At 43.5% G+C, this 104240-nt stretch overlaps 3 protein-coding genes across 10 annotated transcripts; 1 reads left to right on the forward strand and 2 right to left on the reverse strand.

The window, feature by feature from the left end:
- The first annotated feature begins 31560 nt into the window (after positions 1–31560).
- fn1b (fibronectin 1b) lies at positions 31561–65117 on the forward strand. 8 transcript variants are annotated; one of them, XM_031559111.2, is made up of 52 exons: positions 31561–31920; positions 32240–32365; positions 32682–32819; positions 32903–33034; positions 33538–33675; positions 34850–35002; positions 35440–35631; positions 35945–36127; positions 36624–36800; positions 38437–38592; positions 38858–38986; positions 39454–39591; positions 41406–41527; positions 43152–43320; positions 43807–43983; positions 44256–44384; positions 44828–44917; positions 45148–45342; positions 46298–46576; positions 46991–47254; positions 48283–48377; positions 48718–48886; positions 49144–49230; positions 49619–49810; positions 51392–51676; positions 52067–52246; positions 52404–52493; positions 52696–52962; positions 53403–53519; positions 53860–54042; positions 54517–54672; positions 54892–55005; positions 55273–55572; positions 55978–56265; positions 56512–56799; positions 57032–57319; positions 57566–57853; positions 58086–58373; positions 58607–58894; positions 59204–59400; positions 59638–59725; positions 59838–60017; positions 60587–60676; positions 60953–61141; positions 61241–61330; positions 61870–62306; positions 62464–62602; positions 62881–63042; positions 63302–63427; positions 63545–63651; positions 63768–63875; positions 64891–65117. In XM_031559111.2, exons 1-52 carry the CDS (start codon positions 31767–31769, stop codon positions 64966–64968), a joined length of 9195 nt encoding a protein of 3064 aa, XP_031414971.1. In that variant the 5' UTR covers positions 31561–31766; the 3' UTR covers positions 64969–65117. The 8 variants fall into 8 exon arrangements, with proteins under 8 accessions (XP_031414971.1, XP_031414963.1, XP_031414964.1 ...); XM_031559103.2 differs by lacking the exon at positions 51392–51676 and having other exon boundaries at positions 59829–60017; XM_031559104.2 differs by lacking the exon at positions 51392–51676.
- Positions 65118–67404: 2287 nt separating this feature from the next.
- Positions 67405–81848, reverse strand: atic (5-aminoimidazole-4-carboxamide ribonucleotide formyltransferase/IMP cyclohydrolase). Its single transcript, XM_012840724.3, has 15 exons — positions 81699–81848; positions 81044–81170; positions 80433–80576; positions 79812–79900; positions 79563–79714; positions 76651–76807; positions 76273–76398; positions 75830–75937; positions 73971–74056; positions 73787–73876; positions 73529–73654; positions 73323–73415; positions 72916–73098; positions 68059–68214; positions 67405–67816 (listed from the first exon to the last, which is right to left on the reverse strand). Exons 1-15 carry the CDS (start codon positions 81715–81717, stop codon positions 67697–67699), a joined length of 1776 nt encoding a protein of 591 aa, XP_012696178.2. The 5' UTR covers positions 81718–81848; the 3' UTR covers positions 67405–67696.
- Positions 81849–86905: 5057 nt separating this feature from the next.
- mnx2b (motor neuron and pancreas homeobox 2b) lies at positions 86906–92343 on the reverse strand. Its single transcript, XM_012840530.2, has 3 exons — positions 90757–92343; positions 88597–88757; positions 86906–88320 (listed from the first exon to the last, which is right to left on the reverse strand). The coding sequence occupies exons 1-3, from the start codon at positions 91199–91201 to the stop codon at positions 87934–87936; spliced, it is 993 nt and encodes a 330-aa protein (XP_012695984.1). The 5' UTR covers positions 91202–92343; the 3' UTR covers positions 86906–87933.
- Positions 92344–104240: the final 11897 nt, after the last annotated feature.

Here is a 104240-nt window from a genome sequence, read left to right on the forward strand (position 1 = left end):
GTTTCCAGAATAATGTGCACACAGACCTCTTGGGCATCATATCATGGTGTGAGTCCTGGCATCATGATGTCATGGTGTATAAATTACCATGAGATGTGTCTGGCAGGCTGGGACACAGAGTGAAGACCCACTTCAGCAACATCATGCTATAGGCCTCATATAATTATACTGTCAGCTTTCACGTGTGTTTTGAACTGTTATGGTTCATTGCCATGACAATACACTGATATTTATCAGATATAATTCATGTGTGTGCATGTTATCATCAGAAGCAGCTAGTCAAAGCCAATGCTGTTGATCCAACTTCACTGTTAAATTACATTACTTTATGGACCTAAGGATGGTAGAGCGAACTACAGATTGTATGTCATGATGCTATACAGTTCCTGACTCCTGCTGTCTATGTGGACATCGCCTAGTGTACAAAAACCCACCAGAAGCCACTAAAGGCTTACATGCAGTCCACTTAAGACAAACCTCGTTTGTATCTAGGTTGTGGTCCATCTGATTGTCCACTCTGATCAAGCTTATCAGAGCCTCGGGGCCCATGTGGGAACTTGTGTATGACACATCCAAGACTGTTTTACTTTACACAGACTCCTGCAGCCCTAACAGAGGCTTATTGACATAACAGAGGCTTAAGCAAGAGGTGGCCGTAGACTTGGTCCTTTTTTAACTAGTACTGGGTCAGCATGCTTATTGATAAGCCTACTTAAAAGAGTGAGTCAAAGGGGGCGTGTTTAATCTCCTAGAAATGTTTGGGGTTTTGATGGAGTTGTGGCTACATCGGCCACATCTTTGATCAAAGACCCAAATCCCTTTGCTGTACCTCAGCTGGTTCTAATTGCCCACGTGTAGTTGTGTGTGTGTGTGTGTGTGTGTGTGTGTGTGTGTGTGTGTGTGTGTGTGTGTGTGTGTGTGTGTGTGTGTGTGTGTGTGTGTGTGTGTGTGTGTGTGTGTGTGTGTGTGTGTGTGTGTGTGTGTGTGTGTGCGTGTATATATGCATGTGTGTCTGTTTATTTGTGTGTGTGTGCCATTCGGTCTGTGTATGGGTCTGCTGATCTATACTATTTATTTTCAGGTGTGTGTTGTGCTTGTGTGTCTGTATGTGTGTGTTAAGGGTTGCACAGAGAAGCCTTCATTGTTAGTATTGTCTACATTTCCCATACTGCAGTCGCGGGTGTAGCAGGTGTTGAAGGAAGTTGAGAGCAGAGAAAGAGGAATTGATGAGTGTTTTGGGGGACACTGGTGAAGTAAATGTGTCTCTCCGTGAAATCACTGCTCGCACCAGAGGAAGGATGGTGACAGCAGAAATCAATGGTTTGGAAGTTCTTTGATAAAACAGGCCGTCATTGTCATAAAATAAACGTGCAGCAATTATGCATTGTAGACGGATCTCTCCAGGATGGCTCAAACACTGAGTCTGTCATATTAATTAATGTTGTTAAAAAAATAGATACAAGCAAATATGACTGATTTAAAATTGTAATCAGTTGGGCTTACCAATGAGACCAATGAGACCAACCCTATCATAGTTGCCTGCACCCCAGTCCTTGAGTTTATCAAGAAATGATTGCTCAATTTTAAAAAATCGTGCACTCGTACAACACCTAGTGTGTGTGTGTGTGTGTGTGTTTGTGTTTGTGTGTGTATGAGAGAGAGTCTGCCTATGTACATTATGTACATTATGTGTGTCACAGAGAAGGGCAGCCATAAGGAACCCCTTCTATCCCTGCAGCCCCATTATAACCATGTCTTCCTCCTGAGAGGGCACCTACGTGCCTGGACAGAGCCAAGAGCTGTGCAGTGCAGAGATGTCTCCTGGTGATTACCTCAGGTATGTGTGCGTCTGCACTGTTTCAGGAGCACAGGGGAGAGTCAGACAGTGACTAACGCACACAATCCTATCGCCTCAGGCCCTGATAAGGGAGACTTCCCCCTCACACTCACCCAGAAAGTCCACTCTGCTATGCATATACCTGCGCTAGCTAGCCATGGCCTTTTGTTCACCATGCGCTGGGCTGTCTCTCAGTTTGATTGTCTTGTTTTTGTGCTATCCTGTCTGACCTGTCGATTTGTCTGCTGTCTGACCTGTCTCGTTTTATGTCTCCATGTCTGTGTATCTGTCTGAGTCTGTGTTTGTGTCTGACTACCTTTCCCACCCCACAATCACAGGCTAATCTTGGTAACGGTGATTAATGACATAAACTTTTATGTGCACTGTTTGTATAGATAGCCGATTTCTATTTACAATGGAAAGTAGCACATTTAAAAATTAACCAGTCTCCACACAACTCGTTGTCCTTTGTATTTCAGATAGGACCAGGCATGTCGAAAGAATTCCTTGGACAAATCTGTACAGAGTAAAGAGACTGTTTTTTTTTTGTTTTTTTTTACAGTACATTAAAATGTACACACCACTAACCACCATGACATCACATCAGCCTTCGATACTTATAATCCCTTAACTATCTGTCCCCAGAAGCCCTATCTGACATGGGGATCTGGCCAACATCTCTGCAGGTCTTTGGAGCCCAAGACCATGCCATTGACTGGGCTCACCCAACATTTAAGGCTATAATTCCCTGGACGTAAGTGATGTGGACAGGGGCTCTCCCAAATCAGATTGACTTCAAAGAGGCCCCTAATGTCACGGGTGCTCGCTCACTGTTCATTTCATTGTAATTATACAGTTAGCCCTGCTGATAGCTCCACATTTTCCTTAGGTTGTTAAAGAGAAGCTGAGTCAAAGTGAAATAGCTGCCTTTTGTCAGGTCAGATCTATTCAAAGCCACTCAGCACTGGTTTCCTCTGATAGCGCTATCATGCTACGCCAGACCAACTAGACCAAACATACGAAGCATTGTTTTTGCAGCTTTTTCCACTGCAAAAGCCTGCCTGGTCCACGGAGATCATATCACACTTCACTCAAGACAAACACGAAGGGCGTGGAATGCTGATGTTGTGAATGCGAAAGGAAATTCCCCCCTTCTCACAAACCTGGAGATTTGGGAACCGTGTGAGTTGAGAATGTCTCCGTATAGAACAATACCATGAAAGGAGTTTGACCACAGAGGCCTTGGGAAAGGGTTTTGGAAGATCTCTTTCAGAGAAAGAGGCTGTGAAAAAACTCTCATAAGGGAGTGAATAATGTGAGAAGATCTCTCTTGCAGGAACAGACTGTATGTACATGGGCAGACTTCTCTGTGGAAGATTTCTCTAGATAAGGAGTCACAGAGTGAACCCTTCTGTTGGAGGAGGCTGTGAAAAGATCTCCCTAAGAGGAGGAGGCTGTGAAAGATCTCCGTAAGAGGAGGAGTCTATAAAAGATCTCTCTTTAAAAACCGTACTGGTAGATGTGTCTCAGAAAAGGAGACTTTAAGAGATATAGGTTCATGCCGTTACCTCTTCTCTCAACACACTTTCGTATTAACAAATCCGTTGTATGTAGCTTATTTATTTAAGTGCACTTCATTCTCTCTCTCTCTCTCTCTCCCTCTCCCTCTCCCTCTCCCTCTCTCTCACTCTCTCTCTCTCACTCTCTCTCTCTCTCTCGCTCCCTCTCCCTCTCGCTCACTATCTCTCTCTCTCTCTCTCTCTCTCTCCCTCTCGCTCTCTCTCTCTCCAAACATGTTATGCTCTCCTCCTCAGTCCCCCAGTGGATGACAGTGATGTATGATCGCAACATATCATTTCCTTCGCTGCGATACAATTTCCCCCTCCACTGTCCCTGCCTGCCGAGCTCCAGATGGTCCCTGCCAGGGTCTCTGCTGTGGTGGACCTGAAGAGCTGTGTGCAGCATGTGTGGTGGAGAACGCAGCCTGTAATATGTGATGTCATTCCCTCAAGGTTTATTTGTGTGCCCTTTGGTGTGTGTGTGTATGAAGGGATAAGGTCTATACAGTGATCATGTTTGTGTATCTCTCTCTTTCTTTCTGTTTTAAGTGTGGGGGTGTGGATCTTAGTTTGTTTTTGTGTGTTTTTTTGGAATGCATTTAAGTATGTGTGTGTTTCTGGGTCTGCACATGAGTGTTTGTTTGGGTTTGGATTGTGCTCTTTGGAATGTATGAAAACATTATCTTTATCATTATCTTTAACATTATCTGAAGCAAGTTTGTGAGCCTGCAACTGTGTGTTTTCTATGTATGAACTCTATCTCTCTATCTCTCTCTCTCTCTCTCTCTGTGTGTGTGTGTGTGTGTGTGTGTGTGTGTGTGTGTGTGTGTGTGTGTGTGTGTTGTTCTCGCAGGACGCGGGGGTCTGTCCGTCCCAGTCACGTTGGTCGGTTGGTTGGGTGTGGTTGGTTGGCTGAATTAGGCAGTTCAGAGCCTTAGAGCAGCAGCACCAGCAGCTCAATGTGTCATCTTTTCCCAGAGTCCTCCAGGGAGGCAGGAGGACTGCCCAATCCCATGTGTCTTCAGTTTGCCTGGGTTTGCCAAACCTTTGGTGTGGCATCTTCGTTCTCACTCACGTGGCTCGTAACTGGAAAACAGATGAGAGAAGGAGAGAAAAGATGGAAAGAGAGAGAGAGAAAAGGAGAGAGACAGGGCTGGTTGGTAGGGCATAAACAACATCGGCCCTTTAATAAACCCTGTCTTTTGGGTGAGCTACTTCGGGAAGAATGACTCGTATACTCTTAAAAAAAAAGTCTCCTCAGTGTGTACGGGGTCTTAAATCATGAATTTAATTGGGAGCAGTTGTAGACACGGTCACCATGTTGTGGATACCTCTCCACAAACCCCAGGTTTCATCTGCGCGCAGGATTCACTTCAGTGACTCATGAGTCAGGGCATTTAGCTCCAGACCCTCACATGTGCACCAAGAGACTGTCCCACAGGGAAAGGGCATCAAAGTAATTATACAACTTTCATCAAAACAGGAAGACATCTCTCCATATTTTGGAATAAAGAACAAAAACAGGAAAGGAGAAAGACAAGGGAGTGCTGCATGACCCTTCAGGCTTTTCATAGGGATTTGTCCATTTAGTTTCGGAATGATTCAAGGAACGCCGCCCGATGTTGAGGAGTCATGGTCCAGACAGTCACCTGTTTGGGTTGCACTTGGCAGTCAACTGAATTCTCAGTGGAGGCATTTTAAGTTTCAAGTTCGGGGTGAGAAAGAAGGTGTCCAACAGTCAACTGCTTCTGGAAAATGCCTGTACACCACAGAACTCAAGGAATCACAAAATTGGATTGCTTACATTTTTAAACGTGAGGTTGAGCAGAATAACTCCTTTATCTCTGTAGTGGGTTTTGGTCAGTACTCCGTTCACTTAGCTCAAACAGCATGTAGAGTAGCCAAGCCCAACAGCCCTCTCACACCTCTCTCTGTATGTGGGTGTTTGCTTAACATCTGCACCATGTCAAACAAACCGTCACTCATCTACTCTCTCCCCTCATCCCCCTCCATTTTTATCAGTCTGGGCATGCAGGGAGCCTTGGCAGGGGTCAAGCCCAGCTGTCTTGGCTCTTCTCCGCATTCACACACCAGTCCACACCAGTCCCCACCAGTCCAGCAAAGTCTGGTGAAGGTTGCATTAGTTGAGAGGCATTTGATTGGTTTGTGTCTGATAGGTGTTAATTAATGACCCAAGTGCTGAATGATGTTTTTGATCTGTTTGTGAGAGAGTGTTAGCGCCTCAGCTAATGCTAATGCTGAATGTCAATACTTTGTTAGTGTAGCGCTAACACAAACATACTAGGACTTGCATAGTAATGATGACAGATAACCACCCACAGCTTTGGGAAGGTGTGAGAATAATGAGAGGATTTGCAAGAGAGGAGTGAAGCAAATGGTTTACAGTGATTTGTAGGGGAAATGGTAGGAGTTGCAAATATTTGGCAAAGCCCTGAGAAGTTGTCGACAGGTGGGGGTGGGGGGGGGGGGGGTGGTGCTGATTGAGTTCTTGACGGGGGGTTGGGGGGGTGCAGGTTGTTGCTCAATTATTTTCCAAAGGCTTTAATACATGATCAAAATTGTTTTGGGCTATTTGTCTTTATCATTATTTTGAGATACGGGGGTATTCATAAAACATCTGGGGCTAGCAATTGGACATATACATTGAAAAAAATTATTTGTTTTGATGAGTAGTTGTTTTAGTGATCTTATCGAAATGATAACGCCTTTGACACATCAGAAGCACGTTTCTTGTGTTGGGTGTTTCAGTGAACATATGTACATCACCTAAATCCACTTCATATTCCTATTGTGCCGCTGTTGTGCTGCCTAGATCCACTGGGGCAGAGACCAGCATTTTGGAAGGTCTGGAGGAGTGTGCAGCAACTGTTACTTCTGTTTACTGATTTATGATTATCCAGTGTTTGGAAACTGCATTTCTAGGAATATCATATTATCTCTGATTTCTTCCTCAAACAGCCACGTTGACAGCCAAAAAGTTGTCTAGATTGTTGAGAGAGTCTCTGGTATCAGTAAGATTTTTTCCTTCCTTCCTTCTTTTTCCTTGTCCATCTCTGTTTATCTTTCTCTCTGAAAGTACTGCTGCTTTGAACACCAGGTAGTTCTGCTGTGCTGTTGACACTTCACCCTGTGAGAAAACCCACTGTTGTGCTGGCAGGGTTGACAGATGAAGACCTTATCTGATCCATCCTCCTCCTCCTCCTCCTCCTTAAGCCTTCACACTGTTGTTCCTCTGGAAGGCTGGTCTTCACGCCTCAGTGCCACCAGCTTCCTTTCTCATGGCGACTGTAAACAGACAAAAAGACAGTAAAGTAAAGCTGGTAACTTGAGCACACCAACTCAACATAAAACAGAATAGTTGTGTGTGTTTTTTTTTCATCATTTATCTTTACTCTTCTGTGTGGGCCATAAATGTATCATAGGCGTCTCAAGATAGGACCTCTGCCTAACAATGTACCTTGTGACTGTGTTTGGAAAGTTGTCAACCAAGAATTAAAAATGTCTATCTGTCCACAAATTTGCACCAAATAATATAGAATTGATGATTTGGTGCCAAATAATAATATTATATTATTTACAATAAATGATATAAAGTAATATGAAAATAAATGTCATAGAATGGAGTTTATTTTAGTCTGGATTTTTTGAGGAATGTGCTTGTTAATTCTCAGTTGACGAAGTGAACTACCAATCCAAAATACCCCCTTGCTGCTTGTCTAATGTAGATGACTAATGCAAACTGCTTTGAGTGATACCATCATGTTGCTGAAAAGAAACATTACACTGCCTTCATGTCTCAGAAGTGTTACTGATCACCATAGTAACTGTTGTTGCGATAGTTTTTGCCATGCCATTGATGTGGTTTCCTTCAGGCAAATTCCTCTATTCAAAATTAGCTTACATTGTGTGTACTGATGAGAATGGTCCGATACCAAAGGAAACTGCTGCACTGGGCAGAATAAAGACAGTCTTCTCACATAAGGGGAACTCCATGAATTTTTAAAGGGGAGGAGAAGGAGGACAAGGAGGAGGGTGTTGGTGTGATTTAAATAGAGTTTAAATTCAGCCTCATATTTCACAAACAATTCACCAAACAAACTGGCACGGTGGGGCCAAATAAAGCTGTGGAGCCAAGTGTCCATTTCCAGCTGGTGATGGAGGTCCAGTCAGAAGAATGTCTGGACGACTTCCCTTCCCAAAGCAGGGCCTGTTTGTCCTGAGGCCGGGGCAGTGAACCCCACCATGGCCCTGGGCAATCTCATGGGCATGTAGACACGAGTAAAACACACAGACCAATGCAAAAACATACAGATGAATCACACACACACACACACACACATACACACACACACACACACACACACACACACACACACACACACACACACACACACACACACACATAGCTGCCAAAATGCACATGTGAAAATATCTGCTACATACCAAAGCCATACAGACACTGTAAAAATATCTGAAGATATTAAAACAATATTCTGACGCTCCAGGAATAGCATCCTGTTAATCGTTAATATACAACAAAAACAATTTCCCTGCCGTCATGACAATAAAGTCAGATGTCCGACGCGCACATGCAGAGGCGGATCTGAGCCAGAGGAACCACAAAAAGTCCTAATACTGCACCGGAGATGTAGAACAGCAGAACCGGAGGATAAAAACTGATGGAGCTAAATCACATCTCCTTATAAGGAGCTTTCTTTTTCTCAGAGGCAACCCGGCAAGGCACGGCATTGAGGGAAATGGCTCTGATAGGATCATAATTGCAGACAAAATCTCCAGCTGAAACTGATATGTCTACTGTTGAATGGAGCAGAGGGGCCTTAGAGATAGCAGAAGCTAACTTTGTTTTTTTGTTTTAATCGCTGCACAGCTCAGTGGTAGCTCCTCTGCCAAACACAATGTTTTAGTAGCAACTGGACTTCTCAGAATCAATGTGGAACAAAGACAAGCAGGTTTTAGAGAATTGTTGTGACAGTTGTGCTCTCTGCACAGATCTTTATATAATTCAGAAAGACTTTTGGGGACTTACATAAGGATTTCATAACACATTCCTACACACTGAATAACTATATAAAAAGCAATACATGTGCGTTTATGAAGTTATGTCTATATTTGTAACATGACATAATTAGCATTCTCTTGACACATCAGACGTCAAGGTTAACCAGTGACACAGAAGGGGAGGAGATGCCCATGAGGGACTTTTGTGTTCATATTTTCCCCATGTCAGCACAGTGTAATTTATTGCAGTGGACATCTTACGCAAAACTACATATAAATATCATGAATGTTGAACGCTTATGAATGTGTGATAAAATCCCTGTGTAGGTGTCCTTCGAATCAAGTGTTACCCATTGTTCTTAACCATGTTTCTGTATTTACAGAGGAAAAAGGCTTGGGGCTGGCTTCTCTGTTGGGACTGAAACCTTTCCTGTGTTTGGTTCTCCCAGATGACAGTAGATGGATGGACGGTTTGTTTGGACAGTGGGGTAAAGTGAACCCTTTCTTAAAAAAACCTGAAGCACATCAAGAATAACTGTATGACAATTCATCAACAGCCTCTCTTGGAAACAGCCATGACTGTCAGAGAGATGTAAATATACAGATTAGTGCACACACACACACACACACACACACACACATACACACACACACACACACACACACACACACACACACACACACACACACCCACACACACAATGCGGGCCAAAAATGGTGAGACACATCCTCTGCAACCTCTATACGTCTCATCATTACTCCCAGTTGACAACAGATTAAAATAATAATAAACTCTCTCTGTACAAGTTGTCTTTATCACCATGTCCTCGTTTCACCCTCCCTCTATCTCTCTCTGCTTCATTCAGCCAGGACAATCTGACATGAAGTAGTTGCTGTTGTTCTCAGAAGTAATTCTTCTCTATCACCCCCTTGCCCTCTCTCACGCCTCTCTCCTCTCCCTATGTCTCCCCCAGCCTCCATCATTATCACTGAGTAAGGGCTACACCCTTGTGCCTTGCATCTCCTCCGGGGGCTGAGCGTGAAGCCTGAGGCCCATGGGAGGAACGGCCAGAGCAGAGGTGCTGTCTGTGGGGGAGACGCCGCAGTCCTTCCCCCCGCCTGCCTGCCTGCGTTCTAGATGTCTTTCCAGCAGCAGCACCCATGACATCATCCTAAATGATTTACGGCTCTGTGTGAGGAGGTGTGTGCATGTGTGTGTATGTGTGTGTGTGTGTGTGTATGTGTGTGTGTGTGTGTGTGTGTGTGTGTGTGTGTGTGTGTGTGTGTGTGTGTGTGCGTGTGCGCACGAGAGAGAGAGAGAGAGAGAGAGAGAGAGAGAGAGAGGGAATGAGAGGAGAAGCCATTCTGGATAATTACATACATGGGAAACTCTCCCAGCTTCCCAGCCATATTGTTATTGTGTGTGTGTCTGTGCGTGTGCATGTGCGTGTGCGTGTGCGTGTGCGTGTGCATGTGCGAGTATGTGTATGTGTATGTGTGTGAGATCTGTTTATGTTTGTTTGTGTGTCTAGGTGTCTAGGTGATTACCTCATCATTTATCCCTGCATTATTCTCATATCAGATCTTTTTTCTGCCATTTCTCCCTGTCCCACGCCCTCTTAGTCTGCCCCACTGTCAGATGTGTGTGTATGTGTGTGTGTGTGTCTGTGTGTGTGTTAGTGTGCCTCACTGTCAGATGTGTGTCCACGTGATGTTTACCTGTTTCAGTGAGCAGTTTACAGACCTCATAAAGACACTCCACATGTTGTTTGTTTGATCACTGAAAATGTTAATCAGACTGTTGTCATTTTCTCCATTACCTTAGTGTTACAAATAAGCAAGAAGTGATCCACTAATGATGGGCATCACTAAACACCGTAAGTCTTCTTAGTGCTCAGATAATAATCCAAATGTTGCGATAAGTTATGATGTAATGGCACATGCATAATGTCTAATGAGTTTTATTTTATGTCTATTATGTCTATTTTTTAACTATGAGAGTCTGTGCACTGTCCCAAAACCTGTGTGATGTCCAGTAGTTTACGCCGAGCCAAAATCAGTTAAGACAGTAATTTGTTTAATCTTACAAAAAGAATCCTTATCTTTCCCCTTTCCACATCTGTTTATACTTTTCCCCTGAAGTGAGTTAATGCCACCCCCCCTTCAGGTTGGAGTGGGGACGGCTTGATGCTCATTCTGATTAGTCACAAGTTCCGTGTTAAAGCCAGAGTCCAGCTGTTTTTGCCATCTGCTGTGGAGAACATCATGCCCACTGTCTCCTACACAGAAGTGGTGGCGTCTGCCAAAACATCTCACCGGCAGAACAACACCACAGCACAATAATGTGTTTCATTTGCTTTTGTGTTTGTTTGTTGTCTTTGTGTGTGAAGACAGACCGATATTTACTTTGCTGAAGTTTTATTCCTATATCCAATGACCATTTCCTTCCCTGTTTATAAACACATGCCATCGTCAACAGGGATGGGAAGGTTACTTTGGAAACGTCATAGGTGACAGATTACTAGTTATCCTGTTAAAAATGCGATACGTAATGTAACTAACATGTAATAACGTTACAATAAGTAATGTAATACATAACTAGCTGCTCCCCGCCTCGATGGTCAATGTCATGAGAAGGACATACACAAAAAATGAACCGACAGTGAGGCAATCTATGGACACTACCCTCACTGGGTGTGTTGCTGACACTGCAGTTGTTTATGTGTCATCTGTTTGCATAGTCTGCTGCTGCTGAGCCCCACACACAGTAAAATAAAGAGAGATTAGAGGAGATGTTTGTAATATTCTGAAATTAAACTAAATATAAACTGTATATGTTTAAGAGTTTACAGAAAGTTTAATTCTGGACTCTGTTGAACTGTACAACTCTTCACTCAACCTCTCTTTTAATGATAGTTGTCTCATCATAACAATTATGGCTTCAGGGAGGAAACAGGTATTAAAGGAGTTTTAGGGAAACATAATGATGTGCTTGTGCTTTTAATTCATTTAGCAGTAAACTCAGTGTGACATTTCGTTTCAAACACCAATTTGATACCAGTGTTTCAGCTTCAACTGGTATTTGGCACATTATTCTGTTCCTTTCATTTTACCTCTCGTGTCTCTTCTTCCATATATTTGTTCCTTCATCAGATTTGATATCCCTTTGCAGAACTGTGTCCCCAGACCCTTTTCCTCCTCACTGTTAGTAGATGTAATTACAGTATTTAGAAGTAGTAGAATTACAGTAATTCATAGTACATTCTGCCTAAGTTTCAAAGTTGGTGAAATCTCTCATCACATCTGCTCAGCCATGTTTTGAGAGCTCGTATAGTGTTTCTCCTGGAGACGGACGCTTTAAGGTAAACGGTGCCGCATTAAGGTAAATGGGGTCCCATATAGCGGAGCCGATGATGTCAGTGCTGCTGGAATTCCACGCTGCGGGTTAGGGAAGCGTGTCTGGGGAGAGCCTCTGCGTTTGAGACAGGAAGTGGCTCTCGCTCTACGTAACCACATGAGAGAGACACCCCTCGTCCCCCTGGCCTGGGCTAGTCTGGCCTGCTGAGATGTCTTGACCGAAGTGGGTCCTGTCACGGTAAAGTGATACTTACATGGACGCACACACACAGACACACACACACACACACACAGACAAACACAGACACACACATACACACACAGACACACACATACACACACACACAGAGCACAGACATGCACACACGGTAACCCAGCACAGATGGAAAGTGTTGGTTCAACAGGAGGGGCTCCAGGGCAACTTACCGACTAGGCTTCAGACTGTGTGCACTGCATCCATGGATGAAGTTACATAAGGCCCACTTCCTTTATAGACAACAAAGTCTGGCGGGTCCTCCAGGGTACAAACATGGTGGCCGATATAGGTATGGCAGACAACAGGGGAATTACTTGAGTAAAGAAAAACAATTCACCCAGACACATGTATGACCTCTTTGTTTTCACACTGAACTCCAGTGCTGAGGGAGGCACTTTTGATGATGACGTTTGAATCAGTGACGTCTTCAACAGATTTATGGAATTGCGATTTGTACAAGCCAGTGTGATTAATGTCCTGTAAAACATGATGTTGACACTTTTCACTTCTCCTTTTGGACCCTCTGCAGTTCTCCTCGCCCTTGTTCTTCGTAAGAGCTCCTCCGCTGATCCAGCGCAATCAGCCGTGTTGCCCCAGCAACACGGGGCTGTAAACACAGACAGGTCGTACATTCTGTGTGACCGCAGAAACCCCAGACGCCCAGCTGTTGCCCCCTCTTTGCAGTTTGGTTCCTCTTCAGCACAGAGCCTGCTCTCTCCATCTGCTCCTGGGGGCTTCATAAGCATCCTCTTATGCAATAATGCAGATGTGAGGGTCACTCGAGGGTCAACTCCTCCAATTTGGACTGGACAACAAGAATGCTGACGCAGGTCCTTGCTGTGAGGGAATCATTTGATGACGTCCATCGCGTGAGGGTTGAAGGTTAGAGATGTTTGAGGGGACCCCTCACAAAGCTACCTGCCAGCCTGCCTCCCTGTCTTAAGACATGAGCTTGTAAATGACGTCATTAAAAACCAAAGCAGGGACTCTCCCCCCACGTCTCAACTCGCTCTGTCTCCTCTCACTTGATGCTCCACACTAAGTCAGCTCACCTACGGTCTTGCCTGTTGCCTTTGATCTCAATCAGCTGATGTGAAAACACTCACTTTTCCCCTTCTAGCATTGACACATTAAAATGCAATGGACCCACAACAAAGTGCACAGTCTGTGACTCATGGCCTGGGGCCTTTCTACGAGCTACTGTGTCTCCCCTTCCCCCAGTGCCTGTCCTGAGGTGACCATACAATGCAGCACAGAACACACGCTACAATAAGTGGCTTATTCTTTTCTTGACAGAAATCAAGAGGAATATCTGGTTAACACACACACACACACACACACACACACACACACACACACACACACACACACACACACACTCACACAGAGATATGTACAGACACGCACACACACAGATATGTACAGACACACACACACACACACACACACACACACACACACACACACACACACACACACACACACACACACACACACACACACATATGTACAGACACACACACACACACACAGACACACAGATATGTACAGACACACACACACACACACACACACACACACACACAGATATGTAGACACACACACACACACACACACACTCACTCACTCACACATACAGACATACCAGGTCATGGATAGCATTAGTGAAGTCTCAGCCAAGCTGCCACACAAACACATCATTTATTCAGAAATACACACACACACACACACACACACACACACAGATGCTTGACTGTTGTTGTTATAATGTACAGTGTACATAATTGTATAGTTCATACCCCTGGGTTAATTTTCCAAGTGTTACGTGCAAAAGACCAAGATAGTCCAAGTTCATGCATAGGGTTAGCTGAGTGGTTTCCCCCTGTTCTCCGTTAAAATGGAATTAACCTGCCAAAACAGGCTGAAGCATTGAGCCGCAGAACATTGCTGACATCAATTCCTAATGAGGAGAGATTGAGTGAGCGTGTGGGTGGGTGAGTGAGTGGGTGACTGTGCTTCATGAACAAGTCTCTACAGTTCTCCACCTGATAGGTTCTCCATGTGAGGAAGAGGAAGAGTGCCGTCGGTGCTGCTGCTGTTTCTGCGGCGGTGGCCGCTGCTGGGAAGAGGCTCTAATTGGAGATGACGCAAGCCCATCCACAGACGCTGAGTCACCCACAGTGCCCGGGCCATGGTGCCGTCGCCTCTCTGGCATGCTCCAGCTGATCGCACATCAACAATCCTCAACCCACTCTCTCCCTCCCCCTCTCCCTCTCTCCCTTCCTCTGTCTTCCTTTCTTCCCTCCCTCCCTCTCCCTCTCTCCCTTCCTCTTTCTTCCTCTCTCCCTCTCTCCTTTCCTCTTTCTTCCTCTCTCCCTCTCCCTTTCTTCCTTTCTCCCCCGCCTCGCTCTCAGTCTTCCTCTCTCCCATCGTCCCACGCTCATCTCTGGGGAGAGCGTTGGAGGTTTCATGGCTTCATGTCCACGTTCTGGTTTGATGATCACACATTTTTGGTTTTAAATGATGATCAGGAAAAACAAAGCCTTCTGAAAAAAGTCGTCATCCCTAACCTCACGCTTCCTCCTACACTTGTTTGGGTCCAGTTGAAGGGTTTGAAATGGATGTCAGAGACTTGAAGGAGAAATAAGGGCAGTGTATCTGGATCTAAAGTTCTGACCTTTGGAATTGTGAAACTTTATCAGCATCGTAATGTACCCCATGCCTAAGTTTTTTAAGTTGCTCGGTTAAAAGTAAATAAATTCATTGTGTAGCACTAAGCTCTTCCCCATAAACACAGTGCACAGTAAATACACAGACTTTTCACTGAAGCCTCTGTCCTTATGCTCTTTTGACCTTGAGCCAATGACCCTTTCCCCTTGCTCACCCTGTTCTAGGCACCAAAATGCACGAGAACATGTTCTCAGTGTGCTAGTTCCGACAACACCCCAATTGGTCATGGCTGAGTGGAAAACTGAGTGGGCAGGCGCCACCCCAGCCTGTGACTGTGAGTCCTGCTTGGAGTTCCTGTGTCAAAGGTCTGTGTGAAGATCTGGACAGTCACAAGCAGGAAATACCTTGTGCAAGCCCATGAGAATATATTTTTGGGAAGTAACTGCTGGTAGAGTATCTGTTCCCCAATTAGCGTCTACCCTCCAATGTGCATCGCCTGTTCCCACTGCGGTGGTGATGGCAGTGTGAAAAGGTGTGGCAAGAAATCCCCCTTTATATTGACATGGAGCTCATGTTTGCACTGTTGCGGTTTTAATTGCGGTCCAAATTTCGTTGTATGCAAATACAATGACAATAAAGGCTTTTCTGAACAATATCCTGACACACGTCTATCACTGTGGCGTGACAACACAATGACATTCAGGTTCAGATTCACTGACACAAGCTGCTCTTAATTCTCTTACTAAGTACTCTCGTCTCAAGGCACATTCTAGATGCCTGTGGCAGGGGAAGACCTGGGTCAAGATGAAAACATGAGACCTGGAGTTGGAGATGCGGACACTCCAGTGCACTCAAGCTACTAATTAAGACTTGTGGAAAAATAACACAATCCCTGAAAGCGGCCTGAGAAATACTGAGAGTGGGTCTCATTTCCTCTCATGGGCTGCCAAAGGGCAATTTTATTATGGCTATGCAAGGAGAGAGAGAGTGGGAGAGAGAGAGATAGAGAGAGAGAGAGTGGGAGAGAGAGAGAGGGAGAGAGAGAGTGGGAGAGAGAGAGAAAGAGAGACAGAGAGATATAGAGAGAGAGAGAGAGAGAGAGATGAAAAATGGCTGAGATGAAAAATGTGAAAAGCACAATTGCAAGAGAGACAGAGATGATTGGTGAGAAGTAGGAAACTTCTATTGCCAGCAGACTCCCAGGAGCTCCAGGATGTTTCTGGCATTTGTTTGCTGCTATGATTCCTGGGAAATGTAGCTTTTTAAATGGAGGTATTAGGCCATCGACTGGTCTTTAGTACTGCATATGCCTTGTATTACCTTGCATTAAAGTGAGGTGAGTTAAGGCAGACGAGGACTGGATCTGATCCAGATTGTTATCCTGGGGAGTCATACCAATCACCCACTTATGTCCTGTTCAAATGTATACCTTTGTTATTTTGTAGGTCACACTATGGAAAACGTACCCCCTCTATGGAAAAACTCAGTTTGTTGTCCATGCACACACAATTCACATTTCTTCAACAATAGGATGTTTTTCTTGGCAGCCACTAGTTTATCCGGAAGCTATTTCCCTTCGCTTCCACATCCAACTGCACATGAAAAATGGTTAAACCAACGGGCGAGCACATTTGGTTTTACTACATTAGCCTGGTGTAGACACAGGGATTGAACATAAAAACTACTGGGAAATGCGTGTTACTCAACAGGACTTATTTTTTTAATGCTCAATCAGTTTGCTCAATTACGTCAGCAATGGACACAGACAGATTTGTTGAGACCAGACACCACTCTGACCAACAGTGTTCTTTTCCAACTAGACAGCCTAACCCCAAGCCCCAAAGAATGTTATACCAAACAACTCCTGGTACAAGAAACAGTACTGGAGGTCGTCCAACCATCCAAAACATCTTCAACATCTTAGTGCAGCACAGACAACCTCTTTGTGACGATTGTCAACTCCCAAAAAAAAAAAAAAAAATGGACAATTTGTGCAGCGATATAAGACTAATTCAATACTGTGGCAGGCTACACGTAGGGAAGTGGGTGAAATCAAAAAGCCATGGTACAAGGTATAAAAAGGCAAATAAAAGTAAAGGTTGCTTTGAACATGATTCAAATGAGCAAGACTGATGCTCAGGACACTGATTCCATTGTTTCTGGAAGTTTCTCCTCGTCACGCATCTATTCATGCGTCTAACTTGCAGACTTTGCGTACTCTGTCCCCTGCAGTTTTCATACACACAACAGAATCAGTCACTCCTTCTCCTCCCATAATTTAACCCAAAGCTCCCTCTTTTCCCACAACCATCCCACAAATGCATAAGTCAGAAGAGCACAACTTGTCATTCTGCGCTCCTGTGGGGGGCAGAAGGCAGTTTTATAAACACCATGCCATGCTTTTAGACGCATGTTGTGACTAAATTACGCGTAACCGGCGCTAACATGTAAGCATACTTGCTCCTGACTGGTTTAATGAAGCGTTACCCTAATGATAACAATTCTTGGGTTGGGTTCGACTTTAAATGTAGTTTCCAAGTCAAACCAGTGGCGTATTGATTGAACACACAACTTGACTTCATAGTTCTGTACTCCTTTGCTCCTCAGCACCCTTGAAGTTGGTGTAACAGTGGTGTGACAGTGGTGTAACAGTACTCTATGTCTGTAGCCTACTATGTTTATTTTGTTCCTTAGTTTACCTTCCTTTGCAAAAAAACTTTTAGGGACCATATTATCATCTCAAACAGGTTTCATTCTTATCAACGACAAATGAAGAGAGAGTCATGCATGCCTGGTGTTTGGCCTTTCAGCTCTGTGCTCTGAACAGGTCTCCTGGGAGGACTCCTGACATAAGGTCAGAGTTTGTCTTCCATTTCCCAGAATCTCTGTTGACTCAATACCTCAGCACGGTGACACTTAGACTTCCAGAACTTAGGGTACATTCAGTCAGCTTGAAAGAGTAGAATGATACAAAAAAAAACTCCAGGAAACAAACATCAAAACTGCTTATAGATTAGTGAAGAGAGTAGTTTTTCATCAACTTGAAGGAATAGTGTCACTCTAGCGAATGTGACATGTTGAACTGGAGAGAAATACTGGAGAGACAATAAGGCTGTCCTCTGGTAGTGGGATCTCAGAAAGTGTCCCGAGGGGTATTTCTCAAAGGATCAATGACAGTGGGGCACAGATGTGTCCTCTCTGCCCCTCTCTTCTAGCCCCCTCTCTCTGTGTGTGCCCTCACCCACAAAGTCAACTCTGCCCAGGCATGTAGCACTGTGCTGGGCTGGCCTTGCCCTGGTCTGGGGCTGGGGTTAGCTTGGCATGGCATGGCTGTGCGTTGACGTCTGGACGTAGCCAAACAGACAGCCGACAACAAGCGTCTGCACAGCGAGGGCACAGGACGTGGCTGGCCCAGAACACCAAACACAAGCAGGAGCTGAGAGAGACGAGTACCGGGGCTGCAGAGAAAGCAGCTTTCTGCTCTAACATGGGGCCCTTTGTGAAACACGGGGAAAAGACACTTTGAGTGCAACGGTTTTATAGAAGAAAATTTGAGGTTCCTAGGAAAAAAGGCTTAAAAGATTATGACTGCATTTAAAAGCAAATTCCAAAAGTCAGACAGTATATTGCTTTCTTAAAATTCCACACTTTTCGGTCCAAAAGGAGTGGGCATTGAAGGTGGGTAAATTGATTAAGACCCTCTGGCTTTCATTTATGAGATGAACATCATATGTTCACCGTAACACTGTGTCAGAAATAGTTGGATTTAGTTGGGAAAACCGAGTCTTGGAAGTGAAGCGCTTTTATGCACCCCTTTTTTTAATGGAGCTTTGTGGAGCTTTTATGGAGTTATGAGAACTGCTGTTAAAACTCCATCCAGTGTGAATGCCGACATGACTGGCCGGGGTTGAGAGGAAATCATGTGCATCATTGCAGACGAGAAAGATGCCTTAGACTAAGGGTCTGTGAGCTCAGCTTGAAAATAGACCAGCAGTCAAACATGCACTATGGCCCCTTCAGGTGTGGTGGTGAGCAACTCAGTCTCCGGCCCTTTCTAGAACCTCCCAGACACCTCAGCAAACACTGCGTAGCTACCTTGAACGTGTGTGCACACCCCTTTCCTGAAGTCCTTTTGGCCATGAGTGTGAGTGGGTGTGCGAGTGTGTGCTTGTCATGGTGGGTTGACGGCTTCCAGACACTGTTTAGACTCTTTGAAATGCATTAAGTAAAGGTTTGTGAATGAAACAGTCACATTAGATTTGGTTTGGCTTGCTTTTTGAAGATCAGGCCAAGAGTATGTGACTCTTCCACTCTTTCTCTCTCTCTCTCTCTTTGCCCTTACTCATTCCTTTTCTCCCTCTCTCTCTTTCCCTCACATTCCTCCACTCTCTCTCTCTCTCTCTCTCTCTCTCTCTCTCTCACACACACACACACACACACACACACACACACACACAGAGTGACATGATTTATGATCTCAACACAAACCCTACCTCACTTCCAGGATGTGCACACATGGTTTCCACCACAGACGAAGTACAAAACTCCGAGGACCAGCGCCCGTAACCCGACCCTTCCCCACCCCCACCCCTTTCCCCCTGTACCCCACCTCACTGCTCACCTTGCCCCGGCTGCTCAAGAGGGAAGAGTGGGGGCTGAGGCTTCCCAGACTGCAGGGGCTCTCCTTGTCCCGGTTCTGTTCTTGGCTGTGTTCCTGGCCCGCTGGGCCCCTGTCCACAGTCTAGACAGGAATGGCTGACTAATGCGCCCGGTCCAGACGGACGGCCGTTGCTCGGAACCGATGGAAGTCCGTAAAATTCCCCAACCAACCCCAATTCTGTTCTTTGTTTTAATGTTGAATGCTTTATGTGCTCTTTGTGTTTTGTAACTTTGATTGTGTGCGGACAAGAGCATGAACATGTGTGTCTGTGCGTCTTGCTTTAAGTGTGTGTACAGAGTCAATGTCTATGTTAGCACTATACATATCGGGGCGATATTTTACATATTTGTTCTTCCCTCTGTCGACCTGAAAGATTTCCCTCCACAGTAGTCTTGTTTTGTTCCTAAAACTCTATCTTGGCCAAGAGTGAGATATGGGAGAGAACAGCCGATGACTGCAGGAAGAAAACACGCATTGGCTTTAGACTCTTGAGCTAGCATACAACCAACAGAGCACAGGCATTACCATGGCATTGTCTTATATGGATAAGATTGCATTAGGTCATTATGTCATCCTTTGGTTATATGACAGAGGTGGGCAATGTTGACAGTGAAATTATGACTCACGGAGTGCTGCTTTAGCAAGCCAAGAGAAGTCATGAATTAAGATGCCTGTGTGATTCTGAAAAAGAACAGCGAGGGGAGAAACGCAGTCTCGTCTCCTTTTCTGGAATCTTTTTTTTATGAGAGAGCGTTTTTCACCACTCACTAAACTGAGTCCTGTTTTACTGGGCTGCTTGGCAATGATTACAGAATCTCCTCCTTGTGCGCTTTCTTTACTTTTGGCTCTCTTTGTATCTGCCTCCCTCTCGTACATGAACATATGTTTTGTATAAGAGATGTTTTATACAATCTCTATTTCTTCTTCTTACTCTTTTTTTTGTTAGTCACTGACCCTTTCTTTCTCACTTTCTATTTTTCTTTCTTTCTGTCTTTCTTTCTTTCTCACTTTCTTTCTTTCTTTCCGTCTGTCTTTCTTTCTTACTTTCTTTCATGTGTTCCATTATACAGCACTGTTCTCCTCCCCACAACACTGATACAAACACTGGATGTTGACCAGCAATCAGACAGAGTCTTGCTATTGATGAAATTAAACTGTCTGGGGTTTTCTCACATCAATAAAAGTATTATTAGGTGGGAAAGATCACATCATTCACATGGTTAAATTCCTGGTCTCATTTGGAGCATGCATGTAGTTGTTTGTTTATAAAGTAATACTGAAATCACCTTTCAGCCAGATGCTTCATAAATTAATGTTTACAGACTATTGCAACCTAAATTAAAGTTGTTGACTGACTGGAAAATTAGTAAATGACCTGTCTGTTCTCGTGTATGTGTATGTGTGTGCGCAAGCACACATGCGTGTGTGTTTGTGTGCGAGTGTGAGTGTGTGTCAACACGTGTGCATCCAGGTGTGTATGTGTAGTTTTGGCTGACCTGACATCACTGAGCACCTGTGTGACTCCTCATCAGATGAGAGGTGGTCGCCGTGACAACGGGTCAGGTGACGGTGGGTGCCGTGACAGTGGGTCTTTGTGGCTGGCTCATCAGGCGGGGCTGGATGTCCGGACTGAGATTTAGGGATGAGGCTGCCGGCTGTGGTCAGCAGGGGAAACAGTGATGATGACGTGGTGCCGCTGGGGGGTGGGGTGAGAGTGTGTGGCACAGACGCACGTCCCCAAACTCGGCTACGTGAGTGAGACAACTGTTACCAGCACACACACACACACACCCACACACACACACTCAAGACATATTTTTTTATATGGACACTGTTTTATATGCACACCTGCTGGCTAGCATTGGGCACACGCACTCCAGAACAAGTTTACATGGAGGTGTGTATGTAAACTCATCTGTGTGCACTAGATGCACAGCTTTCACCCGTCCAAATACAAGTAGGCCTACATAGTTCTAAAGTATCTAAAGTTACATAGTAAACAATCTAAAGTTTGTTAACTGGTATCTCATAGACTCATGCCAGACAATGTCTTACACACAATGCCTCAATGTCTTACATGCAATGAAAATGCATGTTCACACACACACACACACACACACACACACACACACACACACACACACACACACACACACACACACACACACACACACACACAAACACACACACATACACACACACACACACACACACACACACACACACACACACACACAAGCACACACACACATTAATCAACTCCATGTTGTGCCATCAGAGACAATGACAGCTGCCCCGTCATGAATGAGTGCCTCAGCAAGTAGGAAGTCATCCAGGAGACTGGCACGTCCATGACAAATACAGCACCTCCATGTTGACTCATCCTCAGCACTCCGGCATAGAGGATTAAGTCTGATCATTTCCTACAGGCCGATCAGAGATTGAATCAGAAGGGCCCTGGCTGCAGTTTCACATGGATTTCAGATTCTGAGCATGTGTGTGAAACACAGTTACTCTGAGTGTATGTGGCACAAGTGGATGTATAAATAATATACTGTATCTGAGATGGTGAGACAGCGATGAGAGTTTTGATGACAAGGAAACCTTGAAGCGTGCTGTCCATGCTGTAATTTTCCTTCTTCCTGTTCTTATACCGCCACACATGGGTGACAGAGAAATATATCCCTGTCAGAGTTGATTTCCTGTTCATATACGAGATCTATTATAGAATAGGACTGTGTGCGTGCTTGTGTGTGTGCATGTGTTTGAGTGCGCATCTATCTCAGGTAAAAGGGCAGAATGGAAAACACACCTCCTCCTCTCTGACTCTGACAACACACACACACACACACACACACACGAACGCACGAACGCAAGCACGCACACATGCAGACACACACACATACACAGAAACACACACATTCACTCACTCTACCCACATGGTCTTCCACTTGACTAGTCTTTGATCAAGACTGCAACCTTGCAGGGAAACGCAAACAGTTGGTGTCACACCTCCCTGCACAAGGAGATCCTTTGGGGCCAGTCACTTCACCACGGCGGCCCGAGTTCACACCCCGTGTCGGTCAACAGCAGCTTAGGTCACTGTGGTCAGCGCTCGCTCATGGCTAATGTAAAGTCTAGGTAAGGCCAGGGAGCAAACACCAGAGAAAGCCTAGCAGGACGAGAGACGAGAGACGAGAGACGTTAACAATGACAGCAGGGGCATGAGAGGACAGAATGGAGAAAAGAGAGAATTAAAAACAGAGAGAGAGAGAGAGAGAGAGCAAACAGTGGGGAAAGGAGAGCTAAAAAGAGAAAGGGAAAATATAGTAGGAAAGAGAGAGACGGAGAAAGAAAGAAAAACAGAGAGAGAGAGAGAGAAAGAGAGAGAGAGAAGGGAAAGAAAAGTAAGTAGGAGAGACAGAGAAAGTAAGACAAACAGAGAGAGAGAGAGAGAGAGAGAGAGAGAGAGAGATAGAGAGAGGGGGGGGGAAGTAAGGCCCAATGCAGACGGAGTCTAGTTTGCCTGAACCCGGAGAACCCCGTCTCCGGATAGCCCTATCGTGCAGACGAACACACTGTATCCGCACACTGTATCCGCACTCCCTCGAATCGGGGGTCCAAAGTGAGTAAACTCGAAATCCGGTTGCGGTTGGTCTTCGTCTGCACGCTATCCGCATACCTAATCGGATTGCCCCACGTGATCGCACCATTAGACCAGCCAGAACAACGGACACAACCGGCATTATTTAATAACTGAATGGGTTGCCATGGCGCAGTGAGTTTGGCAGCCAGTTATAACAGCTCTCCAGTTTAAAAAAAAAATTCTTCCTATTACCTTGCTCCTTTTCCACGTGAATTTCCCTAACGGGATTAATACAAATGTATCTATCTATCTGTTGTTAGGAAAGGGATGACATTAACAAGCCACACTTTAATCTATCACTGTTTAATCTATTTGCATCAGACCATTTTTCAAAAACCAGTTTTTAAAAGTGTTAGCAATAGCCTATATGAGCAAATCTGACGTGAAAAGATTTTTTATTATAGACGGAAGTTTCAAAACAGATGAATGTTACGTTAGCTTTAGTCCTGTCAGACAACGATAGCGATAGCTACTAGCTAGCGTTAACGTTACTTCAGAGGTAGCCTACAGTACGTGAAGGACAAAGCCCTCAACAATAGCCTACATTTGTTGTTAGTAATAAAACCATGAAATTGGAAGCAATTGTAAACCATGAAACATCCAGGATCCACAGCACTTGCATTGTGGTCTCTCATGCTCAAGCTCAGCATCTCCATAAAGCACAGGCATTTAAACAACTCAGACATGTCATGTTGCACATTGCTTTGTTGCACTGTTCTAAACTCTTTATTATCAATAACAAATATAATTATTTTTCGCTTAACCTACAGTCTGCTCTTACCACTGATTTTATAAACCACCATAATGTGTTACTGTGCAGATTAAATGTAGGCTATGCGGCTAAGCTAAACGTTGCTAGTTGGAGCTCAACTACTGTCATATGTTACTTTGATAGCATGCTCCTGTCTTCTTCTCCGTTTTCTTCAGTTGTCTGTAGCACCAAAGCGCCACCAACAGGCGTGGGGGATGTACTACAGCTCAGTCAATCTGATTCGCTGGGTTAATGTGCACGCGATTTAAAAAGTTGATATGTGTGAAAAATGAACCCGGGTTCAGGCAAACTAGGCTTCGTCTGCATGGGGTCTTAGTAGGAGAGACAGAAGAAGGCACACGGGTTGAAAGGCCGAGACAGAAGAGAAAAGGAATATGAGAGGGGCAGAGAAAAGAGGGGAGGAGGGGGAAAGCAATGAAAGAGAGGAAGCAAGGTGTTAAGGCACGGTGTTAATTGCCTTCTTTTGATTTTCTGGGCCTTTCATGAAAGCACTGTGAAAACAAAACAGATCAGCCGAGGCCATCATCCCATTCTCACCACAGCTTTTGGATGTTTATTCCATTCCACAGCTTGTACTTTTCCAGAGACTGGTGAGTACCGTCACACCATGAAGCAAATAGGAAGCCATTCTGATGATTATTAAGATTTAAAACAGATAAAACATTCTTTTCATAGTTGATGAGCAAATATGGTTTTTCATGGAAAGACACCAAAATGGCGATGCTGGAATATGGTAGTTTTTGTTCCATAACTTCCATGGATATTTAGTTTTAAACCAAGCAGAAGCATGATTACAAAAAAGTAGCTGAGTTTTAAAAATATACATCAATATGCAGGGTTATACATAATATGCAATATGCATGCATACCAAACTATTGTGAAAGCTCTTCAAAGAGTGTCTCAAGACAGACATTATGATTATTAATCAAAAAAGAAAGAGAAAAACATGATGAAAAGAGAGAAAACAGGAATCCAACTGAAACTTTTCTTCCCTCTTTTTTACTTTCTGATGTCTCATCCTGTCCCTCGTGAGCACGCAAAGATCTCTGTGCCCGGGTCCTTCTCTGACTCAACGCTTTCAGGGAAGTGGTCTTGCAGCCAGCTGTCGTACTCCCTGAAGCTGTGTATGTGTGTGTGTGTGTGTGTGTGTGTGTGTAAGTGTTTTCCCTGCTGTCATTGTTGTTACCATGCCAATGTAGTCCGATTGCTTTGTGAGGAGACTTGCATGTCTGAAGGCTGAAATGAGTTGGGACAAGTAGCCGCCGGCGCTTGGATGCTGATGACTGTGGCCCTTAGACTTCCTGTTGCCACTTAGTTTTGATTCAGCGTTTTGTTGGGCTTGGCAAAAACATCACGATAACTCTCGAGGAGAAAAAAACATCTAGATCATTCTGCTGTAGGTTTTCCTCTCTTGTATGATTGGTGTGGTGCTAAAAACAACTCCTACAGGGAATGTGATGTAATGTAATGTAATTAAGATCATTTGAGTTAAGCTTTTACCGCTTGCATAGCCACAGTGCCTCTGAGAATAAAGTAAGAGAAAAACAAGAAAATGAAACTGTGAGATGAGTGATTATAGTTTCGCTGCCATTGGATCTCATTTATCGTTTTCTCCTCGGGCTTCGAAGAATGAAATGTCTTTGGCCCAGTTCTGTTGGAGAAAGGGACTCTATTCATACGACGCAATTCGTGTGTCAGTTAAGATTTGCCAAGTTTTACAGCTGCGAGACAATAGGCGTTCAGTGTCACAATCCATGACCGGTCATCCTGCTGCTTGTCTTCCAAAGGTTTACTGTAAATGTCAAGTCATGCGTTCGGGAAGCCTCGGTTTGCAGCACCTATCAGGAAAGTTTTGCACAATAAATCACACACTTCAATCCACATGTGATAAAAGACAAAGTGGCCTCCGTTCCTATTATGTTGAATAAGCAAATAAATGCATCTGATGTTTTTTCCTAATTCAGAGAAACAGTGAGAGCTTGAGTCTACTGCAGCGTCCTTGGTACCTGTCAGGGGCGTCTGAGGTTATGAGGGATATAAAGTGTGTTATGTAAGCTTACATCAGATCCCATTTTGCATGCACTGAAAAGGGTGTGTGGCATTCTGTTCTGTCAGGAGTTGATGATTAGGATGAGTTATGATGGAAAGCGATGCATCTCACTCAATTAATGTGAGGTTGTGTGTGTATATAGGTTATAAAAATAAATTACATGCAAAAAACTGCCCACAATGTTTGGCCAACTGTTTTTAGATGTACTTGAGTTATTTAAAGATGTGAAAGGCTTTGATGGTGGACACCCTCCTGGATGGATACACAGTAAGATGGATGAGTAGAGAAAAGAGACTTAAAAAATCACTTAAAAAATCTTACAATGAATTTTCATCTAGCGTCCCCATATACCTTAATAATCAGCCCAAACTAGAGACAGTGTCATCGTCTCCCCCCTGGTTTCACAAGCACAGGACGTTCTGTAACCCAACTAGGAACAAACCAGAACATGCTGAGATGCATGGGGTTAAGTGGCAACACCCTGTAAAACCTGCTGCTCTTCAGCACAACAGCAGATCCTTCTCTCCTGCTGCTGAATATCGTGGGTGTGGACATATGAGAACATCTCCTCCTCCTCCTCCTCCTCCTCCTCCTCCTCCTCACCTCCTCCAGGCTGTCAACGGGGTGCCAGCTGGCACAGTGAGGCACGGAGGGGAAGGGAAGAGAGGGGAAGGGAACACAGAGGAGTATATGGACCTGAGGAGCTGGACACAGTTCTCTAGCCTCCCCAGAGGTCAAGACCTCCACCAGAACCACCACCCACAGCACCAAACAGGAGAACTACGCCAAACCCTCTCGCTTAGACTTCAGACACGTGCCTTAAAACATGACCTGAGAGAGAGGTTGGGGGGGGAGGGAGAGGGGGGAGAAGGAGGCAAAGAGAGAGAAAGATAAAAAGAGAGAGGGGGTAGAGAGAAAGCAACAAAGAAGGAAGAAAAGATGAAAAAGGGAGATAGTGGGAGGGGAAGAGACCCACTCAGAAGAGCTGTTGTATCATGACAGGCGATTTGTTATCTCTTGTTGACGTTGGCTTTTTATCCCTAACTACACAGGCTGTCACCAGGAAGCTATCAATTTCCAGGAATGAAAATAAAATGCAGAGAATGGTCCAATTAAGTGACCACTTGCAGACAGGGCCTGTGGCTTGGCCAGATTACATTGTTATTATAGCATTGCCTGCTATATGACAGATTCAGCAACCGACTGAAAAATACAGGGTCTCTGTTTTATCTGAGATGGTTCCCTGCCGAAAGGTTACTTCAACAATAACATATTTCAGTTTGGAGATATACCGACTTTAAAGTAAAGAAAAAAAGGCCTTTTTTTACATGGCTATATGTCCATAGCTACTGTATACTCTTTATATAATGTCCTTATCTAGATGTTATTTTGATTTATAAGATCTGATCTTACTGCATCCTACCTGATTGGATTACATTAATTGCATTAACAATATGCAGAGACAGCTGAGCAAATGTTTACAGAAATAAACTGAATTAGTCCATCCAAAACAACCCTCAGCATGTGACCCACCACACCCATGGACAACAACCCTTAGCATCTCTGCTCTGCATATGTTTGAAACACTGCCCCTTGTGGCTATTAGATGACAGGCAACTAGAGAGAGAGAGAGAGAGAGAGAGAGAGAGATAGAGAGAAAGAGAGAGAGAGAGAGATGATGTATGAAACAGATGACTGAGGTGAGGTCAACTGTCTGTAACAAAAGTATAAGATGCCATAGTTTATCCCACAGTTACAGGAACTTCTGCAAATGATCCTTAAGCGTGCTGAAAACACACATGGGGAAAGATTAGCAAGGAATCTACAACATTAGGCCCTCACTCATCTGTCTTCATCGTGTCACCATTACCCTCTGATCCGGGTATCAGCACCTGTGTGTTTCACAACTGCCTTGGCAGTATTGGCCCATAGAGATCGCTTTTCACCGGTCCCTGTTTGACTGTAAAAGGCTGAGGTCCCTGCTTGACCGTAAGGGGCTGAGGTCATGTCTGAGGTCTGGCTCTTGTCACTTGCCGCAGCTGGGCTGCTTAAAGATAGACCGAGCACATGTGCTACACCTCCCCAGTCTACAGATTAACCGAGAGCTTATCAGCAAGTTGAACTTGGGTCACAGACCCCATGCTTACATTTTGTGCTGGGTCACTGTTAGCTCTCCCGTAGATGCGATTTCTAAATAACATACATGGTTCTGGGAAGATTTTTGTCCTATTTTCATCCTATTTGTAGTGTCCTTTTGTCAGACATACTGTATCTCAACATGCTGACAGACATGAGACATGACTTAGATATGACCCTGCAAGAGCATGTTACATTTAATGTTAAGCAGTAGTCTTGATAGGATAGGATAGGATGGGATAGGATAGGATAGCTACTCTAGGAGATGTCTGGATATTTGTTTCTTTCCACTTCTGGGTAATTTATTTTACTGCTGGAAATTTCTGATATTGATGGAGAGCTACTCCTGGAGAGAGCACTGATACTTTGATTTATCTCTCATATATCAAGCTTGAGGAATTGGGGGATTCTTCACCCTCCAGAATCGGTTCTGGGACCGGTACCAGGTTGAGTTACGGGTTCTGCCCCATTCCCGCTAACTGCCAACCACTGTGCCCCTCTAAAGACCCGTGAGTCAATATGGTTCTGGTGTGTCACGAACCTCAACGTTTTATCTTTTTTATGTCTTTTTTGCTTCCCAAAGGACCTATATCTAAATAACATACATGGTCACACATCTGTCACACATATGTCAACATGCTGACAGACATGAAACAGGACTTAGATATGGCCCTGCAAGAGCATGTTACATTTAATGTTAAGCAGTAGTCTTAATGACAGCATGATAGGATAGCTACTTTTTATATTCTTGATGGGAACTACTCTTGGAGAGAGCAATGATACTTTGATTTATTCATTTATTTAGGATGTGATTCTTCACCCTCCAGATTCGGTTCTTGGCCCAGTAGCAGGTTGACTTACAGGAACTGTTTTGCCCCATTCCCGCTAAGTGACAACCACCATGCCCGTGTAAAGAATCGTGACTCAATATGGTTCTAGTATGAATCTTTTTTCATGTCATCTCTTTCTGTAAAGTGCCCAGCCACCACAATTACGGCTAAACTGTCATTCTGTGTTGCCTCCTCACAGCTGAGAAATTCATCAGCAACCATGGATATTTGGAAAGAAAATATCGGTCACCGGAGCCTCCATGGACAAATATGAGTCATGAAAGACCCGTGTTTTTTGTCCCTGTGACTTACACTAATTTAATTGTCGGGCAGGGCGGTATGGTGGCGAGTGGAAAGCTTGTAAAGTGTTTTGGTTTACAGAGCCCTGTGCTTCTTAGACATAAACATAATGCAGAGGCTATATAGAGTCCGCATGGGTACACACAGACATAAACACACACAAACAAACACACACAGAAACACTCGCTCACACACACAGACACAGACCTTCCTCCTCAGGCACCACCATCCTGTCACACAGAAACACTCTCCATCCCATCAATTCCATGCTTCACCCCTCCCATTGCTCTCTCTCTCTCTCTCCCTCTCTCTTTCTCTCTCTTTCGCTCTCTCTCTCTCTCGCTCTCTCTCCCTCTCTGTACCACCCCCCCTTTCACACCCATACTAAAAACTCACTCACTTATTCCCTCCCTCCCTCCCTCCCTCCCTCCCTCCCTCCCTCACACCAGCCAGGACTCAGGAGAGGGGTAGTGTGTGTTGTTGTCTGAAGGACAAAGTCCTGCCTGAGTCAGCTGCAAAAACACACACACACACACGACAGATGATGACTCAATGACAGTTCACCGGTGGACAGGAGCAATCACCATGGTGGGCACGGACTCCCGTCCGGATGGAGGAGGAGGAGGAGGAGGAGGAGGAGGAGGAGGAGGAGGAAAAGGAGGTGGACGAGCGGGCAGAGTAGTGTAACTGAAGACTCCCTGGGGGTAGTTTCTCTCCCAATGTACTTTCCTAATGATGCCGCTTTCATAACATCCCAGATGTATGCACCAGAAAATAAACAGACATTGATGCTATTAGACCTGCGAGCCTCCTAGAGAACTTCTCCGCTGGACAGATGTTATGTAACAACACAAATCAGTTCTGTGACACGCCAGATTGGAGACATATAAATTAAATACGATTAAGTGGAGCACTACTCCCTTGGGCCAGTCCCAGAAAGCGCCAGGAGTGAACTTTTCCCCTCGGCGCATGATGGAACACAGACACCTCCTGACAAGACAGGGCTGCTGGTACATGGTTCAGTTTTTAAGTGTCTGTGGGGAGAAAACAACACTACTGTTTGCTTACATATAGTTTCACAAGGTTGTTTTGGAAAATGTCTTCAAATGGGGGGGGATTATAGTATAAATCATATACTAAGTGCCCTTATTATCTAATAAGTATAAGCAATGTGCGGTTAATACTTATTTGATTCATGAATACAATGTACTTGTTGTGTCACTACTTGCCATTATTTGAGGTTAGACTAATGTTTGGAGTTAGTGTTAATAACATGTAATAATATTTGATTATATGACAAGCACGTATGAATAACATACTTAAGTACACCGTAATAAGTATACTTTATATAACGTGGGACTGAGAAACCCTTAAGAAGAAAACACTGGCAGAGCCATTTCACTGAAAAAAGTACCTTATGAAAAATATAACATAGCAGTGATTGCTTGATGGGATGTAATTTTGAGACATTAAAACTGGACCTCTTAAAAGCCAGAGAATTTTTTTATTTTAAGTAATTCATCCTCTCCCTTCCCATTGTAAACACTCTCATTTGGATGGCCCAAAGTGTAACCTTGTGTATGTCATTTGTTTGGATACGTTTATAAAGCTCAGCATTTTCAGCTAGAATATTTGACATCCTGTGTAAAAATGAGCCTCCAAACATGAGATAATGTACATTGTTGGATTTGAGCCTTTGGTGAGGAATGAGTCTCTGTAAATAATTTCTGACTGGAAAAAGTTTTGCAACCTTCTCCAGACGCAAGTCACTGTCTGCCCATGGTATAGACATGGTTGTCTCCACGGTAACCAGTAACATCAAGCCCTCGTAAATGTACATGCCCAAAGCACATTTGCAGAAGCCAAAAAGCCCACGATAACGAATGCTGATGTGAAGATGTCAGCTAAAATAAGAATGGAAAGTTGCACAACCAGCAGCAAGGAAAATCATATGTCATATTGTTTTTCTGTTTTGAGTGTGCCCTGAATTTGCATTCATGTGTGTCAAACATTTCACTTTGTTGTTCCTTCTTTGACCATAAGTAAAATTATCTGCAGTCTTTTCCACTCAAGTATTAAGACTGTACAATATATTGTTTACCACTGGATAATTGTATTTACATTCTGTATGTCCTTTGCAGTTCCATGTTTATAATAGTAGGCCCTATCTGTTAATAGTATCTGACTGTTAATAACACCTCTACTGATGTCTTCTGTCATGCAAAAACGAAAAAATGCCATTTCTTTACAGTTGAAGTCAAAAGTTCAAGGTATCACTATACCTCCAATTGACTTACAGTTAAAATCAATAACATTCCTATAGATATCCAGTAAGAGGTTTTCCTTGGCCTCCTGCGAGGAAGAGTCAGGTTAGTGAGACTGACGCACACCAAAGCGTGGGTTGTGGGAGGGGCTCTCCCCATCCGCGCGTCCGGAGAGCCCAAATAAAATCGCCCTCCAGCTGTTCACTCTTCCTAACACAGCTGCTGCCCAGTGGAGGCTGAGCAAAACAGAGAAGGCAGCACGGGAATACATCGGGGACGAAGAACATTTGTCAAGCCTCCACTACACTGCCTTCTTCTTCGCTCCAACAAGTTTAACAGAAATAGTGGAATAGAGTGTATTCAAGCAACTAAAGTCACCGATAAGGAAAATGGCTAGGGGTCCTGTGACGGGGCTGCTGGTCGCGCTGTGCATAGGCACAGCGGTCCATTGTCTGCCCAAGACTTCGGAAAGAGCCAAACGAACGGTCCAGCAACAAGTTATTCCCGAAATGGATGACCCTGAGGCCGTTCCCTACCCCTCAAGTAAGTTCGCCTCAGTAGTTATGGGAATAAAATGTGAGACTCCGTTAAGGCAGAACCTTGGTCATTCAAGGTTACTTAGATTATAGAGTGTTAGAGAGTTACAGTGTAAAAATATACCACATGTTACGCAGTTGTAGATCTTTTTATTCTAGACTATTTTTTATTTTCTCTAGTCATTCTTCTTATTTAGCCCTGTTAGGTGTTAGGTGTTAGGTGATCGAAGGAGCATCGGCTCTAAAGCTATACGCTGTACTAGTCAGCTCATCCAAATAGAGAACAGCGAAGAAGTTCATTGTGTGCAATCACCTTTTTCCTATAGCCGGATGCACGGATAGCGGTCGTATGTTTAGAATAAACAACCAGTGGGAGCGGACATATCTGGGCAGCACACTGCTCTGCACTTGTGAGGGTGACGCAGGAATTAAATGCGTAACGAAGCCCGCAGGTGAGGCAACCGGTGTGTCCTGCTTTAGTTGTAGCTCGTCCGTGTACACCCAACTTCATCATCTAATTATCTGTGACCATCATCTCACCTTCTAACAAAATATACACTGGCGAAACATGATTGGGGCACTAATTCCTAATTTCAGTCATGGATATTAATTAAGGGATCTTCACAATGGAGCACGAACTAACTGGGAATTTGTGCTTTAGTGCGCTCCATGGCTGTGCGTGCGCGCTGTAGCTGCGTGTGCGATCGGCGCGTCTGGTGAATATGTGTATGGAGTTTGAGTTTGATTGTCTTCTTGTGCTCCCTGCAGCTGAAGAGACTTGCTACGACAAAATTAACCTGCGGACGTACAGAGTCGGAGAGACATACGACCGTCCCAAGGATGGCATGATCTGGGACTGCACATGCATTGGCTCCGGAAAAGGCAAAATCAGCTGCACCATCGCCAGTGAGTTCTGCGATCGTTTTGGTGACTTGTTGCATACAATGTGGTTAAAGAATATGTTGTTAACCAGTGTTGGCGTTTCTCAGACCGCTGCCACGAGGGAGGGAACTCCTACAAGATTGGGGATACTTGGAGAAGGCCCCACGACACTGGAAACTACATGTTAGAGTGTGTTTGCTTGGGCAATGGAAAGGGAGAGTGGACCTGCAAACCCGTGGGTGAGTTATCATGCTTTCAAACGATTCTGCTTTGTGAGTGAATAACTGCATTCAAATGGTGAGCCAGACTCATCAGAAGGACCAAAGTTCACCAGGTTTTCACCGAGGTTAGGCAATGCATCATCGTACGACAAATATTACAGGACAGTGATTCACAGCAAACCAGGTTGTCAAACAAATGTGTCTGTGCCAGTTGTTTTCCTTGTCCCTGGCTGAACATTCATTTCATCTTCGTTTTGGGGGGTGGGGGGTGGGGCATTGAGTTTGTTGTTCCTGAAAAAGAAAGAAGCAACATTTACTCAGTGTTTTACGTAATAGTAACGTAAGTTACATTGGCCATTTCAACAAACCTGGACCGCCTGTGGTCCCCCAAATCAAGTGAGGTGGAGAAATGCTACCAACAGATTTTCAATGTTTGGTTATCCATTCTATCTTCAGGAACATCAGGAACCTTTAACAGAGTAAATGGTGGTTACTGGAACTCTAACCTGTTTGTTCCACAGCGGAGCGTTGCTATGACAATGCTGCAGGATCCTCATATGTGGTCGGGGAGACTTGGGAGAAACCTTACCAGGGCTGGATGATTGTGGACTGCACTTGCCTTGGAGAGGGCAATGGTCGCATCACCTGCACTTCCAGAAGTAAGACTCTGTTCCAGTGATTTTCCATTTGAGTGGCTGATCCAGGGTTGCAATAGTTTCACTTGTCGTGTTATCATGTCCAAGTGTTCCAGTAGGGACAACTGATCTTAGAACTGTCTGACAGTAAAAATACGAATGACCCCCCCCCTCCCCAAAACCACAGGCTCTTGAATGTGAGGTGGTGCTGTGCTGTGCTTATACAGCAAGGCGATCCTGTTTCCCATCAAGCAGTCAAGCGCTATTACAGCCTAACCCCAGTGGGCAAATGTAGCTCTCCACCTGGGCCAGGAGAACAAACACCCTTTCATAACGCAGAGCAAAACTCCTGGTTCAAAATGGCCTTTTAAGGTTTCGAGTAGGTATTCTTGGCTTGCCAGTACACAGACATAAAATTGACAGAGTGGGATGATATCTGCCTATTTATAGAACATCTGCAAGGGGTCGTGATATGCCTTCAAAGCTTCTGTCTTTGAAGCTTTTCGAAAAACAACTGTTAGTTAACGTTAAGTTGGTCGTGTGTTTGACATGAATAGCAGTCAAATGCATTGTATTGCCAGAAGACCTTTGCCAGGTTCCTTGCATTATCCTGCAGGCATGCAGGCGTTACACCCTTGTGACATCACCACAGCTGTATGAGGTTGGAGTGCGAGGTGGAAAATGACAGCATGGCCGCTGAAAGATTATCATTATCGAGGGAAACAGGAGGAGGGGGGTAGCTAGACGCCATAAGTGCACGGCAAACTTCCTCCAGCTGTTCCTGTTTGCAGCTGTAAGCATCATGTTGTGAGAGTTAAACATGGAGAGATTTGAGGCAGAACATTTAAGAAAGAAAAGGTTTGACAGGGGCAAGCATCTATGTTTGTTAAAACCTCGAACATTATTAAAAATGTGGGTAACACTTTATGTGGATAGTCCACCAACAGAGACTTTACAGATGAAGTTGAAATTCAAGTCTTTCTAATTATCACCTTAACCAAACCCAATCCCTAACCCTAACCATGTTTAAACAGATAGTTTGTTTATAATCTGAGCATCTATAGATGGTCTATAGGGGACCATCCAAATAAGGTGTGAACAAAATGTGTTTTAAAAAGTTGTTAATATGAAAGAATGCAATCGAATGTAACTGTTGTGTCCTGATTAAGAACGACAACGTGTTTTATCGTTTTCTCAGACCGTTGCAATGACCAGGACACAAAAACCTCCTATCGCATTGGAGACACCTGGACCAAGACTGATGCTCGTGACCAAACCCTGCAGTGTCTGTGCACTGGAAATGGCCGAGGAGAGTGGAAGTGTGAGAGACATACTTCCAGTCACGCTACAGGTACAGGTTTTTTACGCTTTGGGTGCACCATCCAATCAGACAAACCCTCCATTATGACTGTTGGAACTGTTTAATGGAGAACACATTACCGTAGCAGTAGCATTGCCATAGCATAACCGTAACATTGTATTCAAATACAAGTACTTTAATATGGAGTTGGTCCCACTTTTGCAGCTATAACAGCTTACACTCTTCTTGGAAGGCAATGAATGGGCACCAATTTCACACTTTACACTGCAGCCTATCATGTTTAATGTCATATGGATGCCTCATCAAATGCAAGAAATCTGAATAGCATTCTATATTTAAACAATGATAATATTTTAGTAAGCAATTCAGCTTGAAGGAAATAGACTTGGCCATACTTTTCTGAGTTTGTGTTATGGTTAACAGTTAACTCAACACTTCCTGCCTCCGCTCCTCTTGTCATTCATCAGGGACAGGTGTGAGCACCCAGGTGAGGCCGGCGCTGCACCAGCCCAACGCCCTGCCCGAGCCTCCCGCCGAGGGCACGTGCACCTCCGTCTCGGGGGTCACCTACCACGTGGGCATGCGCTGGATCAGGACCCAGGGGAGCAAGCAGATGTTGTGCACCTGCCTGGGCAATGGAGTCAGCTGTGAGGAGTGGGGTACGTGCTGGGAGACAAAGACACCGAAAGCCCCGGCAATGTCCTTGAAAATGTTCTTTTGTCAAGCTGGAGTTCTTCCAGTTCTTCCTCCTCAAGTTACATAATTATGTGGTGTCATTTTATTGCATATATTAACACCAATATAAACATCAATATCAGTAGCATCAGTGTGATATAAACATCAGTTTCAGTGACAAAAATGAAGAGACCTTACATTTATATTCACCAAGGGAACTAGAAGCAGTGTGTTTTTTTTCACCTAGAATGTCATTTTGAAAGTGTCTCTCTCTTGTGTGCCTTGTTGTCCCTAAAGAGGGCCAGTCTCTTGTGTATGGTGGGAACTCGGACGGCAAGCCATGCGCCTTCCCCTTCGTGTACAGCGGTAAAACCTACTACTCTTGCACCTCTGAGGGGCGCTCTGATGGGCAGCTGTGGTGCGGCACCTCCTCCAACTACGACGCTGACCAGCAGTACTCCTTCTGTACTGAAAAGACTGGTGAGGTTTTTTTTTATTTCTTATGACTAATTGAGATGTGGTTAACTTGTTCTTGTCAAATAGTTCAGAAATGTATGAATGATATAAAAAGGGAAAAAAAAGAGACAATGAGAGGAGAATCGAACATTCATGTAATGCTTTTACTTATGCCGATGTAATGTAATATTCCGATTGTCTAATAAATAATGAATTTAAAAAAAAGAAAAGACTGGTGAGGACTTTCAGAAACGCCTGCTTACAGTAATGACTCTGACTTCAAACAAAAGAATATGGAAATTGAAAAAAATGATCTCATGACTTGAAGCACGTTTAAATCTTCACCAACTGGATGTCACTGGCTTCTATCTAAGCTGCCATAACATTTGTCTTTATTTCACTAATGCTTATGTCTTTGTCTTGGTGTCTTGATCAAACATGTTTAATTCACCTGCTGTTTAAAGCTTAGATAGAAAGGTCTACCATGCTGATGTGTCTATCATGCTATGTCATCCTCCAGCTCTGGTGACGACCCGCGGCGGTAACTCCAACGGTGCTCTTTGCCAGTTCCCCTTCATCTACAACGGCCGCAACTACTCCGACTGTACATCCGATGGTCGCCGCGACAACATGAAGTGGTGCGGCACCACTTACAATTACGACGAAGAGCAGCAATTTGGGTTCTGCCCTATGGCTGGTGAGTCATGCCTTCCATTGTGGCTAAATACAAATGAAGTTTCACCTTCCTGCAATAAACCCTGAAGGTGATGCCTAAAGGTTGTTGGTTCAGTTGCCATTAAGTGTACTGCTGAAATGTATGCATTTACAGCTATAAACACAATGGTCTGCTAAATGTAAAGTATAGACAGGAGAAGAATGTCTTTTGAGAATAGGCTTTGAGATTTATTTTAACGGTGCCATCCATTCACTTACAGTCACTGATCAGTCAGTGTGAAGGGCCAGAAATAGAAAGTATGACCTCTCACACTGACTGATCAGTGACATTAAATAGGTGAAGGCCTATCCACAGGGGTAAATAAAAGGCCTATCCACAGGGGTAAATAAAAGGCCTATCCAAAAGCAAGTAGGGCTGGGGTAGAGATCTTAAATGGTGTGCAGTAGACCCTTTCAGAAGCAGTGGAGTGGGTAGCGGGCTGGGCTAGAGTTCTTAAATGGTATGCAGTAGAGTCCCTTCAGAAGCAGTGCAGTGGGTAGCAGGCCTGCGTGGCCGTGCTTTTACAGACTGTAATTGGATTTTAAGTGACTGGGTGGCTCTGGCCGTAAAGACAGCCGAATTTCATGGCCAGGGAAGTGAGCTCAGGCCCTGCCGTCCTTCACGGCCATTAAAGCGCATGGGCCAGTTTAAGAGGCTGTAATGATTCACCATAACGAGTATTTGATTTGTGGCTCCGTGGACGAGAGTCCTGAGGGATGACAACTCCTTAGGACACTGCACACATGCCTCATGACACAGACACACACACACACACACACACACACACACACACACACACACACACACACACACACACACACACACACACACACACACACACACACACACACACACACATATATTGGCTTTTGGCCAAAGTCAAAGACCGAATGGGAGCGTGTCTGGCTCTGTTCCAAGTAGAAATGGCTCATACACATTTCTTGCATGTCCAAAACAGGTGTGGATATTCACAGTAATAGTCACAGGAGTAATAATCTTAAGTTTTTATATTTACACTCACACTTTCACAGTCTGATGCAAATTCAAACTATACCTCCACCAAATATATCGCCAGAATGTGACGTTGCCATTAACTCAACAGAAAGAGCAGACCCCTTAACAGCCATAACAGTGACATACTAAGAATATCAGAGGTCTCAAATGTAGTATCGCTTAATGTGGCTGTTAGCAACGGACAAAATTTTACCCACGATAATTTGACTTCAGACTGTATTTTCCCTGCATGTTAAGGGTTGCTAGCCAGGACCTTCTTCAACCTATGCCAGCTTCTCATAATTTCCACTGACATTACCCCTGTTTGTCCTAACTCCTACAATTTGGCCACTTTTATGGCCTGCAGCAAGGACACCAACGATACACACACACACACACACGCACACACACACACATGTTTGATGAGGAGTAGCATGCTCTACATTTATGAATTTCCCCTTTGATCGATTTGAATCCTCACTAGTGACACCTAATGTCTTTGTGACAGTGAGAGTGCAGGAAGCATCTTATGAAAAGCAAAATATCTGTGACTCTGTGTGGACAGTATGTTTTTCTTTGACATTGTTGAATGTTATAAGCTGAATTGTCTGGTGTCTCTCCACAGCCCATGAGGAGGTGTGCACCACCAACGACGGCATCATGTACCGGTTGGGCGACGAGTGGGACAAGCGCCACGACGTCCTGGGTCACATGATGCGCTGTACGTGTATGGGCAACGGCCGCGGTGAATGGAGCTGCACTGCCGTCTCTCAGCTCAAAGGTAGTTTAACCCCAACTTTAACCGACCTTTAACACCAACATTATCTTATTTAGTCAAAGTATGTTTACATGTTGGGCACTTGCTCTCTTACTATTGGGAAATAGTGATATTACAACGATTGTTCTTACTGTCAGTTTTCAGTTTTCGGCCAATTCAACTTCTGTGATTGAAATTGTGGAGCTCAAGGCATCTAACTTAAATGACCCATTACTTCGAGTCCTAAGATGGCCAGTGATGTAATTTACTGTTTCTCTTCCCCATCCAGACCAGTGCGTTGTTGATGGCCTGACCTATGATGTGAACCAGCTGTTCAGCAAGCGACACAATGAGGGTTACATGATGAACTGCACCTGCTTTGGCCAGGGGAGAGGCCGCTGGAAGTGCGATGCCATTGGTGAGTCGATTTGTTGTTACGTCCCCACCCCGCATCTTAAATATGTGTTGTCTAGCGGCTTGGCTACTTGCCTTCCTTCAACATTTCTCGGCTTTGCTGAGTCTGAATGCACAGCCTTCTTGAAGGTTGTTGTTCTTGGCCCCCGTCGGCTGATTTGAGAACACGGTTTCCTCCAATTTACTGGCTCAGTGGAGTAGAATGGGAGGAAGTCAGCCCTTCGTGTTCTTTTCAGTCTGCTCGTATTTGAGTTGGGAAGAGCATGGGAAATATGCAGTGGCCCTTGCCAAAAAAAGACACTTTATACTCTTGGTTACCCCCCTATATTTATAATGCAAGAAGTGTAAAGATACACACACATACATACGTAACATTTATATGTATGATACTGTTAAACACACACATACACGTAAACTGCATGATACCATGAAATAAAGTATTTTTTATCCTGTTCCTCTAATGAAATACAGACCAGTGTCAGGAGCCTGAGACCAAAGCATTCTACCAGATTGGAGAGTCCTGGGATAAAGTCATCCACGGAGCCCGCTACAGGTGCTACTGCCAAGGCAACGGCATCGGAGAGCACGCGTGTGAACCTCTGCAGGCCGGTAAGAACAAAGTTCTCTCAGGATTTGCATGTCTGACAGGCCCACTCTTCTCCTTGAAAAGTCAATGTGTAGAATGACTAGAGTATGACCATATACATGAATCCCTTATTGAAGAGGGTACACTTGTTGCAGCTAGGCTGAGAGATGGCAATAAAGGGACACAAAATAAGTGAGGAGTTTATTTTCCGCTGGACATTCTCCCCCCACACTAGCCCCCCTCCCTACATGCTGTTCAGTGCTTCAATATACATGGGGGGAGTGTTACCATCAACCCCGGGAGATGGGGTGTGTGTGTGTCAGGGGGCCACACTTTGATGTTTACCAGATGGAATAGGGTGTGTGTCGACACCTCGTCACTCCTCCCCTCCAGACTTCTCCTCTTCTCCTTTGTTCTGCGTTGTCCTCCCGCTGTGGTGTTGAGCACTGTTGCTCTTTTCCAGGGCTGAAGTGCAGTCGAGGGGCCATTGATCACCTGCACACACACACACACACACACACACACACACACACACACACACACACACACACACCACACACACACCACACACACACACACACACACACACACACACACACACACACACGCTTCCTAAATGTTAAGGCACCTCATGGTTACCTCAATTAGTGTTTGATCTGAGGAAATGGTGTTGCTCACACATCTCTGGCTTGTACTGATCCAGTTAGCACCCAGAGTAGAAAACAAACCAATGTTGAGATGCATATGGAAACATCACTCAGATTAGATTGTTAGATTGTTCAACATTAGATGTTTGAAGGGTGAATTGTGGACCATTTTGGTGGAATTTAACTGGTATGAGGATGAATTTAGGCCATACCTCAGAAGAGATAAATTGCATTTTAACATAGATTTACATATTTCTACAGTCTTGCTTGCAATCATCAAGGTCTATCTATTCTTCAAGCTATTTTAAATATGCATTGCATTCTCTCTGTGTGATATAGGCTAACTACATACATACCTATATATTATAACTAACAACCGCAGATTTGGAAGATGTGAGATCTCTTTCAGGCCAAAAGCTTGTTTCAGAGTAGCCTTGTGGCTGGTGCAAATTGCCAGCAGCTGCTCTCTAGGGGTAGTCTGGGAGGCAGAGAGAGAGAGAGAGAGAGCAACAAAAGGAGATTTAAGGACAGCAAAACATGAAGTCTTGGTGTGATTTTTAACACGAGGATCAGACAGGGATGGTCTCCTCTCAGAGGCTGCGAATCAAAAAAGCTCCACCGCCGCTGCTGTTGCTGCTGACCCAAGCTCATTCCCCCGCTGGGCTCGTCTTGCAGGGTCAAGATGTTCTTCCAAGAAGAATTTTTCCCCTTCCTGTTATTTATTTATTTGACTTCTTTGAGGGGTAATTTTATCCTAGTCACCTTGGTGCATAAGTGCACTTTCCATCAGCCCAGATTATAGTGCAGAGTCCTAGGATTTTTCACTTTCAAGTGTCTCTAAGTACTATACTTCATAATAACTAAACTGATATGTACTGATACAATTTTTATATTATATATATTATTATATTATAATAGCACTTGGGGCTAGGGGTAGGTTTAGCATTAAGGCCAGTAATGTGTAATATTATGTACTTGTATGCACTCAGTATATATTATTATTTAAGTATATAGTATCATTTAAATATATAATATTATCTATCACACTGTAACAAGGTCAGCTGAGCCCTGAGCCCTTCTCTAGCACCATACACGATCCTCTTGCAAAGTCCTTCAGAGAGACACATGTTCTAAATGTAAACGTGCCTGTGGGTTATTAAGGCTAATCTCCTGCTCTTGGTCTCCATCAGGTGTCCAAGGTCCAGTGAGGGTGATCATCACAGAGGGGAGCACCCAGCCCGACTCCCACCCCATCCAGTGGAACCCACCCGCCTCAGCCCACATCATCCACTACGTCCTCAAGTGGAGAGTGGTAAGTGTCCCTACCATAGACATATATAGGCATCTAGACATCTATATACTATTACTATGTCTATGGTCCCTCCCTCCAGAACTCTTGGATCCGAAGGGCTCCGTAATGACACAAGGCAGCCAGTGTGACCCAGCGTTACATCCTGTAGTCAGACATATATCATTACTCTTTAATGTTTCTGATACATTTAGTATTTAAAAAAACACTAACTCTGCATAAGTAGATTATTCAAAGATTGATATTTCAAATGACAAAAAAATGTGGGTGCTAGGTGTGCCAATAGTTTTCCATTTCTGGTATCTACACCATACTATTATATTTTAAATCCTTCTTCATGGCTTTTTTTATGAAGTAGGCAAAAGACATGATCTTTTACATAGAGACTCTCCAAACATTTACTGGAAAGTTTGCGCAAGGTAGTGGAACAGGACAGAGTGGGGTCCCAGAGCACACACAAACAAGCACACACACACACACACACACACACACACACACACACACACACACACACACACACACACACACACACACACACACAAACAAGCTGAAGTCCTTGAACTTTTGGGTGGCATACACAGCAAACATACTTTATGGCCATGACAGAACAACCATTTGGGGTCAGCCATCCCCAAACAGTTCAACCACTCTTTCCTGCACTAATTGAATGTTTCGTGTTTACTCGTTAAAACTGGAAATGTGTCAATAAAGATGTGAATGGCTCTTTGAGCTCCCTCTCTGAAGGGCTGTTTAGCTGTCAAGATGTAGGAAATGTAATTGCGCTCAGGCACATGGACTCTGAAGTGGTGTTGTATTTACCCAGGCAGGTCAATCCCCCCCCCCCAACGGTCCTGTTTGTTTTCATAGTCCAAGGGGAATGGCCATAGGTCTCCTGCACTCTCTTTTTTTTTGGTCTCACACACTTCTCTTTCATCCTCTCTTTTCTCACCTTGAAACATATGCTCTCTATTTCTGTCTCCCACTCCTCTCTTTCCCTCTGTGTGACACTCCCTCCATGTTTCCCTCCCCCTTCTCTCTCTCTCGATCTCTCTTTTTCTCCTCCTCTCGATGCTTATTAAAAGTATGTTTTTTCAACTGTTGTATGCCAGCTTGAAAGTTTCCACCTCTGTGATGCCAAGACGACAATTACAGCTCATTTTGCTACTGGGCAAACATTTGTGTGACATCACCCTTCTTGAGATGTAAAGATAATTATTGCAGTTGTGCTCATGTGTTGTTTAGCAGAATGTTTCACAACCCTCCCCAGACCTGTTTCCAATGAGCAATTGCAATTTTGTGTCTAGGGAGCCATAAACTATTCCACAGATAGCATAGAGTCCACTATAAGTGTGCTTTGTGCTAGCCATTCGATTTATATTGTGTATTTTTGTTATTATTTTGGGCTTTTATTGAAAGGAGAATAGACAGGAATTGAGCGTGAGAGAAACGGGAAGTTGGGGGCGCGGGGGGGGGATGACAGCCTGGATTCGAACCCGGGTCGAACACCTTGGGCCTTGTGTGGTGCGGGATGCTGATGCTACTCCCCCTGCATGGTGTTATTTTTATTTTTCATCAGTAATTATCCACATAGTTGCTGATTCCCGAGCCACTTTGTTGTTGTTGACAGAAAAACACTCACAGACCCTGGAGGGAGGCTAAGATCCCTGGACACTTGAACTCTTACACCATCTCTGGCCTGAAGCCTGGCCTCACCTACGAGGGCCAGCTCATCAGCATCCTGAGGCAGGGGAGCCGGGAGGTCACCCGCTTTGACTTCACCACCACCTACGGGACCTGTGAGTGCTCCCTCCTGTCCATCACTCCTCTCCTAACCACTTCACTCCTCTTCTCCCATCTTAGTCCTACCCTTTCTCTCCTCTCCTCACCTTTCCTCTCCTCCTTTTCCTAATTATTCTCCTCTGATCCTGTACTCTCCTCTCCACTCCAGCCTTGCATAAACCCCAAACTTCATTCCCTCCTCACATCATCTCTCTCCTCTGGTCTCCTACCCTGCCCTCTCTTCGCCTCTCCCTGCATCTCATCTCCTTCCCTCATTCTCTTCTCATCTTTCCTCTGATCTTCATCTCCACTCTTCTCACCTCTCTTCCTCTCCTCACCAATATCTCACCTCCTTTGTCCCATTGTCTCAATAGCACTCATGTCTTTCTTCTCCTTCTTCTCCTCTCTCCTTCCTGCTCCTTGCCATTCTACCCTTTTTCTTTTCTTCTCCCTTCTCTGGTTTGTTTCCTCATCTCTTCCCTCCCCTCTCCCACCTCCTCCAGTGAACACGGCTGAGGGAGAGACCAGACAGACCTCTCCAGATGTGGTGGATATCTCTGAGTCTGTGACGGAGATCACCTCCAACAGCTTCGTCATCTCCTGGGTGTCTGCCTCCGACACCATCTCTGGCTTCAGGGTGGAGTACGAGCTCACAGAGAACGGAGTACCCATGACTCTCGGTAGGTGATGTTTCTTAATTAAGGTGTTTTCAGTTAAAATCATCTAATGAGGTAACTATTAATCACCTGTGTCTGTTTATCAATGTCGTTTTGGACCTGACAATTACCATTATACCTGAGTTTAATCAGTTGGTAAACGCCACATGTACCACCCGTGACCTTATTTCTGAATTGATTAATTAACTCTGTGGGATAGTTTGAGACGCATTAGCATAGAGGTGACAACTGAATGAAGAGAACCTCCAATATAACTCATACTGTACCATGTGCAGAGCTTCCCAACACCCAGAAGTCCGTAACCATCTCCGAACTGCTGCCTGGTCGTCGCTATAACGTGCGCGTGCACGAGGTCTCACCTGCGGGCGAGGACACCCTCATCCTCACCACGACACAGACCACCGGTAAGTCCATGCCCAGCCACATGACATACACATCTAACAAATACAACACCACAAGAGATCACTGTTACAGTCATTGGGCAATAAGAATTGTGTTACCAGATTGCATCATCGTGTAACAAAGGAAAAGGCTGGAAATCCAACGAGGCGTTTCAGGCAGCTGAGAGACGTGGTTTCTCTGCAGGAGAGATTTACTCCCTCTGGCGTGTATTTTGGGCTTTTGTAACTTTGCAGGGCGTTGCACAAAATGCACAAAAGGGACTAATGGAAAGGGGAAAAGATAATAGGTCCTCTTTAAGTGTATGATGAACTATGAAAGAGTTTTGTTGGAGAGCTTGTGTTGGCTATGTCATCCTTTAAGAATGTTAGAGCTGTTGTAGCAGGAGATGGTAGACAGCCCAGATTATGAGCCCTCCTTACTGAGTGATGTTCTCACACCCGCACAGCTCCTGATGCTCCAGCAGAGCACAACATCAATGAAATTGGAGAGAGCGCCATCATCATCAGCTGGACCAAGCCCCAAGCTCCTATCACTGGTACGTACACTTTCAGTCCCTGCTGTGTACACTTGCAGGTTCTCTTGTTCTCTGTTGCACATAAGACATGATCTGTAAATTATATTCATAGGTGAGAATAGTGTGTTTCGAGTAGGGTAGCCATTTTAATTTGACATGAAGGCTATTAGAAAAGATGCAAGGGAATGCAAGTCAAGTTTCAAAATAACTCTGTGTGTGTGTGTGTGTGTGTGTGTGTGTGTGTGTTAAAGGTTACCGTGTGGTGTACACACCATCCATTGAAGGCAGCAGCACTGAGCTCAACCTTCCTGACACTGCTACCCAGGTAACCCTGGGCGACCTTCTACCCGGTATACTGTACAATATCAGCATCTTTTCTGTCGAGGACGACATGGAGAGCGAGCCTGTGTTCGTGCAGGTGACCACCGCTGGAGAGTCCACATCTGGTAAGCCAGCCGTCATTTTCACAGACTTTACACTTACTATAACTGCTACCAACTAACTAAACAGACAGACAGACAGTAAATGACTTACTTACAGTACGTACTTATTATTCCATAGAGGATGAGGTTGATAGTTTAGCTTACCTACTAACTTACTTGCATACTTAGTTATATTCTTACTTACATACTTACTTACTTGTACGCTTTAGTTATTAGAGATACATGGCTGGTGCTGTAACAAGGACTAAAAAGGATTTGGACCTTCCATTTAATCTTACAGTCAGTTTTAATTCAGGACTGCTTGCAAAGATAGACTATCTAATTACACAATAAAAAAATAAACACGGTCTGGAAAGGCCATTAAGGATTAGGGCTGTATTTAAAATCTATTCCTTGTGACAAATGAATGAATTGAGCACAGTTCTAAAGGCTACTTGACTTGGAGGAACCTTTTGGCTGGGAGGTGCCTAGATTTCCCCTCTTTCCTCTGGAAAGGTTTATGTAAGAGCTCAGTGAGGCTATGAAAGTGCAGCTTGCAGTAGGAGATTTAGTGCAGGTCCAGGGCCAGTACAGCCTTATAGGGACAGGTTGGAGAGACGAGTGGGCTCTCTTTTACTTTCTGCTAAATCCTGCCAGCTGGCATCTCGCTTCATCTCTGTTTATATGAACTTCACTCTCTCTCTCTGTTTCTCTCTCTGTCTCGCTCGCTCTAATTCTTCTTCGCCATTTGTCTTTCTTGTCCTCTTTGCTCTCTGTTGATATTTCTCTTTCTCTGTGTCATTTTCTCTCTCACTGCCTCTCTCAATCACTAGTATTTTTCTATTCTTTTTACTTTTTCGCTTCTGTTTTATTCTCATCTTATTCTTTCTTTCTATTGTCCTTACAACTCCTCAGTGGTACTCTGCACTGACAGCATTTAATAATTCTTCCATCCCTCATGACCACTTCCTGTTCACAGAGGAAGTGCAGGCTCCCACGGACCTCCAGTTCTACGAGGTGTCTGACGTGAAAATCACCATCACCTGGACGGGTCCCCCGAGTGAGGTGTCCGGCTACCGTGTGGCCTTCACCCCTGTCATCCCCGGCGGCCCTACCCAGAGGCCTTTGCAGTTGCCCGTTACCCATAATGCCTATGCTGAGATCACTCATCTCCAGCCTGGCACCCTCTACCGCTTCTTCATCTACACCAACAATGGAGGAGTGGAGAGCCAGCCACTGGTTGGAGAGCAGTCAACAAGTGAGTTCAATACACACACACACACACACACACACACACACACACACACACACACACACACACGTTACTTGAGTTGTAGTGGGTTTATATTGTCACTCCTTTCCTCACATACTTACATACAAAGCTTAGACAAATGTACGCATACACATACACACACACACACACACAAAACATACAGGCACATTGTTATGTGTCCTCTCTCTTTTTCTCAGGCAAAGACACACACACATTACACACAAATCTAAGATAAGCAAATCTTAATCTAAGCTAAAACACATGCCTACACACACACACACACACACACACGCACACACACACACACACACACACACACACACACACACACACACATTATAGCACATTCAACTTCGGTGCCCTTACTAACACACCACACCCTTTGTCTGTTCCCTCCAGAGCCTGACGCCCCCGGCCACCTGCGCTTTGATGACATCACCGAGGACAGCGCCCTGCTGATCTGGTCGGCCCCACGGGCCTCCGTGACAGGCTACCGCCTCTTCGTGACCGTGGAGGGCTCCAACCCCAAGCAGCAGCGCATCCCCGGGGACGTGACCCAGTACAGGCTCCCCAACCTGCAGCCCGACACCGACTACACCATCAGGCTGCACTCGGAGCAGGGCAACACCCTCAGCGAGGGCGTGGATGGCATCTTCACCACCTGTGAGTAGCACCATCTCTCACTGTCAGACAGACAGTTTTCAAGTCTCAGGACAGACAGACCTTTCGGGACAATCTTAAGTCTTCAGTCTTCTGTCATGTATCCCACACCCTTGTGAATCACTCCTACTCGCAATTTCACAAATCATCTAAAATGCCCCTTCTCTCTCTCTCTCTCTCTCTCTCTCTCTCTCTCTCTCTCTCTCTCTCTCCTTTCGTATGTCTCTTGTTCTCTCCACTTATTGATTCATTAACTGTGTGGGATAGTTTGAGACGCATTAGCATAGAGGTGACAACTGAATGAAGAGAACATCCAATATAACTCATACTGTTCCATGTGCAGACCTTCCCAACACCCTTATCACTTATTCCATCTTTTCGTCAACCCTCAGTTTAACATTACTCTCCATCGGAATGTCATAGGGTCATAAATGCATTACAGATCGGTGCTAACTACCCAGTCAGAGTTAGAATATATTGGCATTACTGTAATGTTACAATGCTATGTGAGTATTTTCAGTCTTCAGTCAACCTTTTTCGGTTGTAATATTTGTGTCTCTGCCATGTCCCCCAGTTTGGGTGCTAAGGAGCATTTGTGTGATTGGCCCGCCCGCCTCAGAGAATGTGTTATGGGGCTGCAATGTGAGGAGAGTGAAGACGTTCTTGGGTTCACACCCTTCTCTTTTTAGACTTCAGATTTGACCACAGGCCGTGCGACTCCTCTCCACACCCCTCTCTCCATCTCTCTTTCCACCTCCCTCTCTCTCCTCATTGGATGGAGAGATGAAGCCACTGCACTGTACATAGATGTCATCTGTTTACCTGTTTTACTTTCATTTGTATTTCATATCACTCCTGACATAACTCTGCCTGCTCTCTCTCATCCTGCATCAGTAATCCTGCAGGACTGATCTGAGACCTGTCGAACCAGTGAATCAGGCAATGTTAGGACTGTCTCTGTGAGTTTGACACGGTGCTGATTAGTTGAAATTCATATTTTGTTAATGGCCTCATTCTCTCTGTTCCCACAGCTCAAGCCATGGGCCAATCACCACGCTTCACCACTGATGTCACCGACACCTCCATCATCATCTCTTGGACTCCTGTACCCCGCTTTAGTTACAGGGTAAGAACTAATAAATCACAGTCCACTGCAAATCCATATGCTCCTCATTACCATTGTAATATCTTGTTTTTCTAACAGGTTTTCATTTGTGCAGTCAGCTTGCTCTACAGTATTTAAAGCATGGAACCATTCAAACAGACAGTCTCCCATCCTAGTCTTGTATGTTTCAGAATGTCATTGTAGGACATGTATTTGAGTTTAAGTTGAAAGAAACCTCAAAGCCGACCTGTCCTTACCACTGAAATACCACACTTCAGATGTGGAGGCTTGTCCCCTGCCACAACCAGCCATCTTTTTTATAAAAAGACTCACCATGACCTTTGACCTCTCACCATCTTAGATGTCAGTGAAGCCGAGCCAGGGCGGAGAGGCTCCCAGAGATGTGACCTCTGACCTCGGCAGCATCATCATCTCTGGCCTGACCCCAGGGACCGAGTACATCACCAGCGTCCAGCCTATTGTCAACGGACGCAAGCAAGGACCCCCCATCACCAGTAGAGTCACCACCCGTAAGTGGGCCCACTGAGCTCAGGCGAACGGGCCACTTTCTAGAGCTGGATCTTTTCCTATCAACCTATCAAAGGACAGTGAAGAGTCAGATAAGACCTAAGAACTAAGAACTTAGCCATTTTGAAAAGAATGCTCTAGTTAGCAAATACCTTGATACTGTTGAAGAAAGATCACTATTTGTGGTGCATGTTAGCAAGTAAACTTAAGTTATTTTTCATACCCTTGACCTCTTTTTTCTATCTTTATCTCTCTCCAGCTCTGTCTCCACCAACTGACCTCAACCTGGTTTCAAACCCAGACAATGGTGACCTCACTGTGAAGTGGGTCGCCTCCAGTACACCTGGTAAATATTTACTCTCCAGCCCCCATGGCCTCAGGGCCACTCTGTGTTTGAGCTCCACTGGACTATGGCCCTCTGTGTGTGTGTGTGTGTGTGTGTGTGTGTGTGTGTGTGTGTGTGTGTGTGTGTGTGTGTGTGTGTCTCACACATGGATGACTTTTCTTGTGTCATGGTAAAAAGACGTATTCATTCTTGCCGGCCAAAACCAGAGCAAACACAGCCATTTTCAAGTGTTTGCTAAGCACCTAAATTATAAATCTAAATATAGGGTGTGTTTTATGATTTTGGCTCTCACCTCGACAACACTTTCACACTTTTCCTTCATCTTTTTTCCCCCTTCCCTTCTGTGTATCCTTTCCTTTGTCGTATTTTCGTGTTTTCCCGCCCACAGACATCACCGGTTATAGAGTGACATGCAACCCGACCAATGGGCAGCGTGGGAACACTCTGGAGGAGAACGTGAGGCCCGACCAGACCGACTGCACCCTCGAGAACCTGAGCCCAGGGGTGGAGTACAATGTCAGCGTCTTCACCGTCAAAGACCAGATGGAGAGCGAGCCCGTCTCTACCACTGTAACCCAAGGTAGGGCCTGACTGACTGGGGATCAGTATTTAAGAGAGTGCCTTTAATATGGTCACCCAATGTACGTCTGATACGGGATCAACCTTTGAGGATGCCTGTATCTACCATGGTCATCTAAGGTAGGCCTGATAGGGCAACAGCCTTTCAGATGCCTGTGCCCGCCACTGTTATCTACCGTAGGATTCAGCCTTCGATTCAGCCCGTTTTAGAAGGACGTGATCCTCAGGTGAACTTCTCAAATGTATTCACTGAATGTGTATCAGTGTCTGTATGTTTGTAAATGTGTGTTCGCATTTCAATATGAGAGTGTGTCTATGCGTGTGGGTGTGCGACTGGCACATGGAGTCGTCATGGAACTGTATCAAATATTTTGGCTCGGCCGCAGCCTCCTCCCTGGCCCTAATTTCACCATTCCCCCGCCGGGTCCACCATTGCTCCAACCTCGCCTCTGGGAAACATGCCATAAAAACCGAGTCATAAAGCCCAGGCTGTCTATAAAGACACGCACACACACACACACACACACACACCCGCACACACACACACACGCATACACACACACACACACACGCACAAACGCACACACGCACACACGCACACACACACACAGTAACTGCCTGTGTGCCTGGAACATGTCGAGAACCCATTAGCCAGGAAACCTTTCTTCATAGCACCCCACCTAAAAAAGGGTTCCTGGTTTCTCTAAGCCCTAGCCTACGATAATTCCATCCCATCGTAAGAGCACTAACCCCAAAGCCCTCACTCGACCCTCTTCCTGAAAGAGTACGGGACGGAGACCAAACTTAGTTAACCATCTCAGGGTCTCCCTCTGTGTAATTCTGCCTGCTCCCTTTTCATGTGGGATCTATGCGTCACTTGGTTTGTCATAATTGGCACAACTGCACCCCAGGGAATTAAACTAACCCACCTATCGGTTGATGACTGAATCCGGTCCTGCTTACCAATGGAATTGATTTGTGTTGTCATTGGGCCTTGGCCTCATCAACAGCATGCTGTTGTTGTACTTAAAAAAAAAATGAAATGATTGCCGGAAAAATTAATCGGACCAGTAATTCACTTTTACTTAGTCCAGGGCTTAAAAGCACACCGATAACAATTGTCACATTTGGCATATAAATCATAGCCTGTTTTTTATCGGTGTTCTTTAAGCTGTGGGCATTGTTTTTTGATATCACTACATTATGAGCATGGCTTCTGAAAATCACTGTATGGTTATATGTTCTAATTTCTTTTAATGCAATGCAAGTTGTGTCTCACTGTACAGTACTCAAATGCAACCCCAAAGCTTTGGCTGTTGTAATGTCTTGAGTATATATGTTTTCACAGTTTGTGATATAATTTCACTTGCATAGAATTTCTTTAATGTGTCTGCATGTGTTATGTTAATCCATAAATAATTGTCCATAATATAACCCAACATCTAATTTGCTTGACGAAGGGTACTGTGGTTGTCAATGCTTGTCTTAATTTGACATTATCATGGCTGGTCTGAGTGTCTTGTTTTCATCTTCCCCTTCCCTTACGCTTCCAATTTGCTGCAATGCTAACCCCTCGGTCTAGACGTCCCCCGGCTAAGCGGCGTTTCCTTCGTCAATGTCACCGACACCACTATTGGCCTGAGGTGGATTCCTCTAAACCTGCCCACCGTAACGGGCTATCACGTTATGGTGACGGCTGCTGGCGAGAGCGTGCCCCTTCTTGAGGACATGCTCGAGACGACCGCCGACTATTACACGGTGCGCGGGCTGGAACCAGGCATCGACTATGACATCAGCATTACCGCGGTTACGGAGGGAGGAGAGGGCGAACCGGCAACCGTCACACAGCAGACAAGGCCCAGAGCTGGTGAATGAGTCCTCCCAGTTTAAAATAGTAAAATACAGAAATACTGAAATAAACAGCCAATGTAATTTACCTGTTTACCTGATAAACCTGCTGTTGTATTGTATTACAGGTTCATTTAATTTTTGTATTCTAGATTTGCAAACTGGTTTCCAGACACCAGTTAGGCTCAGAAACTATATCATGCAGTTTTATTAACGCTTATAAGTGGTTATCTAAAACCGTTTTGCCCCCAGATTGTGTCAACCATGGTGTCTTCATCCCCTGTCACATCAGAAGAAGTATAATGACAATGCTTTCACATTATCTCAATGCTTTGGTACGGGGACACCTGCAAAGCAGCTCGAGCTAAGACAATTTTAACATTCTTAAAACGACTTTCTTCCTATGTAGTTGTCCCTTCACCCACAAACCTGCATTTTGATGAGGTTGGATCAGATACCATGCGAGTATCCTGGACCATGTCTCGAACCACGGAGATCTCTCGCTTTCTCATCCGCTACCAGCCCATGGAAGACAGTAACGTCCAGGAGATCAATGTGGGGAAGACTACTGACTCTACTGTCCTGCAGAGTAAGATCGAGATCAAAACTCAACCGCAATGTCATTTCAGACAAAATATGTTTTAACTGTGCGTTATAATTGAATTGTTGTTATAACGCACATGTACGAAAAAAGCCACTGTGCTTTTTTCAATGAATAATTTGTTTGCATTTGTACTATCATTCAGACCTGCAGCCAAACACTGAATACCAGGTCAGCGTGGTGTCTGTGTATGAAGACCATGAGAGTCAACCTATCACTGGGACTCAGAGAACAAGTGAGTGTCAACCTGATATGTCTGTGGATTTTCTCCCCAATGTATGTCATTGTAGGAGAAAAGGTGACTGGACAAGCTTATTTTTTGTGTCAGTGCATCAATTAAATGAATTCTCTATCCTCTCCTCCTCCTCCTCTTCTTCCCACACTCTCTCCTCTCCTCCTCTTCCTCTACTCTTCTTCATTTCACTGTCCTCCACCAGCTTTCGACTCCCCCACTGACCTCACCTTCTCCGAGATTTCCTCCAACTCCTTCACCGTCCGCTGGGTGGCACCTCTTGCCCGCATCAACGGCTACCGCCTGCGCTACCAGCCAGTCAGTGGAGGCCGTCCCAAGGATGAGCGCCTGCCCCCCACCCGGAACCAGTTCACCCTTACCAACCTGCTGCCCGAGACCGAGTACGACATCTACATCTTCGCCATCAGTGGCCGTGACGAGAGCCAACCCCTGGAAGGACGCCAGACCACCGGTACACACATCCCTCTCTCTCTCTCATCTATTTCTCCATCTCTCCCTTCTCTCCTGATCTGTGATCTGTCCACAGCAAGAGAGGTATTAAAAAACAAAAAGTGTTAAAAACCTCAGTGAATGTCTCATACCTGTGCGAATATCAATATATCATTGACAAAGTACAGAAATCAATGTGTGACCAGAAATGCAAAGGATAAAGTTTGTGTTGAAAGTGCTATGTATTCACTTCTCTATAAAATCTCTTTGAAGTGAATAAAACCCTCATATTTGTTGTATATAGATTTGGGGGACTGCCATTAGTGCATGCAGATTGAACGTGCTCATCATGTTAATATATTATATATATTACATCGGATTAGATTTGATTAGATTAGATTAGTTTAGACTTGATTGTTTCCTTTTAGAAAATTATTTGACTCCTTTTGTATTCTTCCGCAGTCACCGAGGCCCCAACTGGTCTGGAGGTGACCGACTCCACTCCCTCCACCCTCACCATCAGCTGGAACCATCCCCCAGTGACTGTGCGTTACTACAGAATCACGCACGGAGAATCAGGTATCGTCACTCACCCCTCCACATCTGACCAGTGCAGCCATAACGTTCAAAGCATAAATCCAATCTTTTAATAATGATAAGAGTACGCTTGCTTATGACTCTCATTTATGAGTACAAAGGTTAAGAAATAGAAGAAGGGGTCACTTGAGCGCTAGTTAAGGGGTACTCATTTAGTGATGTGATTCTTTGCTTATTTATTTATTTGACTTGTAAATGTTTATCTAACATTTACTGTATCGGGTTTGTCCACTGGCATCTCTGCTCTCCTTATTAAGAGAGACTTTGCTGAGATGTTAACATGTAAAACACACAGACATTCAAATTTGTAATGTTCTTTCAGGTGAACAACCCACAAAGGAATTCACAGTCCCCGGGACTCGGTCCACGGCCACCATTGAGAACCTCCAGCCCGACACGGAGTACACCATCACTGTCTACGCCGTCACGGGCAGAGGGGACAGCCCTGCCTCCAGCACCCCCATCTATGTCACCCATAGGACCAACACTATTGGGGGGCGCCCCTGTGAGTCTCCTCATATTTACCATTAGCTTTACATCCATAAATGTATGGTATGTATGCATGTATGTATGTATGTATGTATGTATGTATGTATGTATGTATGTATGTATGTATGTATGTATGCATGCATGTATGCATGTATATATGTATTATTATTATTATTGATGGTTTTATTTTAATATAATACTTTAATATAATAACTATAGTTATACACTGTTTCTTGCATTATGCTTTTCCCCGGTGGCTTTTACTCCATTCCTAGCTATTACTCTACTCTACTCCTAACCATTCGAGCACACAAACATTAGTTTAGACCTAGTGGCATCGTATCATTTCACCGTAGGTATAGGAGTTGCACTCATTCTACCTCAAATCGGGCCAGACTACAGTGAAATCACAAGGCTCAAGAGTGTCTCTGTGTTAACTTACGTGGCAGTTTTGACGTCTCTCTCTAAACCGTTTTTTTTGCTTTCTCAGACATTCCATCTCCCTCTTCCATGGACGTGACGGAAGTGCAGGACAATGCCATCACTGTGCGCTGGAGCCCCGCCAAAGGCCCCATCACTGGCTACAGGGTCACCGGTGCTCCCAAGGACGGGGACGGACCCACCTTCTCTGAGGTTGTCGGGCCTGGTAAGTGCAACAGCTTCATTGGGTCATCATTTTAAGAACTAGAGAACAATGGTGTATGAACTATGGACTATGGAAACAGAAAGAAGCTTTCACTTTTTTAGCTTTAGCCTCACACGAGCTCCTGTAGTCCAGCGCATTCATTCTTGTATCACTATTCTCTTTTGAGTTGTTTATTGTTGTGAGGGCACTGCTTATATGCTTGTGTTGTCTCCTTTGCAGAGAAGACTGAGATGACTCTTACAGGCCTGTCACCCACTGTAGAGTATGTTGTTAGTGTGTTCGCCATCGGCAAGGCCGGAGAGAGCCCCCCAGTGGTGGAAAACGCCATTACAGGTGAGGTGTATGTGCAGTCTTTGGTGTGTAAATGCAAGAAAAAGATTCATAAATGCACGCAAAACTGTTCTTGCCTCCTCTGAGAGATTCTGAAAGTATTCTTTAAAAAAAGAAAAAGAACTCCATGTCCTTTTGTTGAGAGCGTGTGTCTTTACATGTACCCACAATATTCCACTCAAATTCCTAAATAAAGTATCCATCTATCTATCTATCTATCTATCTATCTATCTATCTATCTATCTATCAATCTCAATATTCCCTCTACAGGAGGCAGTGGTGGCCACCCCACCGACCACCCTACCGACCTCTCCTTCACTGACGTGGAGACGTCCTCTCTCCGTGTCACCTGGGATGCTCCCCTAGACCGTGTGACCTACTACAGGGTTTTGTACACCAGTCCAGAGGAGGGCGAGCGTGAGCTGTACCCAGCACCTCGTGGCACCGACACCAGCGCTGTGATCCCTGGCCTTCGCCCCAACACTGAGTACACCATCCAGGTCATCCCCGTGCAGGGACGTTCACCCTTGACCACACTGCTAGGCAAGCAGGCCACCAAAGGCCCAACAGGTTGGTATCAGGCAATAACTCATCGCTCTTCCACATTAACATTGTTTTACTTCTGGGCTGCATCTGTCTGAGGTTGTATTAAGCGGATTGGAGCAGGTCCAATGGGACATTTGAGAAATGTATAGTGAAGATAGGAGAAATTGTTGAGATCATATTTTTGGAGAGCTGATGAGTTTGCTCTCTCACAACATGGAAGGAATGCAGAAAAAGAGGTTCAGATGAGATTTAGATTTAAGTAGAAATAAACCCAAAAGTAGACAAGCTTTAGGATGAGAGTGTTACACATGTCGTTCTACTTCAATCTATCTTTTGAAAATGAACTTCTTTTTAAGTTTTTGGACAAAAGTATAATGTAGTTCTCCTAACTTCAAGTAGAACTCACCTGTCGGATATTTTCTTCCACAGCCGGCAGAGTTGACCGCCCTACCGACCTCTCCTTCACTGACGTGGATACGACCTCTCTCCGTGTCACCTGGGACGCTCCCACAAACCGTGTGACCAACTACAGGGTTTTGTACACCAGTCCAGTGGAGGGTGAACGTGAGCTGTACCCAGCACCTCGTGGCTCCGACACCAGCGTTGTGATACCTCGCCTCCGCCCCAACACTGAGTACACCATCCAGGTCATTCCTATGCAGGGACGTACACCCCTACCAACACTGGTGGGAAAGCAAGCCACAAGAGGCCCCACAGGTTAGTATCAGGCAATGACCTTTGCCCCATCCAGATTATGTGTACAACTGATGTTATGGTATTCATTTTATTTTTTTTCGTGATGATTAGCAGTTACACTGAAAATATTAGATTGAAAATATTAGATTGCAGTGTCATGAAATGTTGTTTGTCTTGATCGTGATGACAAGGGTTGTCATAACAATTGTATCCCTCAGTTACTGAATTCTTGTGTTGAACTCACCTGTCGGATATTTTCTTCCACAGCCGGCAGTGGTGAGCACCCTACCGACCTCTCCTTCACTGACGTGGAAACGAGCTCTATTAGTTTCACCTGGGACGCTCCCACAGACCGTGTGACCAACTACAGGGTTTTGTACACCAGTCCAGTGGAGGGCGAACGTGAGCTGTACCCAGCACCTCGTGGCTCCGACACCAGCGCTGTGATCCCTGGCCTTCGCCCCAACACTGAGTACACCATCCAGGTCATCCCCGTACAGGGACGTACACCCCTACCAACACTGGTTGGAAAGCAAGCCACAAAAGGTCCCCTAGGTTAGTATCAGGCAATGAACTGTGCCCCACCTAGATTATGTGTACAACTGATGTTATGGTTTTTATTTTATTTTGTTTCATGATGATGAGCAGTTAGATTGAAAATATTAGATTGCAGTGTCATGAAATGTTGTTTGTCTTGATTGTGATGACAAGGGTTGTCATAACAATTGTATCCCTCAGTTACTGAATTCTTGTGCTGAACTCGCCTGTCGGATATTTTCTTCCACAGCCGGCAGAGTTGACCGCCCTACCGACCTCTCCTTCACTGACGTGGATACGAGCTCTATTAGTTTCACCTGGGATGCTCCCACAAACCGTGTGACCAACTACAGGGTTTTGTACACCAGTCCAGAGGAGGGTGAACGTGAGCTGTACCCAGCACCTCGTGGCACCGACACCAGCGCTGTGATCCCTGGCCTTCGCCCCAACACTGAGTACACCATCCAGGTCATTCCTATGCAGGGACGTACACCCCTACCAACACTGGTGGGAAAGCAAGCCACAAGAGGCCCCACAGGTTAGTATCAGGCAATGACCTTTGCCCCATCCAGATTATGTGTACAACTGATGTTATGGTATTTATTTTATTTTGTTTCGTGATGATTAGCAGTTACATTGAAAATATTAGATTGAAAATATTAGATTGCAGTGTCATGAAATGTTGTTTGTCTTGATCGTGATGACAAGGGTTGTCATAAAAATTGTATCCCTCAGTTACTGAATTCTTGTGTTGAACTCACCTGTCGGATATTTTCTTCCACAGCCGGCAGTGGTGAGCACCCTACCGACCTCTCCTTCACTGACGTGGAAACGAGCTCTATTAGTTTCACCTGGGACGCTCCCACAGACCGTGTGACCAACTACAGGGTTTTGTACACCAGTCCAGTGGAGGGCGAACGTGAGCTGTACCCAGCACCTCGTGGCTCCGACACCAGCGCTGTGATCCCTGGCCTTCGCCCCAACACTGAGTACACCATCCAGGTCATCCCCGTGCAGGGACGTACACCCCTACCAACACTGGTGGGAAAGCAAGCCACAAAAGGTCCCTTAGGTTAGTATCAGGCAATGAACTGTGCCCCATCTAGGTTATGTGTACAACTGATGTTATGGTTTTTATGTTATTTTGTTTCATGATGATGAGCAGTTAGATTGAAAATATTAGATTGCAGTGTCATGAAATGTTGTTTGTCTTGATCGTGATGACAAGGGTTTTCATAACAATTGTATCCCTCAGTTACTGAATTCTAGTGCTGAACTCGCCTGTCGGATATTTTCTTCCACAGCCGGCAGAGTCGACCGCCCTACCGACCTCTCCTTCACTGACGTGGATACGAGCTCTATTAGTTTCACCTGGGGCGCTCCCACAGACCGTGTGACCAACTACAGGGTTTTGTACACCAGTCCAGTGGAGGGTGAACGTGAGCTGTACCCAGCACCTCGTGGCTCCGACACCAGCGCTGTGATCCCTGGCCTTCGCCCCAACACTGAGTACACCATCCAGGTCATTCCTATACAGGGACGTACACCCCTACCAACACTGGTGGGAAAGCAAGCAACAAGAGGCCCCACAGGTTAGGATCAGGCAATGACCTTTGCCCCATCCAGATTATGTGTACAACTGATGTTATGGTATTTATTTTATTTTGTTTTCATGATGATGAGCAGTTAGATTGAAAATATTAGATTGCAGTGTCATGAAATGTTGTTTGTCTTGATCGTGATGACAAGGGTTGTCATAACAATTGTATCCCTCAGTTACTGAATTCTTGTGCTGAACTCACCTGTCTGATATTTTCTTCTACAGCCGGCAGTGGTGAGCACCCTACCGACCTCTCCTTCACTGACGTGGAAACGAACTCTATTAGTTTCACCTGGGACGCTCCCACAGACCGTGTGACCAACTACAGGGTTTTGTACACCAGTCCAGAGGAGGGAGAACATGAGCTGTACCCAGCACCTCGTGGCTCCGAAACCAGCGCTGTGATCCCTGGCCTTCGCCCCAACACTGAGTACACCATCCAGGTCATTCCTATACAGGGACGTACACCCCTACCAACACTGGTGGGAAAGCAAGCCACAAGAGGCCCCACAGGTTTGTACAAAATGTGCTGTATACCTAGTCAGTAATTTGTACCTCATCATTTTTTATTTCGAAATCAGATTAGGTATTCTGTGAAAAACATGGGAATGACACGTGAATATCAATCAATCAATCAATCAATCAATCAATCAATCAATTGGTTTATTTGATCAAGGGGACAGTGTACATTCATGAACGTTAAAATGTAAATGCACCCAATTATAGCCAAAAGGCTAGTTTCCATTGGCAGTCCCCCTGTATATCTGTATCTACAATATCTGTATATATGAAGGTTTCTCCCTCCACTGTTCCTCCCCATAGCCTCTGGGCCGGTCCCTGCTCCCACAGTCATGCAGTTCTCTGAGGTGGGCCCCACCTTCTTCACCATCACCTGGATCTCTCCCAGCATTAGGCTGACCGGCTACCGCGTGGTGGTCAGTCCCAAGAACAACCTGGCCCCCTCCAAGGAGCTGAACGTGGCCCCTGACTCGAGTCGCGTCACCGTGCCAGGACTCATGGTAAGCTACACCTTCCCGAACGTCCTCCTTTATGCACACCTGATAAATAATAATCTCTTCCTTAATGAAACATATTTCCAATTTTCTACAGAAACCGGCCTCTCTACTCTCTAATGGCATGCATGATTTATCAAACAACAATGTAGCTGTCAGTTGTAACCTATGGAGGTTGATGTTTTTATTGGCTGAATGTTTTTCTTGTAGATCGTTTTTTTAACATCATGTGGTCTTTCACAGGTTGCCACCCCCTACATTGTATACGTATACGCCCTGAAGGATTCTTCCACCAGTCCACCCCTGACTGGAGAGGTCACCACCACAGACAGTAAGAGGATTTCCCTTAAGGACAAAACAATACAAATGTCAGTCACTGACTAACTTCGTTCATCGCCTCCCTTCTGTATCGAAACACTCCTGTCCTCTCATTGGCTCCTCAGACCTTAGCCCGCCCCGCCGGGTGAAGATGTCTGAGGTGAGGGACGCCTCCATCACGCTCACCTGGAGGGCTAAGATTGAGCCGATCACCGGCTTCCTCATCGAAGCCATCCCTGACGACCGCAGATACCCCACCATCAGCAAGAGTATCCCCGAGGAGGCAAGAACGTTCACCTTAACAGGTAAGGCTCAGGCGCCTACTCATCTTTAGGTGTATCATGCTAATAAGGCTCAGAAGATTCTCAACACACTACATCGGCACATCCACTTCCTGATGCAATCACAACGCATTCACCCTCACCCTCTGTCCCAGAGGAAGCCAGAACCTCCACTCTAACCGGTGAGGCTCAGGTCAGGTGCTCATATCTCATACTGATATGTTGTTGTTCGCCTTCTCACTCCATAGTGGAGTGGCCATCGATAGCGAGTTTCCACCGGATTTGGTATCCACTTGTTCTAGATGTTTCAGTAATCCAGTAAATACACTGAGTGAGGGATTGGCCTTCAGTTTACAGCACCTGGTCCAAGTACTAACCAGGCCCAGTACTGCTTAGCTTGCGAGATCGTACGTAAGCGGATACTGATATGGCCCTTCTCAAATCACTCCAGCCACAGGGCTTAAAATGTGGCACACCGATTAGCTGATGCAGTCACATTTTCACTGTGATGATGAATGATACATGATACATCTGCTGTTAACATTTCTGTTCATCAAATAAATAAATTATGACCATTTTTGTTTGTTCCACAGGGCTCCAGCCTGGCACCGTCTACACCATCAACATGTACACCCTGAATGGAAACTCCCGTAGTCCCCCATTCACCCTCACTGTGTCCACACGTAAGACAAAGTCTACTCCATCGCCAGGACAAAGGCTTACTTAAAGCTAATATGTCATGCATGAAACTTAAGACACACAGGACTAGACATACATTAACTTTACTGGCACAAGTTCCAGGTGATAAAAGTGCATCTGTTTTAAATACATTGAGACATGCCTGATGGCCCATGAGGTCCTTTTACGTTTTACATCTTTAGCAAATGTAGAAACTGATGCACACAAGCATTCTTCAAATTAACTAATGTGTGGAACTGTACGTGTGCTTATCTGTGCAGCTGCTCCAGCGGTTAATGCTCCCACCGACCTCCAGTTCACCTCCACCACCCCCACCTCCATCTCGTTCTCTTGGCGCCCCCCAACCACACGCATCACAGGATATTACGTCACCTATGAAGAGGCTGGGAGCAGGCCCCGTGAGGTCACCCCCAGACCACATGCTGGCCAGAACTATGCCACCATTAATGGTAGGCTATGCACACTTCTCCACTATTTACAGCATTAGCATTAACATTAGCATTGTCCGACAAAGCTATTGTGCTAATTGACCATGGGGCTAATTACAGGGTTGAGACCAGGCACTGAGTACATCATCAGGATTATCGCACTCCAGAATGGACAGAGAAGCTCACCACTGGTGGGCAAGACCACAACTCGTAAGTACATTTCCAATTAGCTCTCAAATCCACAGGGACACAAACACACAGTTCACAGGCACACACACACACACAAAACACAGAAAAGTGGGTGTAGGCTACCTCTCAAACGGTCTTTTTGTTACTGAATGGTAAAAGTAGACAAAAAGAGGTTTGGAATTGCAACATACTGCTGAAGAGCTGCCAAAGCTCATTGCTAGCTGGGCAACTGAATCGGCTTCTTAGCAGGCTGATACAAATAGGTGTTATTTTTAGATGCTTCCAGTTCTGTCCACTTCAAAACAACAATTAAACAATTTTCATGAGCCCAGAGTAGTTGCTTTTTAATACAAACAAGGCTCATACTTTTGAATAGTTATGTGATTCAAAAGAAAAATGGAGGCCATGCAGCTTTTAAGCTGGCTGTCGCTCCACAGATCCAGAGCTAAGCTTGGATCTGTTTCAGCACTCTTTGCTGGCTGCAAAGCAATCTTGCAGCTCCCATCACCATCTCCCCCCTGGCTATGCTGCTTCACTGCTAACCCCTTTCTTCCGCTCAGAATTTGGCTCGCTTCCGCTGCCACTGCCACCCTCACGCCCTGACAACAAAGACGGACTGGACGTGCCCAACGTCGACGACAACAGTGTCCAGGTTGTGGGCACCAATGGCCAGGACACGCTAGGGGGTCAGGGCACGAATGTCGAGTACACCGAGTACAACCAGCCAAACCTGCCCTACCGGCCCCAGGTGCCCCAGAGGCCCCACCAGCCGCTGGTCTACATCCCTAAGGCGGGGCCCGATGGGGTCAGGGTGCCGGTTGTGCAGGTGAGTGAAGGTCCTGGCCACGGGCTTCCTTATGGTTTTCCAGAGAACGACACAGGGCGACCCCAGGAGGCGCAGACGCAGACCGTCATCACCTGGCAGCCGTTGCCGCAGAGCTCTGCCTACGAGGTGCACTGCGAGCCACTCACCCACCGCAACGAGAAAACCTTCCAGGTGAGGGTGCTGTCTGACATACACACACACACACACACACACACACACACGCACGATTGCAGACTTGGGTATTAAGAAGGACAAAGAGGACACAAGTTCAGTTAATATCATGAAATTAATGAATTCAGTGTGTAATTTATCCATTCTTGCCTCCCAGATGAGTCTTCCGGGCACCTCTACAAGTGCTACCCTGATCGGCCTGACCTCTGGGGCTTCCTACAACGTCATTGTTGAGGCCTTGAAGGATGCTCTTAGGCACAAGGTGTTTGAGGAGGTCGTCACAGCAGGCAACACTGGTAAGAAAACTATACATAGTCACTGTTTTGGCCCCTTTTCTTGATGTATCACCAACATTTTTCTGTATAAATTGTCTCACATAGTACATCATGCTAAAGAACAGTTAGGTATATCTGTGGGACAAGCTCAGGCGTGGTTTGATACGTTTATTGATCAAGTAAAGTCAGATCATAATAACCCATGTCCCACAGGAGATTCTGACGTCACTCTCTTGTTAGCTGAGCTGAAAGGGTGAACCATATTCTCTCCTTTTTCCTCTTCCTTTTCCACACCCCAGTATCTGAAGGGCTCCCGGCCAATGGGGATTCCTGCTACGACACCTTCACGGCCACCTCTCACAACGTGGGCGAGGAGTGGGAACGCATGTCTGAGACTGGCTTCAAGCTCTGGTGCAGATGCCTGGGTCTTGGCAGCGGGCACTTCAGATGCGACTCTTCCAGTGAGTGTCCAGCTCTCTCATTCTCAAAGGGAATCAAGTCATTACGTAGGGCTCACAGATCATGTTTAGAGGATATGGAGAAAGCTAGGGGCAACAACCTTTTGGAAGTGTCAATCTCCATTGAATATTATAGGCAGGCAATTGTCCATCCAATCTTTTTAGCTGTGTTGCAGGTATTTTCTATTTGGATAGAGTATTGAAACATCAGCCATTGTCTTGTGTTAATACTGCTTTTTTTGTCCTTCTTTGTTCAAAACAGAATGGTGCCATGACAACGGCGCGAACTACCGGATTGGTGAGAGGTGGGACCGACAGGCTGAGAATGGTCACATGATGAGCTGCACCTGTCTAGGCAATGGCAAGGGAGAATTCAAGTGTGAACCACGTAAGTTCAGCTTTGTAGTGCAGCTTTGAGTTCTCTATAAACTTTTAAGTAGAGTTAAAAAAACAATGTTATTTGGCTTTATATCAACCTGAAACCCACTGGCCTTTGATCTTACAGATGAGTCTACCTGCTACGACGATGGAAAGATGTATCACATAGGCAACCAGTGGCAGAAAGAATATCTTGGAGCCATCTGCACTTGCACATGCCATGGTGGACAACAGGTAGGATATGTTTTCGTTCAAAATAAAACAAATCAAACTAAGTTACCTTGCCTTTTTGGCCACCATGATGTGTGTATGGATATGATTAACTGAAAAATTGTTTGTGATTGTCACAGGGATGGCGTTGTGAGAACTGCATACGGCCTGGAGGAGATGCCACCCTAGTCCACCCGGTTCGTGTGAACTCCCACAGCAGCTATGGAGATACAACTCTCAGCAGAGTGGTGAGTCTACCTCACCTCCTAGCCAATTCAGCTCACCATTCCAACACCTCTGTCACTTAAATCTCTTCTTTCCAATCTAAACAGTAAACTGTAATTCTACAGTTATTCAACGTGTTGAAAACATTTTTCCTCTTGTAATGTCACTTAGATGAAAGCGCTGCTACCTACAGGTTCAAGGTGGGTCATTGGTAGAGTGTTCCAGGCAATGGCAACCCGATACATTTTTTGCGCTGTAATGGGAACTCAGTGCTTTTCAGGCTTATAGCTCGCAATGCCATCTGAAATGAGTATTTGAAAAGAGTATTTAAACAACTCTTATATGAATGGGTCTACTTGATAAATCCTTCCTATAAATATTGAGTGGTTTTATGCCAGTCAGGCTTTTACGTTTTTGTAAATTCAACCGGTCATGCATTTGCTAACTGTTGCACAGTTAACAAACGTTTAACATAAGCAGTCATGTTACTATGTGGCATGACTGTGTCATGACGGAGCTTTAAGGCTGACATTATTTATGAATCGTGACTCATGTAATGTCAAAAATCCAGAGACCTTAAGTGTGTGAATATAATACACTAATTACATAACTTGTCACATTGCTTCATGCTAACAGCAAGTTTGCAGTGTGTTCGTGTTGTGGCCTCTAATTCTAATGTGTGGTCTAACTCTAATTACTTAAGAAGAAAAAAAGAGACAGTTAGTTTATGATACTAGCATTGAAAATAGGTGCCAAATCAGATTGTGATCTGGTATTGATCGGCTGCTATCTGAAATATCAGGATGACAGGCCAGATTTAATCTCCATGTTTGAAATATTTAGTGCATGCTATAACCGTCCCTGTTCATGTCCTTGTAGTTAACATTAACATTGAATGGTCTATGTGTCGTACTCGACTTCTCTCGTCACACTGTTAGCAACAGATTTAGGACAGCCTGAAACGTTTTAGCTCCTACGAAACCTTTGATTTGTTCATTTCTGTTTACAAACACTGTTCTTCGTTTTTTGTACTCCCAGAACATTCAGTGCCCCATTGAGTGCCTCCGTCCTGACCTCCTCGCAGATGCGATCGCTCCAAATAACCCCAACGAGTGATCGCCGCTGCCTGAAGCGATGTGTCGCAACCCCCTTGCACCCAAAGACCCGCCGTTTGCAGCGGTCCACCCGGCGGACATCTTCCACCGAATCCAGACGTGACGAATGAGATTGTATTAACACACATTAGTGCCTTAACACCCCCCCCCCCCCCCCCAAATGATTTTCCCCCTCCAACACCACATTGCTTTCTCAGCTTTATCACAGACAGTTAACGTCACGCTACTACTACCCTGTCCTTTCCACACCTTTACTGCCCTCTTCTGTCTTCCGCTTTCAATGCAGAGATTTGGTGTGCAGTTAGGATTTTTTATTTTTTTTGTCTTCAGTGTGTTAAGTGTTTGGATATCTGTTCTGGTTCTTTCAGAAACGTTTTGAGACACTTTATAATAGAAAAAGAATACATTCCTGTTCATGTTGAAGCCCTGCTGACCATATCTGGTATGGGCATCTTGTCACGTCAAAAGGGATTTTCAAATGTCCAAGCCAAATCGCATCTCTACTGATTTGATTTTTTTCAGTAATATCTGCCCAGGATTAGTGCCATACTCTATTAGCAATCTATTTTTATACTTTAAAAAAAGAAAAATGAAAGTTACTCATCAGAAATAGAGCACTGTTTGAGGGAATGTTGGAGTACCAGTCATGGTAGATTGAGGTTCGTCCCAGATCCCAGTTTGTGGATCCCAGTTTGTGTTTGTTTGATTTTTTCCCCTATCTGTGGCCCTCCATTGTAAAAATGGGAGCAGCACTGTGTTTTCTAATGACTATGACACTTACTGATAACAATTGATTTGTTGTTTTTTTGTAACTTTGTTTGTATTGCTTTAATTTATCCCTTTTCCTGTTCTTTTTAAGTGTTTGGATAAAATACCAGGACTGGGATGTAAAGTTAGATTTTTGTACTGTCTGTGCCAAAAGTCTTCACTACTGTCTAATTTCCCTTTTTTGGATAAAAATTTACAAAGAACCTCAAACATCATCTCTCTGTGTTTTGTTGTCTTACAAGCAGGGATTAAAGTATTCCGGCACCGTGCCGGATTTCCGGCGTGCGGTGTTTGGCTGCGAAAAAAATTCTTATTAAAAAAAAAAAAACACGTCTCGATATCATCACCATCACTTTCGAGTTTATGAGTTTGTCTGCCAATGAAATGAAAGGAGCACAACTCTCCCGCTCTCAAAATAACATTATTAGTCAATCAGAAGTAGATTGGGGCGGGTCTTGGGGAAATGTGCTTCAAACACCGACTTTTCTCTATCGCTCTGCCTAGCGTAGATGCCCGAGTAGAGAGACACCACACCAAAGGAGAGTAGGATGGAAAGTAAGTTCATGAAAATAAATGGCGCTGGGCATGGATAGAAGAGATGGGAAGGGAAGGACAGTAAGCCTTTTGGTAGCTGGTGTAAGAAGTTAAGAGAAGCAGGTGCTTGCTTCTGCACTTTGTGCTCGGGAAAGCTAATATAGCCTGTGCAACTAGCTAGCTCTCCAACACACAACGCCTTTACCGGGAGCAACATCCACAGCTGATGTACCGGCATCAATAACTGACCGTGTGTGTGATGTGTGTTTGACTAAACTGTCAATATCCAATCAGCATGCCGCTATTTTAACACACACGACATAACACCAGAGTTTAAAAGACGTATTTCGGAAAAGCTAAAAAAAAAAAAACGGCATGTTTTCCTTAAATGTCGACGAAGCCACCAACAAGTACATGGACAAAGTCCTGCTTTGTATTTATTTCCCAACATTAAAGTTACCAGTTCTTGTAACATTTTAATGTTTTGTTTTTTATTTATTTTATTGATATATTTTCTATTAATTTCCTAGTATTAAATTTACGATTATTTCTTTTGAACAAAGTAATTATGGAAATGTTGCAATATAAAACTACATTATTATCTACAGTTCACTGTTGCACTTTAACAGTTTAAAAAGTAAATCGCTGTCCTTTTTCATATATCCTCAATTAAATGGTTGCAAATCAAATCTTCTTCCACTGACATACAATTACAAGGTGACATGTTATAAGGGTAAGTCATCTTGTAACCTTTCAAGGACAAAGCTTAGCAGCAAAACTTGATATCAAAAGAAATCGTAAATGCCACGTGTTAGTACCATATTGTAGTGAGGTGGAGGACTATTACTGACCTTTCTTGGGATTGCAGTTTCAAAAGTCTCACCATAATCTGCAATCATTCATTTCTAAATGTTTGTTTGTTTGGTTTTTTTACCCTGCGAATGTGTCCATGCCACGGGAAGACACACCACCCCCCCACACACACAAAAAAAATATTTTTTTTTTTTGCTTTAAACCCTGTACAAGTGAAGATTATGTTGTAACCGAGTAATTCCGATTCAAAGTTGACAAACCCCTACATTTAAAAAGCTGCAAACCATCAAGAGCTTCAAGCAAACAGATGTCCACCAAAAAGTAGTCAGAAATCAACAATTTATTGATCCTTGAGGGGGCTTGACCTATGAGGTTGTACTTGGCAGTGATGCTAGACATTTTTTAAGAATAACAAACTCAGTTGGAATGCATAGAAGTGTGTGTTTTCTATCTACACTGGGAATTGTAAGAATGATGTAGTGTCAATGGGGAACAACTATTTAATGCTTCAGACATCTTTCAGCTTTTAGTCAGAGGTGAGCTCAGTAACTTGTGAAGACCTAAGTTTAGAGATGTTAGAGGGGGGGTTCTGAAATCGTCTGGTGTGTATTGAGTTAGTGGTGGAAGAGGCGGAGGTTGGTGTGCACCAGTGTGATGCCAAGCTCGTTGCATGCATTGATGACCACCTCGTCAGCTGTGGAGCCAGAGGGAGCAGCGATGTATTCGACACCACTCTGAAGGAAGGAGGGGCAAAGGAGAGAGAAGATTTTAGACATTTAGACAAAGTCAAAGAATCATGAAATGACAGGAAAAGCCTATTCTATAAAACTAATAAGTATACAAGAGCTTGCAAACCATTTGAAATCATTAGCTAAAGACAGATGATCGTAACAGAAAGGCAGGTAGAGTGATAATGTGATAAAAGGAAAAGATACAGAGGACCTGTATTAAAGGCAAACTATGCTGTGGTCTGTACCCGTTTGGCCCGGTCCACATTGTCCCTGAAGGGGAAGAAGGCATCAGAGCTCAGGGCTACCGCCTGCAGGGAGCTGTTCCAGTTCTTGCGTTCCATCTCCGACAGCAGCTCTGGAACCTCCTCAAACATGGCCTTCCACGCGTCTAGGTCCGGGCCCTAACACACAAACACATACACTATTATTCAATACCAACAGATGTGTTTTAGTGGTCTCAAGAAGTAACTACTGGGAGTGACTAGTAAATATTTTGGTGCAGTAGTAGTAGCAGTAGCAATAGAAGTGGTGAGCGGGGCAAGTAAACACACATGTGACTTCTCCAAAACTAGGGGCACAATCCCAAAACTGAAATAGTTAGATTGTGACACAAATCCTTGAGTAAACATTGGTGATCAGCAAACAAGATCACCGGTTTTCCCACTTTTCCCCTTCCAAAGTAAAACTATAGCATTCCACATTTCATGTGATATTTGACAATGGATATTTACATTTTTAACTTTTCTATGATTAGGAGGTGTACATAGTGTGTGACTTGCAGTGTTAATTTTGGCAGCTATTTTAGATTTAGTCTTAGTCTTTAGACGAAAATGCATATTAGTTTTAGTCACTTTTAGTCATTTTTATCCTGCTTAGTTTTAGTCTAGTTTTCGTCGACGAAAACTCAGAACATTTTAGTCTAGTTTTAGTCAACGAAGTCTCATTACATTTTAGTCTAGTTTTAGTCACATTAAACTAAAAGTTAAGTCCATCTTATAGTCACATTAAACTCCTTTCCATCCCTTCTCAGGCCCGGGGACCCCTTGTGTTGTGTCTACAACTGCATAATAGTCAAGCTTGCAGTACTTAAACTGTGGATGCAATTAGTCTCTAAGATACAGATCTCCTAGTATATGCCTACAGCTGAATTCCAATGAATTCAATGTAAATAATAATTTTAAGGCAATACTTAATTAACAGTATTATCATTAAAATATAAGAGAATATCAAGTCTAGATTTTGAAGATTCAAATGATCTGATAACACAATACAACTACTATGCCTACCTGGCCTTAGTTAAATCAACCACATATCCTCCATATGAATTGCTGTGCAATCTGATAACCAACATACAGTATTTAGCTAGACGGATAGTTTGAGAGTTGAAAGTAGTGCCAATGATAATAACAATTGCATAAATAGACAAGGATATGTAAACCAATCACATATTCATTTATTTTTTCTTGATTAATGTCATGCGTGGCCTGTCCTATAGTCCATTCTGCAATGTGTTTACTACACTTGACAGAAAATAAAACACAATGCACCGCAATAACCGGAGAGAAACCTTGTGGCTTCAAAATAGGTGGGAAGAACACAACAACAGGCACCTGAAAGCGCACAAGACAACCCTGCCATTTATGCCAAGGTAAGCATAGCTAAGTTATACTAGCTATCGATAACTAGCTAGTATAACTTAGCTATGCTACCTCATAGTTAGCCAACGTTAGCTAGCTAAAAGTTTTGGAACTCAGTTGCCCAGCCAAACGGGAGGTTTCAATCGAAAATGACTAGCTAGTTATCCAAGCTGACACAACCTATACACTCGACTGCCCCTTTGAAGTTAACTTAACGTTGGCTAATATATTCGAATAACTAGTTAACATTAGCTAATTATCATTGACAGTTACTAGCTAATTTACCTTGGCATAAATGGCAGGGTTGTCTTGTGCGCTTTCAGGTGCCTCTTGTTGTGTTCTTCCCACCTATTTTGAAGCCACAAGGTTTCTCTCCGGTTATTGCGGTGCATTGTGCTTTATTTTCTGTCAAGTTATAATTAAAGACTGTCCAGATATCTATTCTTATTTGTCTTCCAGTACCGAGTGCTTGAACTTCAGCCATCATAACGTTCAGCCATAGGGCGTCACTTGCATGTCTGGCCATCTCAGAGAGTTGAGGAGGGATAGATACAGGACCGGGCAACATTCAACCAATGATGTGCATACAAGTTTAGAAAAAAAAAAAAAATTGTGACTTAGTCAACCACCAACATTTCGTCTCGTCTCGTCAACGAAAGTTAAAATAGATTTAGTCATAGTTTTTATTTATAAAGATCCGTTTTCGTCACGTCTTAGTCACGGGAAAAAGGTCGTTAACGAATATTTTTCGTCATAGTTTTCGTCAACGAAATTAACACTGGTGACTTGATGCTTTTACCACCCATTGGTGACGCTAGAGTGTCTGATACACCAACATTAAACTTGGTGAAAAGAATCAAGTGACTGTCCCCAATCTGTGGGCCAAATTTCACATGTTTTCACCATCGATGCTCGGACTACCATAGACTCCAATGGCAGAGGAAAGCAGCGCAAAAAAAGGTAGAAACACAATGAGGGCCTACGTAGCTTCGCTGCTTGGCCCCCAGATATCCTAACCTAGTCCTACAGTGTTGCCCACATTAATACAAATGTTTCAAAATTAACAATTTTATTGGTGATTTTGCCATATAGCTCAACACAAATGATAACAGAAAATATATTAAGTACACCATACATTTTCAGGGTTCCCACTCATTTATCAAGGACAACATTTCAAACCTTTGTGAACAAAAAGTTCTGTCCATTACTAGGGATGCACCGATACCGATACCAGTATCGGGCCGATACTTCGTTAAAATACTCGTACTCGTTTTTGAATTGCCGATACCAAGCACCGATACCACTCAACAGAATTTCACAGCATCAAACTGGTCGGGCTATGCGGACACAAAATGTGATTTGTTGTCCTACCTGTCCTACCACTCTCTGCCGGACTAGTAAGTAGCTTATTTGCCGTCTTGTGTTGCACTTGCTTGATGTTTGACTGTGTTAGGAAAGTTTGTATTTCAGTATACAGGTTTCGCTAAATCTAACCGCTAGCATCTCGTTAGCGATTAGCAATTCCGTTGTGCTGCTTAACGGCGATTTGGGCTCATTTTAAGATAAATGACGACGACAGGAGTAAGGCACAGTGTAAGATCTGCACTGCTACGGTGTCGAGGGGCGGAAAGGAAAGTACTTTGTTTAACACAAGCAATTTGATTAAACATCTGAAGATGCACCATAGTGCTAAGTACAGAGTTCACTAGTGGGGCAAGACCGAAGCAACCAATCTTAACTGACGCGCACGCACACACAGCGAGAGAGAGGTAGAGAGAAAGACTTATAGTGCCACTAGGTTAAGTGATTGTTTGTGTACTTGAGCAGGAGACTATTTTTATCCTTTTGTAACTGAAATGTGCTCTTGTGCTAATCCAGTAATAGTTCTGTTCACTTTTTGTTAAGCAGACTGTGTTGTTAACTATGCAGCACATTGAATTGCCTTTATCTGGTTATATTTGCATTTTGTCTAATGTGATGATATTGTCTGTTTGAAGGCTTTTTTTTGGTAAAACCAGAAAGCTCTGTTTATTTTTGGCTTGGGATAGCCTTCTGTTAATTTTGTACTATAGACTTGACATAATCTGCAGAGGATAAAATAAAATCTGCCTCCAAATTAATTGCACTTTCACGGAGACCAAATCTAAGTATCGGTATCGGTACTCGGTATCGGCAAGTACACAAATAAAAATACTCGTATCGGTATTTAAATACAAATTAAATAAAAGATAAATAAATAATACAAATAATAATTCCATTCCTTTTCTAATAGCCTAGATAGGCTATGTCAAATTCAAGTGGAAACATTAGCAGGCTGCAGAATTTGTTCAACGAAATATTATCCATAGAGTACAATAATAAGTAACATAATTAATTTCATTAGATCTATACATGACCGTTTCCCCTAGGATTTTTTTCAGCAACGGCATGCTGTTGTGTGCATGAGTCACATGATGCCACGACGCTAGACCCTAAATCGGGGGTACTCAATAGGCGGATTGCAGTCTGGATCCGGACCCAGACGCAATCAAATTTGGACCGAAGCCAAAATCAACATTCTAATTTAATCATAATCCAAGCGAGTTTTCAATGGTGATTTGGCGCTATATATTTTTGTTCCTACTCGATTTGGTTTCTATCTTCCGGGTCCAATCAGGAGCTGTAATAACATCACAATGACAACTCACTCACTCAATGTTGGCCGCAGGCTCTGTGGGTCACGCAGGTTGTGTGTGTCAATGGCAACAACGTGGGCAGATCATTATCGGCTACGTTATTAGTACTAGTATAATCATCAACGCATATTATCTTTACATATATATATAATATGAATATATTAACCGATATTTAGTTTTCTTTACTTATTAGAATTAGTAAATAGACTAATACGTACAAAAAACTGCTCGGAAATAAATAATATCCACATGATCAAATCCAACACCAGTCATATATAAACTTTACAACAGGATCGCATTTCAATACAAAATTATTAATCTATATTTTCATGCAGTCAAAACTGTCAAACTGGCTTGCTTAGCAATCATAGATGTGAAAATAAACAAAAGTTTAGCCGGTTTTGATCGATGTAAAAAAAAAAAAAAAAAACACAGCTGGCAACCGTGAATAGCCTATAGTGGAGGACCATGTGTTATACATTTGGGCCTGATATGATGCTATAGATTTTTGCAGCAAGAAGGATCATTATTTATGACAAGGGGGGCATGAATCCTCGTCTTCAGGCCTTATAGCAGCATATTAAAAAATTGAAACAAAAGAGAGAACTTCTTGTTTTTAGGTTTACTTGTTACATTTCTATTTTACAACTCTTTTTATCATCATTAAAAGTAAACTAGAATGAATTTGATGAATAAATAAAACAAACAAACAAAAATACTACACTGTAGCCCAAACTGTAATCATAGTTACTGAGAGCTACTACGTCCCACTAAGGGTAATGATGCTCACCTCTCCGATGGTCCCGCTGACGTACTGGTCGATGGCGTTGGCCATCTCTGCACGCTTGACACCGCTGCGGAACTTCATGTTGATCACGCGAGGGTGGTGCCTCAGCCACCAGTTGTCAGCCTTGTCCCCAGCCAGACGTGTGCAGTGGATACGAGACTGCTGACCAGCGCCGATGCCAATCACCTGATACAAGAACACAAGCGCACACACACACACACACACACAAACAAACAAAATGAACTGCTTCAAGAGGGAACATTTGGGAAATATTTCTGACCAGGTCCTATCTCAAAGCAAATGCCAGCTAAGATGCATGTGAGACACCACAGTTGATGCATATGACATACAGAACATATAAAGCACAGACATGTTTGCACAATGAAGTTGATCCATATAAAAAGCCTCACCTGTCCATCCTTGGCATAGCACACAGAGTTGGACTGGGTGTACTTCACAGCAATGCTCGCCACAATGAGATCACGCACAGCCCTCTCTGACAACTACACAAGGTAAAGGGATAAAGTGAGCACTCAGAAGAAAGGGATTTCAAGAGACATATGGGATCTTGAATGCATGCTTGAATTTGTTATGCTGTCTGTTTACAATCCCATACCTTGCCCTTGGAAACAACATTGCTGAAGAGCTCCTTGTCCACGTTAGCCCCATTTCTCTTCTGCTTCAGATGAAGGCCAAATAGAACCCTGACCTCAGTTTCATCAGGCTCATAGGATGGGTCCATCTAAAAAGAAAGGAAGCGAAAGACCACAAAATCAGTTCATTAATTCAGTTTCACTTTAGTTCCAAACTGCTGAGTGACAGACAGGTCCCTGCCTCTTTGTTTTGCCTGCCCTTGCCCAACAGAACATTTTACCTGGAGCACACAGTAGTTGCCATTCTTCTTCTTGGAGAGAATCCGAAGAGCCTCCTCTTCGTAGCCTGGAGCAACGATTCCATCCGACACCTGAGGCAAAGACAGACAAACAAGCAAATGGTTCAACATGTTATAGTCATAGGATCATTTCACTGTCCAACACACAGATACTACACACACACACCTCTCTAGAGATGATTCTGGCGGTAGGGACATCGCAGATGTCCGAGAGGGCGATGAAATCTCCAAAAGATGACATCCTGTCAGAGCCTGAGGAGTGCAGGACAGAAAGACACTCAGATATATTTTCAAATACTTAGCCATATTTATTTCGCCTGACTCGCTCAGACACACACACACACACAACTGTGTGTCAATTCAGAGCCAGCATCTGGTTACACTGTTAATCTTACAAATGCTACAGCTACTGACAATGATAATGTAATGACAGCTAATGTAATGACACGACTGTGGTAGGACAAATCACCAACGAAAATGAAAGTGCCTACAGAGACGAAGTTGACAGACTGACAGGATGGTGCAAACAAAACAACCTGACCCTGAATGTCAAAAAGACAAAATAAATCATAGTTGACTTTAGACGGCAAAAGGCGAACCCTCAACCCCTCATCATCAATGGTGAGGAAGTGTAGAGGACCTCCTGCTTTAAGTTCCTGGGGGTTATGCTCTCAGAGGACCTGAAATGGGTAGGGCCAATGATTTTCCGCGATAACGGAAAACGGACGGAATTCGCGGAATGAACACTTTGAAACGGAATTGCACCTTTGAAACGGAAACATCATTTTGTTCATACAAATCGCCCAAATTCCCCTGTATTTTGGGCTGCAAGGCTATATTTCTTTCAAATAAACACAACAACGATTGCAACGATGAACAAACATTAATTAAAGAACAAAACCACTGAGAAAATGTCACGTCTGCGCTGAACTCTGCTCCGGCCACGCCCCCCTTTTCAACGGTTGACCCACAAATTTCAGCTAAAGTCACATTCACGCGCTCGTCTTCCCAATCGCATTTAAAACAAAAAATGTTTAGTCTTCTGTTCTGTTGATGGCTGGCAAACAACAATCTAAGAAGGGCACATATTATTCACTCATTTTAAGCCATCAATCTACCTCAGGGTGAACAAAATGAGCTGAAACGGAAAAAAAAAACGGAATTCACCAAATGTGAAACGGAAAATGCATTTTTTTGAAACGGAAAATCATTGGCCCTAAATGGGTGATGAACACAACCGCCACAGTCAAGAAAGCACAGCAGCAGCTCTACTTCTTGAGAATACTGAAGAGAAACAACCTGTCTCCCGAGCTGCTTAAGTCTTTTTACCACTGTTGCATTGAAAGTGTCCTCACATACTGCATCACTGCATGGTACGTCAACTGTACAGACAAGGACAGGAAATCCCTCAGTCAGGTCATAAGGTCTGCGGAGAGAATAATTGGACTTCCACTGCCTCCCCTGGACGACATCTTTAGGACACGCTGCCTCCGCCGAGCATGTGGCATTTTGAGGCATGATGAGACTCACCCCGCAAACCATCTCTTCACCCTGCTACCCTCTGGCAGGCGCTACCGGGCCACTACAGCCCGCATCTCCAGACTGCAGAACAGTTTCATCCCCAGGGCCATCACAGAACTAAATAATCACACAACCCTCATACCCTCCACCCAGCACAACTGCACTTTTTTTTAGTGGTTGCACAAACAAATTTCGTTGTGTATCTAATGCACAATGACAAATAAAGTCTATTCTATTCTATTATTCTAACACAGTCCACACATGAAGAAAAGGAGAAACCCATGGTGTTGTTCTAAGAAAGTTCCAGCTTGATCCATCATAACCAAGTTAATGGTTTTAACTGAACAAATAAAAGAATAATGGCTTGCTTCAGCTCAGTGCACTTAGATGATGGAACAAAACAGATGCGATTTAAGTCTTTGAGACAGTTTAAGAAGTGACAACAGGGAAGTAACCTCTTTTTGAGGCAGTTTAAGAAGAGACAACAGTGAAGTAACCTCTGACCTCTGGCGCGGGCGTAAGCGGTGGCTAGTGGCGTGAGGTCCTGCAGCATGTCGTTCACCATACACACCTTCGCCTCCTCCTCTGTCAGAGCCACACCCACGGCAGCACCTACACCAAGAGGTAGATGACAGTCACAAAGGGTGTGTGTGTGTGTGTGTGTGTGTGAGAGAGAGAGAGAATGTATGCATGCTTCTCTATCTATGGTAGTTAGTGTGCAGGACATTTTAGGTTTTGAAGAGTACGTCCTCCCAGTCCATATTGTACAAACCTTGACTGTGTACACAGGAGTCTGGGGCCTCATCAGTGTATGGTTAAGCATACATGCTTGTGCACCTGTTCTTCTGACATATGCGTCTCTGTATGAGTGCGTGTCAGTATGAGTGTGTATCACCAGCTGGGTTAGGGTGTTTCGTTTGTCATACGGGTGAGTATTTTGTCATTACCTGCTGGGCTGACGTGCTTGAAGGAGGCAGCCGCTGGCATGCCCAGAGCATTCTTCAGCTCTTTCACCAGCTGCCAGGCATTGAGGGCATCACACAGATTAATGAAGCCTGGTGAGCCATTCACCACTAGAGAGATAATATGAGAGAGAGAGAGAGAGAATATGAGAGAGAGAGACAGAGAGAAGACCTGAATACTCAAATGAGGGCAGTGTTGGTTCAGTCAAAAGACTGCAGCAACAATAGTAATTTGTTGATCAGGCTTCCCACTCCCACTTTAAACTTTGGGCATGACGGGCAGCCAAGGGTGCTGGTGTACCCGTCAGGGGCAGACCGGGGTGCTGGCGTACCCGTCAGGGGCAAACAGGGGTGCTGGCGTACCCGTCATAGGCAGAGAGGGGCGCAGCGTGTACAGCTGGGCGGGGGCCTGGTGCGGATTCATGCCGTAGCGCAGGGGCAGCTGGGACACACCCCGGCTGTACTCCCGCCGGAAGTAGTCGGCGATGGCGTCATCGTACTGTGCCGTGTGTGTGAAGGCCTGTGTGAAAAGGAGTTATGAGAAAAGAGGCGGGAAAGTGGAGACCTTTTGGTACAACAGCAGGTTAAAATTGTATTACTTTAAAAAAAGTCCTCTTTATGATTAGATAAAAAATGAAATTACTAATATACTGTCAAACTCCCAGACCTCGTTTATTAGGAGAAGGAGCAGCAAAATATGCGTAGTAATGCCGGCTGAGATGGGCAAACAAGTCCACCTGTGAGTGAGATTTATTTGCAGGTCACAGTAATGCTTGACATGTCCTTCTCTTTCCCAGTGTTGCAGTGTGGTCTGATATATTTATCTGTTGCATTTGGGTGCAAAACCACTGCAGAGCTTGAGTGGTCTGTGATGGGGAGGGCTGGCTTATAATATGAAACCTCAGTGGTCAGGATGGCATGCTAGTCCAGCGCACAAAGGGTTTTATTGTGGGGCTGTTTCGGCACGTAAATACAAAGTAGCCATTTAACCTTGTGTCCCTCGCCCACTCATGAACTCAAATGACCTGGAGGCCAAGGGAGGGCAGGGAGAAGGCAAACTCAATGAACCACAGCTTGACCCGCGCACGCAGACACACGCACACATACACACACTAATAGGCGAAGCTGGACTTCGATTCCCACAGCACAACAAATCCAACTTCATCAACACACAAAGTTACCCAATAGCACACTGATAACCAAGAAAGACTATAGTCTCTGTAGCTGGCCCCTCTTAGCAGATAAACCCCACTATTTCAACACCACAGACACCGCTGTTAGCATTATCACCAAGAAGATTAGCTGTGTTTTCTGACCCAAATGAATCTATATGCAACCAACCTGATCAATTCTGAGCTCACTACATATGATGAACAGCAGGGATTTCTTGACACAAAAGAGGGTAGATGGTCATTGTCTAAGACCCTATGCAGACGGACTCTAGTTTGCCTGAACCCGGGTTCATTTTTCACACATATCAACTTTTTAAATCGCGTGCACATGAACCCAGGGAATCCGATTGACACAGCTGTAGTACATCCCCCACGCCTGTTGGTGGCGCTTTGGTGCTACAGACAACTGAAGAAAACGGAGAAGAAGACAGGAGCATGCTATCAAAGTAACATGACAGTAGTTGAGCTCCAACTAGCAACGTTTAGCTTAGCCGCATAGCCTACATTTAATCTGCACAGTAACACATTATGGTGGTTTATAAAATCAGTGGTAGGAGCAGACTGTAAAGCGAAAAATAATTATATTTGTTATTGATAATAAAGAGTTTAGAACAGTGCAACAAAGCAATGTGCAACATGACATGTCTGAGTTGTTTAAATGCCTGTGCTTTATGGAGATGCTGAGCTTGAGCACGAGAGACCACAATGCAAGTGCTGTGGATCCTGGATGTTTCATGGTTTACAATTGCTTCCAATTTCATGGTTTTATTACTAACAACAAATGTAGGCTATTGTTGAGGGCTTTGTCCTTCACGTACTGTAGGCTACCTCTGAAGTAACGTTAACGCTAGCTAGTAGCTATCGCTATCGTTGTCTGACGGTGGAAACCCATGACACCGTTACGAGCGACGCGATATTCTAATCCCATGCATGTCAACGGGAGCCAATCCATTGTGACGTAGACCACCTTTTTGGGCGACGCGACCGATAAAAGTTGAAAAATGTTGAATCCTATGCAAATGAGGAGCGATTTTTCCCGCAGCGGCCAATCAGAATGTTTGGTGTCGTCTCTGACAGTTTGAAAATGCTATTTCCACACGCTACAACACGCCCACTCAAAGTGATGGAAGCGTATCGCGTCGCTGTCATGGGTTTGCACCGTGACAGGACTAAAGCTAACGTAACATTCCTCTGTTTTGAAACTTCCGTCTATAATAAAAAATCTTTTCACGTCAGATTTGCTCATATAGGCTATTGCTAACACTTTTAAAAACTGGTTTTTGAAAAATGGTCTGATGCAAATAGATTAAACAGTGATAGATTAAAGTGTGGCTTGTTAATGTCATCCCTTTCATAATAACAGATACATTTGTATTAATCCCGTTAGGGAAATTCACGTGGAAAAGGTGCAAGGTAATGTGAAGAATTTTTTTTTTTAAACTGGAGAGCTGTTATAACTGGCTGCCAAACTCACTGCGCCATGGCAACCCATTCAGTTATTAAATAATGCCTGTTGTGTCCGTTGTTCTGGCTGGTCTAATGATGCGATCACGTGGGGCAATCCGATTAGGTATGCGGATAGCGTGCAGACGAACACCAACAGCAATCGGATTTCGAGGTTACTCACTTTGGACCCCCGATTCGAGGGAGTGCGGATACAGTGTGCGGATACAGTGCGTTCGTCTGCATGATAGGGCTATTCAGAGACGGGGTTCACCGGGTTCGGACAAACTAGAGTCCGTCTGCATGGGGTCTAAGGTAGCCTGATCATTGCCTCGGAACTGATTAAAGAGCTATTTGACAACTCAATAGTATAGAACCTGAGGAGTATTATTGCACAATCAGGTGGGTGTTTCACTAACTGACATGTCTCAACATGGGGCCCATCCCTGGTGGAAATACCTTTGAAGCCCAAATAGCATGGGTGGTTATGACTAGGCATTAAAGGAGTTGTGTGCAGCGTTAGCATCTTCGTATCTTGCAATGCACAGGTGAGAGTCTGTAGCAGCTCAAGTGTTTATGAATAAGAAGAAAAAAAAAAAAGAAAAAAAAAAAAAAACAGATAACAGTTCTTAAAGGACAGGCCAAAGTTGTCATGGTTACCTTCAAAGCCAGAGTTTTGCGAGTCTCCAAGGCTGTATCTTTAGTATCTGAGCCCTCCATCTCCGTAGCAACCAGGTCATAATCGGCTGGGTCACAGACAATAGTGACTCTGGCATGGTTCTTGGCCGCTGCTCGGAGAAGAGTGACTCCACCTTTGGTGAGAACAATGGCGAGGAAGACAATTACAGCCACCACTTCATCTTATTTCAATGTTTCAAGCGCACATCATGAGCTAAGAGAGACACTTACCAATATCAATTTGCTCTACAGCAGCCTCGACAGTAACATCAGGTGCTGAGACAGTCTTCACAAAGGGGTATAGATTACACACCACCACTCTGACCGAACATAAAGAAAACAGGTCAACACATGTCATTCAGGTATCCTGTTTTCTTTTTAAGCATTTTATTATGTGAGGCATCACAAATTTCATTTGGACTAGAGTGAAGCCATAGATGAGTGTGACAATCAACAACTTCTCTCCACAATAGTTCTATACTCCTGAACTATAGCACTAATGGACACTTTGTGTGTCACATTTTCCTCAGGTGGGATGAATTATAGAACAACTGCAGCATCCACAAGTAGACACTTAAATTTGACAAGCCCCATGACTTCAGCCAATCAAAAGCCACAGTGTGGGGGTCATGAGATCCCAGCAGCAGTATCTGAATTACACAGTGATTGGATTAGACTCGCCTGGTTCGCCTTTGAAATTGAGTCACATGAACAACCACTCATTCAAGAGGCCAAGATATACAATTTGATACAGGACCCTGACACATTTAACTACAGCAACAGGAACGAAGACAGAATAGGGAGATTTTATGAAGGGGAAAATGTTGACAATGTTACCGTTGTGGCCCTCACCTCACAAGGCTGAAGCCTAGTTTGTCCATGTCAGCTTTATCTGAGGGGGTGTGTCTGGCTAGAATACCCCCGTGAACTGCAGGGTGAAGAGTCTTAACCCTTCCACCCAACATCTCGGGGAAGCCCGTCAATTCTGATACATCCCTTTAGAGAAAAATAAGTCAGATGAAGACATTACATTACAAAATACATTTTACAGTTGAGATTTGTTGATTTATGGAGCACATATAGAATGAGTGTCGCTTCAAAGTCAAAGTGTTTATTATTGCATACACCAAATTTCTTCAGCGCAGCGAAATTCTTACGACTTGGCAGCCAACATCTACGCAGTAGACGGCATACAACAGGTAACAAAAATAACATATACCAAAATAACATATAACACTATAACATATAACAAGTAACAGCAGTTTGAAATACAAGAAGGGCAGTTTCCAGGGTGGGGAATATTAAATTAAATAAGATAAAAATATGTGCTTATATATACATGTAGCAAGTGTATTTGTATGAGTGTGAAGTACAAGGTGATGGCGACTGATTCAGCTTTTGTTGATACAGGATCTAAACATTTTATTTTCACGAGAAACCTCGCAGGCGGCAGACGAGCTTACCTGACATGAAGTCCAGCATCACGCAAAGCTTTGGCCGTGCCACCTGATGCCACCAAGGCCAGGCCCACCGAAACCAGACGTTTGGCGAAGTCCAACAAGCCATTTTTATCGGACACACTGAGCAACGCTTTGAGAACAAATGAGGTCGGAGAAGCCTGAAGTTAGCAACGGATGAATGACTGCATGTTTCATAATTGCTGCGGAAGGTTTTGGGACAACAGTCAGTGGCCCGAAAATAACTTTACTAGCTAATACTAACTAATGTTTACAAAGGTGACACAGACATGTTCGGCCCAAATCAGTGCAGAGGGCAGCTATTGTTTACACTTTAGACTTAACCGCCATCTTCAGAGCATATACATAGCATAGCAATACAAAAACTAAGAATAAAACAATCCACTTAGACGAGACAATTAATATGCAGGTAAGAAAGTTAGCTAACAACTTGTTGACGTCATATCACAGCATGTAACGTTCGCAAGTTGTGCTACGCGGTTGACTGTCTATGTAACCATGCATTACTTTTGATACAAGAGCTAAATATATATATAACAGTACGGTTCCACATCAGATCCTAATTTAAAAGTGCACTGCACCTAACAGCAATATTCCGGCAACACTTAAAGTGATTGCCAAACATAAAAGATGTAAGTACCTAGTTCAGAGGAGGCCATGGCGTATGTTGGAGCTGGATGAAGATTCCTTGGAAGTCAGACGGTAATGTGGGAACACGTGGATGCGATGCGAAAGATTTATCAGACGAACTTCATCTAGCATGCTGCATGCCGGGAACTTTGTGATTCCAAAATGCCCGCCTCTGTCTGTGCTTCTGAACCCGACCGTGTCGTTGTAAAAAAAAAAGGTTCGTCAAGATTTCGTTTATCATTTGGCTCTTGTCTTGTTAACGTGACAGCATATGAATATGCATGACAATGTATTTGCACTGACTTAATGTCACAAGAATTCTCAACAAGTGCACTAAATTGCCGGATTGGGAAGCAGGATGCTTCTTCACTTCAACTTGACACCAGATGGCGCCGGTACCTTTAGGTTGCCATTGTGTGGTGAGAAAATGGCATTGTGAGTTTATCTTTTTGTCTCTAAAATATTCTTATATTTATGTGGGAAACAAAGTAGATTTATGTTTACTTTTCAGAAGGGTTATTTGTTAAGGGGTTGGTTGCTGTGTTAAAATGTTTAAGCATAAATACAAGGGATAGCCTGATAAAGTGATAAAGGACTGGGGCCTGACATCCCTCACATAAAGGTCTTATTGGCATGTAGCATCCTGGAGGTGCAAACTATTTTTCCCTGCTGAAAATTGTAGCACGTGCCAAAATTTGCTAGCGTCCTCATACCTGCTGTTTTTTGCCAGGTAACGCTGGCTCGAACATCAACCATCTTCACAAGTGATGTGATTAAATAATAGTCCATGATGGTTAAAGTAATCACATGATATACCTATATGAACATGTCTGTGCAAGCAGAACAACCACCAGCATGGGTAAGGCCAACAACAGATTAGCATTGATTGCAGCCAAAAAATACCTTAGACTAGCAATGCTGATTTCTGCTATTTTTGGCAGGGTTGTATTAGCATCTTAAACATTCACATTACCTTAATACACATTGACTGAAGATACTGAATCATTGCTACACATGATTTTATTTAGCTGACCCACATTGACTCACAGACCCGGGGGCGTTGAGGAGCTGATAATAGACAGTCTTGTATGAGACATTTGAAGATGTGACAGAGCTGTCAATCACTCAATTACGACAGCTACTGGCAAAGGCCTCCTAACAAAGTCTGTAGAATAGTTAACTTTTTCTTCCGAGTACTCAGCACCCATGCTCATGGCAAACATCAACCCTCTGTTAATGAAATGACCACCATCGCACTGTGTGTGGAATTTAGGAACGGGAACATAATTTATTACTGCAGGAAAAACAAACAGAATTACCGGTATGCTGACACTTAGCCAGCCATAATTACTCCTCTACCTCCGAGTGGTTGCAGTGAGATTATGGGGTCCGTCAAGGCGTTTCTGAATGATAGATCTCGTGCTCGTAAGCCGGCTGCATGCCTGTTCAAACACAGACATATTTTAAGTGGAAGGCCCACCCGGCTCAATAAACTTTATAGCCAAAACTTGGCCTTTTTTCCTGCATTTGAACAGCGGTTAAAGTCGGACAGATGTGAATTTATGGAACCTGTCCCTCATTCTCTTACCTGGCCATTAGCTTAAGTGACACGACAAGGCCTGGGGAAATCCAAACCAATAAGGGTGATTACTTTAAAAGATCACACAATCTGTTCATATTCCCGTAATGAGTCCGACATTTTGCTGATTGATTAAACTACAGGGTGTAAATATTTTACAGGGTCGTGTCGCTCAAGTTATTGTTCCTGATTTATACACCGGCGAAATGAAATAAACATGTTTATTAAGACGTGCCTAACTTTCAAACCAGCTTTGTGTTATTTTCTCATGGAAGACTTCCTCTTTCAATGGGTGACACCACTTCTGCGGTAGTTCATTCTGGAGCCAAATACCAGCTGTCATTGTAATGAACAACTGAACACAATGTTTTAAATACTAAGGTTATATGACGTATGTCCGCTACATTAAGCTACTGGCATGAAAAGTGAGCGGGCAGTCAGCAGTTCTGTCAAATCAGGTAAGTAGGCATTTCATAAAATTCTCCCCAAAAGTTTTAATCAAACTGATGTGGTGTTAAACCTACATTGAAGTTTATAGGGGTAAATCTGATGCTTTTTCTTCATTATCATGTTTTGGTCTGCTTGAGTCTTTTATAAGCCAGGCCTCCTGTAAGTAAAATGCTCTTCATGAGCTGATTTGCTTGGAAGGAATAAGACCTTTTCTTGTACACAGGTCTGCAAATGTGAGGCTATGTTGATGTGTTAGTGTAAATGGCGCTGAAGTATTAATTTAGCTCATTAAAGGTGTTAATTGGAAAGATTTAGATCTTTCTTAAGAGACAAATGTATCTTCTTCCACACCCCTTGTCCTCTGCTTCACCTTCCACTGAACGAAATAACAGCACTGGTTGGTACTTGCAATATTGGCCTACTTATGCAAACACCATTGGCCATGACACGACGTAGCGGATAGCTGAACTCATGCATGCAAACCTCGTTCAGTAATGTTCATCCCAGACTGATGACTGTCAGCCGGAGTGACTAGACAATTTGTCATTCAAACATATTTGTATCATTCTTATTGTACATTAGCTAAATTAGGAACACCAGCACGGAGTGTGAATAAATAAATATCCAACAGCCTGTTATTGCATAAGCCATCTGACTGAACAGATGCTAAATGGACGTGCCTCTCCATATAGCAAGTCCAATTCACCACAGAATCCCCGAAGGACCACTCAGCTATACAAATGTAATCAATGCCACCTGACCTGTGTTAAATATTATCACAGGCATTATTATCTATGTATATATATTAGATAGGCCTACCCTCTCTCCAACCTTAGTTTAAAGGCATGTGCCACATTTGAAGAAATAAAGAGTAGGTGAGGTCGTCACCCTGGTGAACTGAATTTAGTTAAGCTTTCTGCATAGTTATTGTTCTCAGTGTCATATCATAACCTCCTCCTACACTTAAATGTATGTTCTTATATGGTCGTGACATCTATTTACATTAATCCACAGGGAACTAGTGGAACTGATTACAAACCCAGCAACGTTAAGAAGAAGCCATTAAGAACAAGTGCAACAACACTCAAAGCAACCTGACACGTGCCATAGACAGCACAAGTACAAAGTAATAGAAAGTACCACACTCAGAGCATATAAATGTAGAGGCAATAGTTCTCAAGAGGTGCAAATGGAAGAATAGGAGGATAAAGTTTTCTATTTTAAATTCGCATGAAATATCTTTTTTTATATATACAAGTGTATATACATATATAACAAAGCATGATGAATGCACCCAGTTATCTGTATGGGATGATTTCCTTAGAGTTAAAAGAAAGTTGTCCGGCTCATGCAGTGTGCCTCACCAGTGGAGCCAGTGAGCTACTCAAAGGCCCAGTAATTGGAATGCAACTGGCTGGGAGTCTCTGTACAGGCGTTTCTCCCTGTCCACATCATCCCTCCAGTGAGAAGGGCGCCCGCTTGGCTTTCACAAGGCCCCAGCCGCCTTCCCTCAGCCAGTTAAAAATGCATTTAATCACTATATAAACACGTTGTTGTGCCGAGCTGTGCCACGGTCCCCAGACCACCGCGTGCTTAATCACTGCCCTTACACGCACTGCTAATAAAAACACCCTGTTTTGGTCAGACACTCATCATTTCTGTGTCTTTTATTATTTTATTTATATATCTATTTTTTCCCTCCTCCCTCCCTGCAACACAAATGAAATGGGTTCGGTGACATCACCATCAGTGCTTGATTGCTTTACTTCCTCTTCATTAGCTTAATTATTTGACTATCAGTAAACCCGCCTTAGTAATTCATATTTGAAAGCCGCGGGACATAAATAAGAATCCTCCGCCTGTTTTTTAATACAACGCCTTGTGTCGGCTGCCTCCTCTCTTCGCATGTTAATCAGCGTTGGTTTGTCAGCCGGGAGGAGAAAACAAGGTGAGGGGAGGAGAACATCAGTGTGGACGAGGAAGGAGGGGGAAAAAGACGAGAAAAAAACTGCACTTGAGAAATCTTCCATTAAGGGATATTGCATGTTAAGTTTGGGCCAGGCCAGCCTTTTTACAGGATTTATAAACACCTTTTTTTTACGCCCTCATTGTCCTCATTTCTCACCTGATCTAAAGGTCTCTACTTTAAAGATCAGCTTTTGCCAAGAACAATTTTTGCTAAGAACCTTGAGGAGAAATGCTGTGAAAACTTTTAGTTTTTTGACTCTGTTGGAAGCAGGAAGCTTGAAGCAAAATGGTCAACACAAATAGTTGCCAGCCAAAACTGCATGCAATTAGACCAAATTTTACGACAAAGATGTGCCTTAGACAACCCTTTGACACTGAAATGTCAAAATGTGTACCTCTCTTCCTGTATTAAAATAAAACCTTAGTTTTTAGTTCTCATTGAAGGTGTAGTCCTCAATCCTGGTGAAAATGTTTTTGATATTTGAACTCAGCCATCAAATACACCCCTCCCTGCACCGCTCCTGAAGCAACATTGTTCATTGTATTGCTTGTCCGAGCCACTTAGTTTGTTTCTCATTCACAGAGCCAGTACCTGAGCTTTTATGAGCGCACACACAGAGCTAGAGGACGTGAGGAGAATATCGGTTTATAATCAAGGACCCTATCGTTTATGAAAACTGACACCGAAAGATTGATGTTGATTCTTTTGTGTCTTTCCACAGGATTCTCAATGAATGGTTCAAATCTGACTGTAGCTCCTGCTTTTTAAAGAATGCTAAATTCATAAAACTTACACTCTGCTTGCTATAAAAAAAAAAAACGTAATATATCTGATAGAGAAATACCTCTTGGACTCTCCAGTCCATGCTGTCAGCAACTTCATATTCACCAATTAAACTTGCAGAAAGATAAACATCCCTGTCAATTTTTTTGTGTGTGCACTGTACAACAAAAAAAACATTGATTCCTGGGGTGAGAAGTTGAGAAACTGATGCATTAACTACAAAGGTCTATGTTCATCCTAATTCCCTGTAACCATGTAAACATCCCTTCATTTCTATTAATATCTATTGAGTGGAAACTAACACCCCTCACAACTCCATAAGTACGTTTAGCTCATATTACATATTTCATTAACAAACCCCTAATGATAAAGTTTCATGTTTGTTAACTTCTCATTGCTCAGGCTGTCTGTTACTGTCAGTCCAAAACGACATTAGTTGTGTTTAGAGGAGGACAGTCCTCTATCTTTTTTTTTAATTTATTTTTTTCTGTACATTGACACAGAGCAGTTGCAGTTAAATATACCTGTTTTTGTCCCTTTTAAATCATTTTTCAATGCAAATAAATTACAGTTACAGTGACCACAATGACAGAAAAAACACATACCTTCATTGCACATTTTTGTGTCACAGGAATCTTGCACACAACCCCTCAATTCCAGTTCAAACACAGTTAAGTTACATCAGTGTGTTTAAGGGCAGAACTGTAGTTCTAGTCATGATATCTCAAATGCAACAGAGAGACATGTTTGTCAACAAATTCAAGTCAAAAGACATTCACAGTCTTCACTGATCACTTTTTTACATACACATAAAATGTCTTTGTTTGGCATGCTAAAAAATACATACATTGGGGATCTGTGCAGAAATGTGTGGCATTTGTAAAACGTATTTATGAACATATATAAAAACAAATAAGCTGAAGATGTCCCTAAGCTAAGGTCCATTTACAATTTGCATGCAAGATTGTGTGTGTGTGTGTTTGGTGTGTATGTGCGTGAGAGAGAGGCAGAACGATATATATAGAGGCAGAGAGAATGTGATTGTGTCTAAGAGAGAGAGAGAGAAATTGATTTTGGTGTGTAAATTGAAGTGAGTGTATATGATTCGGGTTATGTCTGGGGGCATTTTATTGTTCACCGTTTCAAAATTGTGTAAGAATGTGAATTTGTCCTGGTGCTGACACCGATTTGAAAACAAATAGGCCTACACTGTGCACCACAAGTCATCATGACACTCTTGTCACTATTTTAAGCTTTTTACTGTTTGTGTGTGTCTGTGTATGTGTAGGCAGTCTCATATTTGGTCTGGTGAGAGGTGGTCATGAACTATGACCAATTGTTTATTCCTAAGCAGCGATCAGAAAGCCTCCTGGCTCCATCCATCAAACATCAAGCAGGCCACTTCAGTCAACTGGTGAACCTCTCCCATTGGCTCAAATAACACTGACAGTCTTCCGTGTCCAATCACAACCCAGCTCCGATCTTTCGGTCTGGCACTTCCACCCCGTCCATGTCATCATCAGAGAACGGGCTGTGCGAGTGGTAGCTGACCTCTACGCCATTTTGCAGGAAGTCCGCAGGTTGTGCCATGGTTGCCATGTCAACCGTGTAGCCATGGTGATGGCGTTCTTCGTCCTCATCTTCATCGTCTTCATCTTCTTCCTCCCCTTCTTCCTCACCCAAGTCGTTGTGGTCCACAATTCTCCCCCTCCTGCCCTCCCCGCCTCCCTTCTCATTGGCCGTCTTGGTCCCGCCTCCGCGCTGGCGCTCTACCTCCAATTGGGCCGCTTGCTCTTTGGCCTTGCGGCTGCGCTTCCATTTCATCCGCCGGTTCTGGAACCAGATCTTTACCTGGCCAAACAAACACACACACACAAACGTACATATAAACGCATTAGTGTAATTCTATTTTATTTTATTATATTGATATATATATATATATTATATATATAAACACATACATACATAAATACATACAAATTTGTATTAATTTAGTCATACATGTTATTTAGCCCACATGAAGCAGGAGACTTAGTCACTGCAACCAGAAGTCACTGTTATGCACAGTGTAATAAGCGCTCTCTCTCTCTCTCTCCCTCCCTTACACAGACATGGGTACATGCTCACCTGTGTCTCTGTGAGCATGAGAGAGGTGGCCACCTCGAAGCGTTTGGGCCTGGACAGGTACTTGTTGAGTTTGAACTGGTTCTCCAGCTCCAGGAGCTGCTGACTCGTGAAGGCTGTCCGCGGCCGACGGCATTTACCCATCAGGCCCGACTGTGGGGACGCTGTGGGCAGGAGAGGGATACGTTAAAATCAGTGAGTAAGCAAGTACATAAATACTCAAAATCATCAGATAATTTCTGTAGCTTTGGATTTCAAACAGACCTTCCATCAAAACAGCAAAGGCAGAATAAGGATGCATCATTGTGCTATGACTAGTAACAGAGAGGGAGTTCTAAATCATGGTCTCTCTCGCTCTCTCTCTCTCTCTCTTTCATTTAATGACTGTAGTACAACAAAGCTTTTGGAAAACGGGGCCTATCTTTCATGATATGTAAAAGTGTTCTGTTTTTATATTCAGTGGCTCTGGACATTTATCTAACACCGTAATTTACAAAACGCTTATGATGCGCTTTGATGAGCGGGAAAAGGAGCTGTTAATGCACTTGGGAATAAAAGTTTAAGACCATTCATAAGGGGACATGCTATTCATGTCTAAATTTTTATTATATTTTTGTGTCATTTATAAAATGCCAAGGACTTTGAGGCACCTATTTAATAGAGGATGAGCCTCTCTCTCACACACACACAATCTCTCTCACACACACATATGCCCGAATTTGCCCGCTATCATTAACGGTAATAGCTTTACTTGGCTTTATTGTTGACGTGAGGACACAAGAAGCGGAGCTGTAAGGCCGTAAAACGCCAGAGCACGCCATTAACTTAATGAAAATTCGATGAACGCTTTTGGGATTTTATTGATGAACTACAGAATGTTTAAGGTGTTTGTTTTATGTAGTTTCACCCCACACAAAGACGACTTTTACTCATTTGACGTTTATTGAGAAATAAATACGCCTAGACTAAAATATATATGGTTATCTCTAAATCTTGTATTAGAGAAGAACAACTATGTTACTATCGGTTAAAACTACATGCGCAATACTATTTGTGCCGTGTGGAAATCAAGGGTTCATGTTTCGAGGGCAAAAGGTAGCCTATTGACCAAAATGGAATAAGGAAAGACGTCATAGATATTACCTTTAAGTATGTCTTACCTCATGGTAGGCCTGTAGGCCTAAATAAGTAAAAACGCCTACAAGAAAGCAGTCACAAATCATGCACTTTGGTCGTTAGTTGGGATTGAAAAATGTATTGTTTTAGGAACCAAATGAACAGAATTTGCATTTTTACATAAAATATATTATTTATTTAATTTGTAAGAGGTTATAGTTAGACTCCAACTATGGAGAAGCATATGCTGGGTTGCACTGCTCATAAATTAAATAGAAGATAAACACTTAAATAATTCCCGCTCGACTCTACTTCCTCTCTGTCGCAGTGTAAACATTATTTCAGTTTAATACATGATGAAAATGCAATTATAAATGTTAGGAATATTTGCTTAAATATTAACCATCTGGTTTTCAGCTCCCCTTGTGTGTGTGTGTGTGTCTGTGTGCTCCCACCTCACCTTTGGATCAGGAACAATAAGTGTCTTTACAGCAATTTGCAGCGGTAAGCTTCAATGCTTTGGAAGTGGTTGTAAAGTGATCAAATACACCTTTACTCTGAGATAAAATGTCCCAGCCCTTTAGATATATTAATTGCTCTTCCTGAACGCCAAAATAGCTTTGACTAATTACTTAACAAGTATTGCGCATTCAACAAACCGTGTGGATAGATTGTTCTTGAATTTTTTTGCAATTAAAGTAAAATGTGTTTTCCCTCGTCAACCAGGTCAGGTTATCTCACTGCGTTTTATCAGTACAGTATCAGATCTGTCATTATGTTTGCGTAAAGTGCTGCTTCAAACTTCAAAGAGGAAGGCCACGCCGTGGCTCGTGTGTGTGTGTGTGTGTGTGTTCACCTGCATATGAATACAGTCTTAATGATAATGACACTTCGTTTTTACTTGAAAGTAATAAAACAAACAGCCAAGCCAGGAAGGCGCGGCACGGTGTCCAGAACAGAGAATAGGGCCTACGTGGCTAGTGTGTGTGTGTACATCTTCAACACAATCGTTTTTCAGTGGAATTAGATGCATTAAAACAAACTTACTGGCAAACTCAGGAAGGCGCGGCACCATGATCCCCGCCCGTATCCAGTGCTCCAGTGGGAAAGAACCCGCCATCGTTGCTGCTTTTAGGTGCTCTGGGTATGGCGGGGCTAGTTGCGTGAAGCCAGAGTATGCAAAGGCAGGATGCTGTCCTCCCAGAGCTGATATGGGGTACATGGGAGTGGGGTACATGCCAGGTATTGCCCCGTGGGTCAGTGAAGTGAGTCCTGTATGCGAGAGATTCAGTAAACCCGGCTTGGGAATGATCCCGGTTTGAAGCTGAATTAAACCGGGTGTTCCCCTGGGAGATGGTGTGTCTGCGCGCCGGCAGGACACGGGGCTCCCTGCTGGGCTGTCGTTACTCAGTCCTGGAGAGAGATCCCGATTGGACCGGTGAGTTTCGTCTGCCAGCAAGGCATCAATCCGAAAGTTCTTGGATCTTTCCATCTGCGCGCTTGGCTGGAGATATAGTCTGGCAAATCTTGCGCGAATGAGACTTTGCAGTTCTTAACTTCCGTTGCAGTTGCAAGATGCAGCTGTTTAGAGTAGCCGAGCAAAATAACGTTTTTCACTGATCATTCTTCAGCGGCATTAAAGAATCTCGTCTTGTATGATTTGAGTTATGAACTGCAGATATGCATGGTTTCTGAAAAAGACCGGTTGGTTCTAACCTCATTATATCCTGATTTGAGAAGTTATGTTCAATATATTTTGAGTTTTGATGCCATGTTTACAATTAATATAAGAGCAACTACATGAACACGGTAAACTATCCAAATGGCATTAAGTACTACGCATGTTAACCGGTTGCATTTGAATATAAACGACCAAGGAAAAATAACAATGTCCAAAACTTGACTCAACGCCTTGCTTCTTAGTCGACAGCTATGTTGCTCTTATCTGCGGGTGGTTCTGCAGTTGTGGGATAATCTTCGGTTTCACCTGACACGCAGTGTAACTTGTCTCACTTACGCAGTTGTCCACACCTCCGGTCTTGTCCTTGGAATCCCACCCCAAGGTTCATCTGGGCTCTGATTGGCTAATTCGGTTGTCCCGCGGGAGTTAGATCACTTGACAGTTTTCTAATTAACTAATTACGCTCTCGTTTGTCCAGTGCTCTCATGATATCCAGAGCGCACGCGTCAGCGTGTCCTGCGCAACCAAAGCGTTTCTGATTTATTTTAGCTGAGAACAGAAGGACAACAGGGCTGCATCTGTCATAGGCCTATATAAGGTTATATCACCACAACCCTGCTCATTTGACAAAAACAGTTATGGTCCTTTGAGGCTAAAAAGTTTTGACGATTGGTTGTTTTGAAGGCATAATCGTCTTGCTGGTTGAATTGTATTCATCATGGCAATGAACACCAAAATTAACTTTTGTGCCAGTGCACACAATCATCAAAAAGTGATGAGGCACACTTGTAGTTACAATAGGCGCAACGTGCAACGTGGATACCAGTTTAAACACCAAAGTAGATCTGGGCCTTCCCATTTATTTTGAAGTTTGTCATGGTTTTAAGACAGATATCATATCATGTCATTTTTTTCTATCAATCAATATATCTTACTACTACTACTACGACTACTGCTGCTACTACTACTACCAACTCTAATAATAATAATAATAACAACAATATTAATAACAGCATGACATTATTATTAATTTTATTATTATTATTATTATTAGAGGTAGTAGTAATATGAATGGCCTACGTGCGATATTGTCCAGTAAATGTCTTTAATCTGTAAAATGGAATGTGTATTGTTATCAAATGATATATCTTTCAATATGTATAATCTTAACGACTTGCTTATTTTAAAAGTAGAATTATCAAGGTAATGAAATTTAACGATCTGGAATTATACACAGGCCGTAAAATTGTGCATTAGGTAGATGTGATTTAGAATCATGATGTACCCTATACATATCGAAGGCTTTGTGGGCTTTACGGTTTTGGACCCTCTGTGAAACAAGCCATATTGTATCTGAGGGGAACCTATGATGAGGTAACGGTAATATTTCGTGCAACACATTCCATGTTTCATACATGTGCAGTAAAGATGCATTGTCTAAGAGTGGTCTATCTGTATATCCTTTTCACATTGATACATGTAAACCAATGTCATTTGGTAATTGCTTAGTAACCTGTACATTTATTTACTCTGTTGACAACATCCCTCCCTGGCATGAGCTTTTCTTCTTCTGGGCGCTCCACGATGTGTCCATTAAAAAAAGAGATAAAATATTCCTGTGAGGTCATCTGCAAGTGGTGTGTGAATGTGTGTGTGTGTGTGCGGGCTGTGTGTTTGCATTATGCTTATGGGTATATGGAGGCGCCAGAAAGTATTCTTGAAATCTTTACAGCGATAGCCTACTATCCCTAAAAATATGAACACAACATTAAAGATAAATAAATAATATAATGCAATGTAAAATAAAATTAAACCATAGAGATATTATAGGCCTATATTGTGGAGGCCAGATATCGGCCATATTTTCTTCTTCTCGTTCTACTTATTTTCAGTAATTATTATTGTTCCCATTTATTGCCCCACCCCATGATATTTGCATGCCTGTTCTGTCTCTGTCTCCTCAGCAGGTAATGGGGAGCAGGTGTACAACAGGTGTACCCCATGATTGGATGGCTACAAAAGCCCTGATCAGATGGCAGTCGAGAGGGCGTTGGATTGGAGTTTTGGATTGGTCGTTGGTGTTTGAATAGAGATTGGTTTTGGATTGTCGTTGGTTTTGGAGTGTCGTTGGTTTTGGAGTGTGTTTGGTTTTGGATTGTCGTCGTCGTTTGTTTATATTACCAGTTAACTGACTTTACAGTACATCTTTTGTTTCTGCTTCACAACACTGATCTTCACCACACGTTTGCTATAATTATTAGATAACTATATAAACTTGTAAAATCATTAATACATTTATTATTATTATTATTATTATCCTAAATTCTGCGTGGCCTCCCCTTCTTGTTTCGTGCCTTGAGTTGGCTCGTAACATTATTATTTAACATTATTAACCATCAAATTCACTTAAGTGTATAGGCTACAAAAGCGTTGTAAAAATTATATAGAAGTGGATTTTTGATCATTTTAGTCCAGGGTGTATTGTGATCCTATCACACAAACAGAATATTTGTTCACTACCTGGAAAATTATATCAACCTGCAGAATAACTCATCCAGTGAGACAATAGGAAAAGCGGTTACTGTTTCCTTAGCAATGGGTTGTAGGCTTTACATAAGCTTTAAAACCATCAGAGTAAGTCCAATAGACAGTAGCAAGAAAGTAGCATCAGTTTTAGTGATCTACAGAGGGTATATTCATCAAATTAAATTTGTCCTATACACAAGATAAATAGGAAGATTTAATTGATACTGAAAACGTGGTCTAGTGAAATAAATGAGTTTTTAGGCCTATCACTAAAAATATATGCCTTAGCCTATATGTAACCCAACCGCAGTTTGAATTGACAATTAAATAGATCAAATATTTTAAATCAATGTGCATTTAAACATAGGATGCAAGTCTGAAACATTTGTTTACAGTATAGCCTACAAATCCCATCAACATCGAAAGTGTTAATATTGGCACACCAGAATAAGGCATGGGACATACTGGTAGCCCAACCAACTAAACTGCGATCTACTTTCTATACCTAACAAAATTGCCTAACAAGGAAATACAAATCCACGCAGATTGAATGAATCAACCGAGCGCAGAAAATGTGGATGTTTTTGTTACGTCTGACCCGAGAAGATTGGAGCGGTGACACCTGCAAGGAATACGCCCCTCTCCCCTTCGTGTCCTATCACCCAGATTACTGCCTGTCGTCGGAGGTGATATAGAGCTAATTTGCTCAAGGGAAATCAACGCCGGCAGCCAAGTGCTTTCGGCATATTCTAAAGCAACCTCTCTCCCTCCGCGCCCGTTTCGCTGCTTTTATGATTTAAAAGTAATTTAAATAGGCCGGCTACTGGTAAATCCGTCATTGGCACTCGGTGACAGAGGTGCACAAATTAAATTGAATCAATGCGAGCGGTGGCACTGCTGCCCGCGTGTCACATCTCAGGTTTAAGCGCAAAAGCACTGCAGCGCGCGCAGGCACAAATAGCCCACAAAGGCAAACTGCTATCACGTTCTCCCTCTCTCTCTCTCTCTCTCTCTCTCTCTCTCTCTCTCTCTCTCTGTGTGTTTGTATATGTTTGTGAAGGAACAGAGACAAATTATTTTATACAGAACCAGAGGTAGGCATTGGTGAAACTGATGGCATGTATTCAACACCTCCCTCTACTTGGTGCAAACTGCAGATGATGAACAGGTCTGTTTGGTATTAAGAACATATATAGGCAGTTGTGGTAATGGGTAATTTAGCATCAATAATTTAATTTAATAATTTGTCAGTCGGGTATCGTCAGTCAGCAACCAATCACCGTGATACTGTGGCCCTGCCTGTACAGTAATGTTTCTCACTTGTCAGTGGTGATGTTGCTCTGTGATTTGAGACAGGAGTGGAACTGAGATGAGAAGTCAGAATAACGGGAGGAAGAGAAGTGTGATTGACAGAGAGGCCGGCAAAAGAGAGGGGGTAGGCTACCAGTGACAAGAGTGTGATTGGTTTTCAGTTTAGTGTGGGGCTGGATCAGGTAGTGGGGCAGGCTGCTGTTCTTTAATCAGAATAGGACAGGTGTGTGTGTGTGTGTGTGTGTGTGTGTGTGTGTGTGTGTGTGTGTGTGTGTGAGAGAGAGAGAGAGAGAGAGAGAGAGAGAGAGAGAGAGTACAGGATTTTGAAGACCAAACTACCTGATTAACTCTGTATCATCAATTTTGTCACTGGTCTTGATACAGACTCGAGGGATTGTGCCATTTGTAGCGTAGTCATATGACTCCCCATAAAACTACATAAAACTGTATATTCATACAACTTCTCATACCTGTGCAACTATATTCTTACAAATGTAAGATATATTAATATAACACAGATGCAGATACACAAATGGCACATACATTTACATTTGAATATTAATAACAATAATATTGCTGCTGCTTTTCCCCCCTACCAACATCAAGGGAGCACACATATTGATCAAATTAAGGCCATAGCTGCACTGTCAATGTTATCTGCTGAATTAACAGTTGTAAATACGCCTTTGCTAGCTCTGGATAAAATTCTATCTAATCAGACTTTGTGATGACCAACTGTACGTCATTTTAGCTGAAGGCCATATACTGTACAAATATTACAGCACTCATAGCTCCAGGTATTAGTTTTGAATCCATGACAATGGTTTCATTGCAGTACAAAGTCAAAGTTTATCAATGAATCCCATAACATTTAGGGCCTGTCGCATTTACAGAACATTAAAGGACCTTATCACCGATTATGGGCATATTTTTCAATCATTACCACAGCTCTTCAGTGATTTGAGCACAACCGACAAATGATCCCATGCCTCTTCCAGAGTCAGCACTTTGTTTCCTTATTGGGCGTTGATCTCTCCGTGTCTATCCTGGAAAGGATAGTGTGATTAGGTCCTGCTGGGGGACTGGAAGTTCCCCTAAATGCTAGCCGATGTCCTCCTTGTTTTCATGCTTGGTTGAACTATAATAAAGTTTGCACATCTATAATTGCTTTTGTCTTTGATCCTATTTTATATTTTGATTTTGCAGTGAATAAATCTTGAAAATCAGAAAAGCACTGATATGTAAATGCCCTCAAAGAGTAAGTCCATTGTGAGGTGTTAGAGTTACATTTAGTCATTTAGCAGACGCTTTTGTCCAAAGCGACGTACAAGGGAGAGTTGCCTACTCTCCTTCAGTACAGGGTGATGTGTCTCTGGTTTAGATCTAGCCTCAGGCTGTACAGATGTTTCAAGACCAAATATTTCTGTACAGAGGTGGGCAAAAGGAAGCATCTTACCTATCTTAATCACAGTTAGTCAACTGTCATATGACTGGTCATTATTTCCTTCATTTTGATAATGTCTATAAACACTGTCTATGATTTTTCATCCACTACCTTTGAGTTTGTGAAATAATTTATTGGGGGTTAAGGGATTCTGGGAAATCAAACCACTATATGTCGAGTGGGACAGCATTATAATAAATTGTACAAAGTGAATAGTTTGTACAGTAAATGTAAAAACATAGTTTAAGACCTATGACATTGCATACCTCTACACACTTAAATATATTGTAAGTCACGTTGAATTAAAATTCGAATATAAAAATGACTGATATCTGAAATAACAGAAATGTCCAAAACATGAACTTGCTATACCTTTCCCTTTCACCAGTGTTCTTTGGCTAATGGGTTAGTCTACAACTTTTGCTTGTCTACAATTCTTGGGGACAATGTTATAGAGGCTTTATTAAAGTCACAACAAAATTCACAGTCTTTGCATGACCACAGGAAGGCCTTTCATCAGCAGAATATCATGTCCACACCTTGAATAAAGGTTCTTCTAACTACAGCGCAATGCAGTGTTTCCATTTGACAATGCATGAGAGCATGAGTAGAATTTCTTGTTAGCCACTTGAGATGGTGCTCATAGTGCATAGCTCTGCATTATGTATAAGTGTTCAGGAAAATTGGTCAGTTGATGAAGTAAAATGCTAATATGGACTCCTCAAGTTGGCATCTGTAGCGAAAGACTCGGGGCAACACATCTGCTCGCGCCACTAGACTGGCGCAAACTGGCCTTGCCATCTCTGTCTTCTGCCTGCCTCGCAGTTGATAAATGGTTTGGGCACACAATGGCCTTTTTATGAAGTAAAAATCATCTCTCGGTCCCCCCGTTAATTAGCCTAATTCCCACACCGTTAGAGAGGCTCGATAAATCACCTCGTTCCCGGCTGGACCTTGGGACCCTAATTAATGTCGGCTCATTAAGGAGATAAAGGTAATTTATTAGACTCGTTTTTTGTCACTGCCTGTGCCCGTCATTCATTAACTAATATTGAACCTCGCTTGATGAGCCTTGAGCTGTAACTTATGCCAGTGTTGGCATGCGCAGAGGTTGGCCACGGGAGGCGTGGGGCATATGTCTGTCACCCTGGCCATAATATACCGGGCCTGGTGACATCACCACAGATTTGGAATCAGGCTGTTAGGATGAAACATCTCATAGAATAGAAGGCACAGTATGCTTAAATATTTAACTGTGATTTAACTGTTGCACAATTTATGCAGATAAACTACCTGTCCACCTCTCACATGCGATGTGTGAGTCCCTGTCAAAAAAAATGTAATGACCTTACTCCATAGATAGGTCATTTTACTATCTATCTATCATTTTTACGGAAAAATCTACATATTAATTTCAAGATTTCTTAGTGACTTAAATTGCATTGCTGACATAAACATGCAACAACTTTTGTCAACAGATGAAGCCATTAAAACTGCCTACATATGGGAGGGAGGACATGGGGGTTGCTGGGACCAACTGTGCTTAGCTGGTTTGCAAAGAGTTGCAATCAGTAGCCTGAAATAGCCAGTTCAAAAACAATTCTATCTTCTATTATTCTACCTTAATCACCCCCCCCTCTCTCTCTCTCTCCCTTTCCCTCTCTCTCTCCCTCTCCCTCTCTCTCCCTCTCTCTCTCTCCCTCCCTCACACACACAGGTCAACCTGAGCAGCATTGCACCTGTTTGTTTTTTCCAGCCTGTGTCGGTAACAAAGGCTCTTTCTTTCTTTCCTTCACACCCTGCTGAGACTGCCTCTGCTTTATGGCCCCTTAATGAGGGACGCGCTTCACTTTGCGGCTCTCAGCCCGCCGTTTTACTGTCCCCGACAAGGGCCCCATTGTATGGCCACAGATAAACAGTGGTTATCTCAGAACAAGCCGTAATTACTTTCACCCTGCAATCCGTCTATCTCTGCACTAACCACATACATACCCTCTCGCTCTCTTTCACACACACACACACACACACACACACACACACACACACACACACACACACACACACACACACACACACACACACACACACACACACACACACACACACACACACACACACACACACACACACACACAGGCTTGTACACACCTTATCTTATTCCCAGTGTGACTTGTCATGACTTTGAAGCTCTTCTTCTGTCTTTAGTCATGTTACCCATGTCTTTATTGTCACACCTCTCCCATTTCTTTCGGTTTAGCACCAGGTGTTTGTGGGAAAGAGTGTTCATCTGGGGGAAGTATACACTCCTTTCCATTAAGGTGTTAAACAGAGAGGGATTGTATGTGGGATATTCTTGCAAACTGGGAATTTTTGGAGAAAAAAACCCCACACAAAACAAATGATTATCTAGACACGATTGATTTGGCCCTCTTGAAATATTCGTATAATGAAAAGATATTGTATTTATCTCATTAAAGCACACCATTGTGTATGTGTAATGTCTCTGTGCTTCAAAAAACATATTTCTATTTTGTACATTTGATTTGTTCATATCAAACAATTTCAGTGTTAAAGCTCTTTTTCAATTTCAATTTTCTCCCACCTGGACGGGTGTTCACAGCCAGACTGAAACATGCTGCTGATGGTCCCGGGGTCCAACAGTAAGTGTTATGGGCTGGCTTTGATAATGTACCGCCCTCTGATATTTATGTACACACAGAGCGCATGAGGAAGTCTGTCAAAGTCATTAACACACTGTAAATGTGTACTTATTGGGCAATTTGACCCATAAGAGTAACCTTTGGTAAGTGAGGAAAGAGAGCCCGCAGCCCATAATAGGGAAGTCATAATATCCTGTCAGACAATATGGCCTGGAGATGTTCGAGATAATTATAATTACCATTACCTTTTCCATGACAGGTCTGGCTTTGATTTGTTATGTCGGTTACCCATGACAACAAATAAATATAAGCGTTGTTTGGCGAGCGTTTATTTGGCTGCTGACACAGTTGTAAATGCCTGAATTGAAAAGCGTTGTTTAAAAAAAAAAAACTCAAAACAGATGAAACTAAATTATGAGGTGTATAAAAGAAATGTTCACATCTTTTTTTCCTGTAATGGGCCAGATTGATCAAACATGAAACATTTACAGTTCACTTATTTATGTAAATGGTGATGGAGAGAATCCTTGGAGAGTTCTTTATCATTCTTACTGCGCAGCCCTCTTCTGGCCTTTAGAGGAATAGCATGGTTTTGCAAAGTGAGAAACTGTATCAGGTCTACTTTTGGAATAATGCGATGGATAGCGTTTCTTTCTGACTGAAGGAATAATCCTTCATCCTTCATATCCTTCAAAATGGCAGAGTATAGGATTAGTATATGGTTTGGGTCTGTATGCTGTATGAAAAGCTTCCTAACTGCACTCCGCGAAGCCTCCGTTTTTTTCTTTTGAAATCACACATCACAGCAGGTTCATGTTTCTGATAAGATCTAGCTCTAATATTTAGGATGTATAACGGAGGTGGCTGGTGTGAAAGACCTGAGGCTCACTTTACAGGTTGACCTCTCCAAGGTCCCAACAACTGCCCTTCCCCTTCTCCCGTCACACAGACCCCCCCCCCCCCACACACACACACACAGAGTCCCCCAACACCCCCCAATACCCACAAACACTTAAGTCTTTTAGTCAATCCACCCCCCACCTCCCCCACCACACAAACACACACACACTGAGAACAATGGGACATGGTGTCACTTCCATTCTTCCATTGTATGGCTCACGCGTTCCTCCTAATGACCTGTGGAGAATTGAACACTTCCTACAGCACAAAAGAGAGTGCTCAGATGACCTCCAGAGACCTTGATTAATGAGCCAAGGAGCCGTCCCAGACAATATAAGCAGATGCATGCGTGTATGTGTGTGTGTGTGTGTGTGTGTGTGTGCATGTGTTGGTCTGCGTGTGCAGCTAATTGAAATGAAAGAGATGTTTGAGACATCTGTTGCACTTGAACAAAGCGTGGCGAGGTCTTTGGCACCACACAGGACAGATGGGGTGGGGAAGCAGTGAGGACCTTCACTGCCTCACGGTGGACAAGAAAAGCACCACAAAAAAAAAAAACACAAAGTAGTTATTATTATAGAGTTTATGTGAAAGACCTCATTGACCTTTCACACAGTTCACATCTACATGCAGCTGAAGGCTCTGAGCAGAGCCGCGGAGAGGACGTCCTTATGGGGACTCAATGCTGAGATCAAGGCTTCTGTCACCTTGGTCTGTTGAATTCTGGATATTTGGAGACAGGACTGAACTATTCAAAGGTATTCAGCAAATCTCATTCTCATTCAAATCTCAAATCCTATATCTCATTTTGCTGCTCATCTTGACCAGGACTCCCTGGCAGAGGATATATTGTATCTTAATGACTTCCTTCCTGGTTAAATAAAGGATAAATAAAAACAGAAAAAAGTGGTTTTCACACACTCTGTTTGTTGTGATAATGATAAGGAAACCCTTTAAAAACATAAAACTCCTTCAAAACTGCACCCCATGAAAACAGGTCATCCATCCACAGCATTCGTCCATTAATTTATCCACTAATATGAACCATGTCAAAGGGAATGAATGTGTCACCTTACCACACTGCTAAAAAAACAGCCTTTTAGCAAGCACAGGCCTGAAAAGACTGAAAATCAATCTATTGGTCGATTGGTCAATCAACTTGAGCAACGCTGGCTAATATTCGCCACTCGGAGTATATCTAAGCATCAATACTCCGGTGACACTTTGGCTTCGATTGGTGGGGAACTCTGTCACCTCTGCTGTGACATGTGAGTTGAGGTGAGGTGCATGAGTGAGTGAGTGAGGGAGTGAGTGAAGAACTGTGTGTGTGTGTGTGTGTGTGTGTGTGTGTGTTTGTATGTTGGGGTTTGTGGGCGAGCGAGAGAATACATTAATAGATAGAGAAGGAACTTTCAACCATGTTAACATTATATTTAGCATTTAGCATTTGGTGTAGGTGCTTTTATGCTATACCAATTTATTTAAGCAGTATCAGTGTCTCCTGGTCATTTCAACCTGAATATGCGTCTTCATCATTTCAGATGAAGGTATAGGGTTCAGCTGAAGGTTAGGCATTATGCTCTCTACATATGTATGATTCATATGAAAAGGTCTTTAAAATTCATATAAGTTTATTTTAGTAAAACAGTGTGTTAACACACATAATTAAGCCCCCCTTCATACACAGTAACATAGACAAAATCTATGTTTATATGATCTACCTTGCACATTGAAGGGCATTATGCCCTTTTAGTATGCAATGTACTATATATGCAAGCTCTTTACCACAGAACAAACAACAAACAATCATTTTAAAACGGAATTGTGGCTAATATGTTCTAACGTTAGAATGAATGGAAAGGGATGATTTTTCATGCATACATCTTGTCCCCTCATCGTGACCCATAACTTTATAACTCTGCAGTTTTTGTCAGACATGCAGACGAGTGGGCAGGTAACAATGAAGTACTCTCCCTTTACTATCTGACTGTTTGATAGAGTGATTATAAAGATTTATGGATAAATTGGGTAAATAAAAGTGCACACCTTAATAGTGACAGGCACCTAGAAGAGGGTAGGTCAGGTTTATAATGATAGTATGATAAACAGTGATTAGTTGACTGCGATTTATCATCTGATACCATTTGAAGTAGGCTAATCAGGCTGGGACGGGCTACATTGGCTCACTAAATAGGCTAGTCTGTGTGAGGACGAACAATCCAATATTTCTAGTGTAATGGTCAACTGTATGTGTATTTATTTTTTTTAAATGGTGGCCACCCCCCAGAAGAGGTTGCATGACGCCCCTGGTGATTCCTATATGTTTTTTTACAGACCTTTCCCATATCGTGCTCTGAAAACACTGAAAACATGACCATGTTTCTAAAACACAAAGACTTGGTGTATCTGGGAGGGCCTTTATGGAGCTGGGTCTTGCTGACCTTATTCCACTGCCTAACAACTCCATCAAGATTCATGATAGTCTTTAGGCATTAATAAACGGTACTAATGAAAACAATAAAAGCACAACCCATCCTCAACAGCATGAGTTAAGTGAACGTCCAAATCCACGGACAGATAGGCCATCATGTAATATCATTACCAGGGAATGTCGTATGGCACTGTATAACGTGTCACTGATAGATGATGTCACTGTATCTAATACAGGTTCTAATCTTCTCCTGGGTTCATTAACCTCGGGGGAACGAGATCCTGGTCGCACGCGGGGGTTAATCTGTGTGTCGATTTGATGCGTCACCATTCATCACGCCCGGCGTGCGTTATCTGTGCTTCAGCCCACCGGCAGTCTTTCCAGAGAGGACAGGTCAGTCAGCTCAATTCCTCTTGTCTGGTGCCTGTCCCGCTGCTTAATTGGCTAGAATGGGCTACTCCGCCCACTAGTAAAGAGAGAATGTTTAATTAGTGGACTACGATTGGTCATTTGGTGTGGTGACAGTAACGACTGCTTTAATATAATAAGAAACAGGGGTTGGTGGGGTGGGGGTGCACTGGAACTTTTAGGTTTATCACCTGAATCATTCTGTATGCCTAGTAAAGGGTTAGATAGGGCATGTGTCATTATAATATCCCAGTATTTATGAAAGAGTGATAGTCATACCACCTGCTATGTCTACTAGTTTCTTTGGGGGGGATCAGATGTTTCCAGCGAAACATCCTTCAGTAGCATTACACAGTAACGATTCAGAAAATGTGTTGCAAAATAAAGCAAATCTCTCTGGGGTTACGAGGTCAGCATTGCAAGGTCAAAGCAATGGTCTGAGAATCTCTAGGTTGTTTTGCAAATTGCCTTTTGAGTTCCCTTTGAAATTAGTTTGTTTCCACCCCACCGAAAAACTATTTCTATCCTCTCTGTACTTTAAAGCAACAATAAGGAGTTCTGTTCCAAAACTAGCAAAAGGCATGCAAAAACCTTGCAAACACCACCAACAGCCTAGTTGGCAATGATAGAAGTTTGCCAACACACTACCTGGTGTCTTTTGGCAGCATAGCTGGCAATGTCATGCTGTGAAAGCTTTTCTTCCATTTTTGCAGGGTATTTCAGCCCAGTACACAGAACTACATAGAGCATACCCTGGATGGCTAATTGGAAAGACCATATGCTATCAAAATGAATTTGAGGATAGTACCAAAACTAGTTGCCTATAAAACCATACCTCAAAAAGTGAAAATTGTGGCATAGTGTGTACTTTAACGAATTATTTATTTATTTATTTTTAAACCAGGTAACAATGCATTACGGGAATCATGATGCAATCCCAGCTTTGTTTGAACGGCTACACCACGCATTCAGTTGGTTCAAGTGACTGAACGGACTTAATGCTGTTTTACAGACATACGCCGGTTACCTAGTAAGTGGCCCACCTCTGCACAGAGATGGAATGGTCTTTTTGGTGAAGTAGCCATCAGTTAACTGGTGGTTCTGTCAGAGGTTCTGACAGGCTGAAGAGGTCCAGCTGACAGAGGCCCATTTACCTTCCATTCTAAGCCA

Source organism: Clupea harengus, chromosome 21, assembly GCF_900700415.2.
Source record: "Clupea harengus chromosome 21, Ch_v2.0.2, whole genome shotgun sequence".
Classification (NCBI taxonomy): Eukaryota; Metazoa; Chordata; class Actinopteri; order Clupeiformes; family Clupeidae; genus Clupea; species Clupea harengus.

Bases quoted from the DNA above. Each gene is read 5' to 3' on its own strand.
- fn1b (XM_031559111.2), top strand. From the start codon at position 31,767: ATGGCTAGGGGTCCTGTGACGGGGCTGCTGGTCGCGCTGTGCATAGGC. The intron at 35,003-35,439 runs GTACAGGTTTTT...GTCATTCATCAG, and splicing joins TACTTCCAGTCACGCTACAG to GGACAGGTGTGAGCACCCAG. The intron at 55,573-55,977 runs GTTGGTATCAGG...TTTCTTCCACAG, and splicing joins GGCCACCAAAGGCCCAACAG to CCGGCAGAGTTGACCGCCCT.
- atic (XM_012840724.3), bottom strand. The intron at 79,715-79,811 runs GTAAGTGTCTCT...TTCTCACCAAAG, and splicing joins TGTAGAGCAAATTGATATTG to GTGGAGTCACTCTTCTCCGA. The intron at 73,655-73,786 runs GTAAAATGTTCT...CTTTCTTTTTAG, and splicing joins GCAACTACTGTGTGCTCCAG to ATGGACCCATCCTATGAGCC.
- mnx2b (XM_012840530.2), bottom strand. From the start codon at position 91,201: ATGGAAAGATCCAAGAACTTTCGGATTGATGCCTTGCTGGCAGACGAA. The intron at 88,758-90,756 runs GTAAGTTTGTTT...TCCTGCCCACAG, and splicing joins GCGCCTTCCTGAGTTTGCCA to CGTCCCCACAGTCGGGCCTG. The intron at 88,321-88,596 runs GTGAGCATGTAC...TTGTTTGGCCAG, and splicing joins TCATGCTCACAGAGACACAG to GTAAAGATCTGGTTCCAGAA.